Here is a 144,179-nt window from a genome sequence, read left to right as displayed (position 1 = left end):
CCAGCAAATGCTTTTAATGGCACTTTGTTTGCCAAGAGATGCTGCCTCCTGCCTTGGTTATCATTACGAGAAAGCATTTTTGCTTAAATAGGAAAACAACTGATGGATTTTTCCCTGAGTCACTCATTTCTCCAGCTAAGCAGCCTCCACACTCACAGGGACATGGCCTGTGCTAAATGGAAGAAAATATTTGGAGTTCCCTTTTTTAAAAGCACTCATTTGTAAGCATCACCTCACCCCTTCAGACAAAACCTGTAGGGCATCTGTCTCCCTCCTCTCAGACGAGACCAGATAGATTGTGTTTCTGATATTTTTTGGACTGTAATCCATGCTAACATGCTGTGCTCCTTGTCTCTCTCTTGTGACTAGACCCCACCTATTATTATATTATGGCCTCATATTTCAGTTCAGGAATTTTTGATAAATTTCATGTCAGAGATGTTGAGGGAAAACACATCTCCCTTCATAAAAAGGTTATAGCAAATAGCCAATAAGCTAACTGAGTACCTTTGCCAGCTGTGGTCCCTTGCTGAATGAGAGTAATCTGGAAGGATGATGCTCCTCAGCTACCCACTAGGCCAGTATCTCTGAGGGAACAACATCTCCCATGGTCCAACACTCTCTGTCCCATAGCTGAATGGTACAAGGCACTGGAGCACGACGGGTTTCTTCAGATTCTCTATTCCTGTGGGCCCCCTGACAAGCTCTTCACTTTAGACTTGGCCTCTCTGTTCAAGTCACAGCTGCTCACACCTTTCAGCCTTTATTACTTATATCTTGAGGAAACATTTAAGCAAGGACAAAAATCTCTCTTGTGACAGAGCACAGTGAGGACTTCACTGTAACAGGCAGCATCACTATTGCCACACAAAATGGCAGCTCCCAGGGGCAGACAAGGTGTGACATTCAACAGCCATATGGCTAGGATACCTATTCCTCAAGAGGGAATTTGAAGCTTGTGACTACTGAAAATCATGCCTTCTTCTGTTAAACAGGATGATAGTACAGTTCCTCCCTCTCTCACAATCTATCTTGAGTGGCAGACTGCAAACTGCCTACACAGACAGCCTCTTCTTCCATATGGTGCCCAGGGTCAGAGATCCTGAACATCACTGTAACACAGACACCAAGTGATCACAAATTCAGATTTATGGTACATCTGCAGACTGTTCCTCTTCCACTGCCACCCTAGCGTCTTTTTACTGATTGAGCCAAAGCAGTTTAAAAAGATACCAGTTCCTGCTGATTGTTACAGCCCTTCATATGGAGATGACTGCCCTCACAGCTGAGATACACAAATACTCATCTAAGTGTGCCTTAGGATCTGATGGAGTTGTAGCATCTTACTCTGCTCCAACTAGGTCTGCAGAAGACACTTGGCTGTGCTTTTGTTACCTGTTTTATCACATGCCACTAGGTCCGGTCAAGGATTTAATCACTGCAATGCCACATTTTTCCCTCCTGCACCAAGGTACAATGCTTCACTGGTCTGGCTGTATCAGGATACTGCACATGTAAACACCATGTGCCCACTTAGCTGAGGAGCCATGAGGAGACGCAGAGAGCAGTGTGAGCTCATACAGAGGGAGGGCAGCAGGGCACAACGGGGAGGAGCAACTGCCAGGCACGCACCTATGCCATACCCCTTCCCCAGGAATTCAGGAGATCTCCAGACCTCACAGGTATTAAGATAATATCTTAAAGCCACCTGAACTATATTCTGAAGTACAGCAGAGATGTCCCACCTTTCACACCAGCAGGAGACAGCTGTCTTCCACAGCACTGGCTAGAAACAGGAGCTTTACTGCTAGATCTGGTGTCAGCCAATGAAAATATGGTCCTTGTGAATTATAGGAAAATTTCTGCAGGCAAATGGAGAAAAACAAGCTTCCTGACCTGCGACAGGCAGCCTGCCCTTAACCAAGAAGGACCGCTGCCCACCTCCATCTCCTGATTAGCCCTGTCCTTAGCTCCCTGAGTATTTCTATTCACTTAGCCCCAGGACCGTAGCCCATAGAGGGCATATCCCTCCCCCTGCCGCCAAGACCCATGACAGCCAGAGACATGCTGACACAGGTGCAGCCAGGCCAGCAGAAAAGGCCCCACTGCCCCTGGCACTGCAAGGAGTACCCCAGGGTACCTAAAGCCAGGGGAGGGGGGTAAGTCAATCACAGGAGGCAGGTGGGGTGCAAGTTGGCAGACACTCAGGGGCTGTTTGAGTGGCACTGCTTTTGTCTCATAGCTTTTTGTCCTCACCCCCTCTGGGAGGTCACCCCACCCACATCCATGTCTGTCCCTAGCTCCACTCTCTGCCTGCCCAGCCTAACTTCTTTCAGTGGAGAAGAATTGGAGCTTCTTGAGAAGGAGGTGGTTGCACTGCATCCCAGGCACCGCATCCCATTAACAGCTTTGTTTTCCACAGCATACCTGTCTGATGGCCACAGCACAGCGAGGCATGTGTATAAGGGGCTCTTGTGTAAACCATACTTGCTGATATTGCACATTGCTTTGGGCTCAAATCTGACGTTTGCTCTGTGTTCAGACAGCCTCCCTTTGCCTGATCACCTTTTTCAGAGCAAGCTGCTGTTCTCATTGCCACCTTGCTTTTGTTTTCTCCTCCCCCCCCCCTTCCTCTGCTACTTCCCCAAACTAGTTTTGGACCAAGATCAGCCATAAATGTTTACAGCAGAGTCTGTCCTTTGTCCCCTGAAGTTCCCTCAGCATTCTCTACCTCAGGGGAACAGGGCTAAAGAAAGCTCACCTTCTGCATCCTCTTTTACCTCTTTTACTGACTTTCTCATCATTGCACCCACCTCTTTCACCTGTGCCTGGGCAGAAGTAATCCACGTTGCAATGCCACATAAACCATGCTCCAGCTGGAAGCTATACGAAGCTACAGCCTGACCAGTGGGCACATGATGTGGTTGCTTGGCCCCTCCATTTTTGGGTGTTTGCATGCAGCCCAGGATGCATGTAGGCATCTGGGAACCTTCAGGATAAGTAACAGCTGAGTTACCTGCAGCTTGTAGCTGCTGTGAGGACTGAGTGGTAGCTGTGACTACATCGAAGAGTGACTACATCATAAAGGAAAGGCCTGAATTTCACTTTGGTCCTGTTCGGGGTGCCAACAAACATGGACTGTAACATGTCCCTCTAGAGAAACCTCTCTCCCTCCCTGACTCGGAAAGGAGCCAAGCTCCTTACCCTGGGACTTGTCTTCTCTGACACAGAGGGATGATTGTAGGATTCAGCCTGGCATGTGTTCCAGCCTTTCTTTTTCACCTCCATTGATGCACATTTGGCCTGTCTCTGGCACTGGCTGATGATGCCTTGCTAGCCAAGCAGAGACACATCAGCCTTAATAGGATGCCTGGATTAAGCAGGCTTGGAATCACTTCCCTACTGTTGCACAGCCAGCAGTGTTTGCTGAACATACCTGCCAAAGCAGAGTCGCACAGCTCCCAGCCACTTCTCTTTTTCTTCAGATCATGTCTGGGAAGTAGCTGCATCCTCTGCACTGGCACTGGGAGGCTAGTTAGAAGGAATCAGCTACCTTGTGCTCATTGCAGTATCCGACTTTGGTCCAAGCCAAGGTGCCTACAGACCAAAGCTCTTACCTTAATGCTTTGTGGCTTGATCAATTTGAAACCTGATCTGCTGTTCTGAGGCCAAGAAATGCCCATAGGGCAGATGGCAGGGGGAGGGTGAGCAGGGCTCTTTCCCAGCATCTGGGGGAAAATGAACTGCTCCTTTAAAGGACAAATAACAAGGCAAGGCAGAAGAGAAAGCTGCCAGAAGTTGTCTTGACTCTGCTAGAAAAGTCAACAGTGAAAGATTCCAGAGAGATTAAAACCCAATATAATGACTTAATTTATTGAGAGTTAATGTCCTGGTCCCTCACTGACAAGGAGGAATCAGGGGGAGGTGAAATTGTTCAGTAACGTAATTGCCCCCAGCTCGACCTCTGCTGTCCTCTTTCCTTTGAGACTTTCACAACTCAGAGATGTGAGCTGGAAAGCAGAGAGAGACTTCACTGAACATAAATGTATCTGTAGTGGTGTGTGGGTGTGTGTGTGGGATTGGGCAGGGCTCCGTCAAGGAATATAGCTTGCTTTTTCAGTGCCAGTCACTTCTCTAAGCAGCAACAACAGCAGTATTGTTTAGTGTTTCTATCACGCTTTGCTAACATAGATCTCCAAGCACTTCACAGGAGGGAAATTGTTGTCTCAGTTTACAGTGTGAGAAAGTCTGCAACAAACTGACCTCAAAGATCACTCAGTAGTTTTGAGAGGTGGAGAACTGTGGTGAGGGGAGGTCATTATCTCAGAGTACTGCCTGCTTAGCTATACTGCCTCTCTTTTGACAGAATAAAGGCAAAGATGAGGTTTCACAGCTCCTTCGAAAGCCCAGAAATGAATGGGATCTAATGCAAAATACTAACAACTAAAGAAATTCAGAGAAGAGCAGTAAACATGATTAAAGGGCTTGAGAAATTGATTCCTGGGGTAGGAAAAAGAGCTAAATATGTATAGCTGCCTGGATATGCCCAAAGGAGCATACTTAACCTGCTACAAGTATTTGATGGAAGAATAATTGTCTTGGGAGGAATAAAGCTGTTACAGCTATGAAAAATAGGGTGAAATTAAAATGATGGGGCTTTATCCCCTGATGGGCACACATGATAATGGAGATGCTGAACTGTCTCCCAGAGGAAAGCCTGTTGCTTCACTCATTCAGAGCTGTCTGGAGACAATCATTCTCCGATAAGGCAGTGGACTCTTGAGGTTTTTTCAGCACCTGGTTTCTGTGGACTAACGGAGGTTTCCCGTCTCAGTATTCTGTCACTAGGGGTCAGCTGGGTTTTGTTTTATAAATTCTGATGACAGCTAGGGGAGATCCAGCAAATTTCTATCACTGGAGAGCCTAACCAAGCATCTGCCTCCAGAAACACAAAGCCACTGTATTAATATAACATGCATCCAGCCCTTCGCTGTAGAGGAAGGGGCATTGTTACTCCTGTCAAAAAATGGAGGGACTGAAATCTAGTGTTTCTTATCATTGGGGAAGTATTGCAGATGGCTGTTTGCTGTAGAATGTACTGACCACAGATCTCAGAGTGATACTATCTGACAGCATGAAAAAATACAGTTGTGAAAAGAGGGCATTGCAGTGTATACACAAAGCTTCACTAAGTAGGGCCAGTGAGCACAGGTTTTGCCCACTCTTGTTCTTTGCAAACCACCATCTTCTGCTGAATGCAGTGAAACCAAATGGCCTGGGCTCTGCACTTAAGGGAACCAAGTGCACTGCACTCAGCTGCCTCAGGCAGCAGAAGAAGGCACATTCATTGAATATTCATCAGTTTATTCAGTGAGTATCCAGACTATTGGACAAAAACTCTTTGTTTGAACTGTGAAATTAGATACCTATAGGGAAGAGGTAGAAAGCAGAGATCAAAGGTATTGCTGAGATCCTCAGAATACCCTGAGCTTCACACTGGTAGGATGGTGTCTGTGTCTTCGTCTTTACCCTTCCCGGCAAACTCAGAGTCCGTTCTGCACACACTGGCAAGTGTACAGCAACTTGCTGTATTTTCTAAAATGCCCATTGTCTCCTACTGGGAAAAGTTACTTTTCTAGCTGTTTCTCACATTCAGTTTCCTCTGCCTGGCATCAGGATGGAGTAACAGAGTTGCTTATTTTCTGCAGCTGCTTTTCTTACCTTTTGGGCTGGTTCTCATAGTCAGAGGATAGCTACACTAAGGGCCACATCTAAAGATACCTAAAACAAGTTGAGCCGTGCTGACGAACAAACCTCAGGAAGCAGGTATGAAAGAAACGCCACCTCAGGCAGGGAGTCTGTGGCAAAAAGTTGGAGTCAGTAAACCTTTCATCTGGCACAGTAGCAGCCAGGAAAGGGTGTGCCTTAGTGATGATGCCTGGAATGGTCCGCAGTTTCAGGAGCATTAAGAGCATGGGCTGGCCTGCTGTAACAAGCAAGGCAACTGCTTGCTTTCTTTCTTCCCTCCTTTACAGTTCTTCCTTTCAATGTAGGAAAGCCAGTCTACCTGGTTTGCAAAGCCTGTCACTGAGCCTTTAGACTAGAGAAACAAGCATTGCCTTGTAGAATGTCAGTAACGCATGTTTCTGGAAGACTGAAGGGCAGGTGGTACTGTGTTATAAATCATGTAAATATGCCTGGTGTGATAAATGGCTGCTGTGTTTTGCATAACATCTGGGACAGCACAGAAGAGACCTTGGGGTTGGGAGAGAGCAGAGAGTGAACATTCTGAATGTTATGAAATGACAGAGATGGTGTCACCGTATGGTCAAAGAAACAGCGATGCGCTATCCTCTTTTTGGTGGAAAGGCAACTGCTGGGGCACAAATGCACAGCAACCAGAGCATTCTTTCTGTTTGGTATTATCATGAATTGACAGTATAAGAGTAAGGCCATCTGTGCCAGCCTAAAAAGACATAAAGAGGGTGAGGAGGAATTATGTGGCATCCAGATGAGCAGGGTGGTTAGTTTCTCTGGGGTTAAAAGGACAGGGAGTGGAGACAGTAGAAACCAGCCTGGGGACAAGGACTTCCAGAAATGACTACAACCATAACAAGGATCAGGGCATGTGAAGAACCAGTCTGAAACCTGAGTACAATTTTCACACCTTTGTTTGACCAAACTATCTTGAACCATCTATGTTATATCCCTGGAAAAAAAATGCAATAGGACGTCTCTTGTTACAGAGGTTAGGCGCTGCTTAACCTTACATCATCCTGGAAAGCGAAGATGGCAGACCAGTCTGTGATAATTGTTTCAACCCTCCTTACTTCTTTGTCCTCCCGCTAACACGTAGCTGCCACAAGAAGTTGAAGAGAACCCATTCAAGCTTATTTCCAACTCATATTTGTGAGCATTACTAAGTACAGCCCTAGGGAGCAATGACTCAGTGTTCTTATCATACCCTGTGTGATCAGATCATCCTTCTTGCCTAAGATCCTAGTGCTCCAACCCATGTATTGGGTTCATTGCATCCCAGGCACATCTGGAATCAAAAAGAAACAAGGCAGGGAGGAACCTCAGGAAACCATCTAGCTCATCCCTTGCCTTGAGGTAAGACAAACTAGACCTGAACCATTCCTGAAAAATATCTGCCCAATCTGCTCTTAAAAAGCCTTCCAATGATGGAGTCTCCACACTCTCCTCAGGCAATACATTCTGGTGCTTCACTACCATGACCGTTTTATTTCTAACCTGAATCTTTCCTGTAGCAGTTCAAGCCCATTATTTCTTGTCCTATCCACCATAGACAGGAAGAACGGTTTATTACCTTTTTCCTTGCAGCAGCCTTTTATATACTGGAAGACTGTTACTACTTTCCCCCCATCAGCCTTTTTTTTCTGCAGGCTAATTAACCCCACTTCATTTAAATTTTTTCATAGGTCATATTTTCCAGAGCACTGATTACTCTCATTACTGTCTTCTGGACTCTCTCTGATCAGATTCCTGCTCTTTAAGTGTGATGCTGGGGAGAAAAAAAAAAACCAAAAAACAAAAAACAGGCCCACACACTTCTGCAAATGGGTGTTTGGGTTCACTGCTTTTCTGCTGATCTTAAGCCTGCACAATGTTTTCAATGGAACATTTTGGGTTCTCTTCTATTACTGTGTTGCCGCTTCCCCAGGAGGTTCAGGTTTATTCTTGCCTCTCCATAACCCAACAGCCTGTACAGCTTGTCTAGACCCAGGTCCTTGTAATATGAGGATGATTTCCTCACAGCTTTACAGTGCTACACAGTGGGCAAGAGATGAAACAATAGTTTGCTGGCCTGAACTTAAGTAATGATACAAGAGCCCTAAAAGACTGCAGTGCCTAATGTGTGTCCTATTATTCGGAAATTTGTTTTATCACCAGGAAAGATTTAAGGATAAAAGAATATGTTCATTTAAAAATGTAGATTTGCAATAATGAAATTGAGTCATAAAAAGATAAAACAATGTTATTAAGATCATATTTAACATAAAAATTCTCCATCATGGCTTCAGGATGGTTTTCTCTAGTCCCTATCCCTCCAGATGAGTCAGAATTGGAAGCAAAATGTTTGCAAGATGGGCAGTTCCAGGAAAGTTGCTTTGTTATGCATTGTTTGTACCAAAATAGAGTACCATCATTGCTGTACGTTCTCTTTTATGATACCAAAAGCATGCTGCAAAATTAATAGAATTCAACGGTAATTGTTCTAAAGTCAAATGCCTTGTAATGCTTTAAAATCTTTATGCATTTGGAAATGTCTTTGTAGTCTGATTTGGGCCATTTACTTCCTGAAATATCAGCTTTAATAAAAGCAAAGATGAACAAGGGTATGAGCCAATGTACCTTTGCTCTTGCTGTCTCTGTTTCTATTTCTGCCACTACTGTAAACAAGTCTCCCATGCAAGGCACTGGATTAGTTAACCCCCCATGGGGCCAACATCTGGAGTAGTCCAGGAAGGAGATATGGCAAGCGAAGCACAGTGGTTGGTTGAAGGGGTGGAAGAACAAACAGGGAGCAGAACTGGGACATGGAGACAACCTTGGCTAATGATTGTAAGGGAAGGAAAGTTGAGATCTCTTATGTATGTGGCATTCTGACTATATTGCGGGAAGGAAAGGAGCAGCATAAACCAGTATCCAGAAAATGCAGTTTACTCCCTGTAGACACTTGTAATGAAATGCCACATGTCGTATTTGTTGCTAATCTCCACTCTACTGCATTTGCGGGCAAGCTGCTCCTATAGCTTTCCTTCATACAGCCTCACAATAGCTCTACACAGCACACATTTCCCAACTGGACTCAGCTTAGAAGGTTTTAGTGGATTGGGGTGGGGAGGAAGAGCAAAGACAGGATGGGCTTTGCTAAAAGCTCTCCATCACACTAATTGAGGGTAGCATGGCTTGCAAAAGCAATGTCCAGTGTTTTTGATGCAGAGCAGGAACACTTTCAGTTTCATTGAGGGCATCTTTTTTCGAGTCAGCAAAGCTCCTTTCTTTGATTCAGTGTTGGACCAACTTCAAAAGTCACCCCTCATTTTCATGTGCTTGGATGGTGTTCAAGCAGTCCTTGATGGTGTCCAAGCTGTCCTTGATCCAGAGACTGTTCTTCAGACAGCACTAACTTGTAGTCAGTGCAGTGAAGTCTGGGATTGCTGAAAGGGTCACTGAGGAACCACGCACAGTAATTAACAAGACCAGCTCTCAGCACAGGCAAAAGAGAAAGTAGCCTAGAAAAAAGAGTGCTAAAAGGATACCAAGACAGCCTCAGCTCCACTTGTAGCTCTTCCAGTTCCTGCTGCTGCAAAGAAGTAGTATGGAGTGGTATCCATTGTCTGTGTCAGGTAGAAGCCTCGAGTTGGGCCCACTCAATGCTACCACAGTCACTACTACAGTCACTCAATGCTGCTCATCAGCATTTGGATAGACGGGTACGAGCTAGGCAAAGGAATCCTGCAATAGGAGAGGGCACACATGGAAGGAACAAACTGGTCCCAGTATGGGGCACTGCAGTGTGGGACAGCAGCTAGGTGACCACCAGAGATGGGTAGTTAGGAACATGTCCACATGAACCCTAAAGCATATCCACTCAGGGTGGACTGACTGCTTTCCCAGAAGGACTTGTTAGTATTAGTATGATGTAAAGTGCTATGGAATTCCTCATAAAGGCATGCTGTGCATAGTTGCAAGGCACTTCAAGGCAGATGAACATTTAGAGCCTCAAATATATAAATACCCCTGTTGTATAACAAGGTTTGAGTTATGTTTTTTACAGCCTTGGTGAAAATCAATCACAGCTCAGTCTCTCAGTGAATATCATTGCAGAAGTGAAATGACTCTCTCAAACTGCTGCCAAACCTTCCTATACAAAAGCCCTAGCATTCACCCTTCTTGCCATCAATTCCTGCAGTCAACAAAGTGGATCATCCAGTCAAAGTTTCAAGCCTCAACTTCTGAAATCCACTGCTTCTTTCTCAAGCACAAACCCTTTACCAGGCTCCCTCTGTGGACAGGCAACATTAACACTTCTCTGCATAGCTGTTCAGAAAGGAGTGTTGTTCCACAGGCTATTCATTGACATATAGCTCCCACTGCTAATCCTAAAGTGCTTTCTAATGTCATAAACTATACACGTTATAGAGATTAGAGCTGAACAAATATTTCACTATAAATCATTTGTTCGCTAAGTTTCATATTTTTTTTTCTATTTGTGCACTGTCTGCAAACTGAAAGCCAAATTCCAAAATTCATTCGTTAGTCAAAATTGCCCATGAGTTTCTTCTGCAGATATTTTTTGCCCTGCAGGCCATTCATGGACAGTTTGTTATGAACAGCCTCAATTCAATGCTTGGCTGGTTTAGCTGCAGCAGTGATGTGGATGTGTCTCTGTTCTGAATGAAAATTCACTTTCAAATATGAACTAATATTCACAGTGAATTTCTCCCCCTATTCACTCAGCCCTAGTAGAAATCAACCTATTCAATCCAGCTGTGTGGGTTAAGCTGTCCACATCAGCACAATGGTCTGGAAAGGGAAGAAAACCATACCCAGTTGAAATTGTTCTGCTTAAAGGCAGGATGGGAATACTCTCCTGGATGGGTGCAAAATGTTAAAGTAGATGTCCTTGCTCTTCTCTGAACTATTAGAAACAGACATAAGTGAGAAGATTGCTACATCTTCTATAGCACAGCATCTCCTTGTGTAGCACAAGGATATCTGCTCTACCATTATCCGAGAAAGATGGTTACCTTCTCTTTACTCAGTATTCTGATAGTGAAGTAACACAGGTGAGTTTTGAATCACAGTCAGACTAGTTCCCTCTTGCCAGCCTGCTTTCCAGAGGGTTAATCCATCCAGCACATTTCCAGAGAAATGGAAGGGAGGGGAGTTTGTAAGCATCCTTCCCCTCTCTAGAGAAGAAAGTAGATGAAGTAGAACATAATGCATTGTAAACACTAGTTTGAAGTTTGAGTTACTGTTGAACAAGCCCGCAGGCTCCTCTTGTCCTGTTATCTGTCTCCAGCAGATGTTCTTCACATCAGATCACTGTGTTGCAGTGCCTGCTGCTGTTCGTACTGCCAAATCCAGCTGCTACTCACAGGGTGGCTCTAAACAGCAGCTGAGCTGCACCTGCTGCTCCCTGCCCATTCCAGCTTCTTGGTCAGCAGCATGCCAGGGCAGCAACACCCTGAGAGTCTCACACAGGAAACAAGAGGTGCCCTGTGTGGCTTTCAGCACCACTGGGTTGCCCATAGGAAGAGATGTCACAGGCCAGTGTGACATCACTGCTTCTAAGGCCTTCTTTTCTTGTTTCAGAGGTTTTAATTGCTCCATCTTGCTATTTCATGGCAGAGGAACAAATCCGAGAACCTTCCCAGTTGAGATATCAGATCAGTTCATGGGCAGCTGGGAAAGAATAGTAAATGTCCCCCAGCTGGAGAAAATGTTGACTTTATGTTGACAAGCCCAAAGCCACAGGAAACCAAACAATGAGGGGAAGAGGGGGAAGAAGAAAAAAAGACCCAAACCCAGTAAACAACTGACAAACCTGAAAGCTTTTCATTTTATGATAAAAAAAAAAAAATCCTATTCCTTCCAAGAAAAGGAGACATTTCCTGTGAAAGTATTTCACAGGAATTTCATATGAGTGTTTTGTCATTTTTCTTTTTTTTGCCAGACAATTTTGAAAGAGCTTTAATTCAGGCTGAATAATAGTTATGCATGTCTCCAAACTGCCTTTTGAAAGGGATTTGTAGCCCATGTGCAAGGAAGACCCCTTAACAGTGCCTCCAGAATGCACACATGATCGTTCTCTAGTCCCGTATCACTTTGAGCTTTGTGCATGAAACCTATTGAGCCTCAGTCTATTCAAGACACTGCTTGCCTTTTCTCTCTCCTACACCTTCTGCTTAAAACACTTCCAAGCCCTTTTTCACTAGTTCTCTATCTCTTTCCTCATCCACTGTTTTTCCCACACTTGACAACTGATCTTTCGCCTGCATCTCTGCTCATGGTTCTTCACTCAGCTTTCTTGTAGCACCTGTGCTGAAACCTCTCGACTAATTCTTCTACTTCTTTTGAAAGACTCCTGTGCCCAAAGCTGAAACCTTCTGTGAAGCCTTTTTTGTCATTCTTCAAATCTGTCCCTCTGTGAGATCTGGCTTTCCAAGGCCTTTTCTCAGAAGCTTGCAAGCAAATCCAGCATTCCCCTGCTCCTCCAAACATACATACATTACTCAGTAGGAAGCTACAAAGGCACACATGAAATGTGCCAGCTCATTCATCTTATTGTCAGTCTGCTTGAGTCAGGTGAGTAGACCGTAGGCTCCTTGGAGCAACCACCATGGCCGCCTTCTATCTTCAAAAGTTCCTACCACTTTTATCATGGCAAAAAAAAAACAACCAAAAAAACCCCAACCAAAACCCCAAGCACTACTTCACCTAGAATGGAGATGAAACCCCCTTTTGATCTGCAGCAGCAGCTGTTAAATAGTGAAAAGCAAAGCTGCATCACAGCAGGGAAGAATGAGAGGGAAAATCCTGAAGCTGGTTAAAACTGCTTGGTTAGGAATTTATGGAGGTAAAACAACTTACCTTTCTAACTGTAGAATTGAATCAAATGTCACTTTTTTTTTTACTTACTGGGACACTGCGGGGGGGGGGACATAGCTGTAATTCTTGTGAAAAAACAAAACCACAAACAAATAAAACTCTTGTTGTATTTTACTAACTTGGAAGAAATTGTGCATTCACTCAAAACTGCAGTGCTTCTCTCACTGTATTGCTTGCTGCCACCCCAGTCTTGTAGCAGCTTAGCACAGCTCCTCAGCCAGCCAGGCCCTCCTTGCTACAAATGCAGGAGGGTGATGGATCCCAGCTAGAACTACACCTCCCCCTCCATCTCCTTCAATGCTTCCTAGTAAACTCAGAGGATTTTTCCTCTCTGATATTGGCCTTAGAAGATGTGAAGGTTGCACCCAAAGTTGTATGAACAAAGGTTGCAGTCTGTCCTACACAGCAAAGGAATGATTGCAAACCTAGTGTACTAAAAGGGAAGGAAAGAAGATGCACTGCTTGCAACTCTCTTGTTTGATTTTATTTTTCCCCTCCCACCCTTTCCTTTGGAGCTATGTAAAACGATAAGAGTAAGGAGAGATTTAGCTTAAATTAGGTTTACAAATAGCCCAGTGAATAGGGAAATGAGATGCATATGCTACGTGTTAAAGTGTCACTGCCATGCAGCCCGATGTGACTGGGATTTGGAAAGAAGCCGGGTCCTGAAGATTAGGTGCAAAACACTGTCAGTCAGGAGGATGCTGGAAGGTTTCTTGGAGCACAGCTTTCAAACCGCTTGATGCTGCTGCCCCCTGACGGTCCCTCCTAGCAACCTGCCTGCATGCATAGAGGCCACCAGTGATTAAGACTGGGCTGAGCATCATTTGCTGCAGGCTGGTGCTGCTGGGCTGCAGGAGGACTTCAGCCCTCGCAGTGCTGGGTGAGCGTCAGAGCAGCTAGGCTAGGGCAATGGCAGGGGGATGCATGCAGAGGTGACCCTGAAATAAATGGTCATTTTCAAAGGTTTTAACTTCAGTCATGGTCTGGAGGAAAAAAAGTCTATTAAAATGATGACTTGGTGCTCTCTATTTATTCCCTGTCACTGAGATTTATTTTCCATCCAAAGAAGTTCTTTTTTTCTTTTTTTCCCCCCAAACCATTGCCACTGCAGGCTCCATCTGGCAGCTGAACATCAAGCTGTGGTTTTCATACCTTGCAATAAAGGTATGTGTTGATAGTCAAAACTGCTGTCTTGGCAGTCCCAGAGACCAAAGACCTCTACCCACACGGTAAGCATATCACAGTTAGCTTCTCCCAAACACTGGCTCCTGCCAGCTTGCCTCACACTCTCGGTCTAGCAGCAACCCCCTGCTAAAGCCACTAGGGTAACTAGTCTCCATGGCCTGCTTGACATCCCTGCTAAGCCTGCTGGCAGGGGAGACCAGGAACAGTGGCTGGCTATTTTCATTACTTGTTTCTTTACTATCCTTGATGGATGGCATGCAATACAATGGCTGTTTATATGATATCTGCTCCTCTCCAGATGATGGGGAAAGTTGGGTGTAGACTCTCCCATGATTTGGGACATCAGAGGTTGCTCTAAACATCCCTCTTGCTTACATATAAGCTCTGCAGCCTAGAGACAGAGTAAATGCCCAGGGATAAGCATTTACCTATTAAAAAGGGCAGCATTTTCACTGTGAGTGGTGCTGTTGTATCCACTGGTTTATGAAGAAGTGGAATAGACTAAATTGTTCTTCTAAGAGATGGTAGAACGAGGTCATCCGTTGCTGGAGAAATCATTGGACTCTCCATGTTTATAACCTGCCAGTCAACCTCCTGAGTTCCCTCAGAGCCTCACACTGGAGATACCTGGGCCTCAGCACAAAACTAAGAAAGCTGGGAAAGCTGGAGGTGGCTAGGAGAAGGTGGAAGAGGGATGAACCCAGAGAGGAAGAGTGAGGGAAATCCCACAGAGAGAGTGAGAAGGAACTGCAGAGAAGAAAGCTAAGGAGTAAGGCAAAGGAAACTGGAAGAAAGGCTGCAGCTTCAGAGACAGGGTGGGGACTGAAGAGGACAGGTGTGACCCCAAGACAGGAAAAGGAGGGTTGTATACTGGTGTAGAGAGATAGTCAAGGTTCCTGAGGGGTTAAGCAGGATAGATTTAATAAAGGACTTACTTACTTGCACTCCAAGCTGTGTGGGGAGCCCTGAGAACTGCATGGAGCAGTTGCTGATGGGAGGCTGCTGAACACACAAGTTGGATGCCCAGGCAGGACTCAACTCGTATTCTAAGGTCTCCTTAAATTTACTAGAACTATTTCTTTATCTCAGCTGTGCTAACCTTGAGTAGCAGCTAGATGTTGTTGACAAAACAGAACATGCGTGTCTGGCCTTGATGGGAATTCGGTCAGCGCGTAGAGAACACACTCTGGGACTGCTATCATGTACTCTGCCAGCCACTGACTCCTCGCCAGATCTTCCACAGGTGTTCTCACTACAGCAGGGGACAGGAAAAAGAAGGTGGGGGGAGTGGAAGAGGAGGAATGGCAGAGTCCTCACAGAGAGGGAAAGGCCTGTCAGCACTAGGAGAGGCAGAGCAGAATTGGGGGGGAGGGGGGATCGGACAAGAGAAATAACCCCCCCAGGGCATATATTACGGAGGGAGTAGCCAGAAGAGGAGACGGTGGAGAAGGGAAAGAGATGGAGAAAGCTGGAGGGGCCTAGGACAGAGAGGGGAGCAGGGGGTTGAGGGAATAGGATACTGTCTTTGACACCTGGCTCAAAAGGACAGCCACCTTGGGGATGAGGTACAGGAGGAGAGACAGCATGGAGGAAGATGCAGCTGCCCGTCTGTGCTGCGGGTATCCTCTGGAAACAGGAGCAGAGGGCTTCAGGCTGACACTGTGCAAGGTGAAAGCTCCCAGTAAATGCTCAACAAACTGTCTTCACCAGCTTGCCTCCAAGGACACACCTCAATGGCAAATAATCCATAAGCTGTTAATGCTGCAGCAGTCCTGTAGGGAGTGCTCCACTAGAGCAGCAATGCTCCTTCAATCAGTGGGGCAAGCCTTACAGGCCCATCTCCTGCTCCCATGGCTAGGCAGCACCAAATTGAGGGGACGGTCCCTGCTCCAAAGCACCACCTACAATTCATGGGTAGTTTGCCTGCTGTGAGAGTCACAGACCCACAGGACTAGCTGTGTGGGGCTCAAAAGCTGAGGAGCAGCCTCAGCAGTAGAGCTTTGCAGCCAACTGCACTCTGCACCCAGACTACACCTGCTTCAGGTGAACAGCCTGCTTACACTGTGCTGCATGTAGCTAGAAAGCTAATCCCCCCAGACTGCCAGAGGTTGACAAGGGAAAGCCTGAGAGGTCTGCTTCAGCCCAGGTGACTGGGCTTTGGCATGAAAGGTTTCATGCACCACCCTAAACATTCAACATGTGTGCAGATATCTGGCATATCTGTTTGAGAAGGCAGATCTGCTTACAGAAAAGGCCTTCCCTGGCCCAGCAACATGGTAGCCAAAACTCTCCACTTCCTACATGGAGCACCAGAAACATGAAACACACAGTTCCCTCTTTCTCTCCTATTAGCAAAACTTTTGTTTTTCTATCCAGATCTATGGAGAGTTCTGGCACTAGCTTGGAGCGTGCAGCTCCAAGACATAGCTGGGAGTGATACGACTACTATGCAGGTGTACACTAACCACAGCTCTGCCTGCAGAGGTAATACAGAGCTCTCCCACACTCAGGAAAAACTCACTGGAATTAAGTTTGCTTGATGCCAGATACAGCCAGCCCCTGATGCTTTTCCTGTCCACTTGAGGAAGCCACCAGGTTTACCAAAGGAGATTGGAACTGAAGTAAATCCTTTCTTGCATTTCTTAAGAGCTAGTTTGGGTGTGACTGGTCACCCACTTCAGAGAGCTGTAACCCTAAGTGACATGGGTGAAGGAAGTAGGCTGTCTTTAAAACCCAGGATAGCCCTAAGAAAAAAACTAGCCTATGGTTACAAATAAATGAATGCAAAAGACAGAATACTGTATATTCCTAGTATATACTCCATGTAGCATCTAGAAAAGTTAATACCACGGCTGGCAAGGTACATATTAAAAACTATGTAGTTCATCCTTCAAAAATAAAAACTTTGTAAGGGAAAATAGTCAGTCAGAAACAATATTGGAAGCATTTTTTTTTATTCCTGTGCCTAAGAAGACTGTGGACTCTCTGAGCGGAGATCTTTAAGAGCATGTTAACCATCTTTCAGGGAGGGATTAAATTTAGTTGAACCTCTTAGGTTCAGTGTATGTGTTTGGAGTGGGGAGATTAGATGATGTTTGGAAGTCCATCTCAGGCCTATTCTCTATGATTACATCAATTTTCCAGATGGGGAACAGAAGTCTCAGAGAGACTGAAGCTAATATTTTCATTCTCAGGCTCCTGTGTTCAGCCTAACCAATATGTCTGTCCTTGACATGCACTCCAAGCATCCAGCTGTAGCCCCTCAAGGTGAGTGTCTGCATCCCCGGCATATTTCAGGTCATACAGCAAGTCAATAGCAAGCCAAGAGCTGGATCACAAGTGCTCAATGTATTTGTCTTCATTTAATGTGCTTTTTTCCTATCCTCTTGAGTAATTTCCTTCCCTTAAAGGATATAAATCACATACCTACAAAGTAAGAAATTATTTAAAGAACACTTATATTTAAGCGCAAAGAGGAGCTTGAAGTTAACTACCCAGTGGCTGAGATGTGACTGACTGGTGAATATGACTTGGCTGAAGACTCTGCTATAGAAGATGCTTTTTTGGTTTTACTACTACCTGGCCTGTCAGCTAGTGTTAGGTATACTGGGGTGTTCCTGAGGGTGAACACCATTACTGCGGGTGAACGCTATTACTACAGGTTAACTTAATATTGCCTTTGTTCATCTTATCTAAGTCAAACTACACTTCTCCCAATCCCAAATGAATGCTCACATGCACCAGGCTTTGCCCCAAGTCAACTCAGTCAGCTTAACAACTCCATTTCATGCCACATGAATGCCACATGCATTCCCAGCATGCCACACTCAGATGGAGACAAGGTAACAGAGGTCTCTCTTTACTTTTCTAAGCCACATCGCTACTTCATTTTGTCCCTGATCCTCTTGCTGCTAAAGACAGGGGAAAATGCAGGAGGGGAGATGTTCCATTGACTTCAGTAGCCTTAGACAGTTACAAATGTTACAGGTAATCCATTAGTACAGAAAGGGACACTCTTCCTATCTATTAATTACAGCTTAGGAGCAGAAGCACTGCCAGCAGCTTTAAATGAACAACAGAAAGGTACTGAAAAAGAATAATATGCTGGGAAGAATCAGAGTGGCCATTTCCTAAACAAACTAGCACCTAATATCTGTTCTCTCCCACTACTATGTTTCCTGTGTAACGCTTGCATTTGTATAAGGGCTGTTCTCTTCCCCTTCCATGCTCCACTCCAACAAGCAACACATTTGCAACAGCTCTGAATAGCACAAGTCTAATTCTGAGACTTAAGTTTATGACAATAAAAGTATGAGGCAAAAATCCCTGAAACCCATGTAAAAAAATAAACAAAACCCTGCAGCCTGACTCAGAATCATTTGTGACCAACAAAAATAATTTAAAATTATCAGCAAATGATTTGATTAATTTTCATTGCAAACCTTGAACTTCATTCTCAGAAATATGACACAACTGTCAGGCACTCCAATTCCTTCCCAGCCAGTGGACAAGTAGTTTTATGTCAGTTGAAAGAAAGATTAGACCTACTGTGTGTATCTGATGTGTGGTGGGGAGAGATGGGACATTATGTCTATAGTAAAGCCCAGCTGAAATGCTATACTACCAGAACAGTCCAATGGGCTGTATGCACTTGGCTTGACTACCATGAACAGAAATCAGGGTATAACACAGAAATCCTGAATTTCAAAGGCAAACAGCGTTCTTTGAGAAGCTGGGCTTAGAACTTGGTTTGGCCCATTTCACAGACCAGCTTTTAGCAAACACAGATTTGGAACCAAGCTCTGATTTCTGATTTTACTCTTTAGTTAAGAAACCCCACAGCCAGGGGCTGGAGATGGCTCTATGTAAAGTAAAAAGCTTTGGAGTCTTCATCACATCCAAAATCTATAAGGGTCTGGTTTTCTATTTCCCATCCATGTGTAGCTGAAGTGAAAATCAGAGTTGGGAGGGCTGCATATATTTAGCTTGGATGTTGAACTAAAGCCTCACCAAGCTCGCTTGAGCATGCACTTTGCTATCATATCTGAATCCCAACTTTAGACCTCTTTGAAGTTCAACTAACTGGGGTCCAGTATTGAGTGTGGAAATGGAAGCCAGTTTCCCAAGGTGACTGAAGTCTCTTTCATTCCTGGAGCTGGCTAGCAGGCAAGCAAGACAGTTTGCAGTGGCTCTTCTGCTGGGCGTTCTCCTAAGACAGCTCTGAAGCATTGCTGCAGAGTAGAGGAGCTAGATAAGTCACTCAGGCAGCTACTCTCTTAACACCGATAGCAGGGCAGAAGGACAAATTTAAGATAGCTGTGAGCCCACACAAGGAAATCAGTTGCACTGATGGATAGGACGTAGCAGTTCTTTACACAAACTATTTGTGGACCATCTGTTTTTCAGCTTTGCACACATACCAGTCCCTTCCCTGGGCCTTTGAATCACAGACCATCATACCAAGAGGAGGAGCTGGGAGGCTAAAAGCAGGCCATGGCAAAATCCATTTGCTTCTGAGACACAGGCAGAGCACTCAAGCCTCCCTCCGTAGCATAGCAGGCACCACAATACCTAGGGCAGATGCTAAGTAACAATCTTGGGAGAAAAAAGGGAGGAGGTGTTCATCCTCAGAGCACAGAGCACTTTCTTCTTTGCAGGACCAGAAGTAAAAGGTAGGAGAAGAAACCGACCTATCAGCTAACAAAGAGGCGAAGCATGGTGCAGACAAGCTGAACAAGTGGGCAACAGAAGCCGATGTAGTTCTTCATCCCTCCAGAGGATGTCATTGTAGAGCCACCAAAAACGGCGAGCTTTGTGACCCAAATCCGGTGAGAGCGACAATTAATGCCTAATGTCAGGATGCTCTTTGGACAATAACCCCAGACCTCCCTATTTACTTTCCCAGAAGGAACCAGTTTTCCCCAGGCCAGAGCGCACCTTCTGGAAGGGGAGGAAGGGCAGTGGAAGGCAGCACCCATCATGATTTGAGAGATATGCAACAGGTTAGCCTGGAAAATGAACGGGACATGCTCTAGATGACGAGGCTGAGCAAAAGCATGGGGTGCTCACACACTCTACAGACTTGCCTGCCCTGGGCATAACTGGGTTGTGGAGTAAGTGTTCATGCACAGTGAGGACCAGCAAAGGAAAGCATGACTGCGGAGACTGACTAAAGGACCAGTCTGGGGAGCAGACAGACAGCAGAAACAGGCTGCCTTCTGCAGCCATTGAGCAAATTCTCCCTGGAAAGAGCTGGTGGTGGGGGTCTGTGTGTTTGTTCTTGCCTGTTCATGCAATTCTGTGGTTTGTGTCACAAAAAAAGTCTTTGATTTTGCATGTTTGTCCCCAGCAGCAAATCACATCCAAAAGGATGAAGTATTAATGATGCTCACAGCACATTGCTGTAATATTTTCTGTGCCTAATGATGCATTTTAACTTTGAGAGTTCAATGCTGCACTGGCTTCTCTGCTAAACTAATTCTAGTCTCTGTTCTTCGCTGCTGCATAAGCAGCACATATGGACATGTGTGCCTTCCCTCACAAGCCTCAACATAAGAAGACAGGGGAGGCTCAGGAGTGGAAATGCTGTACCAGTGCTGCAGAACAGTAAAAGAGGTTCCCTAGGCTCCTGTGCAGTGTTAGAAACTGCCACAGGTTAAAATGCTGTTGCTGCAACCCAAATAACATACCCATTCCCCTGTCTCAAATGTATACATGACCCGATGATTGTAATGCTTAGCTTGTCAAAGTGCTTTGAGATTCTACGAGAAAAGTAATGACCTAAGAGGAATTCTGCAGTTACTGATAGTATCCAGTAAGCTGGAACCCAGGCTGTGTAGCTCAGTCCCTCTACCAAATATGTTGGGTTTAAATACAGGCCAGCTAAACAGAACCTCTGAGCTTTACTGTATCAGACAGGCTCTTTAGCCAATGTTTCTTTTCATGCACCATACTAGCTTTTCCATTAGAGTGTATCAGCTGGAACCAAGTCTTCATCTCTTCCCAAGTCTATTTAATAAGTAAGTCCAAATCCAGGAGTTGACCCAGACCATGTCCAGTGCTAAAGAATCACTTGCTGTTATCCATGCAAGCTGTGTCTCAATCTCCTCTCTCCTTTGCTACCCTTTGTTTCAGGGGTGGGGCTATAGGGATAGATTAAATTTCCTGCCAACCCACTTTCTCATTCAGCCAAGTTACTGGGGAAGCGGGAGGAAGGAGGAAATCAGAAACTACCCAATAGCAGGAAATGGTATTACAAGGTTTAGTAAGAGACTGGTCTTACTTGTGCGCTCTGTCCCATTCCAACATGTAAGCACTGCTCCCTAGAACAAGGGAGCCTCTACCATACCAAAAGGAAAACTGCTTTCATTAGCAGTCACTGTCTACAGAAGCTCACCAAAGAAAACATGCTGGATCCCCAGAGTCAGAAAATCCCAAGGCTACCAAGTTTCTGCTCCATGCTCCATGCCCAAAGCCCTCAGTGCATAATATCTCCCACTCCCCCTGCTGCATGGCTGTGCAGGCAACCTAACGAAACCTCTACCTGTGCTGCCAGACAGCTCCAACAGGAGCTCTGGGCTAGTGCCATGCTCAAGAAACATCTTGCATGTACTCCCCTCACTGGGGAGGTCACAGAGCTGGTATTCTGTGTAACATCCTCCCCGCACTTGCTACATGTGGAGGCAGATGTGGATAAAGAAGTCTGAAAAGAGAGCCGTAGTCTTTGCTCCCCCCTCTTTCAAAGCCTGCTTGTCCCTGATGTTCACCTATTTCCCATCTGAGGAGAGACACAGCTCAGTGAGACTGAACTCCCTTCTTCAGCACCCATATTCCTGCTTCTCATGAGCACATCTTGCCTTATTCACAAGAGCAGAGCTGTAACAAAGGTGAGGCATGGGGAACCCTGGCTCTGCAGGCATCAGAAGGAGAAGCTGCAGGATGGCAGTGGCAGCCAAAGCAGGTGGCAACAGCAGCAGTTGGAAAAAGCAGAGGGAGAAGGGCAGCTCAGCCATCAAGATATCTCACAGTAGCTCTGCTCCAGACCTCCCTTTAATAGAAGCCATCTGAAATCAATAGGGAGGCCTGTTCGGTTGGTTCCGAAGCCAATGCATACAAGAGGTCTTTCTCCATTTTATCACCCCACTCTGTCTTAAGAGGTGTTCAAGAGCCTTTTAACGGAATCTGTTGAACCATTTTGGGTGCACTTGTTGGATGCATGTGTGCACAGATTTTTCTACTTGCTCATGAAACAACAATGCTGTGGCTAGGAAGACCCCAGTTGATTGCTGATTATTGCTGATTGCTGACTTATACACTTGCATACCCTTCCCAGAGGAAGCTGGGATGCAAAATGTTGCCTCCAAGAGAAATACAGTTATCTCCAAGAAGTTTACCTCTGTGTTACAAGAAAACCAGAAATTTATCATGAAAACTCTCCTTTCTTTTATTGGGGGGTTGAGGGGTGGAGGGGAGGGTGCCAAAACATTTCAGTTTGATTTCTTCTCCCCAGTACCAAATGGATCACACAGCAACCTGGTCCTTGGTGTCATCTGAGGCTGCCCTAACTTTAGGTGCTCTTGAAGAGGACCTAAACCATGACATAAGGAGGCTTGATCTCCTGAGCACCCCAGATCCCCATAGGGAAGCCAGTCTGGAACCCTGTCCAGTAGACTGGGTTCCACTGGAAACTTGCCTGGGTTCTGGCAAGAGTTTGTTGAAGTGGGTGTGTTTGGGTAACTTTACTTTCTTTAATTCAGATGAATCAGCAGCACACAGTCCAAAAGCTGTGTAAGTTTAAAAACTGGCAGTCTCCAGACCAGGTTTCCCAAACTTTCGAAACTAGGTTCTCCTCTCGACCACCCTTCAAAAAGAGTTACTAAGAAATCTGTACACTGCTAAAGTGTAAGGCATCCTCTTATGGTCATTGCTCTGTCTCAGCACCCAAATGCACAGTTAATCCTTGTGCTAGAATATACTACCATACATTTCCTTCTGATACTCTCTGATGGGAGGTGATACAACTGACAATACCAGCATTTAAAATAACATCCCTGACACCCACTGAAGAAAATTACATCCCTGGCACCTAATGTGGTGAGCAATCCCTACCGCACACCTGTGGTTGAAGGCTCTCAGCAAACTTGGGCATTTCAATAGTGACTTCCACTTACAACCCTAATAGTTTGAATCTTTCTTTGTTTTTTAATGAAAACAAACACCCTGGAACCCTACCAAAACATCTAACTGGTATTATTTTTAGCTAGATCCTTATATTATAGCAAAGTCTCACTAGGTACAATTTACAGGCTAAAACACCAGCATACTAGGTGCTGCACAAAAATAGTAAAGTATTTACATCCCTGTATCTTGGGAGATGCTGCTCTAGATCAATAGACGGAGGTGTGCAGAAGAATGACCTAAGTGGCAAGCCCATGCCCAGGAATGGATGTATAGCAGAGTACTGACAGGGCTATCATGGGAATAAAATGCAAAGATGCTACATTAATGTCACATCAAGGTTGTACAATCAAAAGATGAAAAATGCAAACATTAGCATTCTTACAGCAACCTTTCCAAAATGGCAATGAGGCCATCTCATATACTGTAAGACCTATAGCTAAAAACACATTCACAGATAACAGGAAACGAGAACACAAAGCATATGCAGCATGTCTGAATTAGAATTGCTGTTGGATCTCTAGGTTTCTGTTTTTAACAATCATTCTCAGAGTATGTGGGTTATTTTAGAGAAAAAAAGGGAAAATGAAACACAGAGAAAAATGCAGAATCTTCAGCAAAACATTAGACTGGCTTAACTAATAACAGCCTTCTGCTAGCAGCCTTTGATATGAATTGAGAGGTGTGTGTTTCCTAGTTCCCCGATGTCCTGAAAGTGTGAATGCTCAAACACTTACATCTTCCATACACTGTTTATGATGTTCAGGACTATATTAACTTTCTTACAGTTTCCCCCATCATATATGATACATATGCAAAAGCCCAAGAAAATCAATGAATGAGGGCCTTCCTGGTGACTGCCTTAGATTTTGATCAGTCTTAGTCATCATTGAGGAGTGGTTCACTGGCTAAGAACACGCCATGTTTCAGATCAGAAAATTAACACATGAGAAAAGGTAAGCAATTTTTAAAAACATTTTCCCACATCACTCAAAACAGCACAAAGGATTTCCCCCAGAATGACAAGAAAATAAAACTCACCTTTGTGTAGAGATCCAGAGACCTTGCAAGCTTGGAAACTGTACCTTCAAGGGCAATGTGTCAGACTGTTATGAATGAGCAAAATAAGGCTATAGTGCTAAGGTTCATCACCAAACTGGCTGGTCTAATAAACGTGGAGGTTTTGGTTGCATGGGCACTGCTTACTGCCAGTCATACCAAGGATGAGCGCCATCAGCCAAATTCATCGTAGTTACAGCATTAGGTGGAGGAAAAAAAAGTAGCAGCAGGTAGTAAAAAGGCCTTTTTATATGAATAAAGTTTTATTGAATTTTAGACAATTAGAAAGAACAAAGAAAGAGGAGCGAACAGTCTCATGGAGGGTAAGAACCAGAAGAGCTTTTCCCAGTAGAGAGGAGAGGGCCTGCTGAGGGCAGTGTTCCTGTAAATGTCACATAGAGGTGGTTACAAGAGCAGAGAGAGCATGTCTGGGCTTTTCTTTGATTTTTTTTTTCCCTCCACACGTCACAGTTTCAAAAGCCAATCTTACTCCTCCTGACACCATCAGTCCTACCACCAGCAGCAAAGAAAGCGCACAGACAGAAAAAAGGACTGCTCCAGTGAAATGTGTGTACACACTCAGAGCAATCGCCCATCTGCACTGCTGAGGGGGTTTGCACCCATTCTGGACAGAGGTGTGTAGGAGGGCAGAGGAAGGGAGGCTGGATATTTTTATTATAATTATTTTAAGCAAAGAAGGCACAAAATCTCAGCCAAGCTTCAAACCTTGTGCAGCCCAGGAGCCCCCAACCTCCCTAGAAGCCTATGTGTCCATGGGGGAATGCAGCCCTCACCTCTGCCTCTTCCTTGGAGTCAGTGCTTGCACTTGAAGGGTACAGCTCAGGCAGAAGACCCTGCCCAAAGCTTGTGCACTGATAGAGAAAGTAAAGTGTGCAGGGATAAGAAAAGGGGGGACAAGGAAGAGTCTGCTGGCTTAAACAGACCCTTTTTCTAAGGTGAGAGCTACGGAAAGTAGCCTGTGATCCCCAACACTGCTTTTCCAAGAGCACATTTGGGAGGGCTCTGGTGCTCTTGGAGGTGACCAGCGCCTTAATGTGTGTAAGAGTTAGTGTTATGCAGGAGGGCAGGGATACCCATCCAGGCATGGCTGCTTGGACCCAGGGCTCTCTTAGGAGGGTAAGTGCCAGCCCCTCAGTCCAGCCCTCCAGTGGCACCAGGCCCCTTGAGCAGTTTCAACTCTTAGCTTTGATTAAGGCTATTTAGTTGCAATAGAAAAAGTAAAAGAATAGGTGCCAGCAACAACCACCTCCCTGGCTGTGAGGTGATTGCAGAGCCACCAGCAGGTGCCACAGGTACCTGGCCCTGGGACACTGTGGGAAGCAGCGGAGGCAGAGAGAGAGTGTATGGGCTTCCACAGGGTTATCCCCTCCATTAAGCCCCAGTTTTCACTCATTCTAAGCAAAGGGATTTGGAAGTAAGTCCTGCCAACCGCAGCATCTAGGAAGTGCGTGTGTGGGGAAGAAAGGGGACAAAAATTGTGGTCCTCAGTGTGAGAGCCCCAAGCATAAAACATGCCCTACCATGCAGGCCAGCCCTGGACAGCCTGTTAAGGAAAACCCGCCATGCAATCACCAAAGCTTTGGGGTTTGAAGTCACTTGTCCAGAATCAGAGAAGTCCATGAGCAGCAGATGCCTTTGGCCAGCCCTTCAGGACCTGCTTGCTGCTTTCCCACCCCACTGTGCTCCTCTCTGCCTCTGAAAAACCCCAGCAACAAAAAATGCCACAAGTCCTACAGCAGCAGCAGGAGCAATGCACCCTCTTACTGCACAGAGCTTCACAGGGAAAGATGTCCAGAGGCACACAGAACTAGCACAGGAAAAACATCCAGTGTAATAAGGACCTGTGTGTGTGCATGTGTGTGTGTGTCAGAGGGTGGATGGGAAGAATTCCAAAAAATAAATAAAGAAAAACACTCTCTGGCCCATATCCTTGCCCAGCCTTCCCCCCTTGGCCTGGCTGGTGGTTCTCCTTCTGCCTCACCCCTCTGGCCTGGGCACCCCTTGGCCCTTGTCTCCTCATGACTGTCCCCATCCCACTGCCCTTCCTCATCCAGCAGCAGGGACAGGGCTGTGGGGAAGGGGCTGTGGTCACCAAGGCTGATGCATACTCCTCCTGAGTGCCCCTTCCCCACTTAACCCTTTTCTGCCTTTTCCAGACATGTTTGTCCCTCCCACTCCATCACAGTCTGTTGCCCTCTTGAAAATAAAACAGCAACAACAGGAAAAAATATATATATTCCCAAACCTCCCTGAAAGACCCAAATGAACAGAAACAACCCCCAACAAAAAACAATAAACTGAAAAAAAAAAGAATTCCCCAGAGATTAGGGCCAAGTGTGCATCTCTGCTGGGGCCCAGCAGTCAGGGTGAGCACAGCAACACCCCTAGGACCCTTCTCCTGTGGCCTTGGCACATCTGTGAGATCCACCAGTGTGGAAGAGCCCCCAAAACCTGGAGGGCAAAGTGGCAAGGCCGGGGCTGTCCCACCAGCCAGCAACAGTCTCGGGAAGGGGGAGGGCAGTGGGGATAGGCGCATCTCCCCACATCTCACCACATTTTTCAAGACGGAGGAGGGTCTCTTGGCCATGTCTTCACCCCACCTGGTGCAAGAAGCTTCTTGCTTTGCTTTCGCCTGCCCATGCACCCTACACAAGGGAACCAGCCCGGCTCTGGGCAGGCACCATGACAGGAACAGCCCCTATCCGCTCCAGCGTTGCCTGGCTCACAGCATACGAGCGCGTGTGCTGCGGCCTCTGCTTCCTGCTGACTGAGCCATTGCTCCTCACCATCTCCTGAGGGGATGGTGCTGTATTGGCTGTTACCACCAGCGTCTTAGGGGGAGCTGGGGATGGGTGGCCTCCGTTCGCATAGATGGGGCGGGTGCTCGTGCTCCCCGAGCGGGAGAAGGGGGGCTGGCGCACATCGTTGTTGTTGCTGAAGCGGGTGAAGGAGTCTGTGGCGTGGTTGGCTTTGGGGTCATTCCAGTAACGGCTGTTGTAGGTGTTGGAGGAGGTGAGCGTGTCATTTTCTGACGAGGATGCGTCGGCGTGAAATGTTTTCGTGGTGGAGGAGCACTTGGGTGGCAGGTCATCCTCCCTAGGCAAGGAGAGGGTGTGAAGGGGCAGTGAGGAAGCTGCTCCAGTTCCCCAATGCCCCTCCTCACTGGGAGCAGTGCTCTCAATTTAAGGTGAAGGACAGCACCAACGATAACCAGCATTGCTGCTTGGCCTGTTTACTCATCCCTCTTTGCAGGACCCATGTCTTTGCACACTACCTGCTCCACATGCCTACCATTGAGGCAAGCAAGCCACACTCACACATCTAGGGGGCAAAACCAGTGCGTGTAACAACCACAATACTACATAGTCAGGACAACTGTAGCTGTAGCAACCAATGAAGCTAATGCTCAGGGAAGAGAAGCTACCAGAGGGACACACTGTGGCTGTAACACTGAAGAAGGTCACATCTGTCTCCCCAGAGCTCTTCATCGCTACCCAGTACTGTGGGTCAGAATCCCTGCTATGTGTGGAGTCACTCTCCTACAGAGCTAGCAGCTTCAGACCATAGTTCTCAATAACAGCAACAGTGAAAACAAAATCAGTCATTACCATTCTCCATTCGCTCCTGCCTTTTTCTGGACAGATATAGACACCTTCCCCTGGCCCACTGAACATACCCAGGATTAGCAAAAGGGAACTCCCGTGTGCCTTCCTGCCAGCCACTGCTCTTGCTGAGAGATAAGAGGTTTCCTGCCACCAGCTTTCCTTAATCCCTACCTTATCTCATTGGGAATCTCCTCCTCCTCTTCCTCTTTGTGTTTGTTTTTCCAGTAAAACAGGGCCACAGCCACCAAGACAATGCAGACAACTAGCACAACAGCACCTGTGGCCACCGCTCCAGCAATCAGGCTGATGCTCCGGGGATGGGCTGTGAGGAGGATTGAACAGAGAATGGAGAAGACATCAGGACTGGGCTGTGGCTGTCCATGAGTATTTGAAGCTACCAAGGCTTCGGAGGGGGCAAAGGCAACATCCCCATTCCAGGGTACAATGATCCTCTGATAGAGAGGCACACGGTGGCTCACAGCAAACATGGTTACACACATTACTGTCACAAGACAGAACCAGGTGGCCAAGCCTCCTTTGGCAACATACTTACGTGCAATGACTTGCAGGTCCAGAAGGCAAGTGCTGGTTCCAATGGCATTTGAAGCCACGCACTGGTAAAGACCTGAGGACACAGTGCTGATATTTCGGAGAGTGACAGTGCCCTGGACTTGGTCTAGTCAGAGAGAAAAGAAGGATTTAAATCCCTCCCCCCCTTCGCAAAAGCCACGAAAAGGCAAATCCAGCAAATAGAGAATGGTGGTGTGAGACTCTTAAGAGATAAATAAATTAGGAAATAACCTTGAGATGGAAGCATCGTGCATACACACACAAGATTAGGTTTTAAGAAGCTTACACTAGATGTTTCTTTTTCTTCTTATAGATGAGTTTCTGCAAATTAAAGCTTGGGACTCATATCATTGCATGAAAGAAGAGAGGAAATAAGAGATATGCAATGCCCTATCCCCATGTTTACTCGCCAAATTTAGTCCTGCCCTGCAGCACCCCTGCTCTCCCATCTCTGGGCTTTGCATCACCTGCTCTGCCAATTTTCCTCACTCCTGAATTATGTAAAACTAAAATTCTTATATATTCTTAAAATAGGGAAAGTTAAAGGAGAGGAGTACAGCTATCACTAGTGTGTCAGGTCACCTAGGCTAAGAAATCTGATGGTTGGGACTTGGGGCTGGCCAATATCCAGCCCAGTTTGATCAGAGCCTTGCTTTTACACACATCTGAAAGGCAGCTCCAGCAGTAACATACCGGAGCAGTGACCTCAGTGTGAAAAGCTGGCAGGATTTTGGGGGGATGATTTTGCCTCCCTTCTCCCATTTTCCAGTCTATGAGTCTCTTGTTTGGTTTGAAATGCAGGTGAGTCAGCAGGTGATATCTCCAACCATGTGTGAACATCTGGCCACCATATTCTCTCTCGCATTTTCCTAGACTCTTGCTCCTCAATGGGCAACATGTTTTTCCACCAAAAAAATGGAAGTTTAAATGGCCAGTGGAAGGTACCTAGTCTACCACAGGCCCCAACACTCCAGGAATCTTCGTTCCTAACAAGTGACCATGCAAATGATGGCAGACACTGAATGAGCTGTGTCACCTCTGACAGCTTGGGCTGCGAGCTGGGAAATAAGACGAAAAGCAACAGAACAAGCACCTTGTGTGGCAGTTGGGGGCAACTTGGGAACATTGTCCAGTTTCTCCCAGAGGTATGTTGGCCGGGGGATGCCTTCTTCTGAGCTGCAGGTCAGAGTGATATCGCTGCCCACATCCAGGGACCCATGGATTCTGCAGAGCGGGGCAGAAGGAGGAACTACAATGAGAGAAGAGGGGAAAGTGACAGCAGATCAGGAGATATGACCAAACAGTGGGGTGCAGGTCTCTTCTGAACACACACTGCTGGGGAAAGCAAGGACATCAGCATGAGCTGATGGGGGATAAGAGGGAGACAAAGCCCAAAAGGGAGGCAGCAGACAAGAAACCTCTAAGGTGTGGGTGGTGGCACTTCACAAAGATTCCTGACTAGCCAGTCCATTGAGGTTGCAGACTATTGCTGACTTGTTCAGACCCCCTTCTCTTAGACCCCTCCCTAGAGAAAAAGAAGGTGAACATTTCTGTGTGGCAAGACCAAACCAAGCTGCAAACAGAATTTGCTGTGGTTGGGTTTTGTTTTCATAGCTCCATAACAGCACACACTGTGGAGTATTTAACATCCTGGGGAGCATCCAGTATTAATTGTTTACAGGGAAAGGAAGCAAAGACCTAAAGTCCATTCTATTCTCCCATTACTATGCACAAAACTCTTACGGTCCCCTTAGCACTCCAAGTGCTTCTTGCAATTCCACATCACAGTCCTGCCTCAAAAGCTTTCTCTCCACTGTGTTTTACAGCTCTATGATATACCATTTGCATATGAGGGCACATGCCCTACAAACTCCCATAATACCCACAAGGCAACCCATCCGTCCCTGCTGTATATCCATGTGCTCTAATACACACACCATCATATCCTTCACTAGGCACCATCATGCACACAGGATCCCTTTGCCCCTGTTCCTCCCCTGTCCCCCATAACTCCAGTACACGCACCCAAGACAGTGAGTCCAATGACTCCGATATTCCTGCCGCCTCGATCGGGAAGATTGTTGACCAAACACTGGTATGTGCCAGTATCTGATAGCTGGGTGTTGTTGATGAAGATGGAGGCACTGGTGGTTGGCATTGTCACAGCAAACCCCACTCTCCCATAGAACTGGGGTGCACCACCAAAGATCTGACCCCCTTGGTAGAGAATAACCTGGAAAAGAAAGGAAGGTTCAAACAACACTCTACAAGGGCTGAGCAAAGAGGGAAAATACCAAGCAAAACATGGTCTTCCAAAACTGAAAGGACCAGTTCCTGGGGGATGTCTGAATAACCAGATATTGATATAAAAGAGTAGCCCCAGGCAGTCACATCCTAGGAGAGGCATTTTCTTTAAAAAGTAGCCAGTAGCCTGTTTTATGTCATTAAATATGATCAAAGAAGCAACAGACCAGAAAGACACCCAAGTCTTCTGGCATCACTGGTTTGGCAATATCAACCTGTGTCATGTAATAGCGATTACCCATACGGACAGAACTGATGTAGAGAGGCAGAGACTCTCCTCAAGTCTGTAAGTACTTTGCTGGAAAGCATCCACCCAGTGGACAGTATCATCTTGGCTCTCAGCCAGTAGTAATACCTTGCCATGATTTGACACTGCTTGCTGAAGATCATCGGGATGAACTGAATGACAGGTAATGCAACCCCTGAACCTGTGCAACCTCTACCAACCAGACAGCTCACATGGAGGTAATCACACCAAGTCCCTGAAGAGCGAGGACTCTTCAGTGAGGGATACTGGATCTCCCAACTGAATAGCAAATGTGATGGGTGCAGCGTGACCTGAGACAAATGTGTTTCAGAGCAATGGCTTTCTTCTGGTAAGCAACCAATTGGTAGCAACCAATATTTAAAAGGGAGGATTAGACTATAAGAAATCATGTGCTGTGGAAGGTGTTTGCACAAATTTCACAGGTTTAAGGGGTCAGGCCAGCAGCTACTTCCACACCCTCCAAATCCCATTTCCGGTGCACCAAAAGCTGGATTACACCTCTAGTGCTCCTTTGAAGATACAAACCACCAGAGGTCCAGAGCAGCCATACAGTGTCCCATACACCTGCCCAGCTGCACATCCAACCAAGGAAGCTGAGGACACAATATGCACCATCAATTAACAAAGCATTGGGAAATCAGACTCATGTAAGATGAGCACAGCATGTTCAGCAACGAAAGGAATATTCTGGGAACCACAGTCTCAGCTTTGTACAAGGACTCCAAGTAGATCAGTGACAAAAGTGTGAGGAAAAGAAAAGCCCCCCAAAACTCCACGCACCAGTGAGAGAGGACCTACCTGTTCAGGCTGGTTGGCATTAGAGAGAGGAATGACCATCCAGATGACATTAAGGTTAGTGAGAGCAGCATTTGTGGTGAAGGTGCAGGGCAATACTGCTGTCTGGCCCCGGGCAACCTGGACACTCCCTGAACTGACTGACACTTCTAGAGGACACACCAGACCTGGAAAGAGAAGGATATCCTGTTCAAGCATTTCAGGTGGCCTCATACACATGCAATTCATGACAGCAGCATTCTCTTGTTACTGTCCCTTATCAATGACTTCAGGCTAAAAAGAAATACACTGCTCCCTCAGAAAGATCAGGCTGCTCTTGTGCAGATCCTTTCCAAATGTGGACAGGCTGCCCTTTTAAGTGAGATCACTCTAATTTCAGACCCTCTGAAAACAATGGGTTTTGTTTTGGAGACAGGGAAGGAGCTGTAAGAGCAGCCAAGCTGTGTCTAAGAGATAATGAAATATGTTTTCAAACCTATCAATCTTAATGATATCCAGCATCACTGAAACAGAAAAGGAAACTGTATTCTGAAAGTCTTCACCATGAGGTAAGAAGAGAGAATGCATATTTTTAAAGAAGGCACACAGGTCTCCCCCCACTTCTGCTCCTCACAAAGTCTAATGTGAATAGGAACATTTTTGTGCTATTTTCAATTTAAAGGATTAAAAATCTAAATCTTTTCCAAGCCAGGTATTTCTTTATAGCTGGTAAAAAATGGCTACTGATATTAGAAGATCTGATCAAATCTAACTTATTTTCCAGCATTTCTGCCATTTGCTTATTTGCATTCCACACAAGCTAGACAGGGTACAAAGCCTGGTAAGTCCCAGCTTCCCAGTGCAGCAGCTCAAGGCTGCAATGTTGAGACTGCGAATCACACAGAGAAAAATCTCTGTACCTACAGCCAAAACCTCATCAGATGAAACTAACCAAGGAGTCACCACCATAATTTTGAGTAGCACTAAAATTTGTTAGACCGCTTTTCCCCACAACATCAAAACGTTGACTCCAGACACATATCTACATGCCAGTTCACTGCCTTCTTGTTCAACACATGTAGGAGGCTGCTAGAGGAGATGGCAAGGAGTGTTCAAGCCCTGCGGCAATACGAGAACATTGATAGCAGCCAGGTGTAATCTGTGGGCTGCCCTATTCTCTTGCTGACCCCAGGAAGGGCTGCTGGCAAAGTCTCTCTTTTCTGCTAGGAGACACTGGTTTGTTGAAAGTGAAGCACTCCATGAGAACAGGCTTCTAGCTGAACCATGAAGAAATCAAACAGGCTCATTTCCGAGAAAAAGCTGAGTGGTCTTCACACTTGTCTGCTGGGATCCTTCCCAGTCTGCCAAATGGCACCTAAGCAGCCTATGCTGTGTTTCTGCATTTGCACAGACTGCTCTGGAGCTGGGATACCCAAAGACCTTGCAGATCCTCAGCAACCTGCTGCGAACTTCCCAGATCTCTCCCCTCCTCCCTATCCCCGACCTGCCTTGCAGGCTTCAAGGCTCCAGGTAGTTTGGGGAGGCTCAGAAACGCTTCAAAACATAGCCAAACAAAATGTCAATTTTAATCTCTCCAAGTGAAAGGCGTGAGTTTCTTACTTCGCAGAAAAACCCAAATTGGACTCTACTCCCAGTTCAGGAACTTATTTGAAAATATGCATTTTGGAACTTTCCAGGGAAACAGTTCAGCTTTCATCCTAATATCTGAGAGAATTAGGTGCCTGGAGAAGGAACAGCTGGTGAAAGCTTAATCCATCAATCTCCTATGAGGGGCTGTCAGCAGCAAGCGGAAGGAAATAATTTGAAAGGCCAGTAATAAGCATGACCTTTATTACAAGGCATCTGCCTTTCAGTTGCTATTGCGGTCGGCAGATTGGGAGTGGTTTTGGACTCCTAATTTGCTTATGGCTGGCCAAGCAGTGGCAATAGCCGAAAAAACAGAAGTGACCCATGTCAGCTTTGTAGATGGCTCTCACTGAATATGACCCTGACGAGGGGTTGTCTTTTCTGCTGGCCTAATTCTGAAGGCTACCTTGGCATGACTACTCAGCCAGTCTACCACCATCCATGTGCTAAACTGTGTATAAGGAGTCACAATAATTTGGACATTTCTTGGATTAAGCTCTCCCTTTAATATGGAGCAGACAGCTTTTCTGAGATATTCAGTGTTGGTTTAATGAGATGCGTCCCATGAGATGAAAACCAGCCCCCCACGTATTCATCAGATTCGGAATAGCAACATGCATTCTTCAGCCCCATCCCTTCAAACCTCTACGTTCCCCTCCAAGAAACACCCACTCATCAAACTCTTGCCATTCAAGAAAAGTGATACTTAAGTATGAGTATTCACTAATAGCAACTTTGCTGGAAATTTGGTGTTTGCATTGTGCACTGCAGGGTTAGTTATGTCAATCACCCAGACATCAAGATGATGTGATTTTCATACCTAACTACCCTGTCATTAGTCTTAATATTTGCTATTAGTTGACTGTAAACATCCTGCAGAATAATAAAAATACTAAAATAGAACATGCATAATTACTTCATTCTGAAAAGGATTTTCAATACATTTGAGAATTTTCCAATATGCTTATGAACAACTCTAAAAAATGAAAGAGAACATGTAATACCCTCCATGCTCTGGACGTGAGCCTAACTTGGAAAAACAAACATTCAAGGGAGAAAAACTGATCGCAGCACTGCTATTAACTAAATTAACCATGAGAGACGTTTGCTTTGAAAGCAAGTGGAGGAACAGGGCTCTTGTTTTGTTACTCTATGATCTCGCCCAGCTCTGCCAGTGCCCCACTCTTGCCCTGCAGCCTCCCTATCCTCCCAGACCCATAATGTCCTCCCCCTTTCAAAGCACCACAGCATCCCTTTTAATTTGAATGTCATAGAGTGGTTTCTGTGAGGGGACACTAAGAAAGAGCTGAGTTCCCCAGTCACTTCTCTTGCTGAGGGAACAGTGTTGAGCCTGGGCCTGCAGAACAAGCTCCCCTCACCCCATGCCATCCTCTCTCTGCCTTTTTAAACCACTGTGCAAGCCAGCTCCTTAGACTTGCCTTTGCCACATGCATCCCAGCACCCGTCAGCTGCTCTTTGGCCTGGGATGCCCATGAGGCAGGCTGCACTTAAAGGCAAGGACTCAATTTGCTAAGCTAACTGGCACCTGCAGGGCTACAGCTGGGGAAAACAAACACAAGCACTTCTGACAAATAAGCTTAACCAAGATGACAGGGGAGCTGGGAGACCAAATGCGGGCAAAGTCCTCCTCCACCAGCATAAACAGGCTGGTGTGTTAATACAGCAGTGGGGATGGAGGGGCATTACTACAGCGCAACTCCTGTCCCAGGGAGACGGCTGAAAGAGCAAAGATCAAATCCTCTTCACAGGCTACACCTCCTCTTTACATCTCAGACTACTAGAAAATGTTCTAATGTGGTTACACATGCAAGGATCCACCTATGCAAGAATCTATGTGACTGCATCCTTACACACCAATACTCATGTCCCAAAACACATTTGGATGCACATAAAGACACACACATATAAGCCTGTATGCCCACAAAAACACAGGGTAGGAAAACTCAACCAATGTTACATGTTTAAACAGCTCAAAATTAAGAGTTGCAAAAATGTGGCTTTGCGTTAATGTGAAAGGAGGGAGGCAGGGGAGAAAGGGAGGAAGAAATTTCAAATTTAGCATACCTACTGGGACAAGGATTTTTCAGCGCAGCCTAAGGAATGAGGACTTGAATTCCCTTGGGTACATACAAATGCAAATATAGTTATATGCACACACACACACACACACACACATCCCAGCCTGGTAAGTCAAATTAGACATAAGAGGTCAGAAAAATCAAGCAAAGGAGGCCCTCCTTTTGCAAAGGTACACGGTCCAGACCTTTTCTAAGCATTCAGAGAAGTTTAATGACTTGTGAGAGGCAACAAGAATCAATCACGGTGAAATCTCCTCCTAGCTTTAGATTACAGTGGCTACTACACCCTCTCCTGTATGCACAGTCTCCACCTTACTTAGATGCCTAATTAAGCATTGCTGTAAGCACCATGCCTGGAGCTAGAATGGGGTAACACCACTGTCAGCAGGAGGAGGAATGGGCCCTCCCTGTTTATAGGACTCTTTGATCTTAGTTTGATCCTGCAAGTGGCTTTCTCCTTTGATCCTGATGCAGTGAGCTTCCATCAATAATAGAACAGATGCTCCATTTTTGTGTCCCTCTCTCAGGGAACCAGCCGGCAGAATGACGTTTTGGCTACAGAGGCTCTTTCAAAAGTTCTTTATATTCCCAGGACCAAGTAAGCACTCTGGCAACACATCACTGATTTCATCTGTGATGGGACGCTCTTGGCTTTCCAAGTAGCATGCTCAGCTACCTCCAGCACTCATGAAGGAGCCAATGAAGATAGCTCATGCAGCAAGACACAAGCATGTAGGGCCCAGCCCCACACCTGGTATCTGCCTCCCTGCTGGCACTGATATGAGGTGGAGGCAGATGCTGCCACTTGTTTGTTAGCTCCTCCACAAGGGTTGCAACCCTGATTGAATTTCACTGTGTCTGGTATATTCTGAAGCCTAAAGCATGGGCACATTTTAGCATTTTGATTCTTACTAAGAAGACTGAAAATATTTCCAGCTCCTGCTCACTGCCATACATCTGCCAGAGATCACCAGCAGGACCAGCAAATCACCTCAGCTGACAGCCCGGTCAACAAAATGAGGACTTCTATCAACATCAGTTCACATTAATATGGCAGACTATATCATGAACAGCTGATGCAGAATCACCAGTCCATATCACTATGATGGCAGCTGGTCACAGACTACAGGCCCAAGAGGCTACTGTGGGCTGTACTTTCATGAAACACTGTAGTTATGCTGTTGAAGCTGTGCTAAGGGCACCTCCCCTCTGCTTCCATGATCATCCCCAGCACATGGTTGTCAGAGGCAACCACATGAACCATGACTCAGAGACATCTCTGGGTACCACTCTCTGGGCCGGGGTACAGAGCAGAGAGAGGGTCTTCACAAGGCTGTATTTAGCTTAGTGGTGTTGACCACAGAAAAACAGAGGTTTCTTTGGAGAGTCATTCATACTATCAAGCTCCTGCAATGCCTCACCTTCTGGAAGACTCTCTTTACTTTGCAAGTTTCCCTACAACCATTGGCAAGTCAGCAGCATTCAGCACCTGTTAGCAGTGCTCTCCTGATACTCATAGCATTGGGAAGCTGGGCTAGCATGAGTTTGCTTAAACAGAGGCCAGGGTACAGGTACGCTCTGCAGTGCTGGCAAGCGAGGGAAGAAAAAAATCACCAGGGGAGATACAAGGGAGGGAGGTGTGAAAGGGATGAACAATAAAAAAAACCCCAAACCCTCAGCTGCATCAATTCAGCATCTCCAAACCTCCGGGGAAAACGTGCAGAAATGTGTGCAGCTGAGGGGAGGATGAGAATATGGCTTCAAGCTGTATTAGCCTGCATCCAAAACCCAGGCAGTGACTCTCCCCGTCTCAATGTAATTAGCAGTCCTGTTGCCATGTGCTGGAGAAGATGCCTTTGGCAGTATAACATTTTGGGTCCCTCATTGGAAAGTCAAGGATGAGGTCACTCAAAAATCCCAGCAACAGGATAGAAACACAATGCTCAATCCTGGGACAGCAGGTAAGCTGAGCGAGAAACTGCAGAGCAGTCTTTTCCCTGAGATGAAAGGAAAACGCAAGTAGCTGTGCCTTTGGCCTGCCTCACGTCACTATGTTTGCGACCACAGCTGCCTCCTGTGTTGAAGGAGAGAAAGAGTCTGTCTCCCGCTCCAGATGAGCTGATGTACATTGCAGACTCAATACACTGAGTAGCAGTAACCCCCCCATCCAGGAATGGGCAACTCACAGCTGGAGGAGACAGTAACGGACGCAGGGAATACATCGGTCACAGGACCTGCTGGCGCAGCAACCAATCAAAGTACCTGACGGACCCTGATTTGCAGTTGCAAGCACTGGTAAGAGTGAAGGACAGCAAAGACACAAGAGGGATGCTGTCCCTGCTGACAATCCCTTCTGTCCTATGAGGGAGCAGTTATGTTGCCTGGAAGCAATCTTCGCAAGGTGGTCAGGAGAAGCCCAGTACTGGCCTAGAGCACCCAGAGATAATACAAAAGGGAAACAGATGGGCACTCACGGTGAGTCCAAAGCAGTCACAGCATCCAAACAGGCCGCTCAGCAAGCTGCCTGAGTAGTGGTCTTGCCCATTCTCACCAAGGGCCAAGTATCTTCCCGTCCTCTCAGATGTGCTACACTTCCTAGTTCAGAGTCAGTCTAACCAAAAGCAGTATTTAGGCAGCCTGGTGTCTGGTGGCAGCTTGCAATAAACACCATCCCCCTTGTGGAACGAGCATTACCAAGCACTCCCAAGGAGCACAGATCTGCATTAGTGCCCAGCTAGCCTGGGTTATTTCCAGTTCACTAAGGAAAATCAGCCAGGGAAACTTCCAGACTCCAAGTCACTCTGCAGCGCAGGCATCAGAGACAGATGCATAGCATCATGGCAGAGTGCATCCCAGGGCCAACATGCTTTTGCACAAACTCCCCTGGGGAGGATGTTTGGTGGAGACATCTTTGAAAACAATCCCACTGGGAACTGGGAGCAATAGTGAAAAGAATGGAGGGCCCCAGTGCACTATAGCACTTCTGCCAGCTCACAGCAAGGACTAGGTAAACTTTGGTCCAGAGGCACCTGCAGGGATTGCCCCCACATCCAAGTCTGTGAGCACATGTTATATAGCATGGCGACCCTCCTCAGAGAGCCAGCTTCCATCAAAACATACAGACAGAAATTTTCTAGTGTCTCTCCTCAAGGCACAACCAACTCTCCCTAAGCCATCCCCAACAGAAATTTGTCTAATTTACTCTGAAACTCCAGACAATGTCTGTATTGCACAGCATGGCTTAGCAGTCTGTTCCAGTATTCAGTGGCCTCTACTTCCTTGTACCTACCAGGGCTCTGACCAGCAGTGCCTCTGGGTCGCTGTCCTTCCTTCTCTGTAGCTCAACCATGCAAATGACACTGCTGACATGGTCCCTTCCCCTCTCCCAGTTCTGCACTTCCCCACATTCTTCAGTATGCCCATCAGGGTGACAGGCAAATAGACAGCTCAGAGCTGCAGAGAGAAGTGGCAGTCAGCCAGAGTTTGGACATTTTGCTCTCTGAAGCAGCTGCATAAAACTTTGGATATCTCAGCCTTCAGATTGAGCATAATTCACTGGGATTAAGCCCACCCCTCTTACTTGGCCAGGGACAACATGCCCCCCCAAAAGACCCATGTTCATTCTTTCTGGTTCACAGATCCAATAATGCAATAGTAACCTGATAGCGTATGGGGAAAACAATCTCGAAATCTTTGTTGCCTACCTGTGCTGGCTCTGCAGGACAAACTAGAACAGAGAACAGAAAACCCCCTCACATCTGGCACAATTCTAAAGCAAGAACTCCGTAACACAGGTGTTAAACTGACAGAGATACTAACATTTCCCCTCAGGTCAATATAGTGTTTCTCTCTCTGTTAAACACAGGTCAAAAACCAAGTTAACTTCTAAGCACCTTTATCCCTAAAGAAATATCAGGAAGAAGTGGTGGCATCTAGCCATTTCTCCAGCACTGAGACTCTCAAATAGGCAGATCTATTTGCCCCCAACTAAGAGCAATCTAGGGAGTGCTGCCCACCCCACAGGATAGGTGGGCTAGCAGACCCTAATCCAGGGAGGAATTCAGTGCCGGGGTCTTGAACTCCGGCCCTACGGCATTTCTTGCCAAGCACTCCACCAGCTGATCAGACACCTTGGCTACCTGTAAGTCTGTGCTGACCCTCCTCCTTTGTCATTTATAATCTCATCTGTACTAGACAGAAAGATAACAGGAAAACTTGCAGCTGACCCTCTCTGCTCTGGACTCAGCTGTTGGCCTTGTGAATGGCAATCATTACTAACCCTGCCATCTTCCCTTTTATAAATAGGTCTTTCTCTGCAGGCCAGCTGGGATAAGAATTTCAAACAGCTGTCTGATTAAGATAACATGGAGCACATCTCTCTGCCCCTGACCTCCCCAAGCTGCAGCTGTAGGGAGGATGGAAACTGGACTTTAAGACCAAAAAAAACCCAAGCTGTAGGTGCTTCAAGAAGGATGTCTGCTCCCTCCCAGTCCTTGTCAGAGGACTAGCTCTTGCAATGTGAGAAAAGGGGCTCTCATAACATATGCAGTTGAACGTCACTCAGGAATTTGATTCCTTCTCCATTTCTGCCACAGACTACTTGGGCCCTGCTCCAGATCCAGGTGTCCTCAGAGGGTCTCTATTAATGTGATATCTTCATTTGCTCAGGTTTAGACCTCAACAGTTTGATTTGCTCAACACTTAAGCATTCAAACCTGCTAGGGAAATCAAAGGAGCCTGTGCTTTCAATGTAGCAGGGATCGCATTGTGCTAAGCGCTCTGTATTACCTGAACAGTATGCTTCCAACAGGTCTTAGTGCTTGTGTTTAATTAGTCACAGTCTTGAAATGCAAAAGAGATTTTTGACCTGTGAGTGTAGTGCTAGAGCAGCTTGCTGACACCCTCAAAGCAGGCGCAAGGACACAAGATTGGTTTACGTATGCCCTGATAATAGCAGGGGCCCAATGACCCAAATGGTCCTTTCCAATTCTGGGCTCCTGCTGTGCTCCCAATATCAGTTTCCCTTCTGTGTCTCTACCCAGTTTGACTGGAGCTGCCAGGTCCTTTGTAGCTCCTGCTAGCTAGGACAGTTGCCTTGCATCCCTGCTGCCTAGGATACACAGTGCATGCAAGTTAGTGATAAAAAAAACAAACAAACAAAAACAGTTGCATTATATTATAGCAAGATAGGCAGCAACATAGATAGCAGCAAAAATAGCATCTACAATGACATTAGCCAGGATAAAACTAATCAGTCGCCATGCTCTGGGGCATACGTTAACCCCCTCTCCGTGGTATACTGTTGCACAATTAGGTACATTACGGAAGGTTTAATGCTTCCCTCTGATGCATGTGGCATTGGCTGGAAACAGAGAGCGCTAAGATCTGAGCTGGCAGTTTCTGAATTCACAGTATCTGCAGAAGACTCGAGAAGCAGCTGCACTACTGAGGTTGGGGGATGTTTCGCTTCAGCAGATGAGCAGGACCAGAGGGGACCCAGAGGGGAGCAGGAACTCAATCAAGTGCTCACTCATTTCTCCCCCCACTTGAGAGAGGGGCGGGGTGAGAACGCCTAATTCAGCCTAGTCTGTGGGACCACCTGGGGCCAACTTTGCCCATTCCTGGCTGTGCCTGGCACAGGGGACATGGATGGCCCATGCCCCAGGACTCTGATTGGCAATGCACAGGCATCCTATTTGCCTACACGAGATGGCTGAAGGCCACACACAGGCAGCATATCTGGAGTACAAACAGTCCTTGCAACAAGGTGCTACTCATTTTTTTCCCCTCCTAAGGTCCTCTAGAGATGCACAGAGCAGTGTTTTCCAAACCGGAGGCACGGGCAAGCAGGAGAGTGAAAGTCTAGTTGGGCACAAAAAGATGTCTCTCTACTGCATGTCTTTTACACGGCTGAGATTGGCAAACACATTCCCTTCTGCCCCCAGTACTGTGATAGCTCAGCTCCGGGGAATCCTGCTGCAGTAACTTAAGATGTTACCATCTTTTGCTGTTTGCTCTGTCTCTCAGCACAGAGTTGTTACCCCTAAAGCAGAGAAAGCAGAAAGCAAGATGTGCCTCCATCTCACAGCCAGGCATTCCTGCTGAGGAAGCTGTGAGGACAGGCAAAGCTGCTTTGCTGTGAATGGGAAAATCCGGGTGACTGGCACTCTGTCCTGTTCTGTTGGGTGCTACAGTGGAGGCATCATCCAACAGTAATGAACATCTAGGGATAGGAATATTTTAAGTGACTGTAGCCAACAGAGCAACTACTCAGTGAACTGCATCCCTACAGTCTTTAGCTGATGTGAGCTGGGAATGAAAACTTGACAAAAGTCTGTAAAAACATATCTAACGTGGGAACCTCTGCCTGAGTTTGCAAAGAGCCTGCAATAATGGCTCTGAGCTTCAGAATTTCCCATTCATCTAGCTCAGATGCCAACAAGAACTTTCCACATCCCTCCTGTTAATCATCTCTCTGCTTGTCAAAGCACATCAAAAAGTAACAGGTACCCTTTACAGCAAAGATTTTTATCTATGTTCCCTAAAATGGGGAAAAGGCATAAAGGTGGCTGAGCGCAGCTAAGGCACAAACTGGCTTCATTTTTCCTGAAGCAGGTTGCAAAACCTCTCAGGAGCCACCCTCTAGCATGGCCAGCCACTGTCCTTGAGAGCCTCCCCAAGCATCCTCATGGGTATCTAATCACACCCCTGAAGCCAGTCTAGCCCACAGCATGCAAAGTACAGGGTGAGACTGTCTGGGATGATACGAGAGCTGTACAAAACTTGCTTACCCAGAGCAGGAGTCTAATTAGAGCTCTTCCCAGGATCTAAAAGCAAAAATAGCCTCAAGTTCCCCCCGCCCCGTCCCACTTCCCTGCTAATATTCTCCCAGCACAGCCCAGTCAGCAGAGATGTGTTGCGCTGCAGATCAGTGCCAAGCGCTGGCAACAGCACGTGGCATTGCTGACAGAGCAAAGTGGCCTCCTTCGGGAGAAGGCATCCACTGGTGCCTCTGCAAGAGAAATGTATCTGCTCCCAGGACTGGGAACAGAGAGTCAGAGTAAGGAAGAGGAAATTAAAACAGGTCTGCAAAGCTCTACTAAGGCACTCACTCCTATTTTCTGTTTGGCGAGCCATAAAAAATACATTAACGGCCCAGCAGCTTTGTAAATGATTTATGGTCAAAAGAATAAATTTCTTCCTCCTCTCCTAGTTAAAAAAAAAAAAAAAAAAAAGCAACATAGTGATAAACTGCTTAATAAGGGAAAACAACCTGAGGCTTAAATGTGTTCAGTGGTATATTGGGTAGGAAGGACTGAACCTATAAAGAATAAAATTAAGGCCTGATAAAGCGAGCTGGGCATTGGGGAAGGAGAGACGAATGGGTGGGCAGGCTGGAATATACGGCTTGCATGTGGTGGGGAAAGGCAGGAGCAGAAGTGATGCAGCTGAATAGGAAAAGAGGTAGGGAAGGGGGAGGCAGAAATGGTTCATCAGTGACTTTTAACGCTGCTCATAAATGCCTCCCAGAATGCAATGAGAGTTTTAATATCTGTTCCCCTCCACCTCCTGTCCCTATCACAGGAAAAATGCTGTTGAAGCACAGAGACTGCAAACTCATACCTAATATTTAATGCCTCCAGGATGAACCTACCTCTCAAGCCTCCAGAAACAGGGAGCAAAGACTGTGCATTCCCCTGCAACAACTTCCCCCAGTCCCCCCAGAGCAGCCATCACCAGGGCCTCGCAGCTCCTCCTTGCACCCTGAGAGGAGCGGGCTTTTTCAGCTACTCTGATGCAATCACCATCAAGTCTGTCTCTAGTGCAAATCCTCATGACCTACAGTTCAACTGCTTTTAACCAAAGCACCAGGACGAAGAAGAGCAGAGGGGGATGGACAGAAAAGGGACTAGGAGGCCTGAAGGCACCTGCCCTACTAGGCACAGGTCAGGTGAAGCCACAGGGACATGGACAACTGCTCCCATGTGGCTCCTCCCCACACACACCACCGTCCTCATCAGGGATCCTCAGGGAGTCCCAGGTGGCCTTGTTTATATTTTTTTGGAAGTTCCTAAGAACAATTGTTATTTATATAGCATAAATAGCAATGGACCTGCAGTTATCACATCTTTTTCTACTAAAATAAAATAAAATAAAATAAAATAATTTAAAATAAAAGGAACTTCGGAGGAGACAGCAACTAGCTACTCCTGCGCAAAATGTTTTCATTTATAGACTGAGCCTATTCACAGAGTCACAGAATGGTTGAGGTTGGAAGGCACCTCTGGAGATCATCTAGTCCAACTCTCCCTGCTCAAGCAGGGTCACCTAGAGCACCTTGCACAAGATGACATCCAGGCAGGTTTTGAATATCTCCAAGGATGGAGACTCCACAACCTCTCTGGGCCACCTGTGCCAATGCCCTGTCACCCTCATAGTAAAGAAGTTTTTCCTCATGTTCAGATGGAACTTCCTGTGTTTCAGTTTATGCCCATTGTCTCTCATCCCGTTGCTGGGCACCATTGAAAAGGGTCTGGCCCCATCCTTTTGACACCATTGGTAAGACCCCCTCTCAGTCTTCTCTTCTCCAGGCTGAACAGGCCCAGCTTTCTCAGCCTTTCCTCATAAGAAAGATGCTCCAGTCCCCTAATCATCTTCGTAGCCCTATGCTGGACTCTTGCCAGTAGTGCCATGCCTCTCTTATACTGGCGAGCCCAGAATTGGACCCAGCACTCCAGATGTGGCCTCATCAGGGATGCATAGAGGGGGAGGATCACCTCCCTCGATCTGCTGGCAACACTCTTCCTAATGCAGCCCACGATACCATTGGCTGCCTTGGCCACAAGGGCACATTCCTGGCTCGTGGTCAACTTGTTGTCCACCAGCACTCCCAGGTCCTTCTCTGCAGAGCTGCTTTCCAGCAGGTCAACCCCAACCTGTACTGGTGCATGGGGTTATTCCTCCCTAGGCGCAGGACCCTGCACTTGCCTTTGTTGAACTTCATGAGGTTCCTCTCTGCCCATCTCTCCAGCCTGTCCAGGTCTCTCTGAATGGCAGCACAGCCTTCTGGTGTATCAGCCCTTCCTCCCAGTTTTGTATCGTCAGCAAACTTGCTGAGGGTGCACTCTGTCCCTTCATCCATCCATCTATTCTCCTTGAAGTTAGAGGACTGTCACTGGGAAGAGAATCAAGTTCTTATAGGATCTGGTCCAGTAATCAAAACCTTCAGCTAAGGCAATGCCAACAAGTTGGATATACACTTTCCATCCCAGTTTGGTGTTTCTTAGATGAAATGCCTTCATCCTATGGAGCACACAAGCTTTGCAAGTGAGAGGATATTTGGCGGATGTTCTTCTGTGTGTGCTGTGCCTTTTAGCTCCCCTAAGCACTTCACTGCTCTGTGACTGGGCCGTGAGTCCTGCTTCACTTATTCTGCCTCTTACATAGCCAACAGAGTGCCCACACAGAGCAGGAGCGACTTGGCCAGACACGGATGCCCCTGGCTAATACGATACACTCTAGCAATTCTACTGGAGGCAATTAAGTCACTGGAAATAGACTTAATGTTTAAAAATTAAGCACATGCTTAAGTATCCTGCTAAATAGGGCTTAAGAGTCTAATCACATTTGCATCTATTTTGATAAAAAAAAACCCTGTGGCCCACTGGTACAAGAGAAAGAGCCTTTAAGTGAGAATGCACACATTCACAGTGCAACTTCCCTGGCTTATAAAGAATGCTAGAACCAAGCCTGATAAAGGGTGAAGGAAAAAAGAAAAGGATCATGCAGTCACAAAGCACAATTTTCAGTCTCCTAAAGCCATTAAACTCCATATTTGAAACTTTATTCAGCCTCAACTACTTTAAATGTAAAATTATTAAAATTATTAAAAACAAACAAACAGTAAATAAACAAAAAAATGCAAAGCCTTTTTCATTTAAATTGAAAGGAAAGGAAAAACCAAATTTGTCTTCTGATCTGGCAAATGTCAGGTCAGTAATTGAATGCTTCAGATTATGAGTTGAGCTATGTCAAAGAGCTTGTAGAAGGACAATTTTCCACTGAGAAAAAAGAGTTTTCATTAAAATCAAAATAGGTTATAAGAATATCAACTTTGATGGCATTTTCAGTGAGTGAAAGCTAAATGAATTGCTTTGACTTTCCCATTTAATTATGGTAATATTGGCACACTTCAGTTCAATAAGGTGAAAACACTTTATTTCAATCCATTTAAACTTAATATGTTATATGCCATATGTTTAGATATTGCATAAATTCTGACTTCATATATTTTTATTCAGTAATGGTACCATGTTACACAGGCACACACATACTTAATACACTGTGGCCTTTCAACGGCATGTGAACAAAATCTCTTGAGAGTAGAAATTTTCCTTGATTTTTGTTCCCTCCACTAAGAAAATATGAATTCTCATTCTGATGCAAAGCGAAACAAAGAGGACGCATTGGCATTTCCCTGGAATAGATGCCTAGTTTGTTATCAGTTTTAGCTATAAACATGGAAACACTTGGAGTTCTGGAGCTGTCAACGTTTCCATTTGAAGTTTGGTCTTGATGTTGTGCAAGTGTCAGGAGCAGATGCTTTCAAAGCAAGCAACAGGAAGACATCTTTTTCAGAATTATGCTGTCCTTTCCCTGAGTGAGCCTTCCTCCTTGCTCCTCATCTCCAGGAATGCTGTGCTCCCCACCATCCAGCTGGGGACCTTGGTGCCTCAGAGCAAATCTTGCTGCGCCATAAAAATCAGTTCACCCCCTCTCCAGGCCTAATCATTCCCATCGCACACAGTGGCAGCACAACCCATATAAAATACACACAGCCAGGTTAAAGCAGATGTGCTGTCCGTCTGCTGCATGCCCACACCGGAGCTTGCCAGCACTGGGCCCAAAGAGAAACCAGCGCTAAAGCTGCGAGGCTCTGCCTGTTCAAAGTGCACTTGGATTTGAGGCATCTGCAGCTCTGAGGGTCCAAGCCAAGATCTTTGGGCCTGACTTTACACAAACTCTGAGTATCCACCTCTCCAGCGGTGCTCATGGGTGCCTCGTGCCTTCGACAGTCCCAGCCCTCCTGCCCTCTAGGCAGGTGTCCAGCCTCCAAAGCCATTCTGGGAAAGCTCACAGGCAGAAAGTTTCTCTGATGGCTCTAAAAGGCACTACTACCGAGACAGTGCAGAGACCCTTCATTTTGTAGTGAGGAGAGCTGAGCTGGATAGAGGGTATAACTAACCTGAACACTGCACAGCAGGTCAATGGCGAGACAAGACTAGGACTTTGTCACCTGATTCATGGGCCTTGCTCTGCTTATTAATCATGCTCCCCACCACTGTGCCAAGTATTAGTATTGATTTCAAATTAACCCACACATTTCTTATTGAGGGAAGAAAAAAATAACCAAGAAAGTTCACTATGTTCAGCTCTGCTAGAAGCTATCGGGAATAACCCTGTCCAGAGCAAAGCCTTCTGGCAAGAGGCCCTGTCCAAAAGCACACCAGGACTGGCTCCTTGGGGCTGGGGAAGTGCTTAGGGAAGTGTCAGACACTCACAACAGGCTTCAAAACTTTTAAGGGGTTCTCAAAAAACACGGAGCTCATCATAATGTGTGTGAAATGCAAGTAGTCTTTCAGTGAACGCAGCTGCTGCTGTTCCCTCCTTACTCCTTACCACCGTCTTTTCTGACATCAAGTCCTGAGAGTTAACCCAGGGTAACCAAACCTCACAGTGCTGTCTGATTTAATCCTTGCCCTCTCTTCCTCCCTTTCCCCTGACGCTCTGAATTCCCTTTTACAGGAGCTGCTAACTTTGACAAACTGCTTTGATAAAGCTGCTACGGGCTTCCCTTGTCTTTTAAAGATAGAGTCTCAGGACAACAGTAAATTTTCCCTCCATAACACATGCAAAGAGCTGCATGTGCCCTTGTAACCAACTACACAAATCCTCTGCACCACTAAGAAAGATTTTTTTCTGCACAGCTGGCTTAGTTTTTCACACAGATGTTGCCACTCCTGCCAAGTTTAAGAGCACACAAAGCAACATTAATATGAGAGAATCAGATCAGACACTAGTTTAACAATGATTTGGAAATTCCCCAAGTAGAGCCTTGATGTTGGATTCTTCCACCAAACAAAACCATAAGAAGTCCACTCAAGCGATTCTGAGCCTTTTGGGGGTAAATTCCCCTTTTGAAATTCAAAATGTATACGTTAATCTTTAATGTTAAACCCTGGATTAAATATTCATTCAAAAAATCTCATCGTTTGGAACATTTACAAGTCCATTGCATTATTAAAAGCTCAGATCCATGGTGCTTTGCATAAGGAAGTCTCTCTGCTCTCTTTCCTTCCTCCTGAAGCCAAGAGCAGGTACTGGCTGCTTTCCCCATTTATCCTTTTAGTTCAGATAAGCCTCGTTGTGGTTCTCAAGAGCCGGGAAAGGCTTGCTTGGGGGGCTTCAAGGTCCTGTTTCAAAGTCCTGCCACTCACTCTGTGGTCCTGGAGAGGAAATCCTGAGATGGCACACAATCCTGTTCTGGTTGTAATGAGTGAGATGCTTCAAAACAACAGTTCCCTGTACAGCAGGAGTTAGCAGTGGTGCCAGGTCACTGCTTGACTCAACCTGCCCAGTTGTGCCTTTCTGAAACTAGATCCTACCCATAGGCATCAAAAAAATCACATGCCCCAGCATGAGTGCCTGGCAATGCCTGGAAAGGCCTCAGGCCAAAATGTGCAGGCCTGTCCCTACGCTGAGTTTGCTGGTGCCTGCAAAAACTTAAATTTTAACAAACTGATGTGGGATGCACAGTCTGTAGTATGTCAAAAGAAAGAAGCATCCATGCAAGATGCAACTTGAGCTGTCACAACCGACTGGTGCTTTTCAATCTTTATCAAAGGACTAGCCAAACTATTTTGTGTCAGGGAAGAAATAATAGTTCTCAAACCATCATGTGTGATCTTGCTACGAAGGTTTTCACATAGAAACGTGGGGCGTTTAGGCTGAGCCCTCAGTGCTCACTTCTTACTTTTAAATGATGCTGTTTTTCCCACTCTATTCCTGGGGAGGGGGCATGGAGAAGGCAGGTAGTGTATGCAGATGTCTGGTGGTGTTGGGTTTTTCTACCAGTTTTCTTTGCAGTCATTTGTGCGCTTACCTGCTGCAGTCTTACAGCAGCAACGAGCTGCAACAGGCTGAGCAGGAGGTTTCCATCTCTAGAGATGGTGGCACCATGTCATTTATTGATGGGACAAAGGGGTAAAATTTCTTTTTAAGCATCCCTTCTACATTTTTTGTGGAACAGATGTGCTAGTGGTTGCCATCATGAAGCTGCCTCTCTCCTACCCCCTCTCCTGCACTCATGGGCTCATTCCAGTCCAGCTCCTTCACCTGAGCCTGTCCCTGGAGGCTGCCCTAACCTGCAGCCAGCTGGGGCTGCGCCAACTGAACCACTGTGCCAGCCAAGAGCAGCGCTGCCCATGCACCTCCCGCCATTGGCACAGAGGGCGGCAGCAGGAGGATGGGCGAGGAAGACATACAGGCAGCGAGCACAGCTCTCAGAGGGGGCTTCCCCCTTGAGGATGTGCCGATGCCTCTCCAACCCCTCAAATGCCATCAGAGGAAGGACCTCGCATTTTCAGTCATGACTGCTGCCTGCTGTGCAAAAATTGTTGTGTGAGACTGAATACACTGTGCTCCCTCATGCAAGGAACAACCCTGGTGTTACCGAACTCCTAGAAAAAATGACCCAATCTGTCCCAAGCTTTAAAGCCGTACTTGTCAACAAGAAGAAAAAGAAAGGAAAGAAATAGCACACCACAGGGATTAAGCATGTACAACTCTCATGACAAGCCCTTGTTTATCATAACTTTTCCTGCCATATTTGCTAATGGCAGTAATAATAATCTCTGGGGTAAAATCAAGCTTTGGCTTCTTTCCCAGATTTTCTTCTTATTCACCAGGCAGTGAAGTCATTGTGCTCAGTCGGTCACACCAATACTTCACTGAGCCCCAGCTCGGCAGGAGGGGCCCTGCCAGAGAAAGCTTTGACAGCTTCTTCATGAAAGGTGAGGGGGAGAAATAGAAGAGGGGTAGATGACTGCCCTTATCTCAGGGGCAGGGGAGTGACAGGCAGGAGGGAAAAAAAGTGGTAATATACTTGCCAAGAGAACACAGTAAAGAAAGCAGCAATTGAAAATGAACATGCAATTCAGCACACAAGCTTGTCTTCAACACAAACGGTCTGGTCCCACTCAAGATACGGATACGTTCCCCCAGCAGGATCTGAGCACCCCTGGGATGCAGAAAAGGCAAGGAGAAATAAGTCCAGGTGACGTGCCCATGATTGTGCACCAGCAGAAGTGAACCTGAACCCTGATTCTCTTGAGTTCAGCTTGGTAGTTCATCTCCCAGACCAACTCCCTCTCCATAAATTCAGTTATCTCCTTCTAAACTCACGTGCTCATCAAGTCAGATTACAATTAAGACTTGGCAAATATGGCAAAAAATATTCATGAACATCTGTTTGAATAATAAGCCTAAATGTGCTTTGACAGCATTCACCTGACCTGTTTTCCTTGCCTTCTGTGAATGTTCACACCAGCTCTCCTGTGCTCAAAGACATGTCTGTGAGAGGAAGAGGCTGTTGCACACACTTGTGTGAACATGAAGATTATTTCAGCTGGTGATGGGGTTTCCAGCCTCTGGTGCACAGACCCTTCAGCGGTTGCACACTGCTTCCTGGACACCATAAAAAGCAACTAAGACAAGCAAGCCTAATGCCAGAAGGCTCATATTCACTACATCGAGGCCTGCTCTACCACTGGAAAACCCCTCTGGCGGCATGCCTCTAGGGATGCAGCTAAGCATCCCTCCCCCTCGTCTTCCCATCCGCTCCCCCTCAGATCTACCAGCGTAACTGCAGGTGTAATAGCTCTCCAACACAGCTCTTTCAGAAAGATCCTATTCAGTGGGTAGCAGCAAGATTTTTTCTAAGGTAGGTCATGCTAGCAGAACGGGGTTAAAAAACAGGTATCTGAACAGTACCTCTGACTGCAGCCTCACTCTCTGCCTCCATTTGCCTGGCTGTGAATGGGGGCAGTGCCCTCTCACCTCACCAGCATTTCTGAGCAGCTTGGGCATGGAGTGTTAAGGAAGAGCAGGCAAATAACAAGAGAGACTGAGGGAAGCAGCAGAAACCATAGCCTGAGGTGTACATGCTGCTTGAAAGTGGTAAACACCCAAAGCAATAGTTTACAAGCTGCAATATGACCCTGGGAAAAACATTTGTTGAAACCCATAGAGTAATAAACTCAACTGTATACACCTGATGACCAGCCAGAGAGAGACCGTGGAGTTAAAACTGCATGGTCTCCAACTTGCACCTCACAGAGAGAGATAGAAAGGTTGTCCATTGGACGCCTCTGCAGCATGTATGCAAGAGCCTAGTGTCACCACAGACACTTTGGCTATCTCTAAGCAGGATGTGGAATGGCTAGCACAAAAACATGGAAAGGCAGGAGCCGTCTCCAGACAGGAGAAACCAAGAGTTTGAGAAAGACCAGCCCCACAAAGGGTAAATCCTAAAACAACAGAAACTCAGAAGGAAATGTATATTGAGGCCTCCACAGGGATGTTATTTATGTTCACAGTAAACAGAGGCCACAGGGAAGGAATTCAGCTTTAATGATAAGCTGGTGTTGTGTGAGGCTGTGCTGTACCAAGAATGGCACAAGGCTGCTGCCCACCCAGAGGCTACATTGATCACACGAACTGCTTTTTGCAACTACTTGCCCAGCTTTAATTACTGTAGGACCTACTAACATGTATTTCTACACTCATATAGATCTTTCTCATGCCACAGGATGTTAAAGTCTTTTCCAAACTCTAAAAAGCAGAAAGATACAGCATTGGAGGAAAGCACTTCTGCTAGGCTGGAGCACAGCATTGGCTCAGACACCACATGCAGCAATAATATGTAACCACACAGGACAGATGAAGAAAATAAAGCCATTTCCAGATAATGGGAGTCTAACAAATTAAAACAAGCTTTGGTTAGGCTTTTGGCATAAACCCTGGCTCAAAATAATTGAATAGGTTGGGTATATATTTTTTTCTTTTAATTGATCCAGGGGATTGAGTGTTTTTTCCCTCCCATTACACCTAAAATGATGACTAGCAGCTCAGCACTTCTCTGGCAGAGAGACAAGAGCCTTGGGCACCTGCTTACCTACAGTCTTTCCCGCAGCCCTGCCAGTGACCCTCACAGACCTCTCCAATGCTGACACTGCCCTTCCCCAATGACACCCATGAGGACACGGTTCGAGGTGAGGGGGGTGGCCGCACGCAATCTCCCTGCCGTGGCAGCACCTTCCTCCCCAAGGCGACAGAGGCGGGGTGCTCACTGGAGCTGACAGGACTGTGCAGCACCGATTCAGCATTACGCATCCTCCGAGAAGTGGAAAACAGGAGGTGGCAGGGTGGTTTTCCCCTTGCTTTCTGGATGCTTGGGTTTGTGACAGATTTCTCTGCGAGGGGCTACCCAAAAGCTCTGTGGAGCTGGAGTGTCAAATGTTAACACTCAGCACTTAATTTGTGGTGCAAATGCTGTCAAACCTGATTGTGTCTCTTTGCCCCTCCGAGGCATCCCAGGCCCTCTTGACTTCTGCAGGGGGCTGAGGCTTTAAGGAATGACCAAACGTTAAAAACAAGCTTGCGAAGCGGCAGGCAGGATACACAGCGTATGCTCCAGTGCCAGGTGTGCCCCTTCCTCTGCCCTCCCCTCTGCTAGCTCCCAATACGTACACAGAGTGCCCAGCAGGGAATACATCCCGGGAGGGTTAATTAATGAACATATTTGAAAACCTTGGGCATCATCACGCTAGAAGAAAAGAGTGATAATGTTAGCATCTGAGCACAGAGCTGTCTGGGTCAAGAGACAAGGGAGATGAGGCCAGAGGCTCTGCCTGGCTGGCTGGAAAGTGTCCCAAAAGAATAGCACCCTCCACAGGGACCAGCCAAATTCATCCATACCAGGCACAAAGGTACCACAGGGGAAGGAGCCTTCCAAGAACAGGGCATCATCCCCTGTGAAAGCAGACCATGATCATCATGAAGGATAGAAGGTAGGGATTGAGATAGAGATACGGAGATACATCAAAGAGCTGGAAAAGATAGGAAAGAAAAAAGATAGCAAAATGATAAAAGAGAAAGAAATACAGTACATTTTTAATTTGCACAGGAAAAATATTTCTCTTTTCCCCACCAATCATCTTTATTAGCAACAAAAGTTGAAGTGAGATCTTAGACCAACTTTCTAGCTGTAACAGCAAAGCTGCTCTAGAACAATCTGCCCAGGGAGGCTGGGAAACCTCCACCTCGGGAGGTTTTCAAAGACAGGATGCAGGTCTGTCTGAGATGGCCGAGGTGTACCCAGACCTCCTCTGGCCAGCACACAGACCAGATCAGTGGTGGCTGAAGTTTTGGCCCCTTACCAACTGTCTGATTTTTGGAGTGCAGCTTTATGAAACCACTGATATTGTTAAAGCTACTGTTTCATAAAATTTACCTACAGACTGTTCACCACAGTCTCTGAGAGCACAGTCTATGTACCACTGGCCTAAAAAGATGCCTTGAGGTCATCTCAGGTCATCTCAACCTTCTGCACTTCTGTATTTCTACAGGTTTACAACTGCAGGGACAGGCTCCAGGAGAAGTGGAGGAGGCCACAGGGGGAAAAAAAAAAGGATGTGGAGGAAGCCCATTTCACCTAAGGGCCCTGCAGCTCACTCTGCAATACTGCTTGTATTGTATGTGCCCAGACTGGGAGGGAGAATCTCCCCAGTGCTTCTGGCTCCCCTTTTCAATACAGCAACCCACTATCCACTGTCCACACCACCATACAGTGCTGAGCCTGGGGATGTACCACCCCAGGCTGAACTGCGTCATTTCAGATCAGAGCCAAGAGCAAGGAAGCCAATGGCAACACCCTAGACAGGAGAAGAGGTTGGCAGCTAGTGACTCTTCCTTCCTCCCTTGAATACACTCCAGGGAGGAGGTACACGGGGAAAAGTGCCTCCTTACTCATCCTATTTCTTGCACTCTTTCCTTGAACTGCTGCTGCTATCCAAATTCCAACCAGTAGCCCAGTACTGGCCTGGACAGGCCTGCATGACCCAGCAAAGCTGCTGCTATGAAGGGAGTGGAAAAGAGCAGCAGGATCTCTGGCAGAGGGAACGACAATGGATAAGGAGCCCCGTTGGGAGCACTGGAGCACAAGAGCACTCTATCTCCCTGCCTGGTACCACTCTTTCTGATTTCAGATCCTCCCCATTTCTGCAGCCAGTGAACGTGCCAGGAGAAGACAACCTTCTCCCTCATCCAGGACTGGTGACCAGGTTCAGGTCTCAAGATGAGGTCACCAGTTTAGCAGCTTAAGCTTGCAGGGCTGATATCAAGGCACATGTCTACCTGAGGCACTGTGTCTTGCTGCAAGTTTCCTTTCCCATCTTCCAGGCAAATAACCAGGCTTGTGGCCATTTTATCTTCTTGGGAAAGTGAGTGCCTGACAGGATGGAAGCCAAGAGAAAAGAACACAAGAAATACATGGAGGAAGAGGAAAACAAGTGGAAAAGCAAATAGGAGTTTTCCAGCACTGAACTTCGATGAAAAGAAATTAGAAAGGTTTTCCTCTCCTTTTCTTCTTTCCAATTCTCTTTTCCCTCCCTTTTTTCACAGTGAAAAAGGAAATGAGTGTCAGAAAAACTTAAAAAGCACCCATCCCACTTCTCCCTCCTAGACATGAACATTTTCCTCAGGAAAAAGAGAAAGAAAAAAGGCATGTAATGAAGGCTTCTGTGAAAAGCAGTCTTTGATTAAAATAGGCCATCTTTTGTCAACACATATACTTGAAGGAAAAAAATGGACCAGCACTGCACAAAAAATGGGAAATCCAGGCTAGGCCCAAGCGCCCAAGTATTTGTCTTCATTAAAAGGTAGACTCAGACACTGCACGAATATACATATCTACATTAGGTTTAACCCAGATAGCATGGCTAAAATCAGTAGGAATGCCATACTGGAAAGGACATGGCATATTTTCCTGTACCAGCTCACCGTGTGCTACCACTTCCACTCTGACTTTTACTCACATGGAGCAGAGTGAGTGCAGCAATGCCATCACACCCTCATTCGCCCATGCAGAAAAAAGCCCTAAAAGTACTGATTCAGTGCTATACCCTTGTCCAGCAGGTATCAGAATCCCAGCTCCTAGCTGGGAGCACTACAGCAGTTTATGTCTGCTGAGCTTCTGTCAAGGCACATGCTTCTGTGAGGTTTACTGGCTCTCTCCCTCTCACTTGCTGGGAGGAGGCCAAGATGCAGGAATCTGTAAACTTGCTAGCTCAGCATTTCTGCCTTGTTGGCATGAACTCTAGACATGTCCTTCTGGAAAGTTTTATGTCCACCTGTATGTTTTGGGGCCAATGTCCAAGCACAGGTCTTTGTGAAGCTATTGCTGTAGAGTATCAAGGCTTTTGTTATAGTACAGGTCACAAGATCAGTGCTGCAAATTCACTAAGGAAACAGGGCCTGAGAAAGACCTGGCAGCGAACAGCCAGCAGGCACTGCTGCCCACTCCGGCAGCCACACTTAGATGCCAGGCAGGCGAGTCATGGTGCACCCCTGGAGCTGGGGGATATGGCAGGTGTTCAGAGCAGGGAAGAGGGTGAATATACATGAAAAGAGTCCGCACATCCTCAGATAGCTGAGTGCATGTGCTCACATATATGCACCAACAAGAGGACTGCACTGTTTCCTCTGGATCTTCCTCTGAAGAACATCCAGGGGAACCAGAGATCTCCCTCTCCCTTCACTGGAGCCAGCAGGAGGGAGCAGAGGAGGGGAAGTGGCATAGGCACACATTTTTGTGTGGAAGAGAAGATGCACAGAGGACTCCCCAGCTGAACTGCTCTTTTGCTCCCATCTGGGACAAGCACTGCTGCACCCCTCGGCAGGAAACACTGCATTCTCCTCATGCCTCCTGCTCCCTTGAGAAAACTCCTCTGTAAAAACTTTTACCCACCTCAATTTCTTTCCTAACAAGCCTTTTCTTCACCCATGAAAGCACAAACAGAAGCTAAGCTCTCATATGCTGCTGCATCCTTCCCTTTAGCCCAATACTTTCCTCAGCACAATATGAACAGTAATGACCTATACCAGCCTCAGCTGTAGACAATGGGTGTCTGTCTATTGACTTCAATGGAATTTGGATTAGCATGTGATTGCAAAATCTCCAAAATGAATTCAACATTAATGCTGTTAAAACAATGGGTCAAAGGTCAGGAGATTCCTGAAGTTAAAGGCTTCCCTTGAAATTAAGTAAGCACACAGCACATTCTGCATTGCCCATGATTATATCTTCATACCAGAGAATGAAACAGAATGCTGCATATCTGAGAACAAAAACCCAAGAATATAAAACACCTTGTGTTCAAAGCAAAGCAAACATTAAGAGCATAAGCATCAGCTAACCACCTCTCTCTTTATCCCTGAGCTGGTAGTGATAACTTGTTCACTGCAATGCTTTTTGGTTTTGTGCTTCTCTTGAAAAATTAATAGACAAAAAATGTTAAAAGAAGACAATGAGTGTGGAGCAAATACTACTGTGGTAACAGTCATTCCACAGCAGTGGAACTCAGAGAGTAACAAACTCTACCTCATTCTCAGTCCCATGTTGCCACGGGAGTCCCCTTTCAAATTCATAAGGCGCCAGCCAGGAAGGCAGCAAGATGCTGAGGAATGTGCCACTAATCGCAACACCCACTTTTAGAGCTCTCTCCCCCTACAGGTGTGTATTATTATCCCTACAGCACAGAAGGACAAACTGAAGCATTTGAGAGACTTGGCTCCAGTTTTAATCAGAGCATCCACTAAACTGTAACTGCTTACACTTATGGATACCCATCTTTAGACAAGAGACTTCAGTCAGAAGCTGAGTACCCACAGTTCCTGCTGAAGGCAGTAAGGGCTGGTGGCTTGGAGCAGTACCTTCTCCAGTCACTATGATAATGCCATGATAATGCCATGTCTCAGCATGGTACCACAGTTTGTCCTGAAGGCTCCGGTTGAGGGGTGGGGAGGAAGCAGGCAGCCACTATTTCTGCTATTTGCTCATCTGCTGGGCACTGCCTACTTTTCCCAGAGCTTTCCAGGAACATCCTGGCTATGTTCAGTTCGGCTGAGGCATGAGGCTATTTTTAGGAATGCAGATAAACAGACGAAGATCCATTTTTAATTTTCATTTATATCTAGGATTTATATTTTATTTGTTAATTTTACTTTAATCTCCTTGTGCTTCATTACTCACTGACTTTCACAGGTGGGGAGAGGAGGGACACATGGAGGAAGGTGAGGAATAGGACTCAGTGGGAGCAGTGATGAGGAAGGCATTGAAAGAGGGAAGAGAGTGAGGGGGAAAGAGTATTGTTGACAGCATCTGATCCTCCGATTAATGTATTTCTAAGCAGATTAAGTGAATCCCAACTGCTCTGTGCCAGGTTTCTTCTCTAAGCCTCTCTCTCCCCCATGTAAACAAAAAGACATTTCCTCTGAGCAAACATCCACAGTACTGACCAGAGCTCTGGCAGGCTTTCTGCCCTGATGCAGCACAACACTCGGGGCACAGGAGAAAGGAGGAGGTCATGGACTCTGTCCTAGCATATCCATCTTCAGGAAGTGTGGAAGGATGCCGAGCGATGTGAAGAGATGAAGAGGTAACAGCTGGTGCTATTCTGGTCCCAGATGCACATGAGAACTTGTGACCTCATTACACTTTGCTTACCCATAGCTGCTCTCCACGGCACCAGCACAAAGAGGAAGGATGGAGGAAGGTGCGTAAAAGCACACCCAAAGAGGTGGTGGGAACCACCGGCTCCATAAGGAGTCTCTGAACACTACCTGTGTTCTCCTGCTCTGCCCCACCAAAACCTTCACACTGACTCCCTAAGAGAAAGAAACATTGCCATTTCATCATTCTTAGAGCATTTCACAGTCCCTAGTTGGCCAAACACCTACAGCCCTGGATGATTACCTCCCTTTTAAGGACGAGGAAGTTAAAAGGAGAAGAGATCTATTCAAGGTTGCAGAGCAGGTCAGTGGCAGAGCTCCATTCATATGAGCGGAGTTACAAGCATCTTTTCAGGTCCCAAGATCTGCCTTGGCTGAAGAGCTCTTCTCTAATGAGCCTCCGAACTTAGCCTCCTAGTTTGTTTCCAGACCATGTGAAGCAATTCCTCCACTGGCTGATCTCCAGCCTTGCTTCCCAAGGAAGGTTTGCCATCTCTGCTGGCAACAACCACATTGGTCATGGGACATCACTGCCAGTCGAACACACTGCTGGAGCTCAAAGCAGTGTCATCAACTCATCTCTGAGGGGAACCTGGAAGGACAGAAAGACCTCCACACCCTCTCCTACATTACAGCTACTCATTTTGTCAGTCCTGGTTTCCTCCTGGTGTTCTGTCTTTGCCTGGGTGATAACTGGCTGAAACACTCATGACCCAAAACCATCCTCTTCAGCCGAGTAAGAACCTCCTTTAAAAAGAGGGGCTACACTTTACCTCCTACCAGAGAAGGAGGAGCTCTCATAACAAGCAGCTAACACAACATGCCACAGTGGATGGAAGAGCTCAGAAAGAGCAGGAACTCTGATTTGCTCAGCTGCCTCTCTTCCCCTACTCAAGTCATGGTAAGATCTTTAATAATTAAGTCAAAGACATGCTAAAACTCAAACCACTGGCTTTGCCACATAGTGATCGTTTCTAATATAAATCCTCCCTGAGAAGGCTCCACCACACGTGACTTTTAAATGAAACACTTCAGATTTTATTGTACTGTTCAGCATGGTGTTTTCCAACTGATGCCTTTTCATTAAGAAAATTATAAAAAAAAGTTCTGTGCTGCAAATGGAAGGGGAGATTGTGACTAAACAAGAATATACACAGTCAGTTAAGGCTGTAGGGAAAAAATAAGGGCAAGGGGAAAAACGCAAATGAATTTATGTTGCCCAAGGCACTGAAGGAAATAAGAAGGGATTTACAAATTCATCAGGAAAAGCACCACCAGGGAGAAGGTAGGTTCATTAATAAATGAGGATGAGGATGAAATTAATGGTTAAGAAATGTCTGAGCAGCTTTTCTTAAAAAATCTGTCCTTAGCCAGAAGAATAAAGAAAGGAAGTTTGGACTAGAAAAGGAAGGGGAAAAAAAAAAAAAAAAAAAAAAAAAAAAAGCAAGTATAGAAAAAAACCAGAAACGAAAAGAACTTGAACAATTATATGTCCACAAACCAAATAAAGCAAACAGCATCCTAGAACTTAATCCAGAAAAGACAGAAGCATTTTTAAAAAGTCTTTTTCACTTCAACAGAATTATTACAGGATTGAAGGTTAACCAATCTATACATATAAGCACATACAGAAATGTATGCAGGATCAGGAGCCTAATTTGTTATGGCAAGGCATTGACAAACATATTATCCCAGTGACAAATACTCTGACAAGTCACACTGAGCTAGGGAGGTTCCACAAAGCCAGCCAAAAAGCAAACATAATAAAGATTTTCAATAAGGAATAGAGCTAGTAATGTTTAATTCCAAGTCAATATCTATCCTTAGTAAAATAATGAAACAAATATGAAGAGTCATTAAGTAGCTAAAGAATAAAACCACATGCAATACACAACAAAAAGTCTTTTGCTTTCTAATACACATACACAACTAGTGCCCAGAAGAAAAGCAGGAAAGGGGGCACTTTTAGGAATTCAGAGGATTTGACATTGCCTCACTATATCAGCTTGACCAGAAACCACAGTCCAAGAACCAAAAAACTGGTCAGAGGTATCAGAAGAAAATACTCTCTGTTGGACTGGGAGGTGACAAATGATGTGCCAATAGGTTGGTGTCCCTGCTGGTCTTATTAACCAACGTCACCTGAAGCCAACAGTAAATGTCTCTGAAATTTGCGGCTGACACCCTACAAAGACATTGCAAATGTAATGGAAGACAAAGAAACAGGCCCTCAACCAACACAGAGCTCCTTAAAATTAAGCACAAGTGGGCAATGGTCCAAAAGTTGCAGCAGATAGTAGCATGAACGGGACAGAGGATGACTGAATCTAGACTCATCAAAGCCACAGCCTGAACCCAACAAAATAGAAAAATGCAGGTAATGTTCCTGGAGAGCAATATTCTAAAAGATGGATACTCAAGAGGGAGGCATGGAAGCTGTTTTGTTCTCTGAGACTTGAGGTCACAGAGAATAGTAAATAAAAAATTGTGATGCACTATATTACCAAAACAGACTCCTGCAATTTTGGGTGGTGAACAGAGAATCATCCTATCACAGCAGGAGGAGGGAGGAAAGACTTTCAGCACCATTTCAATGCAACCAGCCCAAGGATTCAATTTTGTTCATCCCATCAGTTTTTCCCCATCAGCAATAAATGAGCAGCAAACCAGAAAAAAATCACAGACGATTGATAAACAGACCTGCAAGGATTTATGAGGAAGGCCAAGAAGGGTTAAATGTGCACGGTTTACTAAGGCACAACTCTAAGGAAGTAAACTGTAAAATATACTTGATGCATGTGAATACTGCAGAGTGGGAGGAGGTAATAACTAGGAGTTATGAGATTAAACTAGAAAGAAAAAAAAGAATAGACCTCATATCAGGACATAAGTTGGCCTGGTTCTCCTTTTACATCAGTGTAAATTAGAAGTAACTCCACAGAAGTGAAAGAAGGAGCTGAGAATACAGGCACCATGAGTGCAGCTGGAGAGAGACTTTTGGAGAGCCTTTCCCCCTCTCCTGGTCATTGCACTGTCTGAGATTTCAGCTCTCAAGCTTCAGTGGTGTTCTTATTTGTATTGATTTATCCCTTCCTCTTAAGAAAAGCAGACACTTCACCCAGTACATGAGCACTGTGTAGAATTTAAACCACTGCAGAAATAAACAGCACTGCCGGGCATTTTAGCAGATCTTGCTAATCTTATGTCCATTAGCAATACGTGTGGTTACATAAGAGAAGATATTAAGGCTCAAACACCATTATTCATTACCAATATTAAGTGTGTATCGCATTAGCACACAGGGCCAACATGGTGACATACAAATATGTAATAAAGACCTCCTGTCCCCAGGGAGGTCATGTTTCCAGATGGTTGTTCACCATTTGAAGGGCTGGGAGAAGGGGACAATTTCCAAATTCTTCTCAACACTACCATATCGCATAAACAAACCCGAACACTTCTCCTGGACAATGATGAAAATGAACACCCTTCTCTCTCAGCAAAATTTAAGTAAGCCCAAACTTTGGGTAGGCCCCTGGTCCGTTAAATCCATGGAGAAACATCCTCATGTCCTACATATTTTCAAAGCAATAAATGCAGCCCGCAAGTGGGGATATTTCCATGTCCATTATGTAAGAGCTAATGATGGAGAAAACAACAGTAACAGTGTTCAGCTACCCTGAGGACCTTCATCTAAGCTGCTGCAAAAGGTCTGGGTTACTGCAGATACAGGGAAGGACACAGCACACTGGAAAGAAGGGTGCTGGAAAGCTCCACGGCTTTCGGGGAATTCATTTGACATATTTTGCTACCCATTAGTCATTCCCTGCAGGATGAAGGACCACTCTGATACAAGCCTTCTAAGTCTTTGCCCATTTACTGCAATAAATAGGCATAGCCTGCCTGAGAAGTGTCTTCCAGAGGTCAATTCACTTAATATCCTTATTACATTCATGTCTCATTTTTTGATAGCTAAATCCTCGCTTGCCCTGCCTTTGTTCGTTGTAGGCTTGAGCAGATGTGATGGGTATGTATGCTCCCCATGTGTTTTGGGCAGGGCCAGAAGCAACATTAAGTGTTCACCTAGTGGCTACAATACTCAGGTGTATCCCATGGTGCCACAGACACAAGCTCAGCTGTTTGGGGGCCAGGACGGGAGACCTGCTTTCCTGTTAGTGCCTGCCAGAAGCACTCCAGGAACTGTGATGGTTTTATCCAGCAAGCATAAAAACTTCTGTACAGCTCACTCGCCCCACCCAGAGGCATTTTGCTCTCTGTCCTGCAAATACTGGAGTTCTGCAGCCTCCAAATTCCACAGGAGACAAAGGCAGATAATGGTCATATTGCTGCATTTAACCCAAGAAGCAGCAATGATGACAGTGAGGGAATCCTACAGACCCTGACAATTACCAAGTTCAGGCCCTCTGGAGCTTTTCTTCAGTCTCTCAGAGTTGTGAAATTGATCTGGAAACCACTTTATTAATGTTCTTTCTTTTCCTCCCCTTCTCCCCAAGCAGCAGCATCATTTATTAACTTATGATTAAATGAATTATTGATTCTCACTGCACCTGCAGTATTTGCCATTGTCCTTCTCCCCCAGAGACATCTTAAACTGATGCGAGAATTGCAAGATGTCAGAGAGACAAAGAAGAGGGAGAGAAGCAGCTCACTGCATAAGGGACCTCAGGCAAATGTGCTCCCCACTGAAGTGCAGAGCTGCAAAGGAAGAATGCAATGTACCAGGACACATCTATGATGCCACCTTTTCAGATAGCAACTAAAAAAAAAAGAGAGGAAAGTGTAAGGAATGAGTAGCAGAGCTATTCATAGGCATTCAGCCTGTGGGGAGGTATTAAAAAAAAAAAAAAAAAAAAAAAAAAAAAAAAAAGGTCTGACCCAAAGCAGAAGCTTTTGTTTTTATTCAGAAAAGTCAAGCTGCAGTTCTTTGAATACATCACTGAAAAAACCTTCCAGGCTTTTGGCTTTTGCCTTGCAATTACAATCAACAGATGGTGATTATTTCACAGGCTGGGGCATCTGGTCAGCTCCTAGCCAAACATAAATAAAAGACCTTTGCACAATTTTGTTGGGCATTCTAGTCCAGAGACAAAAATGAAGCTGGTAGTTAAAAAAATAAATAAATAAAAGAGAAGAGGTATTTAAAGTTACCTGGTTTGGGGAATATTTGCTTTCCAAGAGAAAAGGGTGGAAGGAAGGGAGGGAGAGAAGCAAACATAGCATTTTTACAGAAATAGAAGGGGCACACATGATCAGAGCTCAGCAGCCATAAAACTGATGGGAATTTCTGAGCCAGAATCTCCCCATCATAAATTAAACCCAAACCTTGACCCTCTACCTGGGCTTTGCAGCCCAGATAAATCTTCACCTTTTTCTCATAGTACCTTGCCCCCAAGGAAGTGAGGCAAATTTTACGACATGCAAGAACAGGAGGAACGCATCAAGGTGCTGTCCCTGCTTTTTGTCAGGGAAAAAGGAAAACCGCCCTAGGACAGGGGAACATCCTCTCCCCATGCAGCTTTCTGGGCCAGAAGAGCTGCAGTGTTCTTCCTGGAGTAACTGCACAGAAAAGCTCCTCCCAAGTTCGTCCTTTCTGCAGCCCTCCCCTCACTGTCACTCACTGGTCACCTCCACACCAACTGGTGCACACTGGCTCTGTGCATGTGACCCCTGTCTAACAAGGGGGCTGATGCCATGACAGCAAGGGAAGATCTAATTGCAGCTGAAGTCGTCCCCCCACAGGTCGGATGTATATGGCTGCATTTCAGAGAAAGGCGTTCCCAGGTGATGAAGGCTTTAGGCATCCATATATGCAAACACCCGCAAGAGAAATATAGTGACCAAATCTGTCACCCATGCAAACTGATTTTATTACGCTGTATTAGCATGTGCCTCTCTCTCACTCCAAGCTTAGGTGAAGGGATCATTGAGGTTTTACTTCTGAGCAATGTTGGCACTATAAGCCTCAGGGAGGCTACAGGAGATAGGAGCACTCATCACCTGCCTCTCACACTGGCACAGATTGCCCCTGACTCTGCTGCATATGAAAGTGGCTTTTGACCACCCCTCAGCTGCTTTGCTATTCATGGCACTGCAGGGCTACCTTGCATACTCTGCACCAGCATTTCAGAGCCCTCGTTGCTATTTCTTACTGCAGGACAACGGCTGAAAAACTGGAAGTCACTGGGCCAGAGAGCCGTTTTGTTAGGAAAACAAGACAAACTCTTTCTGCTCCTGCCTTACATATGCCTTTGGGTCACTCAGACATTTGTTAAGTTTCAATAGCTCAGCTGGTCTTAAGAGCCTGTCTTGTACCAAAGTCGTGGCCAACCATGACTTCCTAGCCATCACCATGGGGTACACGCAGGCCATCCTGACCTCTCCAGCAGCTTGTGCAGAATCCTGATCTGCCGCTCGCAAACACACAAGTCCTGTTCTCATGGGCAGCAAGAGAAAATAGATGAGGATCTCCTCCAGGTTCCCCACTATTACAGCTCATATTATGACATACCATTGAACAGTTCTGACTCCCTCCTAGGGTGAATTGGCAGAATTTGGCCATTTCATTATATGCTCTGCAGGACTACAAGAGAAAATGGAATTAGATCCTTGCCTTCTAGCTGAGGAATGAGAGGGACACCCTCTGGCCCAATTTATACAGTCATATCAGAAAGCAAAGGCAAAACAGGGCCTGAGGTGGGGCAAGGGGCACAGACATGTAATATAGGAGTGAATTCTCTGTAGAGAACACACATAAGTTGTGGATGAAGGAGGGAAATTACATTACACCCTATGCATACAGTGAACAAACCTGGCTTTGGAATAAAAGAGCAGCACACTACCCCACCGTCTCCTATTAAATTGATGGACTACATTGCTGTGCCCAGGGCTTCTCAAGATAAAAAGGCTCATTTCCTTAGAGAGCAAGGTTTTGACCTTCTTGACCTTACTGGGCCTGTGAGCGTTTACCCATTTTAATTTCAGATTAGCATCTCGCATTTTCAGTACCTAGGGGATTACTGTTTTCGCCTGTGCAGCAACTGCAGTTCATAAAAGTATCGGTTACCCTCCCCCTTGTTCACAAAATCAAGGCAGATCTGACCAGATGGCACATGCTCTCGCGCTCTGTGTCAGGCTGCATTAATTCAGGGGAAATGAACTCTCCTCCAAAACTATATTTATTTCAGACACTGCCATGCCCAGTTGCTGGGCTGTCCTCAGGAAAACCTGGAGCCAGCTCTTTTCCATGAGCCTAGCAGGGGAAAAAAGATGGCATAGGCCTTGTTGAAAGTCTCACTTGCCAGGAAGATGGAGGACCCAGAGGATCCCAGGCAGCTGACGGTTTTTCAGCAGCCCTTCCCCAAGGCTTTCAGGCAGTAGCTGTTTCCCCTAACATTCAGGGCACCAAGAAGGCGAAAATGTTCTAACACTTTGTGGGACCAGTCTGTTAACATACTAAGTCAGTGCTAATAAAACAGCTCAGCTTTGTCTTGGGCCTCCTTGAAAGCAAGAAATAGCGGAAAAGGGATCCCCTGTTGGGCACCAGCATACCTCAGGGGGAAGGCCAGCTATACCACCTCCTTGGTAGAGGTTAGCCCTCCAGGTCTCGAAGCCAAGGGGACGTCTGTCCCAGAGAACCCCTCTCTGAGGTTTAATGCAAGCCTAACCTATTACGATCAGCATTTGGGGGCTCAGTGGGATCCTGTGGGATTTGGTGCAGGTAGGAGGAGTACAGCTGGAAGCTCTACACCAGAGCCTCAAGCCTCAGCATTCAGATGCAGCGTCCTCCTTGGAAGTGACCTGAGGCGTGCGCCCGCTGGCTAGAGATGATGGAGGGATTGCTCGCTCCACTAGGAGACTGACACTTTTCCACAAGGATCTACACACCACCTTTTGGGAAGCAATGGGCTGCACACTAGAATCAGGAAGTAGATTCTTGCATGGAACAGAGAAAGGCAAAAGCTGTTCTGGCATGGTAGAGGATGCACAACTTGAATTACTACCTAGGTCCAGCTCTGCAATAGGCCCACTTTGGTGGGGTTTGGACAAGGCATTACACCTATTTATAGCACTGGCCATGCTGCCGATTGACAGTGCATTTCCTACATTTCCTGCTTTAATAATTCTCTCCAATGCTGGAGACTGTATAGGTAAATGCTAGAAAGAGAATCCGATTGGGTAAGAAAAGCCTTTGTTCCTCTCTGTAAATGTTATTTACCATCTTATATAGCACATATAACAACACCTAAGTGCTATACTATAATTAGTAAAATCACACAGAGAAACTGCTCATATGGATAATGATACTTTGTGTCCTCCCATGTGGGTAGTTTAAGGTTGAATTAATTCATGTTTGCCCAGCTTTTCAAGATCTAGGAAGAGAGGCTATTGTTATGCAAATAATTATTAATAATGACTCCTTCTGTGCTGCTCCCCATTCAATGTACTCAATTTATAAGTCAAAGGGTATTTTGCTCCTAGCCTCAAGACAAACTGGGTTCCACAAATGGAAATGGTGGTGTCAATATACCAGGCAAGGGAGGGCAGTGCCACAGTGAGGGTATTATTCTGAGATTCAAGACTCAGCTTCTGGATCCTCCTTTCTATGCTAAAAGCGATATATGAGACCCTGGAAGTCACTTAAAAGAGCAGTCACGCTGCCTACTCAAGGCACCCCAGCTCAGGCACAGTCCAGAGGAACTCAGCACAGAGGTGGGCCCATGCAGAAGGGAATTCAGACCACCAAATAACATAATTTGCCTGTAGGTAAATACTTATCTTCATTTTAGACTGAAGCATGGACATCTATGGTAATAAAGTGCCTCTTAGACATATGGCGAATATAAATACAAAAAAGGCTGCTCAAATCCCACATTAAATAAGGGCAGGTGTCTAATGAAGACATTTTTTTTTTTTCAAAGAACACCAAGGTCTGAATAGGAATCAGACCAAAGGGTTTCAGTATCAGAAATGCAGTCCTTCGGAACAGGGGCACAAAATTACTTCACAGCTGGCTGTGACAGTCACTGAGTGGTCTCCCACTGTGGATGAAGGCAGGACCACACACCATAAGTACGGAGTCACTTAGGCAATGTTTCTCTCAGGGTGCAGGGTATATCATGAGCCACTTTGCATGGGATTCACACTGGCACAATACCCATAGGGCTGTTACATGACTGGGTATCTCTCAGCCAGTTCTCTTTTTTCACCCAGGAAAACTATGAAGGCAGAAAAAGAGAAATTTTGCAGTTACCATAGCCTTTTTAGTCCTCTGCTAGCCCTCTACAGGAGTAGTCTGCTAGCACATAAAAAGGAACTGTCTTGTTCCCGTGCTGTGCAAGGCTGTTTGAGGTTTGGACACATCAGCCTTACTGTGCCATTTCCACAGCCATCTGTGTAGCCGTTCTGATGCATCCCAACCCCTCAACACATACAATGTGATGCATGCCCACTTCCTTTGGTCAGGCATTTCTCAAACAGAAACACAGGAGCAAGAATTAAGTTACACACCTTTGGCTCCAAAGGCTGTATCTTGTGTGCACAGGGCTGCTGAACTGGGTAGGCTCCAACAAAGGTTAATGGAGCCCTCTCAAGTGGTTAGCCTATGTTACTGACCATCATTTTTTGCAGGGCTCCAGCTGTACCTTCACAGAGGCCTTGGGCAAAGTAGTCAGGTTGGAGATGGACATCCTCCTGCATCTTCAGCAGTTATAGATGCTGAGGAGTCTGAACCTAGAACCTTGCTCAAGGGGTTTTTCTAGGGCCACATGAGACAGAAATAATGCGTGCTCATCTCACTGTAGTTCTGCAGGTGCAATCCAAGTAAGCATTGAAGAAAATGTATTTGTGCTACATGAGTGAGCAGGTCTGAGGTGAAGGCACTCCTGGAACTGTTGTGCTGGAGAAGAAGGTCCTTCTTCTCCATTCCATTTATCTGCTACCATGCTTTGATAGCAGCCCTGATGTATAGATACTAATCATTGCCACAGACGATCTAGCATTCAGATGCATGCGTTTCCCTGAGGCCCCTGGACAAGCGCGAATGTGCATGTTTGCATGAGAAATACAGCCAGCTCTACTGCTTTCATAGGCCTGCAGATTTTCTCTTTGAGTCATCAGTCTAAGACACAAACACTTGCAGTCCACACAGAATTACCCAGAACCTTCAAGAAACAGATCAAGATGTTGTAGTGGAGGAACACTGGTGTAGTTACCAGGGAGGAAAGTGTGTGCCCTAAGCCCTGGGGAGCAGTGTGTCTAGGAACTGATGTTTGAGGGATTCCCTAGTGATTTTAGCAGGCTGAGAACAAACATGCCAGAAAAGGTCTTTTAGAAGGATGGCACATTTAATCTTTCTTCTTCACTGTCTGCTTTTTAGCTGAGGGGAAGTCAGATCTCTGCATAAGGTTTCCAGCCACAAGGAGTGATGGCTTCATATTCAGACACATGCAACTCCCTCCACCATTAACTCCACCTTCAGCTTCCCAAATAAGCAGCAGTAGACAAGGTGGACAGTAAGGAAATATATTGTTGACATTTTAGAAAGGCCTCAGCAGTTCAATTACACGTGGATTTCTACTGTATTCTGAACAGCTTGTCCCTGGAACCCTGTTTCCCACAAACAGGTTCATGGCACTGGGGTCTGTTGGTGTAGGCCACTTTGGCTAGGGTAAGACATCTCTGATTACTGAGGACTTGCCTGAACATGGCACTGGGACGGGCCTTTAAAACATCAGGCTTGGTCTCCCCTATAGGAAAGCAGAGATCATAGAGCACTTTCTGTTTGCTAATCACAATGCCTTAGGACCAGATGAGGAATCCAGCTAATAGTCTTAAACGATCCAAAATCTTATACATATGAGCAGAGCACTCCATTACCTACACAGACACAAGACTTTAGCCAGACACTTGTGTTGTTCATGGGCTTTAAAGAATCTTAGGCCTTTTAGTGAGATGAAAACATGAGAACAGCATGGGAGAGAACACAAGGTAAGTCCAGGCAGGTTGCAAACGTGAGGGCTTCAGTATTTTTTCTTTCTTGGACCCACTTATCTAGACCAGCAGAGAGGATATTTTCTTCATGGGCAAGAAATATACTTGATTTTTTTAAATAGTAGCAAAGAAATCAGAGCTGGGATGAAGATCAGTCTAAAGGTAAAGCTCAGGATTTTCGGTTTTGCATCTCAGATAAGGATGCTATTAGCAATCATGCAGTGCCCATCAGTTGCAGAAATGATGCAATTGCTAGGGTCACAACAGAAAGACAGTTACTTCCCTAGTGCTCTGGCTAAACCTTTTCTTTCAAAGAGGAATAAAAAGCCTCTTGAGCAGCAGAATATCTGAAGCTGCATTTCCTGTGACTGTCTGCTCTGTGGCATCTCTGATGCCCAATAACCCAGCTGAGCTTCTGCTGTGGCCTTTACAGAACTGAATATCACCTTTCCAATCCTATCTCCAACTACCACAAGCTCCCCTTCTGTCTTTAAGAAGTTACTTATGAATGGCTGATCCTCAGTGATTTTTTGATCACTTGTTCTTCCTGTAGAAAGTGTCTCTTCTGTAAGGCCTTTTTTGTCACTGGAGTATATTTGCTACCTGGAGCCTGCATTAGCGGTTCCTAGGGGGTTCTCTGGTAGTGGGTAGGCATGCATATGCAGCTCCCATCTGGGCACATGCCCTCACAGAAGCATTCAAGAAACTGAGCAACAGGCTCTTTCTTGGATGTAGTTTGCTGCCTGATCGTTCTCTTGTAAGACTGGCCCTCAGGGATAGCTGAGACATATGACTTCGTGCAAACATTACAGGTGTTCTCTAAGCTGGGAGTTACTCCAGATCTAATACAACTTTCATGTTATAGGTAACACATGAGCAGCATCAGAAGAAGAAACACTAATTAGATGACTTATGAACCCTGAAAAGACCAGGCAAGAGACAAAACAAAAGATCTCTTTCCAGAGACCTGCAACATCCTCTCCCAATTGCTAGTGCTGCTTTGAGGTTAGTCATCGACCAGTGAAGCTGAGATCAACCTTGGCAGTTATGTCTAGACTCCACTGTTAGCTAATCATGATGCAGCTTGGGACTCCTGACAACTGCTCCATATAACAGGCACCCCCAGTACATATGAAGGCCAGGGATTCCAATATCTTGTCTTGCTGCATTGAGAGGCCGTGAGACATGTCAATATATTCTGCTGTATCGCACCGCAAAGAAGAAGAAAATTTTTTCCAGTTTTTACAGTTCAAAGATCTCCTAGACCTACTGAGGAAGAACACCTGTTCTCTGCAAGTTTCGATGGAAAGAGGAAAGACCTAAAATAGCCCCTGCTAGTCCATCTGTGAAGGAGGTCTCCACCACACCCCAGTTACAGTGCATGTCAGAAATGCAGGACTCATCCAGATGGAAAAAAGGTTTTGAAAGTGAGGAATGTGCAATTCCACTTATTTACAGCAATGCTCCACATTCCTTTCCTACTCTACTGGCCGCTCAAAAGACACACAGCCAGCACACGAAAGCTGTTGCAAGATTGGCCTTTGTCACAGAAGAGATGATGTGTGTATAAATCATACACTCACGAATGATCCTGTCCAGTGAGATATCAGTATATAATTAACCCCCTCATTTTATAGATGGCTAAACTGAGGCACGAAGCATTGACCTGACCTGCACCGTCATGTGATCCCACAGACAATGAAGGACCAAGGCAGGAGCAGCAGCTCTCCCTAGCCTCTCAAAAAGGCACAAACAGGAATAAAGATCTGCTTTCTTGCTGCTCTGCACCATCCTTTCAAAATCCTTTCTTCAGTCTGTAGGCTTGGGATGTGCTCTTGGCACTCATGTCAGCCCTGCATGTACACCATTCATCATGGACCAGGCTTCATGGGACATTTCTCGTTTGTTTGCTCATGAATATTATTTTTGAACAGTAAGAGGTGGGGGGAAAAAGGGTGAGGGAGCCCAGAGTGAAGGCTGCTGCTGTGCTCAGTCTCTATGGAAATAATCCACAATGCTAATACGTCCTAAAATGGTAATAAAGCCTGTGTTCTCTTATGTAATCCCATACTAAGAAAGAGCTCCGTCAGCTTGCCTGACAAATGATATCTCTGTAACCTTGGAGGGGATTATTACCAAAAAACACAGGATGGAAAAACAAAGCAACATGCACACCCACACACACAGGGTGCACACAAATCCAATGGATGCAGCAAAAGGACAAACAGCTCCAGTCAGGCTCCTGTGCATCGGCCCTGTGTTATTATGTCTCTGCCATCAAGCAGGGAAAGGACCTCCTGGTGAAGAGATGGTCCTGCCCCAGCTCCTCCTCTGCTCACAGCCCCCCTCCCTCCCCATACTCATCTCCATCCACCTTACCCCAGGAGCAGGGAGAAGGGAGGTTTTCACATTTTCTGTCCTCCCCGCCCTCCCCAAAAATGAACATTCAAAGCCCCAGCAGCTGGCCAAATCCAGTTTGCCTGCGTCACTGACACGTGGAAGCACATCTGTCCCACCCAGAGGTGATGGAGCCAGGGCTACGTGCACCTCCAAGGAGGATTCATGCCCCTAAATCCATCAAGTTGTGTGTTAGCAAGGGGAGATCACACTATTTTTGGTCACATCTGTATGGCACCCCGAGGTTACCCAGTCTGGTTTAGAGATACAGGAAGATGTGTGTGTTCGGGGGTGTTTTGGAGGCCAGGGTACACTCATATTGGAGCTGTATCACAAATTTGGCTGGCATATCATAAAATAAAGCCTGGCAGCTCTTTGCTCCTCTGCCCTGGAGGCAGTATGGAAAAGAGGCAGCCAGGAGCTCCCCACCAGATTAAAGCCATGCTTCATGAGGTAATCTGCAGTGTCACATCTACATAGGTATTCCTTCCACCATCTCCTCCAATTCCTCTCTCCCCCCCAACAACCCATGCCCTTCTGGGAAAAAGGGAACCACCAAGTCACCCTGGAAACCTGTCGGGGGCACAGCTCTAGCAAAGTAATTGCTCAAGCACATAGTCCCGTACCCCTGTGGTATGGCCCCAAGTTCCCTCCTCCAGGATGTGGCAACCAAACAGTCTGGAAGCTGACCCCAAAAGACAACTCACACACAATAATATTAACACCAAGCGCTTATCTCCAATGCCAGCAAAGGATGGTGGCTGCTCTAATATCTCCTTCCCACAGATTAAAGTATGGGAATGTTTAGCAGAGTGCCAGAAAACTTTCTTAAGAACAAGAGATGACATCAGATGGGTTTCTACACTTCATTGAACACTCACCCTTTCATGATGGGCTAAGCTTAAGAGTCTTTTAATGTTTTCTCAGGCAGCAGGAGATGAATGAATAGGGAGTCTCAAGTCAGAGAATATTTCTGAAGGCAGAAGAAACCCAATTCTGAAGAAAAATTAGTCCTAACACTTAAAAGGAGGGTATCTTGACAGTTCGAAAATGTTTTAAAGAGAGCACAGCCTTTAACAGGCAGTGCATGTGCGGAGTTCTAGTTCACATTAGAAGTATGAAGTTTGACTCCCTGGAAAATAAAGGGTTACAATCATTATTCACACCAGTCACATTTTTTTAATTAATAACCTTGTAATTGGTATTGACTTAAACAGACTGATGACAGTCTTATGATGAGCCATTCCCAGCCAAGCCTCCTACTCAATTGCCCTCAGGTCAGGAAAACAGTGAACTCCATTATCTGGCACTAGCTTTCTACCCCGAAACCAGTCTCCTTCCTGGACCATTCAGAGGTCATCTTATGCAAGAGTCGCAGCGATGCACCCACCTCCACAGCCTTCCTCCAGCTCTTCCCATTAGCACCATGGCTGTGCTGCAAATCTGTTTGGTGCTCCCCAGCTGTGCTGCTGCCCCAACTTTTGGAAGAACAGGACTTTCTGGGGCACTTATTTCACTTTGGAGGAATTAGGCTGAAAAGGTGATCGCCATCAGAGTCAGGGCCACCAGAGCCTTCATGCACCTCCAAAAGCCCCTTCACCACACAACCATGGCAAAGAAAGCAAAGGCTAATCAAACTCCAAACATTCATTTCTGAAAAACAGAAAGAGCAAATCTTGCTCTTCTGTTCAGATACAGGCTCAAGTGATGGAAGCCCTCCCCACCAGCCCGGGTGTACAAGTTATGGTCAGTTTTGAACATCTCTGATATAAATGCAAAACACAGCTTGGACATACTGCTCTAAAGTACAGGGAAAGGAAAAAGGGCCATGCTGACAAAGGGCAATGTTGGCTCTGCAGCAGCTCAAGGTAGGCCTCATCTAAGACGGATCTAAAGCTTAGAAGGACAGCTAAAAGGAAGAGTTTGGGGCAACATTTCTGGCCCCAAGTTCATTTACAGCAAATTTCAGGTAAGGTTGACTTCCAAAAAGAAAAGCGCATGTCACCTGGGTATGCGAAGCATTGCAAAACCTAATGTACAAGGCTTTCCCTTATAGCCCAGCAAGCTGAGCAGCAACTTGGCTGTGTATGCAGTGACGAGCAGCCACAGCACAAAGCATGCCAACGGGACCGAGAGGTCAAAGCGCGAGTGTGATGTCAGATTTCTTCTCCAAGCCTCAACAGGATGGCCCACAGGGCTTCAGCCAGCACCCTCTGGATCGTTTCCCCCTCCATTACCAGGGAGTAGCATTAGAGGGCACTACGCTGCCTTGAAAATCTGCTGCAGGTTCCCCCCAGCCTCCCTGGGAAATAGCCACCAATGCAGGGAGTACTGCCAGAGCACCCTTACCTCCCCCAGCCTGGCTGTCCTTCAGCAGAGCTGCACAGGGTGGGGGGCCACTACCGCTGCTGAAGGGTCTCCTCCGGGTGACCCCGGGGACTTCTGTAGCAAGCTGCTGCATGGCACACGTCCCACAGCCTCCCGCTTGCGGACAGCAGCCTGGAAATTCTGCAGGGGCTGCATTTTAATTAGAAAATGTTGGGTTTTAATTAAATAAATGCGAAGCTGAATAATGCAATCAGGAGAATAGCCCTGTACTCCTTTATTTTGCAATTCAATTTATTTTATGCTGTCCCCACACTTTTAGTTTTCATATACCAAAGTCTTTTGCATTGATCACTCAGAGCTGCATTGCAGAATTTGCCAGGGACAAAGCTGGAAGCTCTGGCTGTTGAATAAAGGGCAGTTGGAACTTTTCACAGCTGGGGATGCATCGTCGGCAGCCTGCGTCTCCAGCAGAGGAACTGTTTTTCAGCGATTTTGAGCACCAAAGTTCCCACTGACCTTAATCACAGTTAAACAACGCTCCTGACAATCAGGTGCAAAAGAAGAGAACAAGCAAATACACTGTCACATTTCTAACTAGGGAGAGCCAGCGAGTAACCACACACAGACACATGCATGCAAGTCAGCACATAAACCAACAGAATATCTTCATTCTGCAACCCTGCAAACACTTTGTTGATTTCTTGAGCACAGGAAAGTTAGATTTAAGATTCTAGAAACCAAAATTACAAAACAAACACGAGATTTTTGCTTTCAAAAGCCGGTTCTGGTTGCTAAGTGACTATAATATACTTCTCTATCACTTCATTTTAAAAACCCACGCACTAAGAGCAAGGAATTTGCTACATTAGGACATCAGGAATGTGCCCTAGCAAGATAATGAACCTTACATATGTATTTGCACTACAGTAGCACTCAGAGACCCCAGGGAGCCATTGTCTTTGGTAATGCTAAGTGTAAAAGACAGTTCCTGTCCAAGGAGGTCTTAAACAATCTAAAATGGAGCACAAGTTGGTGTAAGAAACTGTAGCACAGAGCTGGAAAAAGAAGGCAAAGAAACAATTCTATCAGCAGTGAAAAGAGGACCCACCAGGAACAGAAGAAACTGAAGAAAGGTATCTATGGGCAGAGTAGGTGACTGAGGCTATAAAAAATTGTGTTTGGAGACCTGGAGGAAAAAAAAGAACAACACAAAAAGGTAAAAGCATGAATGAAGGGCTGAAGTTGTAAAGTTGTAAAACCAAGGGCAGAAGTTTGAGAGAACAGAAGGACACCAGAGGAGCATCCTGCAGGAAAAAACTCACAATGAGGATGTAGACAGAGTCGCGGGTGCAAATTTGGAGGAAAAAATATGAATCTTGGATATATTGCAGGGAAAGATAGAGTAAGAGGTAAACCAAGCAGCTGAAACAGCACTGACAGTAGTAGCTGCAAGATGGCAGACACTGGAGTTCTGGTTACTGTAGCAATATATGCAAAAATGTTCAAACTGAGAGAATATGATTCCTCTGTGCTTTATCAAGCACCACATAATGGAAAATATGAAAAGACTTTACTGCCCTTCCCTAGTAACTCTGGAATCTTAAAAAGGAACATTGATTTTATTTTCTAAATACTATCTTACCAGAATGCTCATGCATAAGAATTATCATCAGTGAATAAATTTGTCAGCTGACTGTGTCTGTGGATAAAGTCTTTCTGCTTGCTGATTCTTAGGAATGCAGGCATTGCTGTCTGGTATAAGATCTGCATGTAGCTATAACAAACCCTGTTGTTTTGTAAATACCCTTTTTATTCACAAACCAGTGCTACGCTTTCCTGTATGGCTCTCCTACGTCCCTCTCAAACTGCAATTTCCCATTCAGTGACAAGCAGGCACAGACACCATACCACAAACTTCAGAGCATACACACACACAGTACGTATCTGGGAAACAGGTCCAAGGCTGACCCATGAGGGCTCTGTGGCACATAGAGACATGGTACCTAGAATCTTCTCCAACTCAGATGACTCTGCAGCAGCACTTGGACCTGGGGCTGTGGTCCAAACACAACTGTGCACCAAACATCCACCACAGAGAAGTTCAAGAGAGTTTGCACAGATAATTCAGAAGAAAAAGTGATCAGACTTGACTGACAATGAAATTAGAGAGGTAGTTTTGCTTCTAAGGCAAAAAGATACGATTTCTGTCTACATATATAACACTTACATCATTTAATGTGATCACATTGTGAGTTTGTGTGGGTGCATGTCAGTAGTTTGCCACCCACACAATTTTTGAATCTGCTGGCCAGAAAATTTAACAGAGAGGTAGACAGCTCAAAGACTTAGGCTCCTGCAAGTTGTGTGACATTCAGGGCATGAGTAAGTTTGTGTTGTGACAAAGGAAAATTGCAGTGCAATCTCAACAGACAAGTGCCTGGTTTGGCCTGCCAGTCAGTCGCCACAGGAAGGTCCCAGAGCTGGGTACTCCACTGGCACCTTCTCACCTGGTCAAACAAATAGGAAGTGCAGGAGAAGGTAAAGGCGTTTCCAAAGGTCACAGGAGCCATGGGAAGGGGCAGAGTGGTACTAGGGAGTCAGGGCAGGGCACAGAAAGCTGTGCCAGGGCAGAGGGTTCCTGAAGATGTGGGGGCTCTTTAAATGCTGTGGTACTTGATCCTGGGGATGTCAGTGGAAAATGGTGAAATTGCGGGAGCACTGGGCATGTAGGACAGGAACCTGCAGGCAGCCAGCTACCCAAATGAGTTTTCCTTTCTATGTCAGCAGGTAAGAATACCATTTTCTTTAAAAGTCTATAAAGAAGGGGGATGTCACCAGGTGAGTACGGATGCAAGTCAGCATAAGCAAGCTAAAAAGGCATGCCCATCTCATTCCAAACATACTCACTCACTGCGCAGTGAAGTTAGCTACATGTGTAAGAAAGAGGAGCACCGTCTTCTTCCTCTGGGTGTTGCCAACAAGCATGGAGAAATAAGAGCAGGCCCAAAATGAGCACTCTCACTCTTCACTTCCCCACCCACATGCCCTGTCTCTTGTCTCTATTTCCTAATTCTATTCCTTTCTCTACTTCCTGAGCTTCCGCACCTCAGGGACTTACAAAGTGTGTTGAACAGCATTTCACATCTGAATGATGCCTAATAATTTTCTGAAGACTTCAAAATATTTTACATACATGTACAACTGAATAGCCACAGGTAACCTCTGTGAGATGCGCTGCAATCTAGCAGATAAGTTACAGATCTAGCAGGCCACCTGTGACCAAGGCTTTGGTCATTCCTGCAGCACAAACTTCATGTGTCCGCAGATAAGTGACTTCACCATGCAAAAAACGCATCTGTATCCATTCCCCCACTGCCAGGGAGGCACAGTAGCAGGGAATTCAGGAGGAGGAGTAATTTATGGTTTATAGATGAACCACTGTATTTTCCTTCAGTACCACGACTTCCCACTCCTGCACTGCCACACTTCTATCTCAGTAGCCATCTGGGAAAGCAAATCTCTGCTGCAGGCCTGCAGATTCCTTGCCCATCCTCTCCTGCTCCTGTCTTGCAGCTCCTGTCCCCCCCAGTAGCACATGGTCTCCCCAGCAGCATTGCCAGAGCATCTCCGGCATGCTGAGGGTGCGGGCGGGCAGGAGATAGTAACCAAACACGACTCCTCAGAATAGACATGCTTCCCCCCTGCTTCCCATCCCCCATCTCCGGTAATCCTACCCCAGCAGAGCAGCGGCTGGAGGCAGGAAACCAGGCGGATCTGTAAAACAGGAGACGCTCAAGACTCTGGGGATTAACTCTACACATGAAGCACAACTGCTACTCAAGTCCTGCTCCCATCTCCACCCAGGAGAGCTAGCCAGCCCATCCCCAAATCTCCATAACAGGTGGAAAAAGAGGGGGTAGCCACAACCCTCGGAGGAATCTCCAAACACATGCCCAAGGGCTGAATATAAGCAGGTACATCCAGAGGAAGCCACTGGGCGAGACCCTCACAGAGGAGTGAAGACAGTGAACCAAATAAAGACAAGGAATTTGGCACTCAAGTGGAGATAAAAATACACTGACTTCACCCCTGCCCTAAGCAGAAGGAAGGGCTGAGCAAACTTGCTCTCCAAGCCCACCCAACTTCATTCTGCACTTCCAAATGGATTTTAAAAGATATGGCAAAGACCAACAGAATTATTACGTATCAGTCAGGCCAAGAATTGCCAGGAGCTCTTCCAAAGCACTGGCAGCAAGTGCTCACATGTGTGCCTGGACTAATGCAGGCTTTGCCTGCTCTGTGCTTTTGGTGTTGATGGCCTGAACATGCCACAGGGGCTCTTCTCACTCCCCAGGCCACAGGAAGGCACAGACACCAATATTAGCTCAACGCTCCCGAATGGGAAGAACCGCATCACATTCAAGGCCTAGGGACATCACACACAAACTGAAATTCGGTGAACAAACTCTGCCAGATCTGTGCAGCCTTTGAGGCTGGGTGTCTGCACAGCTCTCTGGGAGCTGCTGCTGAGAGGGAAGAAGAGCTGCCCGGGAACTCACAAAGGGTGAGGAGACAAGGGCAGCCCAGGACTGAAGGATGAACTCAAAGCCTGGATGGCAGCCAGGCTTCTCCGGAGAAGCATGGCTGAGAAAGGAGCTACTGTCCTAGAGCATCCCACACTGGAAGCGGGGCAAAGTCCCATGACCAAGCAGTGGGTGGGTCTGTGTGTGAGCCAGGCCAGAAGCAGGGAGAGAAGCTGTGGGAAAAATGAATGAGCAAAAGCAATGACACCTTGATGTGAATGGCTTGGAGTAGGGGGAGAAACAGGGGAGGGATGGGGTCACAGAAAAAACTAAGCAGCAACAGCCACTAGACAGAAAACACAGACTCCATTTTTCTGCACCACTGAACTGAGTCACTTAGTCTTTTATGAGACCAACGATGTACCCCCCAAAATAAAACTGCCTGAGCAGATGAGGCATTTCTAGTGCAGACCACATGAGAACAAATCAGAGGGCTATGTACACACATCTCTCACAACATGCTGCTGCACAGTGAACAGCAAGGAACAAAGCAACACTAGGACAGGCCCTGATGCAAGGCAGAGGGACTACAGAGATGATGAGAAAGATCAGACTCAATACACTGCGGTGGTCAGGAGCATGAGCCAGTCTGGTGGGTTGCAGCCCTGAATCCGCACACTGCAAGCTTTGGGAGAGTTCAAACTCAGATCTAGACTTTGGTTCTTCATGTTTCACAGGGGAGTCTGAACCTGCCATTATGCTTCCACATCAAAGCTCAGACTAGAATCCAGTGTTTCATCCACTCTGCAAAGAGACAGAGCTGATCCATGTTACCAGCCTTCTTAATCCAGTAGTTCTGCATTACCATGGGAGGGACCGTTAATGCAGAAACCTGACGAGACCATGAACAATAGCCAAAAAAAAAAAAAGCCATAAAGCTATAAGGAAGGTAACTCTGGATTCAATATGTGTGACGTACCAGACTCAGCAGAATAACGTAGCTGCTCCAGTACCCAGGTACCAGTGCAGGTCTAATATAATGGAAGGTACTTTCATATGTGTACTAGAGCAATCAAGAAATACAGCGTAACAGCAGAAGGTGAAAGTGCAAAACTGCAGAGCAATAAAGCCTTCAGACAACCTGGAACATTGCAATCAGGGTGTCACTTGTGCAACGCATTGCTGATCCACAAAGACAGACACATGCATGATTTGGTAGAAGATGGTATACCTTTAGGTAGTGCTTTTTAGGAAAATAAAATGTTTGTTAATGTGGCAATAAACGTAATCAATACAGATTGCCGGAACAATCAAGTTGTCTAGAGAAACCAATACCTGCAGATATCAAGATGCATAATGCATGATTCTTTAAGTGTCTCAAGAAGAAATTTTAAAGCCTAGACTGACCCCCTTGCTTTGCTAGGGCTGCTTTAATTTGGACAAATACACCCCTTTCCATACGTCGCATTACTGGAAGCAGGATTATGCCCATATTTTAACATTTGTTCCCCACAGGACGCTGCCCCAGCAGCTCTCTTCCCCTAGACTCTTCACAAGCTTCAGCAATCCTATGGTTTAGAGGTAGTGCACTGGATTGGACAGGCCCAGTGTGCCCTGCAGCACCCAGGATCTAAAACTTGTGGCAAGGGGTCTAGGCACTGATATGGTGACAGGGTCCAGCAGCCATTTCAGTCACATGAAGGTTTTTTGCAAATTAAATGCAACGTTAATCATGCACTCAGGACAGCAGTATCTGTGTTAACTCCTTTGACATTAAACCCAGTTTAATTCAGGTCTCTCTCCGATATTCCCCTCCAACCGTAACTATCAATGCCTTTACATTTTGCAAGATGTCCCTGAAACAGAGGAGCTGTCAGGTGGCTGCAGCAGCTGAGCATGAGACAACAGGGCTCTTCACACTTCAGCAATATGTGGGAGGCAGTTTAGAGCTGTGGAAACAGCACATTTTCTGGATATTATTGCTCAGTGATTAAGGAGTTAACTATGCCAATAGCTAGTACATGTAGGGCTTTAGATCACACCTCTCCAGACTAGCAGGTCTGTTTGCCTCTCTGAGAGCAATCGTTCTAGCCTGCTGCAAATTCAGAAACCCCTCATCTCTCAAATTCAGGACCCCCTTCGAATATCTCTGTGTCTTTGAGGTATTCCTGATGGGGGGGGGGGGGGGACTAACAAAAGCTGAGATTTGCTAGTATCACTGAAATTTTTTTTAATCTGGCAGCAACTAGGGTCATAAGGATGTCAGCAGCCAAAAAGCATTACGAGAGACGAGATCTGGAACAGGTAATGGCCTAATGGGAGGGGAAGCGGGAAGAAGATAGCTGATCTGAGAGGGGATAGGGAGGGGCAAAGCAAAGCAGAAAATAGAGTATGACAACAAATCTTGTCTGGGAGTATCATCTACCCAGAGGATGGTAAACCCTCACAAGAAAGAAACAAAAAAAATGTCCTGTAAAAGGTGCGCAAAAGTGCTGAATTTGGAAAATGAGTTTCTCTAAATAAAATAATTTCCACCTTCAGCCCGCTCTGACCACAGATCAATCACCCAACTTCAGTGAGAAACTGGGGCAGCAGACAGATACTGCAACCCCACTAGAAGGACTGATACTGAAAAATGTATTACACACACAAATCAACACGTACATACACACACTCACATGTACATGTGGAGGAAATTCCTTAGTAATTTGCTGTTACATATCTTAGGCTGTTCCAAAACCCTCTTCAAGGCAGAAGGAAAACACTTTGCCCTCCTTTGGGCAGTTCATGACAGGTTGGGATGTGGGACTGGCATGGAGGCTTCCTACAAAACATCAGGCTCTGGCCATTTTGGTGGAGGCAAGATGCCCAATGGTCTCATACAGGCGAGCAAGTCCCCATTTCTACCCCGCTTCTGACTATGAGCTCTGCAGACAGGAGACAGTTGTACCCCTCTCTTGGGAGCTTCCTCTCAAGAGTAAAAGATAGATAACCTTTGTGCAAAGCAAACGGCCCAAGGATACAACTCCAAGAGGCTGTAAAGCAACAAAGAGAGCCATCACTTTCTCACATGTTAGGGCCCAGGACCTCCTGGACTCCTAGCACACGGCCAGGAAAACTTTGAATTTGAAAATTCACACACAAATCTGCCACTGTATAACCTCATGCCAGGCAGAATTCTGGTGGGATTTCAGACCAGGATATATTCAAAGTCCTCAAGACTATGTGACAAACGGATGGCAGACCATATCCTTCAACGTCAGCATTTAAACAAAAATGTGCAGCACAGACTCAGGAGCAACTTCCAACTGAGAGTCTGACTAATGATCTGCAAAGGGGACGAAGGGCCCTGAGAAATCATCCAGGGCACAAGCCACAGTGCAAAGTACTCTCAGCAGGTGTTGATTCAGGAAAACCATGATTTGGAGTGACTAAGCTTCACTCCCTGTACTACGGGAAGTCTACACAGCAGGAGCTCAGCAGGTACTGAATTACACCAGTTTTCACTGAAGCTTTTTGCAGTGAAATGCTGCTCTGTGATTCAGATCAACTGTCCTTGCAAAGCTTCAGAGCTACTTACATCACGTGGTGTTTGCAGACAGGAACCAGGAATGTAACCTCTTCTGCTGTTTATACCTCTCCCAGTAAACACCAGCTTTCCTGCTGCCCACGCTGCTGCACAGAGACAGGGAAAACCAGTTGGCTAGCACTGCTATGAAACCCAAGTGCCCAAAAGAGCAGATCCATTCGAATATACTCCACCTACAGCAGTGCTGTAATAAATGCCACTTGGAAGGAAAGGTTGTTAGACCACCTAGTATAGCTGGGAAAAGGTACACAAGCCCTTCCAAAACAGGCAAGCTTCATGTTACAGGTTATGAACAACTATTCCAAGCTTCAGCCTCTAATGGAGCGCCAAACTTCGAAGCACACGGCTGCTTGGTTCGATTTGTACAGGTGCTTTCCTCTGGCAATCAGACAGATGAAGATTGCCCATTCATCTGATTTGCAAGTTATGTAATCATGAGAAGAAAATAGGTTTTGGTTTTGTTTGTTTGTTTGTTTTGCTTTAACAGAAGTCATGTAATCACTTTAGGTTTAAGCTCCAATTCAAACCAGACTATTTTTACATTTCAGGTCTGATCTCTCTGGAGAGATGATGAATCCTTTTGCCTGGCTTACAAAAAAAACCAAAGTTGTGACAAACAATGAATGCTGAAGGACTACACGCGGTGCATCCTGAATCCTGTGGTGCACTCACCAGTTGTTCATCCCACATCTCCCAGATAGAGATTCCTGGGAGCTTGTGTTGTAACCTGAACCATATGGCCTAGGCATACCTTGAATCATGTTTCAGTTCCCAATTATTCTTTTAACTTTCTTGCACCTGCATATCCCACTTCCTACTCCCCAAAGGTAATCCATTCTGCATTTCATCTGAGGTTTGGAGCTCACTAGGTGATTCTGCACTTCTGTCTTTAAAACCCAGCAGCCCTGGCTTTTCAGATACATCCTTTAACATCCATCAGCTGTCACTGTGCATGCTACCTACCGTCTAAACACCAAGTTGCCAAGTTTCAATCAACTGTACTGATAAAAAAATTTGCACACTTTAGCCAAACCATATCTGATCCATTACACTGATTCAAGTCCATGCACAGACCACGCATTAGCCACCTAGAGCCTGTTCCCCACCCCCACCCCATTCCTCCATCTGCATCCCAGGGGGCCTTCTGCTAAAGCCACCATAGAAATAAAATCTGTATATAGACATGTCTCAAACTCCAGCAGTGTTTACAAACTGATTTATTGCTTCAGGCCCCACCAGTAGCTGTTTTCGCTCCTTGTTAAACAATTTGGATTTCACTCAAGCACTTCTCAGGCAGAAATGCCCATCATGTTGGCAGCAGGATTAAAATGGCATGTGAGCAAGCCAGGGTGAAAATGTCCCCATTAAATTTTCATCTTTCCTCAGGCTACTCTGCCTATAGATCTACACAGATATTAAGACAGCCCTGTCAACTAAAAGCATTAGCTCCACTTCCTCATGAGTCCCTGGTGCACAGTCAGCAGAGCAGCCAGCATGGTACTGTGGAAGGAAGTGACCTTTTTTGAAGTGGCTGCGCTCCTGTCGCACCAGCACATCACGGGGCACTTAGCACCCGCTGCCTCGTTGGGGCCGAGTGCAGATCCCTGAGGACTGGACACACAACTTGAGTGACCTTCCTTGCACAGCACTTCTAGGAACAGTCGAGCCAATGGCAGCCAGAGAGCGTTTTCCAAGGCTGCCCTTTGTGCTGGTTACCACTAGGAAACCACCAGTTTGAATCAAAAATGCTTACACGGCCTAGAGCATCCTGTGTTGCACATCATCAGCCCTCTTCAGCAGAGCTCACAGAGGTGAGGCCACACTGGGGAATAGCGTCTCCTTGAACAGGCATCTCATCGTGAACTACTGAGATGCTGCCACTCAGATCCTCCCAGGTTCTGCCCCAAAGCCCTCAAAGACAGAAGCAAAGATGATCCCACCTTTGAAATTGTAGCACTTCTTCACTCCAACCCATACTCAGTCCTTTCTTCTCTCATACTGTACTTCCTTTCAACTCTCCCCAAACAGAAAGACACCAAAAGAGATGTCAAAGGTGATTGCTCAAGGGTGTAGCCACCCTTTCTTTACAGCCCTAATACAGCTGGGCCTCCCACTGGGCCAGCTTGCATGCTCACTGAGTTTGGGCAAGTAAAAGCCTATAATAAAGCAAGGAGATCTTTGTGGGAAAAATTAAAATGCTACCTAAGGTGAGTTTGCAGCAAGTTGTTCCCTCTACCAAGCCAGCACTGAGACAGCAGCCTCATCCACAGGAGACCTGTGCTATCAGAGACCTGGGCTTTCGGGCCAGAGGTAGCTGAGGACCAGAACACTTGTAGTCATTAAAAATCCCTTTCTCACATGATTAAAAGTGATAAACCCAGTCTCATGGCTAAATTCCAGCTCAGGTGATTACATGTTCCCTATCTTAATCCCCCACCTGCTCTACAGGTCTGACTGGACAGAGCAATATCAAGCCAATATTTGCTGAAAAACCTACATCCATTTTCCAGAGGAGGCACAGGAAAACCAACAAGTCAGGCTCAGGGAAGACTCTCTTCAGAGGAATTTGAAACCAAAGAGAATTTGACAAGAGTAGATGGGCAAAAAAGTGTTTAAACTGTCTACAAGACAGAATGTTTTCCTAAAGAAGCTAATGAGGAATTTAGAGATTTGTGCGTATTTAATTGCATGTGCGATCAAACATCCTATTGGTATAGATCCAGCATTAAAATATTGCTAAGGATGCAGCCCTACAATACATACTCCATGTAAGGGCCCATTAACAATGAGAACTACATAAGTACTGAACTTGACCAGATGGCAGAAAGATTTTTTGCATTTTCTCATCATATAGTTACTGATGGCTCTGCACTATCATCATAATAGCTTTGTCCTCCAGCTGTATAGTCATAATTGCATTTTATTTTTGTATTTCTTTGCAATTTTGTGCTAAGCACAGCCCTCAAAATGGCTACTTTTGTTCCATGTAGGACACTTCCCTCCCTGAGCTGGCCAGCTCTAACTTCTGTTGTGACAACTCATTTATCTTCCTTAATATTTGTTTACCCTTTTTTTATTCCATCTATTTTCTTTGACATACATTTTTAATTAGATGCACTCCTCTACTTTCATTTCCAGCCAACACATTTATTTAGAAAGCACAATGTTCGCCATTCCTGCAAACCTCTGTTGTATACTTAAAAGGTCATGTCTATTTCTTGCAATAACCTTAGCCTGGCCAGATTATCAGTCACATCACAGATAACATGCTCCCTAAGGAGCCCATTTGTATTCAAATTGCATTCAAATCTTTTTTCTTTGGTGACAAGGGTTTGTAAACATAAGGCACAACAATATCACATCAATATAATAATAATTATTTTCTACTTTTAGAGAGAATATGCTTTTCATAAGGAACACTATTCCTTCTAGTCTTACGGTAGATTTGAAACCTTCAGAGATTTTGATCAATATGTTGCAGTTCTCTTTGAATTGGTGCTGCAAAGCTCCTGAGCCTCCCAGCCCATTCTGGGTAGCAGGTTTGAGGCTCACGCTCTCTCTCTGCATTTCTTTGAAGTAGCACTTCTCAGAAAACCTGGACACACTGGAGCCACCTCATTCAGTGCTCTACCAGAGATATTAATCTCATATTTATACTCACCAAGATGATGCCCAGTAAGAGGGACGAGAGAAAGAAACAGCCCTGAAAGATGAGGACTGCTTCTCCAGCCCTGCACAAGGCCCTAGATTATGGCAGAAGTACATCTCTGGAGCTTTACTCCAGGAAAGCATCTGCTCCCACAGATATGAGCTCTGCCCCTCCTGACCTGCAGGGCAATACAGCTTGGCTGGGGTGCTCCAGAGTCACCTCCACTTCAGCTTTGCAAAAGAAGGCTAGTACCAAATTTATACAGTCAACTGGAAAGCATGTAGGAACACTAACAACAGCTATTTGCTCCTTTTTCCTCCACCCAGGAGCTTCACAAGCAGCTCCAGGTGCCTCCACACCATTGTACGAGGAAGGCAGCACTCGCAGGCTAAAGAGAGTCACACTAAGGCACAGAGAAGTCACATCTTCACCCAGGTCAGCGGCAGAGCTAGAAAGAGGATTTGAGCTGGGAGAGGAATTAAAACAGACTGAAATCACACTTTGCTGACATCCTAACTTTGCCCACAGTTTCCTACCGTTTCCTTCACATCAGCCTTAGTGACTGTGCAGCTTTATAAAGAGTCAGTTCAGGGGTGCAATTGCAAATACCAAGATGGGGGAGAAAGTGGGAGGTCATGGATGGGCAGGCAGAGGGTTGCAGCATGGTCTCAGATCAGCTTAAACAAACCACAGAGCCATGCCTTGAGCAGCTCCGACTCTCAACCTACTACATTTATTACCTCCTCAGATGTAAAACAGTTGGACACCTATCTTAAGCCAAGTAACTGAACCACTTCCAAGATAAGCCAGGTTCTCTTCAATGCTGCTTCAGTGCTATAATTAATTCACCAGCCTTTCCCTTTCCCCTCCTGGTGCCAGGTCAGCAAATTCACGTTTATGCCAGTTACTAAAACTGTATTTTTCTCTCTCTGGCAGTTTATCAATTTTATTGGCGTGGATATGTCTTTCTCAGACTGCCTTCTGAAGTAAATGTATGGTAGAACAAACCATTGAAAACACACAGGACAGAGCAAAAAGCTTGTTTGACACATGGGGCAGGAGGCTGGGAGAGACTATACATAAGGTAGAGAAGAAAGCATCAGTGAACAGAAGAGAGAGGGCCCACCCCTACATCTCCCATACCCAATGGAGGACTGTGGGAGTACTCCCCTGCACACTGGTGCTGGAGCACTTGTTTTGTCTCCAGGATCAGGGGTGGGCAAAACTGGCATTGCTTGTACTCACAGCCATGTGGTGGCTCACGGGGTGCAGGGCAAGTCATGCAAACCAGGACCAGCTTTCAACTAGTCTCTGCAATACCTCTCAAAGCCGTTGCTTTTGCAGCAAGACGTTTCTAGTTTCTGGGATGACACAGGAAGCCTACTGTGAAACACTGTGAAATACGATGCATTCAGGCTGCCTGTGAGGTATCAAGTACAAGGAGCATGCCTGTACGATGGAAAACAAGTAGCTAAAATAAAGATATCAGCTCTCCAGCTGTGTAACCAGGGGTCCTCACTGTGAAGTCATGTGTATACCAGCCTTCTCCACTTTCAAAATGCTCCTTGGATTTCACTGCCATCTCAAAGCTGATTATATACTCTCCAGGTACTTTCCGTGTTGTATTTTATTAATCTGCTCACCTGTTATTATTTTCCCTCCCAAATCTGTCGCTCTTCGGCAGTGCTACAATTTAACTGCAGCTGAAGGCCGCTTGTGTTTTGGTCACAACTTTTTCTCGATTAGTACATGCCAATGAGAAAGCTCAAGCTCATCAAATGATAAACAACCATAACTATCTTTTGCTCTCTGAGATTTATTTAGATTTTAACAAAGAAAAAGAAGTCCCTCACCACGTACAAATATCGTTCCCCAACTATGTCATGACCTGCCAGTCAGGGTGGGCTGCTGGCAAGGACCTTGGTGCTGGGGGTAGACCTACACATGCACAGCCAGGACACGGCAGGAAGAAGCGCTACCAGGTCAAGGACATGAGGCTGAATTGAGAGCCTGAGTCAGGGAGCCCAGTCACACACAGCTCGATAGGCTTTCAGTTGATGAACCTACAAAACATCCAGGCTAGGCCCTAAGTCAGTATTTACCTTGACACAATAACCACGTGGTAACTAGTACAGATGACCTGAAAAGAATAACCAATGTGCTACAGGGAGAAAGCAAGAGAGATTTTATAGATCTACCAACTCCTTCAACAGCAAAGGTACTTTGAGGTGAAAGATCATGATCAGCATGGGAAATAAAATTTGCTCCAGGCTATGAAAGGAGAAGAACAATCCCCTAAACATCTCATCAGATCTATGGAAAAATGCTTTCCTGCCCTCAAATCAGGTGGTCACTGTGACTCTGAGTGTGGACCCAGCAAGGGACCCAGCACGGTATGTAAAAGATTATCTAATGATTGTTGGGGCTCCAAGACACATATCAAATGTACTGTCTTCTCCCATCTCTTCTCTTTCAGAGGAAGTTGAAAATCAAGACCAGATGCTGTTTTTCTGGCAGTATAGTAAAAGGGGAAAAGAGAGATGATCACTGCATGGTCTACCAGGTCTCCATAGTCTCCAGACTGTACTAAAAGAGATGATCACCTCCTGCCCTATTACCCCAAAGTAAATCTGATCCTGATGAACACACAAAAAACCATACTGAAAGTAAATATTACATGGGAGGAGCAGGCAGGGAGAATTTCTTCCCACTCTCCATGGTGGCCATCAGAAGCCCTAGGGCATAGGACTTGGGCTCCTCTCGCACAATTAAGAGAACTCTAAAACTGGCCAACTCCAAAAAGCCAATGCTTTGCCTTTCTGCAAATGCACATTCAAGCTAACTCTTCCACGCAGGCCTAGTGTTTCCCTAGGCTAGTATCTCTTTCAACTGTGCAACACGATATTTTACATATCCAACAACACCAATCAAGATCTGCAGCATCTCTTCCCCAAGAGGAAGGCAGGAAAAAAATAACGTATGACTGCACTAAAGTCATTCTGATCTGGCCTGAGGGGATATTATGATGAGGCTTGACTCCCTGGTATGTTTCCAGACATTTCCATTTCCTCTCTGTCACTTCCTCTCTGATAAGTTAGGCTGCACTGTTTGCACAGCTGTCAAGTCAATCGGAGATGCCAGGAGACTGACAGCCACTTGCACAACAGCACTGTCTTGCAAAGCTACCCTCCCACCTCCCACCCCACCCGTTTCAGCACTGTCATCTCCAGCCAGGACCTCACCAGTTGCCGTGCAGCAGCCGCCAGCCTGTGCCCAGTGAAACAGCCTGTGAAAAGCACCCTGCCTCATTGCCTGGCAGGGATCACGTGGAAAGAAGAGTAAAGGCCTCATCTGTGTGCAGGTTTGTTCCTGAGGAGGAGGAGGAAGCTGCAAAAAACTGGACCAGGGTTGCTCCCTGCTAGTACACATCCTTGGCACCATGCAATTACACTAGCTGGCTTCACCAAAGAAGGCACACAGTGGTTCCCTGAGCGTCAGGATCTTGGATGCAGCGGGCACAGGTCTACCATTATTCTGCACCATCTGTCAGTCAACAAGCTGCTGCTCCACATTGTCCTTCAAGATACCATGGGTTTGTGATGCCTTTAGGGAAGACATCTTGCACTTCACCTGGAGATGAAAAGAAGGAAGGACAAAGCCCTTCTTTCTTCAGTGTCCTGGTCTGCATGTGATGAATCCAAAAAGCTGGCAGACAACAGGTTTTCTTGGTGTTAAGACCTTTTCGAAGTACCCTTCGAAAAAAGGGTACATGGGAAACAAGGATATAATAGATGAAGTGGCTGGAAATTAATATGTCTAGACTTTTGTGGGGTGCCAAAATCCTTTGTTGTTTAGGCAGCAATCTGCATTGTCTCACAGAGCTATTGACGACCCCAGCTGATGAGCAAGACCTTGCTAATTTCAAGTGGAATTAGCCAGTGCAGCTCTATTTGAGGGGAAGATTCCTACACTTCCTCAAACAACCAGATCACAAAACTTGCATGCCCGAGTCAGTGTCATGCCACAGTCCTTGATTTTCTTCATTTTCTCACAGGCCACAATAAGTTAAAGTTACCTGCCTGTGGGAAGGATCAGTCCTGCAATTTCAGTTGGGCACATTACTTTGTTCTATGGTCACTGCCTCTCAGATGCATGATTTTCTTCCCTAGATGCGTCCGGAAATTTTCCAGGACAAAAACTTCTATCACTTAGCTGCTGCTGTTACTTCCCTGGAAAGACAAGAATGTACACCTTGGCTGTTAATTTCTGAGGTGACAGCAGCTGTCAGATCCTAACAGACTAAGGGAACATAAAACTTCAAAGAAGCTCACTATTATTCTGTCAAGATGTCTATGTGGATGCTGAAACATCCCAGACCAGGGCAGCTTGACTGCTCCCCTATCAGGCTTGTTAGGAGCTCAGTTTATTATATGTTCTGTTATTGCTAGGTGGAGTTTATTTGGGGGCCTCTTAATTATGATGCAGTCCGCTTCAGAAATAAACCCTGCAATGGTGTCCGCAAGCACTCACAAAGCAGAGAATTACTGGGCAAGGAAAAAAAGTTAGAGGCAAATCTTCAGCTGTAAAGGTCTCCAGTTTACAGCATGGCAGGTTACTGCAGGGGCATTTGAGCAGAGTCACTCTGTGTTAGGATGATGAAGATGGGGAGCAGCTGCCCCAGGTAAGAGCAGTGGCAGAGCACAGGCACTGCATCATAGCATTCGCCGGCACCCGTGTCATGGCCTTCAGACATCTGGTGGGCCAAACAGGAACCCCTTCTGGAGAGGCACACAGGTTTGGAGGGAAAGATAAAAGTGAACAGGAGAAAGAATGAGGTACAACATGAGGAATTTATATACTTTGTAGATAGATTCCCATAGGCAATGTTAATCTTAGTAAATGCATTATGCTTTGGAGATTGATGAGGTGAGATTCTTACATTGGGAACCTCCTCTAGACAATGCTTTCTTTCAGCAAAAACTCTGCAAGCTCTCTGGCAAATATACAAGTGGCAGGGGGAGGGGAGGTGTGCAAGTGTATGGTGGGGATCGATTGTACACAGGAAACGGTCCCCAGCAAAGTACAGGCAGACCAGTTTGGGGGGTGGGGGGATTATATTTTTTACCAGTAAGAAGATGTAAGAGAAGGCTGCAGCACAGCCATTGCTAGAAGCACTCAGGTAGACATTTCATCTACCTATTAGGAGAGTAATGCCTCCTCTTCTGCACCAGGACAAGAATGGAAAAACAAACGATTGTAACATGTTAAGTGTTTTTCTGTCACTATGCTCCAGCTGCTGGCCCCTTCAAGCTTCTCAGAGTGCAGGCTGGGTATACAGCCCTCTGGTGGGAAAGCTCAGACCCTTCATGCATTAGCTAGAGGAGGACCTTCTTGCACTGCAAGTGGGGCTCTGCAGTCCTGAGTAACAAAAGGATAGGCCTGCCATTTTTAACCCTCGCTGCAAGGGAGGGCACAAGTCCAGCAGCACCACAGCCTGATGGTCACACAATTTGGCAGTGCAAACCAACCAGCACATCCAAAACCAACATGGGCATACTTAGGGGCTCCCCTATCTCCAACCGTCCCATCTCACCAAGGATGGCTGTTCTCAGCAGAGTCCATCAGGGTACAGTGCAGCCAGTGTCCATCATATCCTCCACAGACTTTACCAAAGAGACATGAGGATTGACAACCCACTACAATGCAAGAGCAGACAGATTGAACAATGACAGTGAGACAATGACTAGAAAATGCAGCATTTGCAATGCATCTCCAACTGAGAAGCATGAACAGTGCTAGCTCCATTTGTTTCTTCGTATAAAAATAGAAGAGATGGAGAAGAAAGAGGACAAAAGATGTGTGTGGGCTCAGACAGTCCATCCCTGCCTCTGCAGAATTATTTACTACTCTGGTGTCTCTTCTCCAGTATTTCCTGTCTGTATATACATGTCCCAAACAGTGAGGTTCTTGCCATTGTCACTCGGAAGCCAGACCAAAAAATGTGTCCATTAGAAGCTTTTCCTGATATTCCACCTATGTTTCTTTCCCTGAGTTTTATTGCAGCATTCCTGCTTACATACTTCCTGATAAACTTTTGAGCAGCTCCTCTCCTTGAAGTTCACACCCTTCAAACTACATGAAAACAGTTAGGTTTCCCCTTTTAATCATCAATTATTCATGATAAACACACGTAGTTGCTTTAATCTTTCTCCTCATACCTCAGCTCTCCTCCAACATCCTAATCATCGTTGTTATTCTTTGAACTCCTAATTTCCCTGTCTCTGTGACAGTGAGATGTCTGGAGCTGAACACAGAGATTTGGGTGGGATCTGACCAAAGCTGCACACTAATTTCATCATTAGCAAGATTAGGTGTCTCTGGCAGGAAGCATGTGTTTGTTCATTTGCACATCTCATTGCTCATGGTACTGCTGTCCTCGAGCAGACTGCAGATTCCTCATCTCACTATCATTTGTTCATTGTATTTAACCAAAGGATTAAAAGCTTTCTCAATGGTAATTACACTGATTGTTTGAGTCCCGGCACTGAGCCTGCCAGCACCCCTGGACAGGTCCCCCAGGTCTGCATGCCATGTCCTTTGGCATAGGAAGTGCACACAGCACTGGGTCAGATGGTGCTGCTAGGCTTACAGCCTCAGCAAATGATCTCCACCTGTTGCAAGCTGAAGCCCAAAGCAAACATGTATTGCTTGAATGCTGTGGCCAGCACAGCCTCATGGGGATCACGCAGGAACATGGAGCCCTCTGAGACTCAGGACAACTGCATCCCCCATCCTGGCCCTGCCAACCAAGCAGGTCTGTGCATGCATCTGACAGCACTCTCCACAAGCGCAAACTGAATCCAGGGCAGGTAAGCCAGCTAGGGATGCTCTGAAACTATTATCTTTCCCTGGCAAGGAAAAGGCAGCATAAAAGCCATCCACATATAGCTCTGGCATTAGCTCACACATTAGCTCTGGCATACTAAGCCAGAACAAAAAGAGTATCTGGTAATACATGACCACGGTATCAAATGATAGCCCGTTACTGGATGGCTTGCGGGAACATGTCCTGCAGGTGAATAACACCTATGATAAACTTGCCCACCAGGCAGAAATGAAGGGATGTCACATATTTTCAATTCGCTAGCTTTCTGCGTATGTTCCAAGAACAAATTTCCGTAAAATGGAGCTCATGACACTTGCTTTCTTTGAGACATAGAAGCTGAAAAAGCTCCCATGTAAGGAACAGGCAGTATTAATAATATACTAGGCTTCTCTGTAATATCTTTCTCATAGAATATATGTGACCCTGTTCAAGCTTCATTATCTCCCATCTCTGTGCCTTGGAGGGGTTAAAGGTAATTTTAAATTTTAAAAGTCTTCCCCTCTGCTTGCTTCAGTTCTCCTTGTTCCTAGAGAGCTGACCAAATTTCACTTCACCTAAGCAGTAGATAAGTAAAAATTGTCTCAGCCATAGAGTAGAAATCTAGGTTAATTATGCTGATAACTTAACCTCTGGGCTAATCTCTAGCCCATTAAGGTAAGCAGATGGTCAGCTCACTGCAGGGGAGAGGAAGCAAGGATGGAGTAGCAGCTCCCATTCACAGCAGGCAGGACTAGACACGTCCTGGAGATGGTGGGCATTCCCAGTCTGCTCCCTTCCCCCCCAGAGGGGTTTTCTTTGCAACCATTACTAGGCAAGACAATCTGGAAAAGGAAGCACAGAGCCACCAGGAGACAAATAAAAGGCCACAGAAGGTGGGTTTTTTCCCTGATTCAAGGCATCAGTGCCTTGGCATAGACTAAAAACAGAAAGATACAGCAAGTAGGAAGCACTTATGAATGCAGGTTGGCCTACCTGAAATGGGGAGGTTAAGCAATAAAGAGGAATCTTATATCCATAAGAAATAAAGATCAGACACAATGTGTCATTGTGCAAAAGGAGAAAAAGCATTTGCAAAGCAGTCTATTGACCAAAGCTGATGCTGAAAGCCCTCCCAGGAGCACTGCAGTCTGGGCTATGTCCCTCCCAAGGTGACAGAGAGGGAGGAGGACAGGCCCTGTGGTCAGAGCAGAGGGTTGGGAGGCGGTTTCCTGGCTCCTGTCCCCAATTCTGTCAATGATGACTGGATTGAGCAGCAGCAAGGCACTCTGTCTCAGTTTCTCCATCTGCAGAGAATTCCTTCTATGCCTTGCGGGGAGGAGGTGGGGGGGGCTGTAAAGCTTAAATGTCTGTAGAGTGCTTTCCAGCCCTCAGATGAAAGAGGACAGTGACACTTCACATCTCTGTTAACAGTCTTTCTTCAGCAAAGAGATAGGGATGCTGGGAACTGCTTGGCCTGCCTAAGAGCTCCCCGACTTCCACTGAAATTGCAGAAGAGTCTTCAGCTGTTCTCTTCCATAGGAACAGCAAATCCAGAGAGGAGAACAGGATGAATATAGGTTTGTGTGCGAACATCTGTGGTGTAAAAAAGGGACTCTCCAAAATACCCATTTTAAGGATCATTTCTTAGAGCAAAACCACCCCACCCCAACTTAATCCTCTAACCACCCTAAAAAGTGACTTCCCAAACATTGGCACTCTGTTAGACCCCCCACTAGGACACCAAAGGTCAGAGCATGCGAATATTCATCCATATAGAGAAGAAGGATGGGGGAGCTTCAGACTGGATTTTGCTTAAAGGCACATTCCAAGAGAAAGGGTGATGCTGCAATGTTGCATTGTGACATCCGATCTCCCTATGTGAACATATCACAGGATCAAATCACAGCGCAATTGTGTCGAGCTGCCAAGCTAAGGCCAGTGTGCAACCGTATATTAAACAATACCTGGAGGAGATGAGTCCAGCTGGTGCACATTACAGCCATTGTACTTATTTAGGGGACAGCCTAAGCAGCCTTCCCTTACACATCCGCTTGTAGGTGAGCTGTACTTCGGGAAAAGCAGGGGTTAGAAAAAGATGACGAGATCAGTGAAGCCCTGGATACGTTTACCTGGAGTACTGCAGGCCAAAGCAAGCTCTGACCATGCTTTGAGCCCATCAAGCTGCCTCGCTGTGGTTAGTGTGCTGAGATGCACGGTGCATCAGCTTACGTTCAGTGCTGCACTGAAGCAGTCACACAGCTTTCAGACCAGAGCTGGCTTGCATCCACCAGCTCGGAGGGCAGGTCAAGGGAGCTTACTTCTGCCTACAATACATCATGTAGACACAGCCCACATCACCTACCTGTGAGCTTATAAATGCCTTTCTCATCATCTTCCCTTTCTTCCTTTCTGTTCTCTTTCTGTAGGCAGACTCTTTTGGGAAGCGGAGATGGATGGTACTGAATTACACCTTTTCACCACTAATGCACGCACGCATACACAGACAAGGAGGGTTCACAAAGAAACCTCTGCTCCCCAAAGGAAACTGCACACCGTTTCATCTCCTGGAGACATCCTCTGGGCATTCATCCTTTTCACGCCGTACCTCATGAGAACAGCAACAGAAGTGCAGCTTCTGTCAGAAAAATGACTGCTACCGAAGGACCCATTCTCACTGATGAGACCTGTTCCTTCTGTGAGCACCTGCTCAGTCAGCTCTGCTCACCCAGCCGTCTTTTAACGGCTGCTTATTCCTGCTAGTATTGCACAACTGACAAAGCTAAGTGGCAGCAAAAGCCCTCCTCTTCTACTTCAAACTTCAATATTAACAAACCACATCTTACAATAATATTTATACCCAGCAGCCCTACCCACTTACATACTACAGGCCTCAGACCCTGGCATGAGGACCCAAACATCTCCCTCTTCCCTCCAACCAAGGTGGCTCACCCACCTTCCCTCCCGTCACAGCCGGTATGCAGACTCCTCCAGCCTGAGGGACCTTGGACAGATGCCATGCCCCTTGGCTTGACAGGGTAGCCCTGGTAGGAGCTCACCTGTATGCCACATTTCACTTGAGCACTTTTCTAGGTAGGTAGGTGTCATAGCCTCAGCTTTATTGACACTTAAACCACAGGTCCCTAAATCCTTTTCCAAATGCAGCTGTAAACTGAGGAAAAGGTAGCAGAATTCAGCCTGTTAAAACTGGCATTATTAGTGGCGAGGTGAGAGTGGGAAAGAAGCCTTCTTGACTCTTGGACCCCCGGATGAGTTTGCACACAAACCAACTGAGTTTGCTCTGGAAGCTGCGCAACTCAGTGGCAGAGCCGTACACCAACCGGCAGCGCTATCGCTGTTTGGAGAGCCTCATGGCCCAGTTTTACCTCTGCTGTGGAAAGACTGCTATCAGGGCTGGAAGAAGAGGGAAGATGTTTTGAATGGCAAGGAAACATCTAACAACGTTAAGCATGTCACAGTGTAACACGGATGTTGGAAACAGATGGTGTGTGGGAAGGAAGTAATTTGTCTCCTTCCTCAAAATATTTGTTTTTGCCAAAAAGACACAGGAAAGATCAAATTCCACTTCACTTCCAGGGAGCCAAACTGATAAAAAGCAAGAGCAAGACCCTCAATGTCTCTGTCATGCATGACAGCACCAAGCACCTTCCTCTCTACACCTCAAGAAGGCATGGAAAGAAGATCCCAAGATGAAAAGCAGAAATCCACCTCTACGGCTCTAGGATACTTCATGCTGCGAAGGCAGCAACCCTGTAGGGCCCTGAGGAGTGTGACGAAAGCATGTTTCAGTAAGAATTTCCTCTCCCAGGTCAGTCAAAGGAAGAACCCAGCTTTGGATTCAATCCAGCCCTGCCCAGTGATGACTTCTAATCCAGCATCTGAAGGATTACAGAAAGTTAGAGGAGACAGATGGTGCTGCAAAAACAGAGAAGTCTTATTGCTTGGCTGCAGCCTGTACTTCCTGAGGTTACGCCTGGGATTTCAGACAGCTCCACCTCTGCCTAAGCTCCATGTGCCAGGGGTCAGCCAGCCCCGGGTACCGGCCAGATGCCAGCTCGCTGCAAAGGTTGCTGGCAGAATGGCCAGAGCAAAGTGGGGGGGGGGCCCTCCCCCAACTCCCAGCAGCCAGCTCTGCCTCCTTTGAGGAGCAACTGCACCATCCTTGCTCCCCACCCTTGCCTTCAGCCCACCAGAGGCACAGAAAAATCCAAAAGGCACCCAGAGAAAGGTGACCAGCACATGCAAACTAACACTGGCCTTATTCCCCTGGGGGCTGGGAGAAATGGATAGTTTTGAGATTTGGATTTTTGGTTTTCTGGGTTTGTAATAGTTTGGGGTTTATATGAAAATGCATGTCCGTGTGGGTTTTTGACCTGTGTGGGTCTGCCTTATTTTATTTTATTTTATTTTTTTATTTTTAAAGACACACTAGAATTATTAGGTCTCAGCTTCCTAATTTTGGCCAAAGACTTGTCCAGTTAAATAATAAAACAGTAATATCACAAACAACAAAACTGAAGTCTGAGCCAGCAAACTGGAAGAACCATTTAAAACTCACTCTCTGGTTTACATGAACACTTATTCAAACCAGTTGCCTGACAGGTGCTTTTGAAAAAAACTCTTTTTCTGAAAGACAATGCAGCTTTCCAATGAGGATGAAGAAACTTCATGTTACACCTGCCCAGCCTCCCCAGAAGTCCTCTAGCAAAGCCCAGGAGACACCTTCCTGATATTTCCCATGTTAATGACAAGTAGGGAAAAGAGACAAAGCCAAAACACACTCCAGGGGCATTTTAGACACCTCTGGATAATGGCACAATCATCATTGACACTGCAGTAGCCCCCACAAACCAGCAATATTTCAGTGAACCATACAGGAGTCTGACAAAAGGAGTATCTCTGCTTCTAATGGCAATATATTTTTCTCTTTATGGGACACTCTTAAAACAAGGCAATGTGGAGAAACCCAAGTCCAGGCATGTGGCTCTGCTCTTGCCCCTCTGCATGCTGCACAGACCTTGGCAAAACCCCACCCCTTGCTACCCCCCAGTTTTGCCTGTTGCCAAAAAGGGATATTCTTCTCTCAGCTAGACTTTTGAGACCTACAGATAAAAAAGTAAATTGACAGGTTGGGGAGGGAATAAGTGACATACCATAATTTTGAGCTGGCATACCTGGGACACAGACACATACTCCCCTTTCTGCCAACTCCATGAGGGAGTCGTGCACGGGACAGGGATGGCAGAGGCCTCTTGCACAACCCCAAGCATTTAAGCATTTGCAAACTAAGTGTGTAGCCATGCCCTTGATTAAATTGGAGGGGGGTGGGGGCAGGAAGCTCAACTTGAAAAACACTCAAAATTCAGCGGACCAAAATCAAAGAAGTGAAGCTGAGCGTAATCCGAGGGCAGACAGTGCTTTACATCTCTGTCTTTTGCTCCAGTGGAATGTGCCGAGGGCATTATTTACAACAGACACATTGTTACACACCAGTTACTCTTTCTTCTGGAGCTGTGTGGGCTGCGGGAATAATGAGTTAATTATTCCTATTATTCCCAACAATGGTGGGAATGAGATCACTTTTGTCCTGGGCTCCAGCCTACTCCAGCTCAGGCGGTTTTATTCTAGCAGCAGAAACACCTTGTGGAGGCTCCCGGGATGCTTTTGCTGTGCCAGTGCTTGGTTACACACATTGGGGCAAGAATGGAGGGAAGGGAGCAGAGAGAAGCGAGACAAAAGTCCCCATGCATATCCCCATACAGACCTCCATAGCCCTCTGGGGCTATGGGCAATGCATGCGCACGGCAGCTGTGCCAAGGAGAGAGTCACATCAGGAACTGCGTGTTTCACTGCTCCAAAGGCAATGGTGTTAAGCACCAATCCCAACCACTCTGAGGCTCAAACACTTCTCTTCAGTGGCCAAAGGCATCCCAGCACGAGGGAGGCCCATTTCTGATGCCAGCTCCTCCTGCAAGGAGGTGATCGCCAGCCCACACCACAGCCTGTGCCGCCACCACCTCACCTCCCTCCTCTACTTGCAGCCTCCAGGGACCCTGGAGGGGGGTAGGCATCCTCCGGGTTTCAGCTGAGGGAAATGGCAGCCTACTGAGAGCCCATGGCATCCCCCTGACATGCCATGCCTGACCAAGCTGCCCTACTTGGGCAAAAGTGGGCAGGAAATGCAGACGGCAGATGGAAGGGAATTAAACTCAGATTGAGGAGAAGCTCTGCCTCCCCAGAATTGAGACTTATTCCTGGCAACAAGGAGCTGAAAAGCACTTACGTATCAGCACTCTTTGTTAATTCACCAGAGAGTATTATCCGAGCTTGTTACAAGATTGATGTTCACTGTGGTACAATTATTAATAGTTACCACTTGGCCTGGATAAAGATGCAAAATCTAGTAGCCAGAAGTTGTTTCTCTTCCTTGCTTGATCATTTTTTTGATCCCTTGGCCATGAGTGTAATGATCAGATCAGAAGGCTAGTGGGTTTTTTTTGTTTTGTTTGTTTGTTTATTGTTTTTTTTTTCCTATGGGCCACTTGTCACCGCTTCCAGGAGTGCTAATTAGAGCTGATGAGATCCTGAATGGAAATGGCACCACTGCATCAGCATGCTGGGGAAGGAGCTAGCTCTTCAGCAGAGCCTGGGGGAGCAGCAACTCCGGCACAAGATCTGAACCAGGAGCTCGACAGACCAGCCATCCTCACCTGAAGGCCTGACATGCAGTGACCCCACATGCGTTAAGGCAGTCAAAAGCCTTCTGCAAAGCAAGAGAAAGATGGTGCTGTTGCCAAGTCTGATAGCAAGAATGCAGCTGAAAGTCCTTAATGTAAAGCTTTGTGTAGTGCTGCCTTAAGCTGCAGTTGGACTAGACAGTCCCTTCCAACCCAATTCTTTCTACAATTCTATATTTCAGGGAAGATATAGGATTGTAAGCTTCACAGACTGCACAACAACCATCTTTAGGTACCACCTTTCCGCAATATTCCTTTTACTTACATTCACTCACATCAGTGAGCATTGCAAAGAGTGGTTTGGTTCCCTCATACAACTGAAAAGCTTAACAGCAGTTACACCTCTTATTCAGCATTCCTTGCAGCTGTGTCATTTGCAAAGAATTGTCATTATTTGCCTGTTTTCCACTGCCACATCTTCCAGCTTTCAGCAAGACACTGCTCAGAGAAGCCACTGTGGGCCTGACAATAATGTGGAGATGAGCACGACTGAGTTGGTTATCTTTAAGCCACACACAGTGGCTTCATTTACAGAGATGGTGCCTGAGACTTGTTGAAGCTATTGCAGTCAGAAAACAAAAGCCATTTTTTCCCCTTGTTTTTAAACAGGCAGCACACACGTGAGAATGACACGGGCTCTGCAAGCAGCTGCAATACCCATGCTCTGCACATAACACAGAAGGAAAACTGCTGCAGGCTCCACCAGGACGGGCAGTCAGCTCCCAGGCACTAACCCTGTTTCCCCTCTTGGCTGTCCAGAAGGGCAAAGACCCTTGAGGGCTCCTGCGTGCTTGTGGGGGAAAGCTGCCAAGCGGCAGGGTCCTGTGCTCCGATTTCCAGAGCCACACGGGGAAGGGAGGCAAGGAGGTACTGTTGCCTACAGCAGAGGGGAAGCACGACCAAACTATTTTTAGCAAAGAAAAAACACAAGCAGAAATGCTGGACAAGGTGTGAAGCTGATGAAAGCCAAATGAATTAAAAAAAAGGCGCATCGACTAGCGCTAAATTATTCACCTCCACATATCCATTTTCCTCTGTTCCCCTTCTCCAAAATAAATCTGGAACAAGCTAAAATCATTCCTTGTGAACTCTGAGTGATAATTAGTTCTTAAAGGAGAGAGGGACAGCGGTTATTTCGTCAGGGGCAGAGGAGTTGAAACTCGAGGCTCGGTTTCCACTCCACTTTTCACTTCCTCCGCATCAGCATTGGATGCCTGGGTAAAGCAACAGCCCTGCTCCTCAGTGTGCACACACGAGCAAAAAAAAAAATAGTTCTCACTGCCCAGGACCAGTGCTGATGGGGGTCCCTCTTCACCACGCTTTGCTTTGCTTTGCCCCTCCTTCTAACTAGGTGAGCTCCATCAACCTTTAAGCTGGATCCCAAAAGGAAAATCCACCCCTCTGCCAGCGGAGGGCTGACTGGGATGTGCCTCTTTCCTGCAGGGAGGGTCTGCCTCCCAGTCCTGTGGCGGCGCTAGCCACTGTGAAGCTGGGCTGCTGACCTTTTCCAGTCGCAAGCCTCACTGAATATTTCATAAGGGGATTGTTGTTGTCTTGTGGGTTACACATTTAAGATCACGGATAGAGAGGATCTATTTAACCAGATCTTTATTCTCTCACACACATACGTATATGCTTAACTTGTCCCCCCTCTGTTGCACTGCGGCCAGCTTGCTGCGCACACACGCGTGCACATGATGTATGCGTTTTGGCTGCCTCCATCACATTGGGCTTAATTAAACACCCTGGAGGCTTGTTTCTAAACCCAGATTATTGATAGATTTTTTTTTTAATACCCTGACTGCTGCAATTCAGAACTAAATGAGGTGAATGAAAAGATTCAAATGGGAGAGAGGGAGGGAGAAGCACAGCAATGCTCAAATATAAGCAGCAAGAGGACACGTGCTGCACTTGGAGCAGACTGCAGAAAAACATCACAGCAATCTCCTGGGAGCTCTGCTCTTCACCACACACTGCATGTATCCAACCAATCCTCAGATTAATTGCACCCTGGTCACTAGGAAAAAAGGACTGGAAAGGATCATCAGGGGCACCAAATCCAGGGGCACCAAATCCAATGTCATTCATGCAAGTGCTGGCAATCTTGCAGTAGGCATTTTAATACAGGAAGGTCTACTGAACAATCACTTCACTCACCTCTCAGTGTCCTGTGCCCCATGAGGAACAGTACACTGATAGTAAAGACAAAAAGCTGTAACTGCAGAGTGTCCAGGGCCAGAGGAGGGCAAACCAAATGTACCACTAATGTCCTGCAAGGCACTGCCTCACAGACTAATGAGTCTGCATTGGGGGGTGGGGAGGGGGACATGTCCTTCTGACTCTACAGATGACCAATAGATGCTCTGAAACATGCAACTAAATCATGGGCAATAAAGGGTAAGGTTATGCATATTGTCTAGGCAAACTAAGAAAGCCTAAAAGGAAATCCCCCCAGGGATCCCAGGATCCAGACTGGAAAGATACTTTTATCTCCAGTTGGAAGAGATTTCCTTGCTTAACTGAGACTCTGGTTTCCAAGACACCTAGTGCAAATGACTGAGACAAATGGGTGTACTATTTATTCCAAAAACTTGCCCAGGATTTATACAGGCTGCTCACCTTCATGTTGGATCCAAGTCAAATACCCCTAATGTTGCCAATAATAAAACTAGAAAATGGTTTTTCTACAGGAAAAAGAACCACTGTGAATCACATGCCACTACTGAACATCTCTGAGAGGACTACCACCCCCACAAAGAGACAGAGGGACAAGGAGACTGGGATGAGGGTGAGAAAGAGAGAAGCTCCAGTCTAAACTTGCAGGGTTGGATATTAGTGTTGCAGGAAAACCACCTCTTTCCCATGCAGTAGCTGCTGCTGCACAGGCCACAGAGGTGGACAAGGAGGAAACTACAGAGTGGCCAAGACAGCAGGGAGTAAAAGCCTAGGGTCTGAATGCTGCAAAAAGAGGGAGAAGCTAGGACAGGTCCATCTGGACTCTAATCCCCCTACCAGTCACTGCAGACCTAGGAAGTGCACAGACCACTCTCACACACGGAAGCTGGATAGCACATCAACTTCACTATCCTTCTTTGGGATTCCTCCCTAGGGACAAGCTAGAGAGACAAGAAGACTTGTACTAAATATCTGAGTCCACAAACAACGTTGGTACAAAACACAGAGACTGCTCTTCTTCAGACAACAGTTTACAGGGGGATGGAGGAGGGAAACCCACAGCACTCCTCCTTGTAGGAGAGCAGCACTGCCTGGCCAGAACTGAGGTAGGGAGCTGGAAACCCTGGGATCCACCTCCAGCTACAGAAGCAGCCGCATGGCCACACGTACAACTGGAGACTGCCAGGAGTCTGTCCCTGCTCTATCCATGGGGTGACTCATTAACGTTACTACACACATCTCCCTCAGCTTGCCCTAGCTTGTAAGATACTTGACCTAGGTCCCAGGTTTGTTGCCAGACTCAGCTCAGCATATGCAACAACCCATGATGAAAAGCGCTGTCTAAAGTAGTGCAAAGAACTACACGCACTGGTTTCCAACAGTGCTAGTCAACTGTTTCATTGCATTGTAAAGCAGGCAAAGACACACTACACATAGCATCAAGACTCAGGCACAGCTAGATCCAGCACCCATGGCAACAAAACTCTAGCACCTGAGTTGATATCAACTTCAGCGACACAGCACAGACTCCAGTTTATGCTTTAGCTAGGAAAATGCAGAAGTCTTTCAACCAGGAACTACCTTATCCTCAGACAACTTTCTCATTCCTTCTGCTCCTCCAGAGAATATGCCTCTGCTGTACAAAGTTTTTTCCCTTGATATAAATGGGGTGGCTTTGTTAAGCACAGGCACGAGTCAGTAGCAGTGTCTACCCATGGGGGGCACTGAGCAGCACCTGGGGCACCTGTGCCAGGCGTCAGAGGATCTTATGTTACCCCTTAAAGGGGAGCAGAGGATCTCCCATTGCCATGGGGGGCTGCTGAGGAGATTACCCTACGGCTGTTTGTCATCGATGAGAGGGCAAGGCTGGTGTATGAGCCCAACCCAGCACACATAGTCCCCTTTGTCAATCAAAGGGCAGAAGATTATGGCAAACAAGGCCAGAAAGTGCCTCAGCTGAGCTGTAACTGGTAGCTACAAAACACAGTGATACTCTGGCTTTGTAGTTCTTTTACAAACTCGGAAAGACCCTATGCTTTCCATTCCTGGGGGCAGGGGGGGGAGGGTTGGAGAGGATCAAGGAATTCCCCAAGTAGTAAGATTGAAGCCTGGATTCCTGCAACCTGCTAGTTTGCATTTTTCTTATGTCTAATAACCTGCCTAAACTCACATAACAGACTTCCTTACCTTCAGTGGGGATACTAATTTGCTTTCCTTTCTTAACCAGTTGTATATTTTGATGAAATCTGTAGAACACAATATTTTGGAGACTTCTGTCCAGCAGGGCTGAAGTCAGCCAACAAATTACAAAATTACAAAGGTGAAGCAGACAGTGCAACTCCACAACCCTTCCCTTCCAAAGGAACCAGGCTAAAAACTGCCCTGAAAGTGCACTGTTTATTTATGGCACTGAGAAGAACCCAGAGCCTCAAATCCTGTATGAAATCCATGTCTTGGGCTGAACAGCCCTTCCAGTTCTTGGCTTCATTTAGAGAAGGAGTTTTAAGGAGAACGCAGGAAACAAGCATTCCACAAAATTATAGCCAGACTTTTATGCGAGCTTGTTCATGACCCACAGGCAGAGGACAAGACAGGCCTCAAGTCCCCTAGTCAGAGAGATCTGCAGAAGAGCTTACTTAGGTGAGACAAGGGCTTAAGGAACAGAAGAGATCTTGGGAGCAAACACACACACACACGCACACATTAGGGAGCAGAGGAAGAAGAGCGAGGCTTTATTACATACTGAAGGAAAAAAAAATCTAAACCAGACATTAAAAGACTAAAGTCTCAAAATAACATATATAAGAGATTAGACTGATGGCCCTTTCCTTACTCAACTTAGCATTTGAGCTCTTCTTGCTCATTCCAAGATATACAACAATTAGGAGGTGGGAACATAACAGAACAGAAATCTTGCAGCGGTGTAACAAGGCATCACTCCCCACCAAAACCCCAGATTCAGGTGAGGCTGATGGCCACATTGTAACACCAGCAGGTACAGCAAGCAAGCCAATGCCATGAGGCTCGCTGACAGCTGGGCCCCCTCTGGAGGAGCTGCCCACTCCCTCACTCATACAGGCTCGTGCCTGCTCCCCGCTGCCGCCATCAACCCCCCGCTCAGCTTCCCCCGGCAGCTACACAAAGCTCACACTCAAGCCTTTTGCAGTAGTATTGGGGTCTACATGGGACGAGCTGGGATTTGGGGTCAAAGAAGTAATTCCCTGGTGAGTAGCTAAGCAGGCTGCAGGAGTGCAACGCATGGTGCCCGATGCCACTCTGACACACCACCCTGCTGACAGCCCTCAGCAACCACCTGCTTCACAAAATCCACCAGTTTCCAGCAAGGCAAAGATCCTAGGGACAGAGGCTTAGTGGACTGAAAGTCAGAGAGAAACGTACCCGCAACTGACTCCACAAGGGCAGAAGGCAACGTAAAGCCATGGCAGAACACCACGGCTCCACAGGGCAAAGTGTGGGAGAAAGGGGGAACTTCCTCAACAAGCTATCGGGTTGCAGAAAACTAGACCAGAACCTCCATGCTACCCTATTCCCCTCCAGATCAGCTCCCTAGCCCTTTCGGTGCATAGGCATGAGAGCCAGAGGTGAAGGTAAAGAGCAGAAACTATTTCAGGTTACGTGACCCTGTCTCCACCAGATTGGATTCCCACACACAATCCAGTTGGCTCAGATGGGTAGCATTGCTGCATATAGTTTTGTCTTCTTGCCATCTTAGCGGGTAAATAGCTTTCAGCCCCCAAAACTGCTGAGATGCTATTCATTGGTGGAAACAGCTTGCAGAAAAGTGAGACTGTTGGTAGGAAAACCTCAGCACTGGGGAAATGCTGCTGCAGCATATTCAGGTCAAAGGGACACCCTGAAAGAAGTCAGTAAAAATAAATAAATAAATAAATAGCAAGAAGAAAGGGGTTCAAAGTTGCAAACCTCTTAAATTTCATCTATGATCTTCATTTAGGCACAACTAAATAAAACCTGCATGGTTACTGTGGGATTAGGAACATAGGAAGCAGGATAGGACGGAGCCTATTAGGACACAGGGTCTAGCTCCCGTCATATAATCCCTTTCGCAGACAGATCGAGATTCATCTTAAAGCGTATAAGGGTGCTTTGCTGCCACTATTCTGCTTAGAATCTAACAGTTCAAAATTTTGCTCTAATCCGCACACTAATTTATTCACAATTGATTTATACAAGCCTGTTCTTCGGCCAGTGCCTTTCCTTAGCAAGCCCTTCCCCCCTTACGCTGTTTACCTGCTAATGTATTTACAGAGCTCTCACATACTCCCCCCACCATTTTACGAGGGCTAAACGATCCAAGTTCTTCTAATCTCCTCCAGTAGGACAAGCTCCCCGTTCCCTGATCATCCCCACAGGCCCCTCTGCACCCACTTTGGCAGCTTGTGCTTAGCAAGAGAGCTGGGACCAACCTCCTGTAACCAGAGGAGACTTTTTTTTTAAACAAACTTTCTCTCTTTTGTTCAGGTCATTAGATTTTTCCCTGAGGACCTTTCAGTCTTCTCTGATCCCTGGGGAGCTGCATCCTCTGTGCCCAGCACTCTGCACTCAGCTGCCCCCTCTGTGCCCAGCGCTCTGCACTCAGCTGCCTGTCCTCACCATGGGCATGGGGTGACTGGAAAGAGGGGATGATGCTAGAACAATTTAATTTCTGCTCTCTGGCACAGCACATCCAAACAGAAATGCCATTTCTGCCTGTCAGCACAGGACAAAAGAAAAGCGTGCATACAGCTACCCTCAACACGAGGCTTTACACCACCAAACTTGCCAGAACAGAGCAGTCAGTGGGGCTTCCTCCTTTCCCCTCGCCTTGCTCTGCCCAGCATTACAGGATACACGTGATCCTCACCCCCTCCTGCTCCGTTTCCATTAGCATGGGATAATGCAACTAGACTTTTGCTGCAATCCACTGAGGAACACTGCTGTCCAAACTGATGAAACAGCAATTCAGCAGAGGATGCAGGAGGCACTTTAGAGAAGTGGCAGTGACACCAGACAAGCTTTCACCACATTTATCAAAGTGCCAGCAGATTCCATTTCAAGGCAGCAACAACATTTATAAATAATGGACAGAATTCCTCTGCATCTACAGCCTTTTAATAAATAAAAATGTAAAAAAGAAGCCTAAACAGCATAGTCAAGTTCGGCTTCTGCAATCTTTCTGGTCTTCCAGCAATATATGCCAATGATTTCTGCTTCTGCAGTCCCTGAAAGCTTGATTCTCCATGGGTAATGCCTCTTTAGCACAGACATCATGTGATCTTTCACATATAGGGGCCACACAAACTGAGAAATGCAGGAGCCCTATGTTTGTGTGTGTGCACGCATGTGTGTGTGATTTCACTCATCAGCCTCTTGCTCAAGCTTCAGGCATAAAATAAACCAGCCTAGCCCTTTCCCTGCACACTCTAACTTTATGCATACTCTCTTCCTTTCAATCTCCAGTATTTATGAGAATGGTGTTTCGTTCAGAGATCTGTTTCCTACTTCATCATCCAGTTTTAAGTCCTCATGAAGGATGACCAAGCAAAAAACAGGAAAATACTTCCCGAGACTCGGTGCTGCTCACGTCCCTCCTTCCTGCCCTGCAGCACCCCAGCTATTTTGTCTGTGAGCTGATCTACAGCACAGATCACCACCACCAAAATGCTTAGTGATCTTTCAGCATGGGTTCAAAGGGCAAGGTGGTGCCCATTCACAGCATCAAAGCAACCTTTACAATACCACTTCTTATGCACCATTAAAATACAGCCTGACTTGGTAGCCCAGCATGCACACAACACATACACATAGAAGTACATGCATGCACACACCGCCCAAACCACATCCCACTCCACAGGGATACTCTGCCAGAGGACTAGCATCTCCATAGCTCTCGTGCCAGTTTGGCAGTGCCTCCTGTGACCAGGCTAGGACAAGGCACACCGTTTTGAACTTTGCACTTTACTCAGCCCTTGCAAGTCTCAGAGACCAAAGTCAGGATGGCTTGTTCTCCGCTGCATGCCCTGCAGTGCCTGCCCCTTCATGCCGAGCCTGAGTGACGTCCACCGTATGGCACAGCAAGTATGCCCTCACCACTAATGTGACTCACAGCCTAATTAAACCCCTGCAGAAAGATGACATTTTCTCTGAGACTTGCTGCAAATTATCTGCGCAGTCCTGATTTGCTGAGATGCAGCAGTGGCTGCTACCGCAGCATCATCTCTGCAAAAGAGACAGCAAAGAGCTGTGGGCAGCAAAATAGCTCCTACTGGAATAATTTACTCTTCTGATGAATCCTTGGAAGTGCTAGTCCACCGGAGCCACTGTTCCTCCCTCAACATGGTAGACAGCACAAGCCAAGAGCTAGCCCAGGGTCCAGGCTTTGCCGGATGAACACGCCTCCTGTGCCAGGAGGAACCTGCCTCTACTTACCAGGCTGTCCAGACAAACCTACCTCAATCTAAAATAAGGTGATTGCTGTTGCCGAAACTACAAAATCCTAACAAACTTATGGAGCTTATCTCCTCCCTTTGCCATCCATGCACAGTGGTAGTCATTGCAGGTCCAGCAACACTGAAAAGTAAAAACAAGCAAGCAGTTCCCAGAACCCTTTTTCTTTATGGGTGCTGTCCAAAAGCAAGCAGTTCCCAGAACCCTTTTTCTTTATGGGTGCTGTCCAAAAGGAGGAAAATGAATGAGGCACAGAACTAATCAGATACGAGTGTCCTGCTCCCCCCACAAAAAAAGAGGAAAGAAAAAACCCGAGTTCAAAAGCCAAACTATCCCTGTGCAGTTGAAGAGTTTGCTCTTCTTGGAAAGAGTTCCCTATTATAGAGAACGTGCCCTGCTGAATTAGGTGGAGATGCTGTTTAAGGGATGCCCCATTCCCAGCAGAAGTAGTAGAAATTCAAGGACCTAAGAACACAAATTGCAGCTGTCAGAGAAAACACTGAATTGTTCCCAGAACCATATTTATGGATGGATTTAGATAGTATTATAGCATATTTAGAGCTACTGTTGGGTTTTTTTGGGTGACTTCTGCATTTCCTTTTATTTAATTGTGAGTCATCCAGGTGATGCAGATCGGTTGCATAACTGTATGAAGATTGGTTAATAAAACTGAAATGCAACAAGCTGAACTATCACCACAGCCTTACGGCTAAACACTCGTAATCTGGAAATGAAATGCTGAAGGTTCTTATAGTAATTTTATCTCAGCATTTTACGTATCCAACATCCAGCAATATGGTCTTTGAAAAAACACAAAGAAATATTCATACTGAAAATACAATCTTCTCTAAGTGCAATAAAGACAAGCTAACATTTCCCAAATGTCACAATTTAGAAACCTATTCATCTGAGGCATTGTTACAGTAATGCAAGTATTGGTATTTTAATTTCCCTGATTTCACCACAACTCTACTACTAAAAAAATAAAGTATCAGTTCTGTTATGTATTACCAGTGCACAACTAGAGCTGCTCCGCTTGACTGAGTTCCACCAGCTTCATCAACATAAGCTGTATAAGAGGGAATCTAGAGTTTATAAACTGCCTCAAGAGAAGGTTCCCTCCTGCAGAGTTTACATACTCCTTAGATGTATGAAGATTCCAGCAGCAAGTCTGTTGGTTGTGCCAAAATTTGCCTAAAGTTTTCATACCAAATTTTTTTTCCTGGAGATTTAAGAACCAAGTACATTTTTCATAGGATCCTAAGAATTCCAGTAGGTTTCAGTAATTTCATGTCCTCTGGGCCCCTTGCACTTTATCAGTCAGTAACAGTAATATAAGTGGTAGCATAATATTAATATAGGGACTGATCCTGCAGGGCTATGAGCATCTGCAGCACTCCCTGGGCATGTTCATATCACAGCTCCAAGAAGTGCTGAGCACAGACCACACCAGCCCCTATAGCCCCTACCAGCACTAAGTGCTTAGTTTCCTCAAAATATGCTGCTACAAACGTGCGTGACTAATTTGTAAACATTTTATTCAGTTTGTTTTCTATCGTTCTTTTCTTCCTCATGGCAAATAGAAAAAGGACTTTTCTAATAAAGAAAGAGTGACTACAGTTACCCTTTCCTATTACAAATAGCCAAAAAAAAAAAAAAATTCAAGCCACCACCCTTCACGAGTCCTCAGCACCTTCTTCTTTCCAAAGCACACTGATACCACTCCATAAAAACTAAAAGGGTTTGCACAAAACATTCTCAAATAAACCAAAAATCCCCTCCCCTAGGCTGAGGCCAAACTAGGAGGTGCCACCCCAATAGGAAAGGCTTTCAGTAAGTTATAGATGTACAAAAACTGAGAGTGTAATGAGATTTCCAACCACAATAGGCACAAGAGAAAGAATGGTCTTGCAGTCATGGCACAGAGCTGAGAAGGTGATTTGGTACTGCTCACGGGCACCGCCACTGATTTGCTCAAAATCTAAGTAAATTGTTTATGTCCAGGTGCAGGAAATATTTTGGTGCCTAGTTCTTGACGAAATCAGTAGACACCAGGACTGTAATTAGAAGCCAGGTGCCTTCATAGCTTTCTAGATCTGGCTTCTACTCTCCCTTCTGCTTGTCCACCCATCTGTAAAGGGCACCACGTCCTGTCCTCCCCCCTCCACGGGAGGGAGATTAAACCCCTCAGAGAAAACCAATCCAGGGCATAAGCTTCCAGAAAGAGGAAGAAACAGGAAATCTGCTATTTTTAGTGCGGTGGCACCCAGGAGCCCTGGCCGTGCACTGGGACCCCATTTTGCTGGGCCTGACCCAAAACCCCCACAGGAAGCACTCACAAGGCAAGAGGAAGCTCAAGCAGGACAGGAGCACAGGGCGCATCCAACTGTCCCCACTCTGAGGCTTCATTGCTAAATGGCTGGGGCGGAGCGGTGGTGACCTGGGTATGACAGAGCAGCTGTGACATCACAAGGGGCTATGACGCAACTCACCGTACTCCACGCGCTCGGCCACGCTGGGTTTCTTCCCTGCTCTGTTCCTTGTCTGACCACCAGCATCTCGCCACTGCTGGTCCCTCGCACCAGGCTGAGACTCCCGGGCCTGTGCATAGGGATAACCAAAGTCTGGCGCTCAGGGCACTGGCCCACACAGCATTAGAAATAGGAAACACTGGCTTCTCAAGGGTTTAGTAGCCAGCAGAGACTCAATGGCAAATCTATTCCAGGCCTCCACCATCAACCTGAACAAACCCTATGCTGTTTGCAGGCTTCGGCACCACCTTCACACCACCAGTTGCACTCCATCAGCAGAACTGGGTGGAAGCGAAGGGGGCGAAGGCAAGGCACTCAGGCCCTAGCACACAGCCTAACTTTTTTGTTTTGTTTTGTTCCGGAGAGGTATATTTCTGCTTGAACTAAATGTCTCCATTAGCTATCGTGAAAGAACAGAACTGCAAGAGCTCAGTGCATGACAAGGAGTCAGCAGAGAACAAACGGAAAGTACTGAGAGGAAAAACCAAGAAAGGAAAGAGGGGCAGAGTTAAATTAAAACTTTAAGAAGTGACCAGCAGCAAGCATTACTTTTCCTTACCAGCAATTTAGCTGTGCTGACAGAAGGGAAAGGTTTCTCATTCTAGTCATCTGTGAACTAGTGATTTAACACATTGCAACCAGTTTTAGTGGGCTTTCTTTGCTGCCAGCCTTGGCAGAGGTCTGCCTGGACTCATCACTGTCCCCACGCTCCAGCTGGCTCTTCCTACAGCAGCAGAGAGGGAAGCCTGTTCTGCTGCTGCCCCTTCTGTGCCTGCTCTGCAGAATTTAAATGTCATCAATGTGACACTATTTGGGGAGAAACACAAACAAACCTGGAGTCTCTTACCTCTACCCACAAAGAGGAAAAAGGAAAACAGTTCAGCAAAGCAGCACCTACACTCGCCCTGGCACATCACAGTGCCGGGGGCTTGTTCACAGCTTTGCACTCAGGATTCCACATGCAATTAAAAGCTCCTGGGAGCTAAACACAGCTGAAGAAGCAGCCAAGTTCCCCTGTGCCTCTTTGGGAAAGAGGAGCTTTCAGTGTAGGAGGACAATCCACTGTGACACCCAAGCCAGCATCCTCTGAAGGACAAATTTCAAAAAAAACACTAGAGGGGCCTGTCAGCCCTGATCCACATCCAGCTGCAATACCCAGACTCTGGCCCTTCAAACCCAGCCATTCAATTTTGGGGTCCCACGTGGCAAAACGCTCAGTGTGCGTGCAGTGTCCCATGACGGGACAGACAGGTTTGCCCAGGTGGCCCAGACCTTCCTGGGTAGGATGTACTCCCTTCCCCTGCCCCCAGCAATGCACCTCGCATCGCCCGGGCTCACAGGCGCACTGGCGGGTGCGAGAGCTTGCTCCTCCACCCTGCCTTTATCACGGAAGCCTGGGAGATGGGGAAGCTCAGCCACATGTCCAAAAATGAAAGCCAATACAGAAAGCAGCCTCCAACACAGATGCTGCTTGGCAGGCAGGTAGAAATGAATTTTTTTAGAAGACGACAATGTTAGGGATGCAGTACAGGTCCGCCTCCAACCTGAAGCATTGCTGCAGACTCACACAGCAGGAGCCCCAGGTACAAGACACACTCACCCCTGCGCACACAAGCACACGTCCTTCAAGCTTCTGGCAAAGGACTCTATCTTCTCCCCCAACCCTTGTTGCCACTCCAGTTCCACGTATCCCTTCTGTTTTATTCCCCTGGGGCTGACAAATCACAGCAAGGGTGCTCTGAGGTGCATGGAGAGGAGCAGGAAGCAGAAAAGGACTAGTGAAAAAAACAGAGCAGAAAAGCCAAGAAAGAGGAAAAAGAGATGCAGAAAATATGATAATGTGATGAAGGAAGAAGGTGACCAGGAACAAGACAGAGAGAAAACGTGGGAAATATTGAAAACAAAGGGGAGAGGAAATAAGAGCAAATTCTCTCTCAGATTAACGGCAGCTTCCACGCACACTTCACAGCTCAAAAACCACACACTAACAAATGCAGAGGATCCTGCTAAAAGGAACCAACACACCGCACAAAAACCAGCTGCGAGTTAGACAAGCCTCTAAAATACCCTGTGGTAGATCATAAAGCCCTGAGTGGGCACAGGCTGGAGCTGTTTAAGATGAGTGGAGTGTTGCAAGGCGCAAGGGGGGCTGGCTGCCAGCAGCACAGCCCTGGCAAGCCCAGCACCCCAGCCCTCGCAACGCTCCCCAGGAGCGCTGAAAAGCACCATTGATAGCGGCGGGGACGTCAGGGCTGGCTGAACATCCCGTCCGCGAACAGTAGGCTCCTTGTTTGCTGGCCTGTGCTGGAGGGGGAAGCTTTTGCAGAAAGCCCGTCATTGAAATGGAAATCAGGGCCTTGCATCAAGAAAGGATGAGCATCGGCTCCTCAGAGGGACACTGGAAGATTTTGGATGGGGGGAACAGTGGGGGGAAGGGAGAGGCAGAAAGAGAGCTGGAGGAGGGGACCGGTTCCAGCACACGCATAGCTGACATGGAAGCAACACTTCCAAAATTGGAAAGGGGGAGGCAGGAGAGGCCAAACCACTCAGGAGAATAATAGGAGGACAGTCTCGTCAGCAAGGGTGAGACACTGGGTAAAACCACTTGGCCGCCTTGCCCCGTAGCATTGTTCATTTAACGTGATGCTCTCTCACCCGCAGATCCTAAAAGCGCATGTCAAATGCAAAGCAGGCCAAGCAGAGCCCATGTTACATACAGAAATAACAGCCCCAGAAAGTAGGGTAGCCTGCCCATGGTCCTGTAGTAGGCCTGCTGCAGAGAGGTGTTGATAAACCCGTGCAATACTGATTGTTACCAAGTCTCAATAAATTTCTCTTTCTTCTTCCAAACAACAGAACCCATATATCAGCTCATTCCCCCCGCCTTTTTTTCCTTCTTCTCATGTGGAGGGCAGGGGTGGAACAAGGTGAGAAGATGGAGGGCAATAACATGCAATGATCTAGCACACATTACTGATGTTAACGTGCCTCTCCAGGCTGCAAAAACGCAGCGGCTCTTCACACAGGCTGAGTGAGCAATACAGCAATGGAATAAATCAAGGCAAACCCTCAATAAATTAAACCTGAATTAAATTAATTAAGAGGAGACATTACGACTTCAATCATGGGAAATTCTACAAGCCGACCTGTGGCTTTAATTTCACAGCTGTGCTTGTGCTACCCTGTGGTGCTATCAGTCTAAATTAATTCTAGGTACTCACCCAACAGTCTGGGAGAGAGCAGCTGCCCTGCAGAGTCCAACGACAGAGATCCAGATCTGTCTCCCCAGTCTAGTCTTCATCCTTGATCACTCTTTACCAGATGGGCAGCATCTCTCCCTGATCTCAATGTCCTGAGCCAATGTCAGAGCACACGCAGGCCCAGGAACACAGAACAGAGGAAAAACGTAGCTCTCTATTTCCATGGGTTCAGGCAACAGATCCAATTCCTCCTGCAAAAGCCTCTACTAGATATCCCTTTCCCACACATTATTTCTCTGTGCAGGACACTGGGAAAAGACAGAACCTGAAAATGACCTTTAGTTTGCACATTCCTTTCCAGGACAGGAGAAAGAAAAAAAAAAAGAAAAAAAAGTTTTGTCTTTGGTGTTGGTAATGGGATAACAGGGAGGCAGTTTCAGAGTAATTCACTGGGCCTTACTCCAAAGTTCAATTATTACAGGACATGATCATAGACCACAAGTAAAAAGAAACAATACATCATGCTCTGCTCTCTAATTGGGCTTGCCAGGAATCCCCAGTGACATCCACAAGAAAGGTATTAGAAAGGGGAAAGCAGAAAGAAAGAATCAAAGGCAAAAATGAAACCCCTGTATGGGTCCCCTGCCCATCTTCACCCCTCACTTTAGAAAATAATTGCTGCCAGCATTTCTCATTGGCTCTGTTTCCTAATCGCCTAATAGGCAACGGGAAACATACCTGGGAATAAAACTATGGAGAAATACAGAATGCCAGAAACTTGGCAGTCTCCAAACTCCCCCAGTAGATAAGAAAGCCTTCCTCCAAACCATTAAGATAAAGCACAGAGTGCCATGGACAGGCACAACAGAAGGCTCATCAAGGTGGGAAGGAGATTGCTTTGATTAAAAGCTATGCTTCCACATTAATCTTTCCCAATGTGTTCCACAGAGCAATGAAACCTCTCCTCAGATGTGTATCATCTGCAGGAATTAAGAGCCGCTCACTATCTGTAGGTTTCTCACTCCACCAGTCCCCCTCACAGTTTCTGTACGGGCTCAGGCACAGCTGGAAAGCCTGGAGACCAGAGAGCAGGGAACAGGAGAATGCTCCCCTATTGCCATTGCTTTTTGTAGGAGAAAGTGGTTCAGTTATTCACCAAGTAATGCCTGGTGCCCATTTTAGCCTTTTTACTAATTGTGATTCCTTCGCATACACATAGTTTAAAAAATGATTTACTCTTAATTCACAATCACACAGCATATGATTTAAGAAACAAAACAAAACAAAAAACCCTTCATATCTAAGAGAGAGAGAGACCGCTTGCACTAGCTCTTGGCTGTGTCTTATAATCTCAGTCACAGGGTGCTGTATCTTGATACAATCAGAGAATAATTGATAGGGAAACTCAAATAGAAAATTATCTTGCTTGCAGCCAGGAATGCTCATGCAGTGAACAGCTATCTCCCAAATGCTCATGCACCTGAACTTGTCTGTATGAAGACTTATGGGCAACTTATGAGCAACGCACCACCCAAGCACAGCCAAATCCAACAGCTTCCCCACATAACAGGGAATATTTGCAAACACTGCTTTACAGCACTAGGCCAGCTCATTGGCAGCAACTGAACTGATAAGGTACCATGATTTCAGCCAGTGTTTCACAGGCCTTAGCATCTTTTCTCCATGATCAAGAAGTGGAAGGAGGGAGGGAGGAAGGGAGGGCACCTTGCCAACAAGTTATCAGCACTGTGTTTGATCATCTTCTCATTTCACTTCAAATCTACCTGCTGCAGCCCCAGACACCAAATTAAGCAAGAGAAAGGTGCTCCTTTGCTCTCCTTCCTGTTTGCTCCCTCGCTCCATACAAATTGCTCTTTGCCTAAGCCCTGAAAAATAACAGCCTCTAGCAGGCTTCTGTTCAAAAGCTTGCTAAATAGCATAGGCAGGGGACCTAAGTTCAGGGAGGGGGAGTGACTTCATGTTCATCAGACCAACCCTGTCACGTTTTTGCAGGCATAAAGAAAAGGACCTCAATCCACCTTGGGGCTGCCAGTCCAGTTTTTAGCAGGACCAAACATCTACAGCACCTGCTTTGGGACTAAACCTGGGAACTTTGCTCCAACTCCCAGAAAGGCAGCTCACCACTTTGAAGATGAGATGATTGCTCCTGATATGCCTCAATATGAATGTAGGTGTCCAGCTTTAGGCTCCCAAGTATGATATATTTGGCCTGAATGAACTGGCAGGAGTCCTACCGTCCAGCTTTGCAAACCCCTGGGTTAGAGAGCTTCCACCAGAATACACATCACATGAAGCCAAGAGATCATTTTGTCCTTAACTTTCACTCTTCTGAATGAAAACAAAAGCATAGCAGAGCACTAACACCCAAAGAACATCCTTCTATAACTGCCAAAGAAAGCAGCCTTCCCACTTCACTCAGTGGCTCCTCTTCTCCAGTCACTGCTACACTGGGAGAAGATATTAGAAGTGCAAGTAATGCAACACACATGAGCTCGCCCACTGCTTTTAGCAGGCCTTGCTGCCCAAGTGCCCCAGTGAGATTCCTCCACTTGGGCAATAAGTATATGCTGTCCACACCACATGCTGTTCCTGGGGCAATTCACTCCCTAACCCTTTTGCATTCGCCCATTTCCCCACATTTTCAAAAACCACTTCAAAACATTTCCATTACACTGGAGTCTTCTTTCCTTTCCCTTCTAATTTTTCTTCCTGAAGGAAAGAACAGACTCTGCCTGTACTGCCAGCAGAAATGATAAAGTAAGTACTTGTACCACAGAAGTCCTGAGATGTACCATGACATGTTTTACTGGATGGTCCCTCTATCAAAACTCTTCGCCTATTAAATGTGGGACCAGTAAGCCTCAAAAAGGCCATGAATGACCATCAGGTAAGTGAGTTCCCAGTGCAAAAGTGATGGGAGAAGTTTCAGGAACATAATATATCTGCAGTAAAAGGATAACATATGCAATCCACTTTGCTGAGATTCAAACATTCTGGATTTTTTAATTTCATCGCTGTTTATTACTATTAATATAACAATTACTAATAGTTTTTACATTATTATCATGTTAATTCATCTCCTTTTTAACTCCTGTTGTGCAAGTTCAAGCCTTCAACAAGGTGGGTTATAAGCAAACTGTTCAATCACTCATATGTCAAAGCTCAGCTATTCAGCACAAATGCTGCCAGAAAAGGAACAGCACCAGACACGATAGACATTGGCACTGCTAAAATATAACTGTGCACAAACTGGAAAAAAAAAGAAGGGGGGGGGAAATTACATATTTTGTTTTTTCTTGCCACTATGTTCTTCTTTCTCTCAACCTCCAGGACAGAGAGAAACTGAGCACATATTTAATTTTCTATTTTACCCCGTAACCGTATGGTTACCCCCATACCCGATGTGTGATTGCAGGTCTTCTTTGTGGCATACCTTCAAGCTCTAGCGAGAAGAAAGAATCACTGTGTTCCTTTGGAGTTTCTAGGGTGTTCAGTGTTGTCGTATCCCACATCCTTCACAAACAAATTCATTTAGTTTTATAGTTCCCCAGGATGGGAAGCTAGTCTGCTTGTCCAGCCAGTTCCAGACTCATCCTACTCCTCCCCTCCTAGCCTCATCAGACCACAGCGTCCCTCACAAAGCACATCCCAGCTCCCAGTCACAACCCTTTGTGCCACTGTCACCTCTCACACGAGGAGAGGCTGAGTCAGGATTGCTTAGCTTCAGGAAAAGAGGATTCAGGAGGTCTTATCAGCATGTATAAATGCCTGATGGGAAGGGGTAAAGAAGATGGAGCCAGACTCTTATGCTTTCCAGTGACAGGAAAAAAGGCAGTGAGCAAAAATTGTAACACAGGTAATTCCATTTAAACATAAGGAAAAACATTTTTATAGCGAGGGTGAATGAGCACTGGAACAGGTTGCCTGGAGAGGTTGTGGAGTCTCCATCCTGGGAGATATTCAAAACCCAACCAGATGCAGCCCTGAATAACCTGCTCTAGGTAAATCTGCTTGAGCAGAAGCTTGGACTAGGTGATCTCCAGAGGCACCTTCCAACCTCAGTGATTCTCCAGCAATTCTGCAATGGCTCTCGCCAGCCTTTACCTTCACCCCATGGAGAACACAGTGACCTTCCTGTCCAGCTCCTGCCTCCCTTGAACATGAACAGGGTGGCCATCTCCTCCATCATGCCTGAGCATGTCAGAGGAAGTCCTCTGAGCACTTAAGGGAGATGCACCCCGTACCCTGCTCCCACTGCCAGGGGCCAGCCCCAGCCCACGTGCAGCACCTGCACTGGAGGTCTGGGTTTGTCCCAGTACCTGTTCTGCGTGCTGAGAGGGCAGGACACAGTACAGCCCTGTCATTCACGGCAGCTGCACATGGAGAAAATCTTGATTTTTTTTTTCCTTGCTAAATTTTACGTTGTCTCTGCTGAGCACATGGAAAATCAGATTTGATTCTTCAAAAGCTTCTGACTTGGCCAAATCTGGGCAATTTGCTCAAAGGTGACAGAAAGCACACCTGTGTCACACAGACCATCCTTCTGCTGTGTTTCAAGGTATGGCTACACAACACAGAGGAAAGGCAGCATCAAAAGAAAACATTTTCCTTTTCAAACACAGAGGAACCCATTTTTCGCCCTAATTCTATTCTCAAAAACAAGACAGAGGTAGCTGAAATTTTCCATACAAATTGAGTCTGAATCCAGGCATGGGAAAGTTTCAGCCCATCTTTTTAAAATTTGGTAGAATAGTTAAGAGCCTCAAAGCAACGGTAGAATAACAACAATGGCCATCACAATTACTCAGGGCCACTGGGAAACTGCTAACCCCATTTACTGAGAACGAAACAGAGGCAAGAAAAGGCAAAACACATTACTGCAAATATCTGGCATCCTTCAACACCAGCAGCACATCCAGCTTCTTTGACTGCAATATTATTCTTTTTCATCCTAAAATGCTGCTCTCATCTCCAGAGATGATCCGTCCAGGATGCAGATTACGCCTGCCATCGGTGCAGAAACACAGCAACAGCTCCTGTCAGAGCTGCCGCAGGTCTGGCTGGCCGGCTAGCCCTGGCTCCGTGCAGTATGAATGAGGCTAAGCTGCTCCGAGAGACGGCTCAAGCGCGTGGTGGCTCCGAGCCTGAGCGACCAAGCGCTGCCAAGACGGCAGCACGCAGAGCCAGCACGGGTGTGCCTGCACCCCTGAACTGCTTACTGGGAGTATTCAAGTGCGCAGCGCGGAGACGCTTGAGTGACCTTACACTGTGCCAGCCAGGTTTGATATAGCTGCTCTCGAATCAGAATGAATAAACTGTGCCAAAGTTTGTCTCCTTCAAAGCCAATTAGGTGTCTCTGTATTGTGATCCTTCACTTGCAGTATCTGGGAGAACTTATCCTGGGTCCTGAGCGAATGCGTGGAAGCCAGCACAGGCCAGCACTCCATCCAGGCTGAAAAGCCCTCTCCTTACCCAAACTCTGAGCAACACGATGCAGAGAAATGCAGCAAACATGAGCTTGAGCACAGCAGGGCTTATTGCCTGTGGAATGACCCTCATCAAATGCACACTGCTTCCAGGGGAGCTTCCAGATATGTTTGCTTTCACTATGCTGTGCAGTACCTATAGCATCTGGGTGCTTCATGGTCCAGACAGCACTAGTCCACATGGCCTCAGGGTATCAAGAGAACACACTATAACCTAAAAAGGCGAGAATTAACAATTGGTGGTACAGCAGCCCTCCAGCTTTGTCCTTCTGCCCCCGAGGCAGGACTTCCTACAGCACTGTCAACCAGTCAGATGCTAGTTGAACCTATTCCTAAAGGCCTTCTTCTACAGTGGAAGCCCCCCACCTTCCCCGGCCAGCCTACTCTAACATTTGTCCATCATTCCTGCATGGGGAACACCTCCAAGGAAGATACAGGTGCTACAGAAGCTAATGGTACAGAAGGCACTCTGGCACCTGGGATTAAGGTTACAAATGTTTGGGTTTCTGCAAGAGAGCATGAGCACACAAGCAAAATGAGCCCTGGCAGCTTTAATAAACCACACTCTAGCCTTACATGGAGTGCAGCCCATAAGATAAAGAATCTCTTCACAGAGTTTCTGAAGTCTTATTCACGGTCTGTTTCTATATCTGCACTGATACTAGCATAGATACATCCACAGAGCACAACACATCCTTGTATGTAATGACAAGGGAAAAAACATTGTAGTCCTGCTTGGCTGGGCCTTGTGTCAGGGCAGCTTTGCTGCAATCCTTTATCCTTATTGCATATAGTCCATCGTTATGGTGGTAATAATAATATAGCACTGACATCACCATTTTTCCTGCCATCATGCTCTAGAAACAAGCCACTGTCATTCACTTATTGGAGATGGAGAGAGCAAGGCCCAGATCTGTGTGCCCACCAGGGTGCAAGTAAGCAACAGAGCAGGGATGAGAAACGTGGCCTAATGTTCACTCTGCTCTTCTCCATTATGTTCTCCAGGTAGCACCTCCTCTTGCCTCTCCTTGCCCTCTGTGTCCATGGCCGCTCAGGGAATAAAAACCTAAAAATAATAAAGAAATTCAGTCTCAAGACAAGAAAAAGCAAAAGCAAAGTAACCTGGGGAATTAATGGAAAACACATAATTGACCAGGTGCTGTGCTCCCCCACTTGAAAAAAAAAAAAGTCCCTCTTTCCCAGCAGAGTGTCCCTAACCAAGTCCTCAGGACAGCAAAGGTAGTCCAAAAATAACACAACACTGCCTTGCTCCTGCTTTACTGATGTTGACCACTGCAGGACAAAAAGGACAATGGTGTTCAGGCACAGTCTTGCCAGCAAGCTGCTAGCACTGTCATCCTTTCAATCTCTCTGCAAGCTGCATAAAAATGCAAGGCAGGGACAGGGCAAAAGCACACTCCACACCTTTTTACCCCACAGCATATTCTATCAGCGCATTTGTGCAATGACAACCAAAATAGCTGTGAACTCCTCCGGTGGCTTAACTCCTAAGTGACTTAAGTTGGCTCCTCCAACTGCCCCATCTACTTACCAAACCCTCTGCAGGGGAAGGTGGCAAGCACAAAGTTTTTGCTTATTTTCTTCGGTACTTATTTACTCTCTGCATCTGTGTGGCCACAGACCAGACTTGAAATGAAAGTGTGCTCATATGTACAAACATACCCTCCATGCCCAACAGAGAAGATAGCTTCAGTGTCTGTCAGTCTATCCACTTTTAATGGAAAAGTAAGCATGTGTGTGTGCATGGGGTGGGTGAGAGTCATGAGCAGAAGTCATGATCTGACTGTCAGCAGATGACTTTTATTTGCACTCATTAGCACTGCCCTAGCGCGTGCTAACACCACCCCCTCGGGTAATTTAAATTTATCAAAAGGAGAGAGAGAGAGAGAGGGAGAGAGAGAGAGAGGAGAAAAAAAAGAAAAGAAAAAAAGAAAAAAAACACCGACCATATTTCTATATTTAGGAGGTTAGGATAATCAGGGTGGAAGAGCCCATCTGTTTGACATTCAGTCCAGCTGCTGTGGATGCGGAAATTTGTGTATTTTCTTTCCTTTTGCCCATTTTGACTTGTCCTGTTTGACTGTGACAGACACACAGAGAGCCTGATGTATAGTCACAGCCATCTAGGTCTGAAACTACGCATTATCCCATAGGAGTCACTGCAGAACCAGTTGATCTATGCCATAACTGGCATTTCTCCTGAGTGACTGTCAAACAATCTTTAATAATAAGAATAAATTTATTAATGTGACAGAATTATTATTATTAACAAATACACATAACACAGAAGAGGAGAGAGCAACACAGAAAGGCAAAAAACAAGCCAAGATGCATCTTAGGCTTCTGTAAAGGTCAGTTTTAGAAAGGCGGTCTCTCCTCTCTACCACATTCTCCTTTTGGGACATCTCCTCCCCATATAAAGCTGCCAAACCCTTCATTCACCAGCTAAATCTCTGTGGAATGCCAGCTTGTCAACAGTGGCATTAGCCACTGGATGGAGACATAGCCATGTTTCTTTTCAAACTAACCCATTCTGCCCTTTGCATCTCAAGGCTCTATAAAAGCAAGCCAAAGCTAAATTTAGAAGCGGCCTTTGATCGCCCAGCTCCCTGAGGCTCTGATCCCAAAATGAAAAGGATGCAATTGCCTCAAACAGTCCCTTAATCATATTTCTGTCATAGATATGGGTGTCCACAGCCCTTACAGGATATCGGGTCATTACCTATGTGCACCTAACGTAGTCCTCCTAATTCTGCTGCTAAAGGCATCCGCATAGTGTGTAAGGACACATGGCAAGCTGTTGAGACCATTTGCTATTTACTTTATTTGGTGTAGGTGATTGCTTTTTAGTTTCACAACATGTATTGCTGGGGTTATTAAATGTGCTGGTGATCAACTGTAATCCTGGATATATTTTATGCAATTAACATGCTAAAAGCCCTGCAAAGACAAGAGAAGTCTTCTGGTGCAAAATTCAGAATTCCACTGCCAGATTCTCCTTAAAAGTCTCTCCCCAGCCTTTCAGCTGGGATCATAGAAGATGACAAGGAGGAGGCCAGGCTGGTGAGGAGCCAAGGCTAATAGGAACAGAAGAGGAAATGTGCCAGTCTGGGGCCTCTGCAGTCCTGACCTGTAGCACACATTGCTAGTCTGGCTCCAGCGCTTCTCCCTCCTGCCCTGCAAATGTTCTCTTGCCTTCCCAACCACACAGAGCTGAAACTGTCCTATTGATTTCCATGTGTGCAAGACTGGGACCTCAGCCATCACCTGAGGAACAGTGAATGTGTTCACAGGTCCAAAAACTTTCCCTTGGATAAAGCCCTGCTCTGGTTTATGTCCTGTAAACCTCTTGCTTACAAGGAGTTGATGGAGACATATGACCACATTTTGCAGGCTCACCCTTATGATATATCTAGTTTGGGTTTTGGTATAGAGCATGTCTTGGATGGGGTTCTGATTAAACCCACTGTGGCACTAGAAACAACATTTACATCTTTGAATCTCTGCTCCAAAGAGCTCATTTCAGCTCATGTAGGTCAGCAGGAACAGTCTCCCTTCCTCGCTCAAAACTCATTGCCTACCTGGGTGGCTTCCTCTCACATGTCATCCATCACCCAGAGATGGCTTCCCCTCTTCCCAGCCCACAGTGACCTGAGCTGTCTGTGGCCTCCTACTAGCCACGGCACTCAGTATGTCTACATGCATCAAAGCCTATGGACAGTCATTGACTTTGGAAACAAGGCAGGCTCCTGCACTCCTGTTGCCTATCTGTGACCATGTGGGCTTCGTATCCTCTCCTTTTCCTCTCCCTTCTCTCCGATAGCTTTCAAATCCTGTGGCCAACACTAACCAATTCTGACAGAGGATTAAAAGCCTCAAAGACATTACCTTTCTTTTTACAAGTCTCATGAAATTAGGTGGCTAGGTAGAGGAGAAAGACCCACTGCTAAGAGGAAAGACTGGGCTGGGCCCAACTCCTTATTAGACATGAGAGAGTCCACACAGGTCAACCTCAAGGCACAAACAGGAAGGAAATGAAGTCTCACCCTCACTCACAAATGGGTCCCTCACCTAAAAAAATTTAACAGTGCTTCTCAGCCAACCCAAAAAAACACCATCAGCATTACAGAACCAAAGGGTACATCATATAACTTCAGAAGCTGCATTTTCACAATGTGTAGCCTCCAAAAGATGCATAGGAAAAGGTAGACCTTTTGAGGTTTTTATTATTTAAATGTCTTGGAAGGCTGTCAGAAGAACTCTCACCTATTCCTTGCAGACCTAAGGAAAGTTCTTCTAACTGTGAGGATCACTTTTGTCAAGCACTGTTTAACCTTTCCCAATGAATTAGTTTTAGAGATAGGAGCCAGTAAAAGCACATGGAACACATTCTGAAATCTGATGTCTTGAGAGAAGTTATAAATAAAGAAGAGGCAAATAAAACTAATAGCTATTTTTTGTCAATTCTTCATGCTATTTCCTCCAGTGCTTATGAAAAAAGGCACAGAATGACAGGTGAAATTTCAGGTGAACTGTCTTGTGTTTGACGAAATCAGAAATATTGTAACCCACTGTATTATCTGTGTCTAGCCCCCCACACCAATCTGAAAGATACACTACCCCATAATTGCAGAAAAGGAAACAAAACAAATCAAAACCTCTTACATGTTCAATTTCATGAAAGATTAGTTTGCTTCAGTCTATATTTTTGGGATTTAACTCAGCAAACCATTTAGACATAGGCTGAAGCTCGTCATTTACCACTCTACTACTTACACATCTACCCAAGAATTTGCCTTAAGTCAAGCATATGCACAGTGCTCTGCTGACTGTGGACCTTATTTCGTTTTGCTCACTTTTAAAACTATTCTGATTTAGTGACAAGAACATACAAGGAAGTAACACATTTTAAGCAATTTTTAGCATATGCTGGCAAAAGTGAAATTTTAACTTGACTATCCACACTAATAATCTGAATAATTATTAAACAATAATAACTAATTATTGAAACCTTTCAGAAACACAACCCAATTCTAACAACTATTTTCATGCTGTCAGGACACTGAAACACTATGCCACGGAATTTTGTTCTAATCAGTGCCTGGCAACCAAACCTGGAGTTAAATACAATCTCCTCACACACACATGCGCACACGCACACACACAACAACAAAAACTGATTATAAGCATGTCGTATGTTGATTAGTATTTGTAAAAGTACTCAGTAAGTAGTTTCAAGTAAGTAAAAAGTGAAGAAACCACAGGATGTTCACAAACAATGGAAGAATTCAAAGAAATGGAAGAGGAATTCATTAAATAAATTATTTGCTATAAATTATTCACCTGCCTCTAACCTTACTACCACTTAGACTATAGAATTCATGCCATAAAAGATACAGGATACATAACAGGGCATCATTAACTTATGCCTTTACCAGCACTGCCTGATTTTGACTGTCCAGCTATATTACTGCATTAAGATAGCCTTTTGTCTTTAATCTACTTTGACCGTTACACATTTTTGTTTTAAAAGCCTGGGCTAAGGAGAACTGTGCTGATTTTAGATTGCAGTTTGATTTTGAGCTCCAAGGATGAACTACACCTCAGAGTTGAGAGAAAAACCCAAAATGTTTCTCTTAATAGGTTAGACCAAAACTGATGCAAGTCTTCTGCAGCTGGCTGAATTCCATGAGAATTCCACAATTTAGGACAATTTCACATAATTTCAGTGGGGGGTGGGCATTTTTTTTGTCCAATGAGTGGCTCACAGGCAGGAGGTGGCAGTGTTCTCATCAATGTCTCCACCTGACCCACTTTTTCCCCCCTCAGCTGGGGACTCTGACAAGGCCAGTGGCCCTGGGGGCAAGTTGGGACTTAAGATGGGGCTGCAAGGTGAGGTGCCAGCTGTGCCCTCACTACATGGGCTCGCAACTAGAAACAACCTGAGACACCAGAGGACACAAGTCCTAATCCCAGCCTGTTGCTGACTTCTCAGGTGGCTTCCCTTCTCCATTCCTCACCTTCCCTATCCGTTGAATGAAGATAAAAGATCAGTTATTTCACACAGAGTACATGAATGAGCCACAGACCATGAAGCTTCATAATGTCTGCTGACAGCCAAAGGGAAGCATTCCAGAAAGAAACATAAAACACAATCTATTATTATTTTTAGCCACAAAACAAAATCCCAGAAGGGGTTCTCAGATGAAGACAGCTTCTTTATCTTGTTTTGTGCTATGACATGTTCGAACTGCCAGTCATATCCTGTTACTTGTTTAGTCTCTCAATGGTTGTTTTACTTTTTTACACCATATTTGTTTACTTTTAATTAAAATGATGATGATTGTCACTGGATTTCTATGTTTGTGGAAGACTAATGCAAACTGTAGTTACTTGGTTATAGAGAAAAAGAGTGAAAAATAACTGGCTCTTATAGCTGTCAAAATAATAGCCCAGTTGCCTCCAGGGTGAACGCTACCACTGCTGTTGGAAACATGTTGCAATTAAACACTACACCTCATCATACACATGCTTTACTGCTTCGAAATGAGAGCAGAGTTGGTTTTGCCCAATTCCGTCATTCTCGGCCAAGTAGTAGCAGGCTTAGCCTTTGGCCCAGGGAATGTCAGGTATATTTATCAAGTCCTGGCACAGCACAAGGTAGCTGTATACTATGTTATTACGCATGTAATAACATAATTACATGTAATTATGTAATAACATAATTACACAACTGATATTTCTACAGTACTTAAGGATGCTTTACCAGATCTTCTGTACAGGAGGAGAGGAGGTAAGGGCATGGGCTCCACTGACATCAGAGACCACTTCAGGTCTCCCTTCCTAGCTCCCAACCCAAAGACCTCAAAAAGCTCGATAAGCTTTAGCGTGGCAATTGCTACATCAAAGTCAGGGAAAATAGCTATGATGCTGCTGACATGAGGAATCATGGAATAGTTTCCTCTCCTTGTTTATCTTAAACAAATTTATGTCAGTTGGGCTTTTTAAAAGGAACCTAAGGGAACTGAGTGCTTAATTCCCATAGGTACCTTGGACAATTCCAGATGAAACAGACAAAGTTCTATACATTTTTTCTATTTCCCGAGCAAAGTCACAGTATGGATAGAGGGTGGATAATGAGGAAGGACTGCATTTGGCCAGATGGAAAATAAGGTTCCCTGGAGCAACAAGGATAATCCTTTAAAATGCAGAAGTGGATCCGCTCTTTCCTCTGTGGCAGTGTCCTGGCTAACACATCTCCACCAGCCACCACAAAACTCACACCAAAACAAAAAGTGAACATCCCAAGCCTCTCCAGCCTAGCCACAGTTAAGCTGCCTCTGGGGGTCTCACAGCAGAATGCAGGGGAGTAAGACTTCCCCCAAAATAACTGTGTCCTCCAGCCACAGACAGCTTCAAAGACTGCCACTAGCATCACCCGCAACACCCATAACACAAACAGGCAGCGAGCAGGGGCAAGGCGCCTGGGCACTGCAAACACACACACACCCTCCCCAGCACCCCTGGGCCACCTCTCTGGAGGTCCTCTGCAAGTCCTTCTGCAGCCTTTCACTGTGGAGGCAACCGAGGCAAAGAAGGGAGAATAACCACATTCGATTTAGGCATTGCAGGTTTTCTTTAAAGACTCAAAAAAAATCAATAACCATCCAAAAGCCTCTGCCATTAAAACTCAGGAGGGAAAGAAGTTAGCGCAGCACTGACTAAATCAGCACGCCCGTGACTAAAGCACAGGCTGGCAGTCAGGAGACACAGGCTCCGAACCCAGACCAGTGAAAGGAATCCTGCATGACCTTGGGCAAGGCACTGCCCATCTCTGAGCTTCAGTTTTCCTATCAACCCAATACAGATGATGATCTAGATAACATGGCTGGTACTTAAGTCAGCTGAGAGAAACAATATACAGAGATTAGCACTAAAAATGTGGGTGGGCGGAGCTCAGTGTACACAAAAAAAGCTCTGAAAAATATGTGGGCCTTCTTTTTCATGTTCTTCATCTCCTTCTACAAAGTGGTTATTCAAACAAACAAAACAAAAAAGTGCCCTTCCTACAAAGGCAGTATTTATCAGACACACGCACCAGTGTATGAAGATAGTACTCCATATACTTCGATCGCTGTGCAAACAATTACCGACTTTTGTTGGCAGCAGAAAAATGGTACCCTATGTAGGAGGGGGAGAGACAGACAGAGAAGGTCAAAGTCAGCCTGGGGCAAGGAAGAGGCAAGGAGCCAGATCTTCGGGACAAATTCAGCTGCAATATAAATGCTAACACTGGCCATACTCAAGGAGGCCAAGAGTCAACAGCAAAGCTCTCATGAGCTTGAACTGGAGCTTCATCAGGCGCTAGATGTACACAGACAAGCACCCATCTTTCTGCATGCTGAACACCGTATTTCAAGCCCCCAAACAAGCAGTAGGACACTGCAGCAAAAGCAGCTCTCAGAAAGGACAAGACAAAACACCTTCTTAATCACTTTATTTTGCAGTTGTTTTGGCCTGCCACACTATACCCTCTTCCCCAGCTAGGGTGCCGCATGCTCCTTTTCCTCATTCACTAGACATCAATCTACCACTTCAAGCACTCATTTATCCCTGACCCCCAACACATACTTCCCACCCTTTCTGCCACTGCAAAACATTGCTTAGAGCATGGAAATGGCAGCACAAAGACCCACTGGCAGCTGGGAATGGAGTCCACATCCCCCAAACCCCAGTGCTTAAATCTGGGGTGGGGGGGCACCCTTTCCCCTCAAGCTCTGTTTTCTCCCTTACATGCACTGCATCACTGCTGCTGAACTGCAGCCTCAGAATAGGAGGGAAAGGGAAAAAAAAAAAAGGCCCAAAAGGCAGCCAGGAAACCCACCGTCCATTGGCTTGCCTCCACACGGGGCGAGCAGGCTCCTTCTGCTGCAGTGCCTTGGCAAGCACACCTCTCTCTGACTCAGCACCTCGCTGGCACCTCCTGTCAATGATTCCCGCAAACCGCTGACTCCGGAAGGGCTCTTTGCAATGAGGATGCAACGCAAGCTGGTGGCAGTGGGGTACCTCAGCTCCCCCCCTCCGCCAACAGCAGTCCTTTCTGCTTTGCCCCTCTGGCTCGGGGCTGGAGGTCCCGGACGGCCAAAGTGGGGGACGTGGAAGAGGGCCAGAGGATGGGGTGAGCGGGGGAAACCTGCCCATGTCGTAGCTGTTCAGTGGATAAACAGCCGTTCATTGTCAATCTGGCAACCAAAAATGCAGTTGGGGGCGGGGGGGGGGAAGTCAGTGGCAACAGGGACAAGAGCAGCAAGAACAGATGAGACTGCAAACACAAAAAACCCACAGCCTGAAGAAACTAACACAGAACAGTCCCCAAAGAACAAGCAAAACTCAGCCTTGCTGCAGCTGCACGCAGCCAAGAAACACAAACCTGCACTTTGTATCACAGGCATCGGCAGCACAAGAAAGGAAGGTGCTGATTGCGGATGAGGCCCGTAATATGGGCCCAGGGCACACCAGCTGTTTCAGGGCAAAAAGAAGGGTTGCCCTTGACGAATGAAGGACATCATGATTCTGCAGACAAGACTGAGGCTATTCTGTCCCTCTGCCAAGTAGCCAAGGTCCTCTCAATCTCTCCTAACATACAGCCAGAAAGCCAAGCTGGCTTCCAGCCTAGCAGCTCCATAAGCAACAGAGACACTCAGACATTATAATTCTCAGCTAGTGGAGCCCAAATGGGCACTCAATTACAGAATGAGTGCAAACCACACAAGTGCAACAGCCTGTTGCAGAAGCCCCTGGCACCTCCTCTCATCAGCCTTTGGTAAAACAACAGGGTCTGCCACTGGGAAGCCCCACACTCCTTCCCCAAGGATCTCTGAGGGCGTCAGACCCTACATTCAGGCCCAGTCCATGAGAGGTAGTAGAGCAAGCAACACCCAGGGGGCAAAGGGACCCAGAGTATTCCCTATGGAAACATCCAGCAACCTGCATTTTCTAAGCTGTCACTTCAAAAACTACCATTTCATAGAGCGCAGCTGATGCCGACAGACCTCATGGGAACGCAGGTCAGTGCAGGCTGGTCTGAAGTTGGAACAAGAGGCTCCAAGGAGCTGTGCACTTCAGGCTGACACCTCAGCCTGTGGTGAACCATTCTCTACAACACAGCGCAGCAACGACTTTGCACAGTGCAGGAAACGGACAAAATAGCTGTGCTAACAGATGGTTAAAATGCCCAACATGTCTCCCAGTCAGTGGTTCCACAGCTGCAGCATTCATCACTGCGCGATGCACTGCCGGGGAATCCAGCACGGGCGAAAGGACAGAGACATCAGATTGCAAGATGAGTAATACGCAGAGCCCATCTGCCCGGCCAAGGCTGAATGGGGAGAAAAGTTAACTAAAGACCTAGTCTCGCTACAGCAGCCTGGATTTAGCAGTGGCTTCCTGATCAGGAAGAGGCTATTTACAGCACAGTATGGAGGGAAAGCAAAGAAGCAACAAAGTCAAAGAAAACAGCAATAAAAGCTGAGTTCAGCAACATGTGCAGGAATTGGCTAAGTGACACAGCAGGGTGCGTGTTACAATTTTGCAACGTCTTAAAGAGCAGCATTACCTGGGACAGTCCGTCCTAGGTCATGGCAGAAGTGAAAACACCACAACTGATGCAGAGTAACCTGGCTCATAAAGTAATGGTGACCGCTGCATAATCAAATTTAACATCCCTGTGAGAGAAATCATATTGGAGGTTAGCAGCACAATTCCTAAGCATTAGAAAAGATGATTACAAGCAAGCTGGTCAAAACAGCCTAACTTCAAAAGCAGGAAATTTAAGATTGTTACAGTCAGTACGGTGGTTACTTGAAGCAATCTCAGCAGAGGCACTGGAAAGGTATTTGGTACCTCTGAACAAAAAACTGCTGAGAAGCAAGGAAGTGCATTTTATGGCCAAATAAAAGGACCAAGAAGTCATTCAATCTAAGCAGGCACTTCATAAGGTGGCAGCTAGGAGGGCTGAGATGGAATCGAAGGCCAAATTGCAAGAGTCAAAAAAACAAATAATCATTTAAGCATATTCAAAGGACAAACTTAGAACTGCTGAACAGTAGGAGAATAAAATGTCCGAAGCGCTGTGCTGCTAGCAAAGATATGGAAGTTTTTGCTAAGCCAGGCGTTCCTGAAAATTAGCAATGCTTTCCTTAAGACAAGGTTCAGGCTATCCTGGAAGTTGCAGCAGGGATCACGTAAACTGGTCAAACTCCTTTAACCCCTAAATGGGAGACAAAACAGCTTGATCTCTGTTCAGAGGAACTCGTGCCCCTTCAATCCACTCAAATTTGGGAAAGAAAAGGCCAGGGCTAAGTGATTAATTTTCACTCACTTCAAAGCACAGCTAGTAAACCATTCTGGGAAGGAGACCAGTTCGGTGCTGGCCCTGGCCCTGCCTTCCTGAGGCCGAAGCCCCCCATTTCCCAGGGGGGTTCCTTACAGGCTCTGGGGTTTGGGGTGCCTGCCCAAGCCTGGAGCTGCTGCTGCCAGCTGGTGCCCAGGCTCAGAGGGGCAGCAGCCCTGCTCCCGCTGCCCTTGCACTGGCCCCAATTACAAGGGATTACCCCCAGGTTTCATACCAGCCCTGGGGTGGTTTAATCTATTCCTTAATATCTGGGAAAGGAACAGTGAGCTGGCAAGATGATTTAGGCTGGCTGAGACAAAAGAAGATTGGGAGAGACTTCTGAGGGATCTAACCGAGCTAGGCAAGCAGGCAGCCTGATGTGAGATGAAATGCAATGTTATCAGGCAGACAGTAATACAAACTTGAGAGAATAATCTGAACGACTCACATACGATGGGTCTCTAATTTAACTGTAATCACTTGAGGAAAATATCTTGGTATCACTGTGAACAGCTCAGTGAAAACATCTGTTCAACATATAACAGTGGGCAACAACAACAAAAGCTGTTAGGACATCTAAAGACTGAGGCAGAAAAGGATGCTGGAAGTATTAAAATGCCATTGCGAACACTGATAGCGCACCCTCGGTGGGAATTACTATGTTTAGTTACCTCATCTGAAAGTATAGAAGGAATTGAAAAGTTTCATTATTCTTCAGTAAGTAACATTTACTGGTCAAAAGAAACTCCCAAGCACACTTAAAATTGGGACTATTTGATCTAGAGAGGAGGTACATAGAAATAAATTATCAAATGGGTATCAAGAAGGGAACAAGGTGCTTCTATTACCCCTTTTTTTCTTTTTTTTCCCCCATCCCCCCTCTTTTTTTTTTTTTTTTTTTTTTTTTTTTTTTTTGAGATAGAGAGAAAGACAAAAGGCTGTTCAATACAACTGAAGAACAGGAAATGTGACCAGACATAAAGGAACGATTATTCTTTTCCTTTCCTTCTCTATTCTTCTTCTGCCTGCTTGTTTGTTTTGAACACAGTCCGTAACTACCACCAGGAAAGATTAGCACACGTTATCAGTAAAGTAAAGAGCTCAGCGGAAATCACAGAAGCTCATGCATCTGTAAGGATATTGGGAACATCCACAGACACGTTATGTAGAATTAAAAAAAAAAAAAAAAAAGCATATGAACGATTTGCCCTCCTGCTTCAAGGCACTAGCCAACTTCTAATTAATTACGAAGCAAGGTGCCCCATGGGCATGCAGACAGGTTGAACCAACCCACTTACTCCTGGCAGGTGCTGTTATTGCACCAGGCAGGGGGAGAGCTGAATGCAGACAGTTCACCTACAGCCCATACAAACCAGGAGCATGAGTTCTGGGCATCCAGCAGGATTTCACCCCATCCACCAGGTTATACTCAACAGGCTGCAAGACATGGCTCAGCTGTCCCAGCTCAACCTTGTCACTGACGAGAAGAAACTTTTGTGCCCACTGTTTTCTGAGTGGAGGGGGCCCCCTGAAATGACATTTTGACTTTCCTCAAAATGTGGAAGCCCAAAGTCCAGCTGTATCTGAGTGCAGCTCAGACACTGGCTTTTTCTTGTTGATGCTTGTGAAACAGAATCCAGCTCACACTGTTGTAGCTATGTTGACTTGTGAGGATGTGAAAAAAAAAATGCACAAGTTTTTATCCTTAAGCGATCTGATCCCTCTAATATAGAAATCCACCCGCATGCAACTTCATGCAGATATGCAAACACACAAGTGCTGCTGTACTGCCAAGAGGTGAGCTGTGACTCCACACATGCACAGGTAATAAATGGCTGTGCTCAATCTATTAATCCTGTGTTGGTTCTTTTCCAGTAAGTGCTCCAGAAAGGGAAACAAAGATTAACACAGGGGCTATATTTCTTTAATACAAAATTGTCTTACTTCATACTCCATGTTCTGTTTCTTTTGGTGCAAACTGTGTTCTACAGTGCGATGAATACGGAAAGGACACAGGCAGTGCCACATATGTGCACATGGTGTTGGCATACATGTGTCAGAACTGCAAAAATAATGAGCAGGGACTATTGGCAAATATCACCCATTGCTGCCAGTTGGATTTTAACAATAGTGTTTTTAAATAACCTTTAGAAATTAAAAAAAAAAAGGAATAACTTCAGCTTTTAGAGATACTTCCAGTAAACCAAACCTTATCACACTTGGGATGTTTTGTAAACTCAAAATTGTATTTCAAAAGAAAAACAGGGGGAAATTGGTCGAGAATATAGAAACATCCCATTCAAGCTTCTTTGGGATGAAAAGTTTTGACTTCTCACATCAAAATTCCTTCTTGCTTAAGATGTTTTTTGGATTATAATAATAAGATTCCACATAGAAACACAGTATTGGTTGACCTGAAATGAAATTCCTCTCAGAAATTTCCTTTCAAAAGTGTCAAAGCATTTAATTTCTATTTCCATTCAGAATTAAGCCAGATTCCTCAGTCCTGATGCAACAGAATGTTGGTCCTTCACACAGCTCAAGCAATGAAAAAAAAATGAACACAGAAGCCAGAACAGTCACAAGTGACCTCCAAAACCAAAGAGATGACAACATATAAGGGGGGGGGGGGGGGGGAGGAATCAGTTCACTGTGTGTAGTTAGAAATAGTGCTCTCTTTCCCTGGTGCAGAAGACACAAAACATTTGTGAGAAAAAAGTGGGGTGGCACATGACCAGGAGCCCTGCAACTGTGACTTCTGCACAGCAGAGCTGGACAGATGTCCGATATGACAGCAACTAAATGATTTCATCTCTATACACTTCAGTTTTCCAAGCGATAAATCAAAGTGACTTCCTTAACAAAGTGAGTTTAGAGACTCTCAGTTAGCTAATGTTCATAAATGACTGTCCAAACACAAGGCAGTATTAACAGGGGAACTGTCTTTGTTACACTACTGTTTGTTAAACAACCAGGAGCTAAATTTCTCTCTGAACATTTACAAAAGGGAAGGCAGCGTTAATGCTCCACAAGGAGAAAACTACAAAGAACAAATTCTCAGTGCATGCACTTCTCCTTGAAATAAACTGTGTTAAAAGCACTTTACTTAAAAAGCACAATGATAGTAGCATCCTGCTAAATATAGATGACTCACCACAATTTAGTAGTGAACATCCCTAAAGAGCACCATTACAGTATTGCTTAACCTGCTGCATAAGTTCAAGTATTTGTCTGTGGTTACAGCTTGGACCAAGCCACTCAGGACTACCAGCATCCCCTGACCTTCAGTGGGTCACAAAGCCTCCCTTTCTTCATCTACACTGTTGGTATAATTAATACAAACTCATTTTCCCAATGGAAGCATGAAAAATGATTTCTAAGTTTCTTAATGAGTTGTTTATGCCATACTTGGTGTATCCACACTGCTACTGAAGAGCTAAATATAGCTGCTCTTGAGACACTTTGAGATCCCTTGGAGAGTGCAATCTTTCACAGGAAAATCGCATTTTAGGCAATACTGAAGGAAAAAAAGATAAAGAATCAGTTTCCAAAATGCCCACTTTACAGATGCAAGAGGTAGTTAACACATCTGTGCTTACCACTGGGGACCAAGGTCAGGTCGTGAGCAAAATGATTTATCTCCACGTCACAAAACCACACAGCTTGACACAAATGGCAATCTGTTCCAAAAACGCCTAAGCACAGAAGAGCAAGGGACTGCTCCAGTCCTCTCCTACTTGGGCTGAGGACCTGGAGCAGAGCTGGGAAGAAAATGTGGATTAGCAAAGGGTGCTGCAAGGCCAGAACTTTAATGTACGGTCTCAGCTGCGAAAGTAACCTCTGATTAGCAGGACTTCAGATGAGGACTGAAAAGACCAACCCGTGTGAAAAGCTGCAGACCAGGTGCTACACTGATGCAATCCTGCCAGACCCCCTATCTAGCAAGATCCAGCTGCCCAGACCATAACATATTGACATCTCACCTGTTGCTATACTACATCCAAACACCATACAGTTAAAAAAAAAAGAAAAAAAGAAGAAAAGTTTTCTGGTTTAACTGTATCCAACGTGTGATTTCTAACACATTTGAAAATTTACAATATGCTATTTCAGGCTACATAGAAGGATTGATTCGCCATCACAGGTTTGGTTTCAAATCTCTGAACAGAATTCCCTCCCATCCTTCCATAAACTTCTTTAGGGAGTCAGCAAAATATCATTTCCACAGAAGTTATTACACTCATAATGCTTTAGAGAGAAAACAAAGATGCTGCCCCTGCCACAGAAGCATTAAACATGGGTATTATAAGCCTAGTGAAAGCAGCCACCTAGCTCTTGTTAAAAAAGAATCACCGCTATTCGACAAATTGCAAAACACAAGAAAATGGGACTGTAATACTTGATTGACATTTCACTACAAAGTCTGACTATACTTTACCATAGGTGTAAAGGGTGAGAATGACAAAATGACCTCCAGGGACTTTTCTTCCCTGGGCATTTTTCATTTGTTTGGCATTAAGCATTTCCTCTGCTTATACATTTTTATGCTTTCTGATCCTTTAACCTTTAAATTTTTCATCTTACATGTAGATTCCTTCTACCACCATTTGTTATCTTCGCATCTAGCCCCATCTTTTTTTTTTTTTTTCCCCTCCATCACCTAAACCAACCTAAAGCATCAAAAAGAAAAATCACTCATCCCAATCAAACTTTGCAGCTCAGAACAGAAATACACTTACTGGTCTCCTGCAAAAGTTATTTAGCACAAACTCTCCCGTTTTTATTGCAGCTTGCATGAGTATAGGTCTGTTCCTTATGCTTCACCAGGGTTTTCTTTCCGGTTTCAAGAATAATTATACCTTTGCAGTATCTGTAGCCAAAAAGTTGTGGCATTGAGAACCTAAAGGTGAATTTCACTGAAAACACTTTGCAAACTCCGAGAAGTAGAAAAAGTAAACAAATAGCATGAAGTATGAAACAGCTTAGATTATCTGTTCCAGTTAAATGCTAGTAAACTTTTATTTCCCATAATTTGTCTCTTGGAAGCCAGCAGGTGAAATTTCTGGCTTATACGTGTGACTCAGACTCCTAAACAGTTTCTGAAAATAGGACTTGGGGTGCATTTGGGGCTGAGGCATTTGTGAGAAGTTCACCTTATCCACCACACAACTTGTTCCTCAGTAGGTCCCGTGGAGAGGGGAACAGCCTGCTGCATCTTGCAGGACAGTCAAAACCAGGCATAGCTACCAAAATGGCAGGATCCATCCAGCTCCAGACTGCAAGAAACTTTTGTCCAGACTTTGCTGAGATTCGCACACATGTGACATCTCTGTTATTCTTGTAGGAGATCCTGTTATTTTTCACTGCCCTCCCGCTCTGTCAGGGAGCACTTGCAGCACATTGCCCAGTTCCCAGATTGTGAAGGCGGCCGGCAGTGCCTGGCTGGCTCAGCGGAGCTGTGCGCTGCTCAGTGCCGAGCAGACCTCAACAAAACTGCATGGTGGACCTCTGCACAAACGAGCAGCCCTCCAGAAAACTACCTGGTAGATCTCAGTAAAAAATAACTGAGCCGGCCTGCTGTAAACTTTAGCACTGCAGAATCACAAAGCAGTTGAGTTGGGAGATTACTGGAGATAAGACATCGCCATCTGATCAACAGATGAGTCTGAACATTTTGCACTTTGCAGGTACTTCCGTTGCCCTTATCACAGCACGTCTGGGTGCTCTCCAGCAATGCACTAAGGGATGTGAGTAGCATCTGCCACATGCGATCTGTCCTCTCTCCACAGAGAGGACCAGCTATGCATCTTATTTCGGAAGGACTTGTGAGAGAGGGCAGTGGTGGAGCAGTCTGGGTCTCTCCACGACCCCAGGGCTGCAGGCCTATCTTTCCCGCAGGGCACAGCCAAAGAAGTCTGCTGCACGCCTCGGGCGAGCGGCAGCGGAACCTGAGGTGGTCCCCAGCCCCAAGGGGTGCTCGCCCCTGAGGGCCCCGGGCAGCACCGCGGCACGCTCTGCACCCGCAGAAAGTTCCCTGCTGCCTTGGGGCCTGAAATACACACCAGAGTTTTCCACCCTGGCGAGCTTATCAATGGGCTAGGCCCAGACACCGGAGCGTGATGCAAAGCCCAGACACTTTACAGCAAGTTTTACAGCACCGTTAAAAATAATAATAAACAACAATAATAAAAAGGCAGAGGGGCGGCAGCGAAAGCAGCTGAAGGGAGCAGGAGTCCTTCCCCGTGCCTGCTGCAGAGCGCTCGCCCGCTGCTCGCCGCCGCATTTCCGAGCATCACCGGCGGGACCGCGACCAAAACTTCCTCCTCCGCCGCCGCCGGTACCGGGCACCCCCGGGCGCGGGGCACCGCGGCGCCCCATCCCACCCCATCCCGCCCGCCCCACCGGGGGCGGCCCCGCGGCGCGCCCCGTGCGGCGCCCGCCGCCCCGAAAGTTGCGGCGGCCCCAGCGCCCCGCTCCGCCGGCGGCCCGGCCCGGCCCGGCGCGGCGCGGCACTCACCTCGCAGGGCCAGGAGCGTGGCCAGGGCGGCCGGCACCCACCGCCCGCCGCCGCCGGGGCGCCGCCGCGTCATGCCGGGCCGGGCGAAGGGCGCAGCGGGCTCCGGGCTGCCGCCTCCGGGCACGGCGGGCGCCGAGCCCTGCCTTCCCCCGCAGCCGCAGGTGCCCCCCGCCAGCGCCGCCGCCGCCGCCGTCCCGGGACCGCCCGCTCGCGGCGAGGCTCCGCCGTGCCCCAGCCCCGGCAGCCGGGGACAGCGCCAGGCGCCGCGGCCGGCCCAAGAGCGCAGCCTGGCGGCCCCCGCCTGCTCCCGCACCGCGCCCGCCGCCGCCGCCGCCGCCCGGGGCTGCGGCCGCCACCCCGGCCCGGCCCGGCCCGGCCCCCCGGGGGCGCTCGCCCAGCCGCCCCCTCCGCGCAGGCCGCCACCTGGGGTGCCCTCGCGGGGGTCCCCCGCCCGGCAGAGCAGCCCGCCACCACCCTTAGCACAACCCCAGGAGGGGCGCAGCGGCAGTGGGGCACCGCCAGCACCCCCCCACCCCTCATGGCCCCTGGCAACACGAGGCTTCTCCCTTCCAGGACTTGCACATCTCTGTGTGGACTGAGAGGGCGGCTGCACACAGCGAATGGCTTGGGGTGGGCTGTGTGGGACCAGGCATTGCTGCGGCGCCCCACATAAATATTACGGGCCTGTTGTTCAAGCTACGAGGTGCCCCAACCTCTGTGGGATACACAAGTGTTCAGGACCTCTAAAGATCACACCAAGATATTGTTGAAGAGAACAACACAGTTCTTGGAGTCCGGGGCCAGCAATATTGTATAACACAAGAATCACCAAGAAGTTGTGTCATTTAGGGTCACAAGCTTAAGTAATTGCATTCTTGAGGCTACACAGAAAGTCAATCAATCAAAATCCAGAAAACTAGACATCAAATGTGCATGTAGAGGGTGGGAGAGGAGGGAAGGGGCCCTTTACAAATTTATGGAGGTCAGCCGGGGAAAGGACCAAAGCAAAGAGCTCTCATACTGAGGAATGTGTGTCTGCAAAACACAGCAGAGCAACTCCATGCACATGCCCAGCTCTCTTTCCAAGTCTGAACACACTTCATGACAAGAATGTTAGTTCAGCATTATGAAAATAAGCAGTTTGGCTAGAAAAGTCTTCTAACAATTCAGCAAAGTGTATGATAGTTTTGTTCTCCTCTCCCCCCCCCCCCCCCCCGGGGGGTTTTCTCCCCATCAAAGCATAACTGTGTAACCTTTGCACCCTGCAGGCAGCCGATCCACCTTGTGAAGCTTCTCCCTACCTCACTCCCAGGCAGAGGCCCTGGGAGTGTCCCCAGGTCCAGCCTACTCTACAGCTCAGTGCCTGTGAGGTTTCTGACTCATCAGTTGCCCCAAACACTGCATCAACCCACTACATGGCTGTGTGCTGACTGAAAAAAGGGGGGAACTGCATCCCCTGGAGTGAAGACAAGAAGAAAAAGCATCCAGGGGTAGCAGAGCAGGAATGACTTTCAGCAACAGAAAAAAGCTACAGGTTTCACAGTCACTGGCTTCATGAGTTTTATCATCTAACTGGCCTAGTTTAAGCTCTGCCTTGCACAGCATCAGAGGGGGGCTTTGGCACAAGAGAACCAGGTAAAAATGTCACCCCGGCAGCCCCGATTTACTGATTTTCCTGATTCCAGAAAAAAAGTCTCTATGAGGAGCAATGGCTGACCTTCTGTCCTCATCAAACAGCAGAACTCCTGCCAACTCCCACGTGGGCTGGGGTTTTATTCAATGAGGGATTGTACAACAAGGTGAGAAGGCACTGCACAGTGATTCAGGATATCTAGCTACTCCATCAGGTGCCTGCTATGTGTCCTCAGGCATTACGCCTAACAGTGTGGATGCTCTCATAGGTCTAGTGCTCTTGCGAAACACCCTCTGCTCAGCCCTGCCATGGGCAGGAGGGCTGAGAGAAAGTTCTGCTCCATTAAGGCGCCACTGTAAGAGTCAGCTCTTGGCACACGCTCAAACAGCCGAGACGTAATTCTTCACAAGAGGACCAAGGGGATCATCATAGCCCAGCTGTTTCCCTCATACTCTGCCAATATGGGGCCTGAAGTTTCCTCAGACTCGGTCAGACCATTTCCCTTTCCTTCAGTTGACCTGTTGTAATTTTTCATACAGAAAAGGGATAGGGAAATGCAATGTTCTTCATGATCAGCAGTGGTTCCAGGGGCTCCCCATCCTTGTGGGTATGTAGAGCAACTGCCTGAAGGAATGCAATGGATACATCCACGCTCCTAACTACAACGAGAGCCCAAGAATGTTTCTTGTCAAACAATCTCCTTCATCAAAGTCAAAAGAAGAGAACACACGGTACGTTGGGCACAGTGGCCTGCCACTCTCCTTACTCCTTCAGATAACTTCTAGGGATGACACCACTAGAGAGGCAAAGGCAAAGCAAGCAAAAAGAAGAAAAACTGCATATTCTCCCCAGAGCTGCCGCACTGCCTTCCTGATCTGCCAGGACTTGGAAGCTCTCATGACCTAATGGAAATAAGTATAGCTTTGAGTATAAAGGCACACTGCATTTGGCAAATGCCATCCCAACTCACCTTGGACTGTCTCTTGTATCCTGCTGTGCATCAACTGGCAAGTAAACAGCAAAAATCAGTTCACCTTGTACAGTGGCTGAATTAATGTGCTTCCTAAAGAGCACAGCGAGCATAGCGTAAATCAAGAGCCTGATGGTCAGAGAAAGCATTTCTATCCAGAATGAGCCCAAATGACTCCCTTTTGACTGAAGTTGGTAGAAGCAGTGAGTATTTTAATCATCTTTAGTGACTGTCCACCACAACAGACACTATGTCATACCTGCCTAACACAGTGACGCAGCAAGTGACTTTAACTGCTTCTTGCAGCAGTTGAAAGAATAATCTGTGGCCATGCTGCAGAAGGATGGAGCAGCCACAGGGGATAATAGTCCTCAGGTGCACCAGGCAGTCCTCCTGCCCTAGCCCCCTCTCCGCCTCAACACCACTTCCAAAAATAGTTTGCAGATTGCACAGACAGAACACAGAAGATGAGATACTGTTTCTGGAACTCAGAATTTCTGCTTGACTTCTCCTTGAGCCTCCCCCAAAATATTACGCTTATGCCAACCATTCATTTAGTGAGTGCAACATACTCCAGCTGGTTGGATCCTAGAGCTAAGAGCAGGCATATACTTGCTGCTCTAGCAGTCTATCTGCCCATCAGTGAGCATCAATACCTCCTCCCTTGGCACTGATGGAATAGCACATTGTGGATAGAGAAGATACATTTGCAATATCCCCGGCATCAGATGCTGACAGCTGACCACTGCAAGTCTCCCTCTTATGCTGCACACAAGAACAGATATGAGATCCTTAAAATGAATGGACAAGATATTTGCCAGGACTTTGCATGCTAAGCTGGGCAAAGAGAACAAAGGAAAAACTAAACTACTCCCACCTGCCTTTTCCTTTGAAAGAATTATGATAAGTAATGCAGTTCTCATGTCTCAGGGAAATACATCTTTGTGGAATGAATTTGAAAAGAAGGCTTCTTTTCCAGGAAGGTGCCTTCCCCCCCACCCCCCAACACAGCCCTATAAAAACAGTGGGGATGCAGTTGGGTTCAAGAGCTCTGTTAGATGCCAAGTCTTACCCTACCTTTGCTGTCTCCCAGCTTGTTATTGGGTTATCTGTTGTCAGATAGGAATTTATTGAAGGTGACATTGCTTACAAATTGATCAAAATCAGCTTCAGTGAACTGTCCTTCCAAGATATAAAGAGAGGGATAAAATTTACTCAGTTGATCATTAATAACTTCAGAGCCTGTGGAATTGGTTATCTCCTTTTGACAGAGGAAATAGAGTTTGCAGATTGAACTGTTTTAATTCTATTTGAGAAGAAATATGACAGACCTTCAGAGATACACCTAATTAACTATCTCTATGCCTCTTCAGTTAAAAAAATAAGTAAAACAAAAACTTAGATTTATTTTGCAGAACACCTGTGTCTATACAAAACAGATGTTGCTAGCCAGAAGAAAAAACAGAGATACTACTGTTAATTCATCCATCCTGGGAGACTTTTTCCTCCTGACCACAGTGACAGCTATATAGGATACTGTCTTGAGTACAAAAGATCTTGTGTTTTTGAAAGCCTCCTACTGCAATTAGCAGGAGGCCCAGCTCTGGGAGAGGTAGGTATGTGCTAGGTTGCCTTTGTCGTTCCTCTACGTCCACTTGGTCTCACTATGAGCTACCACAGTTGTGCCTGAGGTTTCATCATGCAGAATTAGGTGCGATATGATAGGGGCACCCTGTGAGTTCAACAAATTGCCAAAGCAGGTTTTCGGGCAAGTGCTGACCATGGGCCCTTTAGAGTAAGCGCAGCCCTGCTGTACACATGAGCTGTCCTTGTGTGTCAGCCACACATGAAGACTTTGTGAATACCTAAGGAAAACAAACCCCAAATAACAGATGTATTTCTGTTCTTCTTAAATGCCAGATGGTAAGAGGATGTGTCCACAGAAACCCAGATGGATTAGGCCTACTTTCAAACTTCTCAGAGGTAAAGTAGGCCATTGTGCCAGTTCTTTCCAAGGCCAATTTGACCTGCCCCTTGAGCAGTCTCTCCCTCCTCATCCCCCTTCACAGGAAGGAAGCCACCCAGTCTGTCTTTGCAAAGTACCCAGGCCAAGCCCCCAAATCTTTCCACCTTTTGGGGCATGCTGGTTTGCCTGGTTTCCTCATCACGGGCACATAGTACTTGAGAAACCCTGACTTTGCTTACAACTTAACTCTTCTTCTGTAGCATGGGAAATAAATGCATTTACTTCCCACTTCAGTTTTCTGACCACTTTGGAGCATCCCAACGTCTTTTCCACATCTGAGCTTTCCCTGGCAGCTCCCACAGTAAAAGCAGACCTCCTCAGCTGTAAAAACCTCTCTTCTCTCTCTCTGTATCCTGCCCAGAGACACCCTGCATTACAGTTCAGCATTTTGAAATCTTTCACTTCTTTGTCACCTTTCTCCCCCAATCTCAGTCCACACAGACATGCTTGGAACAAATTTGTTCCCCAGAGCTTCAACTACTTTTTTTTTTCCTGGATGCACTGTTCTTGATATGGTTAACAACTGTCGATTTTACCTTGCCAAACACACACTACAATCCCTGTCAGCAAACAGCAGATTCTGCATCCACATAAAGTCATTTCATAATACTGCCATTTACATAATAAGTTTCAAAATTGTACATTGACAGATTTCCCCAAATCATTACAGTAGGTGAATTAAATCTTCCACTAAACACCAGCAAATGATGGTAATGACAAGTCTTTTAAGTAGCACACCCCATAAAGCTTAGAAAATGAAAATCAATCATTCCTCCATTTTTTTTTCCAGAACTGCTGAAAGAATTTATTTTCTGTCACAGCTGTGTGTAATAAATAGATGACAAAATTGGAAAGAAATACACTGAAATTAGGACTGATGTGGACATATTCCTACAGTTGTGATACAAAATGAGCCTTAAAAAGACAGTCTTGTTTAATAGAAGCATTGCTCTATCTGTGATGATCTAAAGACATAAGTGACGTGCAATTTCTACAGAGAAGCAATAACTTTTACTAGACCAGACAATGTAGTTGGAAAACACCAACACGCTTTTGGGCACATTGACCTGAAGAAAGGCTTCTATGCCTGAAAATTCATCTGGTTTTCATTATTATATCCTCTGGTCTAAGAAAAGCTATTGCATCTTCCTACAGATATTAACTGTTTAAAGTTCATTGGTAAATAGTAACCATACATAATGTTCTTTCAGTCACTTAGTGGCCTTTTCCTGTATCAGAACTAAAAATGAATAAAGAGGCTGATAAGACAGGATGCTAAAATATCTGTGCCAGTGGACAGATGGTCACTTTGCTTAATCTTGGTGTGGCTAATGGTGACTTTATCAATAAATTACTGGATTAAATCACTGTGTTACTTCTGCAAGTTTTCTAGAACAGCCGGAGATTTCCCAAGCAATGGGGAAATCCCCAGGGACACACTGGACAGTCTGGGGAGCACAGGACAGATTTCCTTGTCCAGCAAGGCTTACCAGCTTAAGACCAACCTTATCAAGTCCACAAGTACCTCTGTAGCACACTCACCTCTGCCCCAATTCAGGAGAATTTCTTCGCTGAAGAAGTACAATATTGTCCATAATACTCTGCAACAGAGCAAAGCATCCCTGTTAGAACAAGGCAGGAGATAGCTCAGATGTTTAGGGGTGGTTATGTATTACTGGCCTAAAGGCTAATTTGGGCAGGGCTCCCCAGTGGAAGGGACTTTTTACACATATGAAGCATGATGCAACTTATTAGCATCCTACTGAACTGACTGTTACATTTTTGGGAGCATGTACCTCACCCCAGCCCATCAGTGCTTTTATGTGACAAGTGCCTTCTGGGTCTGCCTCAATCTTCCAATACAGGGAGCCAATCACATCCCAAAAGCGATTCCTCCAAAATTGAGGAGTCACATGGGAACAAACAAAACCTTCTCTTTGGAAGCAACATAAGAATAAAGCAACGTAAGAAAAAAAACATAAGCTTGCATTTCTACATGACCAATTGGTTAAGATTACTAGATACCCACGTTCCATTTCAGACTGATCAAAACTCCCCTCTTAAAAAGATTTGCTGTAGTGCTGGGAAACTGCCCTGAGATCTTGCCAGCTGATCTTCCTTTCACCTGTTATAGAAGGAGTCTAAAACACCCTGTAAATCTCTGCTAACAGGAATGCAAATTTCCAAGCTATTACTGACAGGCCTGCTGTGGCCTAGTGTTAGATATGGGCCACATGGTATTTGTCAGAGCTCATGGAGCCTGTGGAGTTCATAGTATTTTGGATGTACAAGAATTTATCTCTGCTTAACCTACTCGTTGGCATAATATACCAAGGCTTCCTATGAAAGGCAGGTATGTGTAGTTCACATTAGGCTAGGCCAGAAGGGTTTATTTCACTGCAAAGATTGAGACAGTAGACCTATCCTTTCCTAGAGAGCTTACAGTGCTTGCTACATAATGAAACAGTTGTCAAGTTGGTCCCTCAAGACAAGAACTTAAGCCAGAAGAGGAAGCTGTCAGGGCTGACATAAGGAAACGGGAAGCATTCGGCTCCTGCCTGCACCAGACTCTGGAGCAAGGCCCTAGGAGCCTGGCTGGGGATGGATGGCTGCTTCAGTGGGGAGAGGAGTAGCTCCACCTCTAATAGAAGACACAGTTGTGCCTCCCACAGCAGCCACACAATGATAAAAGGTGAATTTGCAGAATGTGTTCACCAACACTTTTTTAAATGCCAGTTTAGGGATTATAATTCCAAGGTCCACCTCGGCTAGCTGCCAGGAGTCAGAGCACTGCCTCTCCCTTTTGCACTAGGGCTTTTAAATGAGTTAGCAAGTGGGATTTGTATGCTCGTGTACCTAGCCCAGAGACTATAGTCCAAAACAAAGAGAGCACTAACTGCCAGAAGGTTTTGTTGCTGAATCTACTCTCAACCAAGTCTATTCTGCTTCCCTTTATGTACACAGTGAGACATTTTCTTTTCCCTCCACTGCACAAAACCATCATTACCACTTGTAATTATAGCGCCATGACTAAAAACCTAAGTGGGCTCAGATCGTGCGCTGTTCTCTCAGCCCTCTAAGCAAGTTTTCTCCAGGTCAATACAGGGATGCAGCTACAGTCCCACTGTTACACTTCCAAATAAGAATGTAGGACTTTGGTCTCCAGAGCAAAGTTGTCAGCCTAGCACCTTCCCCTACTGCTGCTTTCATTTAGTGGTGCTTAAAAAATGTATACTTAAAAGCAAAGTTCAGTCCTCTAAGTGCAAAGGAAAGTTTTTTCTTAATTAGCCCTCAAATCAAAGGGGGGGGGCGGGAAATGAAGGAAAAGCATAAAGCAATTTAATGTTTTTAAGTGAATTCCCTGGGACTTTTTTATGGACCTTTCCTCCCTCCTCCCTGCCCCCTTTTTTTCCTGCTGAAACT

At 46.1% G+C, this 144,179-nt stretch overlaps 1 protein-coding gene across 1 annotated transcript; it reads right to left on the bottom strand.

The window, feature by feature from the left end:
* Positions 1–24,310: 24,310 nt before the first annotated feature.
* IGSF11 (immunoglobulin superfamily member 11) lies at positions 24,311–136,260 on the bottom strand. Its single transcript, XM_064520167.1, has 7 exons — positions 136,128–136,260; positions 31,633–31,796; positions 30,288–30,495; positions 29,356–29,511; positions 28,246–28,368; positions 27,864–28,014; positions 24,311–27,183 (listed from the first exon to the last, which is right to left on the bottom strand). The coding sequence occupies exons 1-7, from the start codon at positions 136,198–136,200 to the stop codon at positions 26,733–26,735; spliced, it is 1,326 nt and encodes a 441-aa protein (XP_064376237.1). The 5' UTR covers positions 136,201–136,260; the 3' UTR covers positions 24,311–26,732.
* Positions 136,261–144,179: the final 7,919 nt, after the last annotated feature.

Source organism: Dromaius novaehollandiae, chromosome 1 (genome assembly GCF_036370855.1).
Source record: "Dromaius novaehollandiae isolate bDroNov1 chromosome 1, bDroNov1.hap1, whole genome shotgun sequence".
Taxonomy (NCBI): domain Eukaryota; kingdom Metazoa; phylum Chordata; class Aves; order Casuariiformes; family Dromaiidae; genus Dromaius; species Dromaius novaehollandiae.
Note: the sequence above shows the minus strand (reverse complement) of the source record. Positions and strands in the feature narration are given on the sequence as shown.

Coding starts and splice junctions, on each gene's coding strand:
- IGSF11 (XM_064520167.1), bottom strand. CDS start 136,200: ATGACGCGGCGGCGCCCCGGCGGCGGCGGGCGGTGGGTGCCGGCCGCC. Junction 31,797..136,127: donor CACGCTCCTGGCCCTGCGAG/GTGAGTGCCGCG, acceptor TTCTCTTTCCAG/GTCTGGTGTGTCCTCTAGAA. Junction 28,369..29,355: donor GCCCCCAACTGCCACACAAG/GTGCTTGTTCTG, acceptor CTCTCTGACTAG/ACCAAGTCCAGGGCACTGTC.